At 39.0% G+C, this 119496-nt stretch overlaps 1 protein-coding gene and 1 long non-coding RNA gene across 2 annotated transcripts; one reads left to right on the top strand and one right to left on the bottom strand.

Annotated features, from left to right (window-relative positions):
• Positions 1–37204: 37204 nt before the first annotated feature.
• LOC136293388 (uncharacterized) lies at positions 37205–38452 on the top strand. Its single transcript, XR_010722140.1, has 2 exons — positions 37205–37247; positions 37406–38452. It is a non-coding gene; the product is annotated as an uncharacterized lncRNA (long non-coding RNA).
• Positions 38453–53239: 14787 nt separating this feature from the next.
• On the bottom strand, positions 53240–103801 carry SLC9A3 (solute carrier family 9 member A3). Its single transcript, XM_066202153.1, has 16 exons — positions 103561–103801; positions 78548–78850; positions 72934–73094; positions 70853–70931; positions 69852–70029; positions 68784–69004; positions 66673–66875; positions 65774–65863; positions 63860–63930; positions 61738–61867; positions 58445–58560; positions 57708–57837; positions 57017–57193; positions 56333–56408; positions 54811–54924; positions 53240–53487 (listed from the first exon to the last, which is right to left on the bottom strand). Exons 1-16 carry the CDS (start codon positions 103748–103750, stop codon positions 53240–53242), a joined length of 2487 nt encoding a protein of 828 aa, XP_066058250.1. The 5' UTR covers positions 103751–103801.
• Between the last annotated feature and the right edge of the window lie 15695 nt (positions 103802–119496).

The following is a 119496-nucleotide window of genomic DNA, read 5'->3' as shown; positions in this document are numbered from 1 at the left end:
TTGGTGCTCTGAGGATCCTGCAGGGACACCGAAACCAAACTGCCCTGGGTTTTGTGAAACAAAGCCCTCAAGGTTCTTGGTACTGTTGTCGTTTGTCATTAATGCTGTAGTTGTTTGGTGGGGGGGGGAGTTTTTTTTTTTGTGTGTTTGTTTGCTTTGTATTACATACTAGTAAAGAACTGCTATTCCTATTTCCCAAATCTTTGCCAAAGAGCCTCTGATTGTAATTTTACCTTGCAGATACCTGTCTTCCTAAACCAAGACAAGGACAATAACATCAACTTACGAATAATGCCTATTGTCATATCAGTAAATTCACACTATGTAATTAATATTGTTACAGCAGACCTCACGTTTGAGATAGAGACGGGTCAAGCTACAGACTCTTGTATAATAATGTGAAAAGTCTCGGTTTATTCTTCTTTATAATTTAGCCATCCTGATCTTAACTATTCACTGACTTTTGACTGCAGCAACTTCCCACCACAGTGTTCCTTTTGCAGACTCTGACTGCTGGTTATGTCCTACTAGAATATGACTGCAAGTATTTCCTTGCTGCCTCTGACCATAGGCTTCCGCCTAGCTCAACTATGACTGCAACTCTCACTGCAGGGTCAAGTTGCAGACCCAGACTAACCTCATAGCAGATTCATCACAATCATAAGTGTATCTCCTATTTGGTCAGTCTTCTAATCCTGCTAAACCATTCCTTCAATACTTTCAGTTCCATTTTCCTCAGGATCTTCCCCTGATTAGCTAACCCATTCTTTCATCATGCTCATAACACAGCTGTAACTTTGTCTTGGTTTGGGAAGACAGGTATCTGTCAGGTAAAATTACAATCAGAGGCTCTTTGGCAAAGAGTTGGGAAATAGGAATAGCAGTTTTTTACTAGTATGTAATACAAAGCAAACAAACACAAAAAAAACTCCCCCCCCTTTCACCAAACAACTACAGCATTAATGACAAACGACAACAGTACCAAGAACCTTGAGGGCTTTGTTTCACAAAACCCAGGGCAGTTTGATTTCGGTGTCCCTGCAGGATTTTCAGAGCACCAAGCTGAAACAGTGGAAAAGTCCCGGGCTGGTAGCTGGGATGGCAGAGTGTCCCGGCAGGCAGGGGCAGGATGTCCTGGCAGCGCAGGGGGTGCAGGGTCACGCTGTAGCAAGACGAGCAGCGCCAAAGAAAACCGAAGGAGAGGCAGGGCCTGGACTAGCTCCCTGCGGGTGGCCGGGAAAATTCCGGATTCAGGCCGAACCGGTGATAGTAGATTTCTCAGGACTGGATTTTTTGGCCCCAGTGAAACTCTTCCAGCCAGCAACAGCCGTTCTCTGCTCGGCGTGCTTTGCGGCGGCTGAGATCCTCGAGGAGCGGCAGACATGCGTCTTCTCGAACGCTGGGAAAAAAAAAAAAAGCACGCAGCTGCTTCAAGCTTTGTTTTTTACTTGCGTTATCTCCCCCTTCCACTTTTGTCCACCTCCTTGTTTCGGTTAAGTACTCTCAAGTATCCAACACATGGTCTCTTTGGTAACTTGTGGGGAAAAAATTCTTTAGAGAAAGAAGGAACAAACTTAACCCCCAACATTATTATAAGGGGTGAGGTCTGTAGCTTTTTCTCCTAAAAATATATCAGCCATAACTATCTGAAAAAGTTGAGATAACATATTCCAAACATTCCAAAAAACAAGATGGAAGCAAAAAAAGACTGCACCGACAAACCCAATTTAAAGCTTAGAAGAAACATAGCATCCTGCAACAAGGATGGACAACAGCATGCCATGAAGAAAAAAGGCCAGAGAGTTTATCTACCATTTAGAAGAAGGTCTTCAAGACCTTCCACCTTCCGCTCAAATTCAAAAACAACAACAGGCCCAGAGAACTCTTAGAAAACACAGAAAAGCCCAAACAGCTCTGCCTCTTGCACAGCCTGCATGGCCACAACCCATGGGTATCAGAATGCATGAAAAAGAAAACACTGAACAACTCACCAGAAAAAGCAGTAATAACTCAGACTGAATAACACTCAAACCTGGTATAAACTAATTTTGACAGTGATAAAACTTAACAAATGAACTCAGTAGAACTCTGCCCTAGAAGAACTTCAAATTAATAAAATGTAGCTAAATTATTACCTCAGTGAAACAGAAGGTATGCTTAAGAAAACTCAGAGTTAATCATTAGTACTGAATACAACTGTGATCTATATAAAACTGGAATAAAACATTGTCTAAACTGAAACACAGCAGACATGAAATTTACAAAATTAACTTAATAAAACCTAGCCTTGCTCAACTTAACAGAAGGCAAGAGAGCATTATATCACTGAACCTTAACCAAACAGAACTGCAAATTAGTATCTTCAAAAGTTATAGATACAACAAGATGTAGCTTATTCTACCATTATTAACACCATTAAAAAAAAAAAAAAAAAAAAAAAAAAAAAAAAAAAAAAAAAAAAAAAAAAAAAAAGTGAATAATCCGTAAGAGAAATAACAGCATGATGATGTACTGGAGGGATAAAAGTCGCAACAAGCATATTAAACTTAAAAGTAATTCAGTTATGAGAAAAGCCCATGGCAACTGCAAATATCATGGAAACAGAAATTTAGTAAGACTTTTTAGAGTGCACAGTTACTGAGGAAAAAGAAAATATAATAACGTGTAATTTAGGAAACTGCTGAACAGCTGAGTAGCTTGAGTAGCTTCTTGTGATTGTATTTTGTGTAATTTCATGTGGCAAATCTGTTAACATTCTTGTTAAAGAAATCTGACTGTGTTGAAATCTTTGATAGGTAATAAGGCACTGCATTTGGGAAAGAAAAAAACCCCAAATGCCCACGTGTCATAATCCTGTGGGGAATAAATCCCAAAAAACCCCCGAGATTCTTATAAGGTGTCTACTTATGTAATCACTGTTGTTCACTGTTGTTAATGTTTACTCGTTGTTAATGTTTGTATCCAATGTTAATGATACCTCAAAGCTGTACCCTTGTTAATGCTCCTAGTTGTTTTATCCCCTACCTCATAGCTGTACCCTTGTTAATGCTCCAAGCTGGTTATCCCCTACCTTGTAATTGTATCCCTTATCGTCCCAAGTTTACTTGTTAAATATGGTTGAATAAGTTCATTTGTATACCTTTACCCTTATCCCTCATCCCCCACTCCATACAGGCATAAGTTACTGTTCCAAGCTTACTTACTAGGTTAAAGACTGTTCATCTGTATCCCTTATTGTTCCAAGTTTACTTGTAAAATATTGTTGAATAAGTTCATTTGTATACCTTTACCCCTATCCCTCATCCCCCACTCTGTACCAGCATCCATTTTGTAACTGTATCATTCCCGTCGGGCATTGCCTCTGCTGCTCCCTGCACACCATTAATAGCGACACCACCTGACATGAAAAAACCAGAGAACTCCCATGGACGACAGTGCCCAGAGGAAGTGAAGTGGACAGCAAAAACCCCCTAGAGCCATTACTTAGACAGGACTCCAAACTACACCAGTGAGCAGGGAAAACATCGGGCTACTTGCTGGGGCACTTTGCCTCGTCACCATGAGTTCAATAACACCTGTTCCGCATGACTACCCCCGACCTACAACGACCCAGTACCTTCCTGCGGTCCCACGTAGATGGGAGCCCTGGCTCTGCCTGCGTACCTCCGGACAAAGCTACATACCTCCTCCTCCGTGCCACTCCTGGGAGCATCGGCGGCGTGCATGCAACCTGTCGGGCCCTCACCCCAAGCTGATCCTAATAAGGGCATTTAAAGGGAGATTTTGTCTCCTGGCCCATTCTTATCACTCCCATCTGTAGAGATTAGACTCTTAACGCTGGAATGGCTGGGCAGTGGTGGCGGTGGAAGCCATGCAGACGCGTCGCGGCTCGCTTGCCTCGGCCTGCCATTGCCCTTCCAAGGCTGCTGCATTCCCGTCTCCAAAGCAACACAAAAACCCAAAAAAACCTCTGAAAAGGGAAAAACACCGAAAACAAATACAGAAAAAATTGAAAAGACACAAAGTGGTTGTGGTTCCCTCCTGCCCTGGAGCCCATGGAGCTCCGCAGTGAGGGGCCGCCGATTCAGGAGCCCGCCCCGGCAGAGCTGCTGAGTCTGTTGAAAAGCCCGCGCAGCAAGACCAGGAGGGAACATCACTGGAACTTTCAGCTCCGGAAAGGAGTTGTGTTGCAGGAAATGTTGTCCGGTTTCTGCTGTCTCCAGAGGTCGCGCGTTCCATCTGGAGCTACAAACCTACCAGTGCCTGGGGCTCGGGGGCTTCTGGAGGATAAAACTAGCCCGTGCGGAACTGCCTTTTCTCTAAAAATACCCCTATACTATACTTCGAAAGTTACACAAGCATCCTCCAGATGCTTGTAACAGAACGTAGAATAATTTTAAATTAAACAACACTTAAACCAAATAGAAATTAATCTGAAAAGAACTTGTAATAGATGTGCTGTATTAAATTCGTGCATTAAAAATTGCGTGTAGAAAACTATATAGTGGGATGTAAAAACCCCAGACTCCTGGAAACAATCTGAAGGCGTCTCCTTACATTCCACAGTCTTTTTTTAGTCCAAAGGTGTTGCCTCAACATCTGCAGGAGAGATAACCGGGAAACGGCCCATTAATCACGGGCTGACCACATCTTCACAGTTAATCAGAAGATCCGATATCGATCTGGGCGGCGATCAGCAAGAACCTTCCAACAGAAGATTCAGAGACCTTTCATTCAGACTTTGTTTCAATTCCTCAGGAAGCTCTTTCAAACATCCCTCGCGGGATACAGGATATTTCAATGACTGTATTATTTGCATGATGTCATGTTCTCTGGGCGAATCCGCGTTCTTTGTTACCGTCTTGTTTTTGCCTTGGGGTAGAAAAATGGTATAAAACACCTACCCTGAGACCCCGAGTTTGTGGGCAGCACTCCGGAGAAGCACCCTTTCCTGCTCCTGGATTGTCCACCCAGCATTCAATCGATGTTGTCTGAGTTTATCATGGCGTTTTCCAAAATTGATTTTCAAATTTGTTAAAAAAATCTTTGATTTTTGGAATTGGCTCTGCTCATTTATAACAAACTTAATCCAGATACCAAAGTAATATGATATAACTTAACAGTACTCTGACCTAAACATAGTGGAGCTTAATCGTGCTTAACTCTATCAACCCTTAACTTATTTTAAATATAAATATAACCTTGAGTATAATTCATAGTAACTGTAGCTTTACTAAAGAAAAACAACCTAAAGTTGTAATCTGTTATTCAACTTCGGAGCATTTTACCGATGTCTGTAGAATATATTCAAGCTTCTATTTCCTTCTGTATTTCTTGGCAAGTTTCCAGGTTGTTGGATTGCTGTTACTCTCTTCTCTGAGATTTCTGACAAGGTCTTTTCATCTCCCTACGAAGCTAGCTGCTCTTGGATCTTTTCTGCCTGGATCCGCCCAAATAGGATTATTTGTCTTCCAGGTTAGTTTTAGAGTGGTGAATGCATCCAGGACTCCAATTAAAAATCTACTTCTGTTTTTGCTCTCCATTGTGATAGCAGGTCTCTTCTCCATACTGTGATGGCTTCTAATTGTATATTCAATTTGCAAACACAATGCAGCTTCTCCAGTTCCTATAATTGCAACTGTTGTTATATGTCAAGCTGCAGGTTATCTGTGGTTGATCACATTGTTCTTCTTGGCGGTGGCTGCGTTCCCTGCGGCTGGGACAGCTGGGCCCGGGTAGGATGCCAGGTAGGGGCCGGGCCTAGCACAGCTGGCGGGGCAGTGCAGCCCACAGCCACAGCAGTGACAGCGGTGGTGGATCCGCTCTGCCCCCGCTCCAGGTCTCTGTGTCTCCAACCACCATGGAGGAGGACGCGAGTGCCCTTTTTGGAGTTTTCCAACAAGGCATAATTAAAAGCTGTTGATTTACTACGTCAAAATCTCTCTATTTAGTAGTTTTTCACCTCACTTCAGCTCAATTAATTGATTTTAAACTGTTTCCTGAAACGTCTTGTGATTTAAAATTTGAGGGGTCTCTTTCTGGATTTGATGAGCTTGCACCTTGTAAATCTGTCCCTTTTCCCAGGACAGAATAATTTTCTGGCTGTTGTAGTCTTGCTATTTGTTTATAAATTAGGTTCCGTTCTTCTCCCCCCCTTGCAATAATAGAAGCGGCCAAATATGGCACTGTACTTGGAAGCTGCGAGTTTCGGTGGTCACAAAATGGTGTCGGTGGTAACGCGCATGCTCCATATAAAGCGCCACCATATTGTTGTACAGAAAAGCACAGGGAGCAGCCACTTTGTTGTGCAGGAGGTCTTTGAAGGGTGCATATATTTTGTTGTAAGACGGCTGTGTTGCACATGCGCACTGCTGCTGGAGGAACCGCCCGATTCCGTGCCATGTTCAAAATCTGTTTGCTCATGGGGGGCGGCCACCTGTATGGTCGTGAGGGACATCCATAAGGCTGGGCGGGCCACACGGGGGCCCGAGGGAGCCAGGAAAAGGTTCACTGGGACAGGGCGCGGAGTCGGTCATAGGCTCAGTGGGGCCGAGCGCGGCTCTCATTTCTGCGGGACTACCCACAGTTTCTGCAGGGGGGCAGTCACGTGACTGCTCACTGGGACCTCTTAACTTGCTCATAACTTCATTAAATACGAGGCCCGCAGGTGACACGGGGAGAGACTCTAAAACTCAGAGACAGAGTGAGTTTTAAAGTAGGTATGTGATTTATTCAGCGCTGGGCACGATGCGGGATGGCTCCCAAAATCATGCACAGCCCCTCACTCACTTGCATTCTCTTTTAGCCTCTGGAATGTTACATATGCAGCCAGTTTCGAAATACACCTATGCATATTCATTCCTAGGCTCTCCCCCTCTCCGCTTCGTCGGCTAATCATTTTATCAGTCCTTTGCGCCTGTGCAGTTTTCTCCGGTGGTCTTCTCAGGGGTCTCAGAGATGAAGAAGAATAGTCTTCCTCGAAGATGAACTTCTGACCCGCTACCTTGCACATGCCCACTGATCCTCTGGTCATAGTCCAACCTATAAGGCCTGTTTTATTTGGTCCTGGGGGCCCAAGGCGCCCTGTTATGTCAGTATCTCTGGTAATCTTGTATTCTTGTCTCCTGTTTTGGTAAGCATCTCCCCCTTATCAGGCATATTTGCATTCCTCCTTGCTGTTCTGGCATGTAGTTCTGTCCCTTCCCTTCTCAAGCAACTAGTACAGTACAAAGTGCAGTAATACACATTATCTGAATGCCTATTCTTTAATCAATATCTTCTAATTTCTATGACTGATATCCTCTAGCTTCCAATCCCATGTTTCACAGGGAGCAAAGAAGGTGTAACTTTATCTGTCTTTATATAGCTTCCAGGAAATTTTAATTACTCAGCGCAATAGATCTTCTATTTCTTGCCTCAACTTGCAGAATGATTCTTCTTTTGGTGTCAATCTAGCAATCACCATTTCAACTTCATTAGTGTTTTTAAGACCTCTGGGTCATTTAACTGCTCTCTCTCCCAGAGAGAATAAGCTGGGGAATATTTAGGGTGGCCTTTTGACAATGCGTTTCCCCTCTCCCAGCCCCAGTGATTCACCTGTTTTTGGTGTTCCCACTGCAGCATTGTTGGGGGTTAGGTTTGTTCCTTCTTTCTCTAAAGAATTTTTTCCCCATAAGTTACCAAGGAGACCAAGTGTTGGATACTTGAGAGTACTTAACCAAAACAAGGAGGTGGACAAAGTTGGAAGGGGGAGATAACAGCAGGTAAAGGACAGAACTTGAGGCAGCTGTGGCTGTTCTTTTTATCGGCGTTCGGGGAGAGAGAACGGCTGGGCTGTTGCTGGCTAGAGGAGTTTCACTGTGGCCAAAGGGATCCAGTCCTGGGAAATCTACTATCACCAGTTCGGCCTGAATCCTGAGCCTTCTCTGCCACCCGTGGGAGCTGGGCCAGCCCTGCCTTGCCTTCGGCTTCTTCGGCACTGCTCCTCTTGCTACAGTGTGACCCTGCACCCCCTGCGCTGCTGGGACATCCTGCCCCTGCCTGCCAGGACACCCCGCCATCCCAGCTACCAGCCCGGGACTTTCCACTGTTTCAGCTTGGTGCTCTGAGGATCCTGCAGGGGCACCGAGACCAAACTGCCCTGGATTTTGTGAAACAAAGCCCTCAAGGTTCTTGGTACTGTTGTCGTTTGTTATTAATGCTGTAGTTGTTTGGGGGTTTTTTGTTTGTTTGTAATACATACTAGTAAAGAACTGCTATTCCTATTTCCCAAATCTTTGCCTAAGAGTCTCTGATTGTAAATTTATAATTGGAAGAAAAAGGGGGTGGTTTACACTCTCCATTCCAAAGGAAACTCCAGCTTTTACCTGGCAGATACCTGTCTTCCCAAACCAAGACAAGCATCTGCATATTTTTTCCGGAACTTGTTTCCTGGGAGAGTTCTTACTCCCTGTGAAAAACAAGGTTCACTTTCTATGTAATTTTTTTAAAAAAACTAGGTTTCATTTCTATTAATAAGACAATTAGAAGATAGAAAAAAAAGCAAAGTCCGGCCAGCCAGGTGACTTGGCATTCAGCCACGTCCACACCCTGCTATATCAGAGTCATTCTTTAAATACTTTTTTTATTGTATCAATCTGTTGAATATTCATATTTTTCCATAAACTAGTTTCCATATTCCATGTTTTGCATGGTCCCTCCTTGGGTCTGCCTTTCTAGAGCATGCGTGTTTTTTGGCTGGGTCTTCATTATCACCTCCAGTTTGGGCCTTGGTCCATACTTTCTTCATATGGTAGATGCTGATAGTTGGTATATCAATAGCAGAGTCTTCTTTACATGTTCACTGGATGTTATCCTGACCAAACAGACAGTTTAAGCATCCTATATCAACTACTATCGCTATGCCTAATTTTCTTTACTAATAGCAGAAATAAAAAGCTTATATCCTTACCACAATGTTATTAATCATATAGCACACATCTTGCTAAAAGCCAACTTTATAATATACATTTTTAACACTCCTCTGTGTGGAGCTGTCTTCTGACTCCTTGCCCCCACAATCCAGCCACGGTGGCTTCTGACTGGGTCCTCCCGCTTTTTCACTCGGCATTTCTCCCTTTGAACCCCATCAGAATCCAAAGAATCCTTGGTCTGCTTCACTGTCACATGTTCTATCACATTGTCACTACCATCATGTGGGAGTTCAGGACCTCTGGGCTACCAACCAATATGTTTGAGAAGCAATTTATTGTTTACATTAAACTATTTTTATACAATCTAAGTGTTAGGAAAATTAATTCACAAAAGTCAGAGGTTTATGTCCAAAAAAGAGACAGAGGAGTCCTTTTACTTTATTTGAATAAAGGGAGAGGCCGTGGGGCATTTCCCTTGGGGCCTCTCAAATTTTGGAGGATACAGCCTCCTATTTATCCTAATTTCCTGGCCACATTTCCCTCTCACATTTCCCCATTGGCTGAGGTACTTGGGAGGTACAGACTTCCCGGAGTGCCTAATACCTAGAATTCCTCTTTAAGGTATAACCCCTGATACAGTTTAGCACTTTGAGTCTTATAAACCACTTGTAAATGTATCAATCTCTGAGGGTCCAGCCCTCTCAGATTGGCTTAAAATAATTTTAGTGAGACTGCTCTTCAGAGGTGTTTTGTAAAGCAAAAGGTTTAATAAAGAAAAATAACAAAATAACAAACGTTACAGAAAACAAAGGAAAAGCTGTGCCCAAAAGGTGTCCAAGAAAACCTCCGACACCCTGCTAAAAATACTCCAAAAAGCCTCTTATTTCTTTTGTACTCTTTCCTAAATACTGAATGTTTTAGGAAGGACAACCTGGCCTGCTGCCAATGAAATTACCAACAGGCTTTGAGTTACACTCTTGAAGCCCAATCCATGCTCTTGTGTTAGCACTCAGCCAATTACTGTGAGAAAAACACAGAATTTTCTAGTTAAACTTCCTAAAATGTCTAAAGGTAAACTGGAACTTCTTCCCTATTTGGAAGCACCTCCTGGGGGTGTGGGGTGCATTACCCCCAATGTCCCTTTTAATTTTTAATTCTTATGGAATTTATGGGTTTTCCCATTGTTTCTTTCATCTTTCAATATCCAATTTCATTTATCAGCAGACCTACAGTTTGTTCGTAAATGTAAATATCTTCTTTTCCATTCATCAATCAGTGGAATCCTTTCCATTGTTTCTTTTATCTCTTGTAGACAAGACGTCTCAGAAGGATGTTGGGACGTCAGGTGGCTCTTTCAAATGCTGTTTATTGCATAGATGGTCTCAGAAGGATGTTGGGACATCAGATGGTTCTTTCAAATGCTGTTTATTGCATAGATGGTGTAACAGCAGTCCTGGGTCGTGGGTGCCAGAGCCAAGCCTATAGCTGTCAGCATCACCTTATAGGTGACACCTGAAGCCACTTTAGTTTTGGTTACAGTGCATTTTATATTTTTCTTTACAGAGCATCTTAATACATACAACCAATCAGCATCATACACAATACCTTTACCATACCTTCTAACCTATCCTAGCTATTACCATCACCATACAATAATTAGTACAATCCAATCACAAAAGTTAGTGCGTTACAGTTGAAGCTTAAAGTTGTTTTTCTGTTTTCTTGCAGTGGAAAATTCCTAAATCTTTTCTCTACTTGCTACATCAGCATGTCTGTTTACCTATGGTATCCCCTGCTTTTCTTGGGAATTGTCTTTATGTGGTAAAAACATCTTTCTTTGTTTGTGGTCAAACATACCTTTGCTCTAGCTGAAAAACCTCCTTTTAGTCTGACTTAACCTTTGGTTTCTTGGATTATCCAGTAACTGTTACTTCAGCAGTTTCTAGCTTGAAGCTTCTTTTATTCTTCTATATCAAAACTAGCTTTAATTTCTAAAGAGCCTTCTGCTAGGCATTCATTTCTGTTAAACTTTCCTGTTAAACTCTCATCCTCTCCAACAATCTCTCAGTGCTAGTTTTAACTACCAGCAGACCCACTGCTTGTTTGTAAAGACAATTCTGCCATTCCTCTCATAAGTCAGCTGTTCGCATGGTTATACATTATTTGATTGAAGGCTCTATATTGTCCACGTGTTCAGCATGCATCCTTCAGGACACATGATTGGTCACAGTTTCTCGCTTTGTGGGCATCCTTTATCTAATTTTTGCATTCCTGGTATTCTGCTTCTCAGGCTCCTCTTTCTTAATTTAGCACTGTTTCTGTCTCAGTAACCTTGACAAATTCCATAGAGTTCTGATAAGAATAACTAAAGATGGTTAGGCTGGTATACATTATGGCCTAAGCTGTTCAAACACATTACTACATTAGAGAGATGTCTCTGCTTGAATTCAGGTGCAAATGAGACCATATGCTGAAGTCAATAGTATGGATTTTATTTAACAGTGAATGGGAGGAGAGAGGGAGGGAAACAAACAGGAAAAGAGTGGGGGAATTGTTGCAGGATTTTTTAGAGAGCATGGGCATGAAATTTGAGCTACACCAGCCTGGGCCTCAGATTCAATGCCTTTGAAGCCTGTGGCACAGTTAGAAATTCCTGATTTAGGTGTTCACAAGGGACAAGGGGTTTTTAGGTATTAATAAGTACAGTTTGTAGAGTGAACATTTTAGCCACCTTAAGAATAACATGAATAGTGTTTGTTTGCATTTTTTCCTATGATGTGTACCAATGACAAATACTTGTAACTGTAAACTACTTTTAAGCGTATATAAGCTGCCATCTTAAAGAGAATAAAGGGAGAACATATGAGAATCATATTGGTTCGGATGTCTGTTTTGCTCCAGTCCAGCTTCTCAATATTTTAAAGGTTTCCCTGCTTCATAAATGGCGCCTGGAACAGGGGACCCTCATCGCTTGAATGCAGTTGCTTAGATGCAGTTTGGGGTTTTTTTGTTTTGGTGGGGGTTTTTTTGGGTTTTTTTGGTGGGTTTTGTTTGTTTGGTTGGTTGGTTGGTTGGTTTTTGCCTGGATGCAGGTTCTATTTTGTTTTAATTTTTTTGTCTTTGATGCGGGATTAAATACAGATTTTTTTTTTTCACTTGAACGTGTTGTACATTCTCGCTTAGATGTGGTTTTATTTTGAAATATTGGAAGACTCCACGGTTACTCCTGCATTGAAAAGTTGAGACGAGAGTGGGCATTTCGGAGCTGGGAAGCTGGAAAGCGAGGATTGTTCTGGCTCAAAAGTAGAGCAGCAGCACCTCGCCATGGTGGAAGGTAAGCCGCATTGGGAAACAAAGAAAGAAAAAGAAAGAATGGATCGAGAATTTCAGGCAACAGCGTGACTCCCTCTGAATATTCTCTTTAAGAGAGTTGAAAGGATAAAAGAAAATTCCTTAAAACAGCTAGCCCTGTGGGTCATGAAGAAAGGGAAGTTAAACAAACCACCACTGGTGTTTTGTGAAACACCACAAAGTGGGGAGAGATCGAAGAACTGATGTGGGACTGCCCCATGAAGGGAGGCACGGCTTCGACCAGCCCTATGCTGTAGATGTGGTGGACCGTGTATCTTAGGCGGCAGAAGCTGCCCTGCTTAAGTCCAGACAGACTGAGAAAGAACACGAAATCACAACGACACAGGACCCCGGGGTGGGGTGAAAGACGAGAAGTCAGGCGGAGCTGAGGGCGGAACGGGGCTAGCACTGGGGCGAAACTAGGAGGCGGAGTGCAAGGCGGAGATGGGAGCGGGGCGGTGCAGTCTCCTCCCTCCCTCGAGAACGAGGAAGTAGTAGAGCCCGCGCGGGGGAAGGCGGCCCCGCCTCACACAGCAGCAGCAGCACCGACAGAAGCGGCACAGGAGGCCCCAGTGCCACCCAAAGTGGGCAGAGCTCCATCGCCATGGCAACGCCCTGTGCACTTCCGTAAGCAGTGCTATGTACTTTCGCCGACGCCATCTTGTGACCAACAAGACGTGCAACCTTCTCCTGCAGCGCCACCACTGGCCGCTCTTATTATTGCACCCTCTAATACTCAAAATGTACAGCAATAGCTAAGTCACAGTTGGATTTATGATAACAAATCAATCAAAATTACAGGTTTCCTGGATTCAGAAGCAGAGATTTGGAAACCACGGAATATCTGCAAAGCAGGTGCATGACCACAAGCAAAGGACCAGAAAGAAAAGCAGCAATCATTTGATCTTTAGTTGTGCAGAAGCCCATCACAGTATGGGGAAAAGACCTATTGTCATGAAATGGAAGTGCATTTTTGATTGTGGTGATTTGATGTATTTAGATCCAAGTACTTGGGTTGTGTTTTAGTATTCTGTTGATATTAGAAGTGATTTCTTGTGTGGTTTGTTTTAAGTTTAGGCCTTGTTAAGTATAAGTTGAATTTAAGATTAAGATATATAAAATTTAAGTGATAACAGATTTATATTTTATAAAGTTTTACTGCATGCAGGTTTTAAATTGTTTTAGGTTTTGTTGAGATATACTAATCTAATTTACAAAGTTGAGTTGTTTTTTTTCTTAGAAATCAGGAAGCGTCAAAGGAAACAGCAGTGATGAAACACTGAGAAGTGTCATTTGTTTGTGTGACTGGAAGAAGACACAGGTTTTACATCGAGATTGTTATTGGTTGTAAGCTGTTTTGTGGGGCTTTTGTGTTTTGTTTTAAGATAATAAATAAGTTAAGTAACTTAAGTTTAAGATAATAAGTTTTAAGTAATAAGTACTGTGAATTTGTTAATTTTCTGTATCTATAACTGATATGTGCTTTAGCACTTCTTTTCTAAGTATCTAAAAAAACACGTGTCACTTCAGGATTTTTTAAATGTTTTTTAGTAGTTGAAGCATTTTATAATTACTGTTGTTAAGAGCTTTGTTTTAAAAATGTGTTAAGAAATATCACTCTAGGATAAAGCTGGGGTCTTGGCCACACCTTGACTTTAACTAGAGGAGATGCTTTCATCAACAAACCCAGATGTTTTCTGCACCAAAAAGAAACTAGATACAAGTCGTTTTGACTTGACAATTTGACCTTATCAATGACACCTGGACAGACTTTTGGAGTGAACTTGGGAGCTTTGCTCGAGAAACGATACCCAGGTTTTCACTGGAAAAAAGTTTTTCAGCTGTTGCAGAATCTGGGACAATGGGACAGTGTTTTGGTAATCAGCAGCCAATTAACTTTGCATGTGTTATTGTTGTCAGTTATTGGTTGTTTGTTATCAGAAACATTTTAAGTCGTTGCATTTGAACTTTTTTTCCTGATGGTTTTCAGTTTTAACAAAAGTTGTATCTTGTTTGTTGGAGTGCATGTGAAAAATAATCAGCCATGCCTTCGAGTCAGTTTGGGTAGCTCAAAAAGAAAAAGGGGGAATTGTTGCAGGATTTTTTAGAGAGCATGGGCATGAAATTTGAGCTACACCAGCCTGGGCCTCAGATTCAATGCCTTTGAAGCCTGTGGCGCCGTTAGAAATTCCTGATTAAGGTGTTCACAAGGGACAAGGGGTTTTTAGGTATTAATAAGTACAGTTTGTAGAGTGAACATTTTAGCCACCTTAAGAATAACATGAATAGTGTTTGTTTGCATTTTTTCCTATGATGTGTACCAATGACAAATACTTGTAACTGTAAACTATTTTTAAGCGTATATAAGCTGCCATTTTAAAGAGAATAAAGGGAGAACATATGAGAATCATATTGGTTCGGATGTCTGTTTTGCTCCAGTCCAGCTTCCTAGTATTTTAAAGGTTTCCCTGCTTCAGGAGAGAAAGAGAGTTACAAAGAAGACAGATTAAGTAGAAAATATCATCACCCCCTGCATCCCAGTGGTGTCCCATTGATTCTCTTCTTCTGGTCTTCTTGGTGAAGGTCCTGCAAAACAGAGTTCAATGGATTAATACACATTTGGGCCAGATGGGAATGCCCAGCTACATCCTCTGGGAGCAGGGGGCAAGTTTGACACTGTCACTTGCAACAGACTGTGGATCTGTTGCATCAGTTTGTATAGCATGCAGTCCTCCAGTGCAAAGCCTCAGGAATGAGTCTGAGGGGCTCTTTCAGGGTCTAATGGTTTATGATACCTCCTCAGCTGCCTCTCATATGAATGTCCTGTGTGGGTGGGGTCTTCCCAGGGTGTGGGGAAGTTTACAACTGAGTCAGTTTGTGGAAGCAAGCATGGGTGTTAACTTTCTCTGACTGGAGGTTATTCCACAAACACAAAACTCTCTTCCTTTGTATATACATTACTCTCCCTCAGCCTTGTTACTTCTTTCTACACTTGAGATTATTGGATAATAGTGTCACCTTTATCTTATCTCAAGTTCCCTTTAGGTGGCTTAACTCACAGTCCAAATTTCTAGTCAAGAAGAATATTCAGGGAGGGGTGGACCTAGGTGATGGCAGTTCCTTTATACAGTTCTGCCATAATGGGCAAAAATCCTTCATAATAATGTTCAAACCATTACCCATAACATTTCAGTCTGTCACAACTTCTGATTTGCTTACAACAGGCAACCTATTTTGGGTAGAGAATTTAGCTATAACTATAAACTGTGTCTTGCCTCAAAGTTTCTTAATATCCATAGTTCTGCCTGGAAAATCTGGGTGAATAGTATGTGAGTAGTATGTGCTGCTGAGATCCCCAGTATGGGCAAAAAGCATCTCCAATGTCCATGTGAAATCCAACATATTGGGCTTACTATGTATATATTTTTCAGAACTAGACTTCTAACCAGCATGCAAGGCACTTGCTTCATTGTATCTGTCACATGTACAGCTGACATGCAGTGGATCTAGAAAAGAGTAGTCACATCTCTGTGATTTCTAGTCAACTTTTTCTACTTTATGTAATTTCAAGGAAAATAGTACAAGACGATTCTACCAATGTTGTGTCACAGAATTAACTGCTATAAGGGTGATTTTTTTTTCAAGAAAGATCTTAAAGTTTAATCATGAGGAATTTTAAATAGATCATTGTAACCACTACTCTCTCCTTCCTTTATCAAGTAAACCACGTAAAATAATTCACTGCATACATTAAAACTATACAGGAGGACCATGCCAGATAATTTACCATTTGGGGGTTCTCCCAATGCTGAGAATCCTGAGAATAATACTTCAGAAATTACACATTAAAAAAATCTTTGATGTCATGGTAACGGAATGAAGAACCAAAGCCCCTCTCAGTTATTTTTCATAATCAAAAGAAAGCATATCTCTAAATTAGCAATGATGAGTGACAACAGAGCTGCTTTCCAACATCTGACAAATCAGAGAGAAAAAGAAAATAAGATGCAAAAAAGAGATATTGCAGTATTGAAGAAGTATGCACAGAACACTTAGAAAATATGGTAAAGGAGAAAGTTTCAGAAGGGAGATAAAAATATGTTGTTGGCACCCTGAACTAGATGTTGACTCACCCAGATTCCTACACAATGTCCATGAGACTATAGGAAACAGAAGCTTTTTGTGTCCTGTAAAACAGTCACCTGAAAAAACTCCTATATATTTATTTTCAGCCCTCTGAATACTATACAGTGGTAACTCAGTAGATGAGTTCAACTGGTGTGTCTGGATTTGTCTTATACTAGAGCAAAAATCCAAAAGAGCAGGTGAAAATTGAACAGAGAAGCAAAAATTAAGAGCTCTTAATTAAGTCTCTTTAAGAGCTGAATGAGAGGGAGGTGTCATTACAAACAAACTGTGGGCTGGCTGGTAGATAAAGCCAGATACTGATAGGAGAAAGAAGCAATGGAAGGAACCATACCTTCCTTAGGAATTCCACTAATTTACACAGACTGTTGCTCATGCAAGGCTGTGCTAAATTCCTGGCTTTAGAGGAAAAGAACAGAGACACAAACAAAAAAGGAGGGAGGATGCACATTAGAAGGGGGACTCTATTATGCAAATCAGGAAGTCTGTACCTCTCAAGTACCTCAGCCAATTGGGAGAGAGGGAAATGCAACCAGGAAATTAGGATAAAAAGGAAGTTGCATCCTCTAGCAATTTGAGAGACCCCATGGGAAATGCCCTGTGGCCTCTCTTTATTCGAATAAAGTAAAAGGACTCCTCTGTCTCCTTTTTGGATATAAACCGCTGACACTGTGGATTAATTTTCCCGACAAATAAGAAATTAATATGTTAATATTAATAGTGGATGAAATTGAAAAAAAAACAAAAAAACCAAACAGTTTATTAACAAACAGAATGCACACAAGGGACGGTAAAAATACTAAAATAAATGCTAGATATTAAACTGTAAGACTCTACCCTTCCAGCCACCCAAACCGTGAGAAATGAAGCCCACTCCTCAGTTAAAATTTACAGAAAATTTAGTAAGAGACAATAGCGGACAAAGTCAATAAAGCAAAAGGAAAACTGCTGGGTGCTTAGCCACAGCCCGATACACACCAGACAGCACAGCAACACCCCTTATATGCCCTGGGTATTGCATCAGCCAAATACATATTCATAAACAGTTATTCAGTCCTTTCAACATAGTGATATAGGGAACTTATACCTAAATTTAAACAGATTATAATTTGCTGTGTAATCAAGTGTGTTAAAAACAGATAGACCTTTGCCATACAAGAACAGAACCTCGCCTGTTGCAGTGTATCAAAAATGGTTTGGTCTAAATTACCCCTTGCCCTACTAAACCTTTTGGTTTTTCCCTGGTGGTGGGTGTGCCAATCACTCTGTGTCCCTGCCCAGAAACCTGGAAGATTCTGTGTGGGAGGGGCTGAGGTGAATGGCAAAGCTTCTGATGTCTCCGCCCTGTATTATGTGTAAGATGTCCTGTGTTTTGTCTTCTGGTCTTGGTCACTCCCTCCTTGCCTGGTATTGGTTATGGTTCCCCCCTGCCCTCTTCCACACCTCCCATACTAAAGCTGAAACCTAAGCCCCAGGAGTCACTCTGGACATGGCCCTGTGGGAGCAATAAAAACCTAGCTCCAACCCACGTGAGAGTCCTTCTTTCTTCCATGCCTTCGCTACGCTTCAGCCTGAGGTTCAGACCCACCGAACCTAAAGGATACAAAACTATACACTGTATGTGGACCTGGTGAGTGAGCAAGCTGGTAAAGGACTCCAGACACCTGCATACTTGCCCAGTTGTTTGACTGATAAGCAGAAACCAGTGCTCAAAAAAAACTGGATTTGTAGTTTAGACTATGCCCAGGAGCCTTGGAGGATAGTGAGAAACCAAGCCTGCAGAAAAACTGGGTTCATTCAGTGGACACCAGAAGAAGACCCTTTTACTTCATCCAGCGACCCCCACCAGAGACCACCAGGACACAATGCGCAAGCACAGACCGACAAAAAGCTGATTAACATATGAAGCCAGAGTAGGCGGGGATAGGTTCTGAATATGTATAGCAATGTTGAAATTTTCATAAATATGTATGATTTTAAGTGTATTTGAACACAGTGCCCACTTGGTTCAGTGGGCATGTCTTTGGCGGAGCTATCCCCCACGTGTCTGGGTGCCAAGTAAAGCTTCCGTACTTCATACCTTTTGGTTGCAGAGTCCTTGTTCTGCTTCAAAAGTTCCTCCTCTGTCCCTCCCCTTCAGAGCATATGCAGTCATCGCGATTGTGGTCTTCTTCCATTGGTTAAATGTTAACATTGTAACTCCCAACCAACATTAGCACCACAACACAAAATTCGGATTAAAAGAACTCCAAGCTTTAGTAAAACTTCTTTTACAAAGGTCAACATTATGAAACACATAGTATTCACTCTAACAATTGCAAAAGTCAACCCTGTAATACATTTATTACACAAAAGGAACACAAAATGCCAGGGAAAAAGTACTGGCTCATGCCATGTGGTAGAAGATGGCACCAGTTTCTCTCTCAGGAAAAGAAACCAAACAGGAGCTTCATGTGTAGTTCAGACAAACAGATGAAAATTTGGTGACTTTCTGGCATCAATCTCCTCTCCACAGCAGATGGAGCATGTGGGCTAGAGCTTCTTGGTATGTGTCCTCCCTAGGCTTGGTTTTCCCAAGGTCTGGGGCCGAAAACAAGAATGGCCCCTCTCTCCTGCCAATACTGACCAACTCCTCTCCCACAGGTCCCATTTTCTCTGGTCTCAGACTAAACAAACTGTCCAGTTCACCTCAAAAAGTTGCTGGAGGATTGCTGCTGCAGCTTCTCTGAGGTCAAGAAAGAAAGAAAAACTTCTTGCCGGGCTAAAAAAAACCAAGCTAGCCAAACAACAACCCAGACCGAACCACAACCCGGATGCCTGGGGAGTGAGGCTTTGAAAAAAACCCACCAAGCCCAAGGCTCCCCCCTCCCCCAGACCTTCCTTAAAGATACAGTAGCCATTTTTGGCTGTAAAGCAGAGGATCAGGTAATAGACTATCATAAAATACTCTAAGACAAGAACTCAGAGGGTGCCAGGATCTTCTTAAGGTCAGAAGCACTCAGGCAGAAGCTCTATTGCCTTTCTCTTTCATTCTTGTGGGGAAGCTGGGATGGTGCAAGGCAGAAGCCTTTTTTGTCTCTCTCTGGGCTCCTGAAGAGGTTGCTTCAGGCACATCTGCAAGTAGCAACTGGGCTGCCATTCTTTGGTGCTAGATAGTCTGCTTCTCCCCCCTGTTATAAATGATCATCCAATTTCACAAAATAGAAGAATTTATTAAAATTTGACAGAAAAAAAACCTGATAAAGCCACAAGCAAAATACAGTTCTGATCCCGGGAATCGGAGCTGGGTGAACCATGGATCCGGCCTCTCTGGCAGTGAATCCCTCCTAGTTCACAATTTCGGTTTGTGCAGAGTCTACTTTTATACAGTTTTTCTGGTTTGCACAATCGATTACTTCATTGGTCTTTGTTTCTTTGGTTCTGTTGCATATTCATTTGGTTCCTTTTCTGGTCACTGGTCTGGTGAATAGTTTTTTCTGGGGAGGAATAGGCTTTTGTCTGGGCTTATGGGAATCTAGTATTCAGATGTACATCCTTGATGAGATAGATGAGATTGATATCAGGTGTTGATCACTGGGCTAACGACTGCTGATGGCGGTGCTTAGCCCCATCTCCCATGGGCACCTCCCTCCTTTCTCTTGAGAGTGGGTGATTCCCAGATCCCTGGCAGAGGTGGTCCTTCCAGGAATGTAACATTCCTTACACTCAAAAATATAGTTTTATAGAGTATATCATGATAAACACAAATTAATTCCAGAATATTTACCACACCCCTCCTCCCATTTGGAATAGCAAGCCATGACAGCAGCACCAACAGTGGCTGAGTGCAGCAGGTGGGAGGAGGAGGCAGCAAGCAGCTGCACTGGCCACACACAGACGCACAAAGTCCCCAAAAGGAAGCATGGGAGCTGACACCAGGGGGCCAGAGCCCCCAGGTGTAAGAAATAAAAATACAAGTTTCTAAACTCAGTTAAAGATTTCTACTGTAACCTGCCTTCTCTCAATTAAAGGCTACTTTTCGCATTATCTAGTACCTATTGAAAGGTCTGCTTTGTTAAATACTGTTTACCCCATTCCCATTGTTATTGTAATGCTTTCCCCGTTAAATGCTACTTACCTCAAAGTCCCTTCCTTTAGAATTGTATTCTTCCCCGTTCCTGCCCTGCCGCGTCCCCTTCCTGCGCTCCTAGTGAGCCCTGTCGCTTCCCACCCTGCTGCCTCCCACATGGCAACCGATGACATCACCCGGCACGTGCAATGTTCATCGGGAGCGGAGGCAGTAGGCGCAACCCCTCGAACCCTCACCTAGATTCTTCCCCATCGAGTACCAACCCCCGCCTTGCCGCCTCCCGAGTTCAGCTGCTTCTCACCCCCGCCCTGCCACTTCCCGCATGGCAACCAATGACACCACCCAGTATGTAAATGAAGACTCCCAAGGACCTCAGCGCCCAGAAGGTGCGGGAAAAAAACCCCTAAAAACAACGAGCCAACATGAAACCAAGGGCTAAGAAAAACCACTCCGGGTCGGCAGAACCATAGAGAACCTCACACCAATCAGAGCTGGATTCCGCCTCGTCACCATAACATAAACAGCACTCGACCACACATCCCTAGACCACGAGCCCAATAGCTCTTCTTCCAGAGTTCTCTCTAAAGGACTCTCGTGAGGGCAGAAAGCCTAGCTCTGCCCTGCAGCAAAGCTGAACATTTCCTACCCTGCGTCGTTCATTGGGAGCAGCGGCGGTAGGTGTAACCCCTCGAGCTCCCCCACCTGAGACGTTAATTTTGAAGAATTAAAGACTTTAGTTAAACTAGACATTGCTGAGGTAAGACAGATAGACTTCCCTTTTGATAAGCAGAAGCCGGATTTAAGGAACTGATAAATAATGAGGCCTGTCAACTTATGTTTGTTGCCTAATCAATAGGCTTTGAGAATTACAATGAAATCATAAATCAAATACTCTTGGGAAAACAGGATTCAGTTGTCATGTAACACTAAAAGGTTAAAAAGTCAAAGTGAAGAAGACTCACTTACTTCATCATTTTGAGACCCTGCCCCATAAAAAAGACCACCGACCCATTTCAAAGAACAAACCATGCATGCTTAATAGCTTTTGGCTAATTACCATATGAAGCGGGGAATGGGATGTACCAGAAACATGAATATACATTTGTGTTTTGGGTATTCAATATTTCTGTACATAAAAAGACCCTGTGATCTTCTGTGAGCGCGCATGTGTTTGGGAGCTATCCCACACGCTGCCTGGTGTCATAATTAAACATACACTTTCTAACTTTAAACTGTTAGAGACTTTTTTGTCTGTCATAGTTGGATATCGGCATTTGGACGATATTAATATTTTTTTAATAATTCAGGAGGGAGTTTTTAAAAACTATAAGTGCCTAGTCTGCCTGCAAAAAGGACCATGCTGGGTGTAAGAAATAAAATGCAAGTTTCTAAACTCAGTTAAAAATTTCTACTGTAAAGTGCCTTCTCTCAGTTAAAATACTGGTTACCTTGTTTTCTTGTACCTATTGAAAGGTCTCTTTTGTTAAATACTGTTTACCCTGTACCCATTGTTATTGTAATGCTTTCCCTGTTAAATTCTACTTACCTCAAAATCCCTTCCTTTAGAATTGTATTCTTCCCCGTCAAGTACCCATCCCTGCCCTGCGGAGTCCTGAGCCCAGCTGCTTCCCACCCTGCTGCCTCCCGCATGGCAACTGATGACACCACCCGGCATGTGCATTGTTTCCCTGCCCTGCTGCCTCCCAAGACGCTTCTCGCCCCCGCCCTGCTGCCTCCCGAGCCCTGCTGCTTCTCGCCCCCACCCTGCCGCTTCCTGCATGGCCACCAATGACACCACCCAGTATGTAAATGAAGAAGACTCCCATTGACCTCAGCGCCCAGAAGGAGTGGAAAAAAAAACCCTAAAAACAATGAGCCAACATGAAACCAAGGGCTAAGAAAAACCACTCCGGGTTGGCAGAACCATAGAGCACCTCACACCAATCAGAGCTGGATTCCACCTCATCACCATAACTTCAACAGCACTCAACCAGACAGACATCCCTAGACCACGAGCAGAACAATGTTTTCTCAGGGACTCTCGAGAGGATGGAATGTGTAGCTCTGCCCTGCGGCAAAGCTCAAACACCTCCTCCCCTGCGTCGTTCATGGGGAGCAGCGGCAGTAGGTGCAACCCCTCAAGACCTCCCACCTAGAGCTGATTTTAATAAAGGCATTAAAAAGGAGCTGGTCTCCTTGCCCATTCTTATCACTGGGGACTTAGGAACTCTCCTGACACTTTTGCTGCAACTTATGAACAGTAAAGCTACTTATGGATGATTTGCATGCAGGGTGTAGGCACCCTAAATTAGTGGTCCACCCTCCTATGAACCCACACGTTTTTCAGTTGCTGTGAAGCTGCCTGTATATTTCCTTACCCATTGTTCCTAAGACCACAAGGAGTGAAAACTGCCAGAATGGCATGGAGTTGCTACTGTCTCTCTGTCACCCTGCCCATCTGCAACCCCTATCCCCCTTTCCTGAAGGCAGGACAAGCTCAGAAACCGTCCAGAAGTGATGCAGGTGCACTACCGTTCTCTCACCATCCTTTTTCCTCCTTCACCTCTTGTCCTTCCATATCCCCTGTTCCTTGCCTGGGAATGCAGTGGCTGCATCGTCCCGGGCGCTCCTAAAAAATGGCGCTTACCACGTGGATTTTGAGATCCCCTCTTTCCCGCCAAAGTCCTTCTTTTCTGGTCCTGTGCCTGTCCTTCCCCCCTACCTACCTCCCCCCTTCCTGCTGCACGGCTGCAGCTGCCTCTGCCCCAGGCCTGCACGGCAGGGGAGGCAAGACGGGGCCATTCAGCCCTAGAGAGGGCCGGGCCCTGCTGTGCCCTCAGCTGTCCCCATACGAGCCCGCATGGCAGAGGTGGCGTGGCGGAGCTGGGCAGCCTCAGAGAGGGCTGGGCCCTATAGTGTGCTGTGGGTTCTATCACTGCCGCTTTCACCATTCCTTGCTTCACAGTCATCATCATCAATCCAACAGAGTAACTCCTGCAACACAGTACTAAAGCCAAGGCCAAACACTAAGAACTGTGCCCCTTGTGAAGAGGAGATCAAGAAACTGTATGCCTTCTGGTCAAAAACTCAAAGACCAAAAGAAACTGAACTATTAGCTCATTAAGTGAAAATGTATTCATTTAATTCAGTATCATAATTTCTGTTACTTTATCCTGTGTAAGTCTCAAATGCTTTTCTATTGCTTGTTATTTCAGCTTAAGAACGTTCATTTTAGTTTTGTAAACCAGTAAGTCATATTCCCAAGAATCCCCTTCTTATGAGTTATTCAACACATCTTTTAACCAGTTTATAAACTGAGGAGTTGTGTAATCCTCCCATTTTGAAGAAGCTGAAATCTGATCTTACTCCCCTTATGTTATCTTCTCCCTTGACCCAAACCCTAGACTCATCCCCTGGAATACCTGATAAAATCCCACCACCCTGCCCCTGTGGGCCCTTTTCTCCTTCTCCTCTCTCCTTGGCTCAGGGCGGGGGAGGGGAAATAAAATGGACTCTCATGCTTAACAAAACAGAGACTTGTTGTGTCTGTTTCTCTGCCAGCGCCTGTACCTCCCTGGACAGGATGATCACTGTAGCCACGTGTTGCTACAACTGACACCTTAATAAGTACTTTATTTTTCTTAAAATATTAATAACCAACACTTTCACCCAGTCCTACATGCATTTAATAACACAGGGATGCCATATAATGCAATTAATAATACAAGGGATGTTAAAAATTGTTCATCAACAAAACATGCAGCAATTCTTCACTGGGTATATCATGTCTGGGTTTTTCCAAGTCATACACTCCCATATGAAAAGCTATACTGAATATTTGCAGTGCCCAGTAGTGTTCACAAACCTCTTTAGAAAGTCACTCTTGGGTTTCAAAAATAAGTATTTTAACAAAACGCAAAATTTAAGATAAAGATTGTAAACGAATAATTTCATGGATATCTCCAAGATCTTATTTATTTTTTCACCTACCATTTATATAGCCATCTGGATACAATCCTGAGTAATGTGCTCTAGGGGAACGTGCTTGAGCAGAGATGTTGGACGAGATGACTTCAAGAGCTCCCTTTTGACGTTACCCAGTCAGTCATTCTGGCATTTTGTTATATAGTTATATATTCACCTATTCCTACTTGTTGCTTTAGAGCTAATTTATGCATTAGACTTTGACCTGTGCTTCTGAAATGGCATAAGAACAGACAAATTCCATTTCAGATCAGGAGAGAATACTCTTCCTTAAAAAAGGAAGAAAAGGTGTAAATGCAGGAATTTCACTTTGTATATTAACAGTAAGACTCCAATTAATTAATGCTATTCATCTCAACAACAATTACTAGTGCATTTCAGAAGTTTCTGATTCTGTAAGCATTCTAAGCTCAACAAGTCTCTTCACATGGTGGTTTTATAAATCAGCGAAGAGTCTCTGAAAGAGTCTGTTGCTTGAACATCGATCCAGCCACACATTAACTAGTGGGAAGTCAGGGGCATGGAGTTTACTTCTAAGGAGTCTTAAACTGCTGGCCTGAGGCTTTGACTTTTTTGTTTCCATGCACTGCTTCTTCATTTGGCCTGACCATCTACTGGGAATTTTACTGGTTGTTTTCACAATGTCACTCATCACTGGTGCAACAGCCTTCCAGAAGAAACATGCAGAAGTCTTTGTGTGCCTTAAAATCCATCCTTCTCAAAGTGCATCAGCATCCTCCTTTCGTACCAGGTTAATTCAATAGTTTCTAAATCTTGTGTCAATCTTGACGGCCATGTTGCAATACATACTAACACTAGAGGGTGACAGCTACATGCAACATAATCAAAGATAATACTGGCCACTCCAAGCAGGCTGTAATGACACCAAGGTGTTTGTAAATCAGTTACTGAATAAGGAGGAGAAGAATGTTCTGTAAAAAGTTACATTCCATCATCAAGAGGAGTCTCTTTTTGATCTCTGAACGCAGGGAGACAAAGTTAACCCAGTTTTCACAGAGAAGGAAGAGACTGAAAATCTGCCTGCAGCTCTGCAGTTTTAAAGTCAGTATCTCAGAATAAGGCAATAAATACTTCCGACTGCACTGACAACATACAGTTCCCACCAAAGCTTAGGAATCCTGCTACATTTCTGCAGCTAAGAGACAGCTTATCTAAAATACAGGATATAAGCAGCACCTGTAGAAAACTAGACCAAAGAATGTCTGTACCCTTTGTGGAAATCTTGGCAAAGATAACAGTGTACAAGAAAAACACTTTCCCATTAAGCTGAAATACCAAAGAAGAAATAATGGCACTTCATACTGTGTCCATCCATAGAAAGAAACAATGAAAACTCAATAGCTAGACAGAACCTTAACTCCTAATGAAGCCTTGCTCCTACTGTTTATGCTAGCTAACCATAGCTAGCAGCTCTAAAAAACCTAGAGGCTGTGCAAAAATAAGATATCTAGTCAGATCTCACAAAGATGTCACATTCCTGAACATTTTCACTCTAACAAAAGTCTCTTATGCACTAACTAGAGCCAAAAGCTAGATCTGCAGTACTTTATTTCATGTCTTTTCCTTTTTTTCAATAACCACTGATCCCTCAGTTATATCTCTGTATTAGTTAACTAAACTTTTTCTCTAACATTTATTTAAGTTGGTTGACTTGGCTTACCTGCACAACTGGATGTGGCTCCCTTACAGTAAGAGAACTGACAGAGAGAGAGAGCTCATCTTTCCTGATGTATAGCTGTGTATTTTAGCTGGCACAGGAATATTTGAATCGATGTGGTTTTCAAACTCAAGAAAAAATGCTTTTCCATACTCAGCAGCCATAGTAACTTCTCCAAGCAGTGCACAGTGCTCCATTTCCAAGTTACTAGATGGTCTAAGGTGCTGCTTCGGTCCCAGTCAGCAGAGCAGCTATATTTACTGGTGCTGCACAGTCTTATCCTCATATTCATGGTACATCTCAGAGATCAGTCTTCTGCAGCAAAGGGAAGCTGAGCATAGCAGTCTGTAACTCTTCAAAGAGTTCAGGGCAAGAGTGTCAATAATGTATTACTTTGACCACTATCTTCTCTCCCACTTTGAGCTTACATGAGAATGTGCACTTCCACATTCTGCTTAGTTTTGGATTATGCATGAATTAGATGCAAAAGAACACTAAACCAGTGACACAGAGCAACAGAAGGACTGAAAGAGTTTTTCCTGGAAGTGTTAATAGGGCAAAGCAAAGAACACAATGAATCACAGCTCTTCCCTGATTGCAAAGTTTTACTGTCTCTGGGGTTTTTTGGGGAACTTGCAGAATGAACTGCCTTCTCATCTAGGCAGTGGGACAGACATTGAATAATCTGATAAACTGGCTGATTACCTTGAACTAATTTGGCCAGAAAAACTTGTTCCATTTCATGTTTCAAGGATCAAAGAGAGAAGGAACAGATGGATTGTGCAGGCTCAAGATTCCTAGGCTCAGAGCTGGTGGGAAGCCCAAAAACAAATGCTGAAAACATTTGCAAGGGAAAAAACTTTGAAAATTTTAGTTCATCATCCATGTGTTTTATTTTGTCTGAAAGCATATGGTCTAGGCTTAGGCTGTTAATAAATATTTACAGTCACTATGTCTCACCAACTTATTAAAAAGCTGTATTCCCACTTACACTGTCAGCAAAAGACATCCAATGACATGACAAGTTAAAAAAGTTCTCTTCAACAAGATTCTGCTTTTAAAGGTAACACCTGTATGTAGCTTTGTTCTGCATGACAAACAGTATATGCTTTGAATAGTTCCACACATCTTCCTAATATAATTTATGCATTAACACACTCCTTATTTTTCCTCTCATTTGACATACACATAATTTTTTAACACCCATTTCCAATTACTTCATTGCTTCATCATACTGGGAAATTAATCTTAAGTAAATCCAAATAACATAATACTTTAGCCAGAGAGTTTAAAGTTTGTTTGTAATGTTGCACATTTATGGCATCTCCTAATGCTCTTTGCATCCAAGTGAGAGCAATGAGTCACAGAATCACAGGACCATTTAGGGTGGAAAGGACCAAGTGCCATGTCCAGTTGTTTCTTGAACACCTCCAGGGATGGTGACTCTACCTCCTCCCTGGGCAGTCAATTCCAATACTTAACAACTCTTTCAAGGAATAACTTCCTCCTGATGTCCAACCCAAACCTCCAATGACGCAGCTTGAAGCTATGTCCTCTTGTCATGTTGCTGGTTGCCTGGGATACAACCTGGATACAACCTCCTTTCAGGCAGTTGTAGAGAGCAATACGGTACCCCTGAGCTTCCACTTCTCCAGACTAGACAACCCAAGCTCCATTAGATGCTCTTCATATGACTTACCCTCCATACCCTTCACCAGCACCACTGCTCTTCTCTGGACCTGCTCCAGCACCTCAACGACCTTCTTGGAGTGAAGGGCCCAAAACTACACATAGGATTTGAAGTGCAACCTCACCAGCACCAAGTACAGGAGGACTATCCCTGTCCTGGTCCTGCTAGCCACACTATTTCTGATAAAAGGCACACCCTCTTGACCTTCTTGTCCATCTGGGCACACGGCTCATGTTCAGCCTGCTGCCAACCAGCAACTCTAGGTCCTTTTCACTGGGCAGCTTTCCAGTCACTCTTCACCCAGTCCATTAAGCTGCATGGGGTGGTTGTGACCAAGCATTTGGTCTTGTTCAACCTCATAAAATTTGCCTCAATCCATCAATCCAGCCCATCCAAATCCCTCTGTAGAGCCTTCCTACCCTCCAGCGGATCAACACTCCCACCCAATTTGATGTGATTCGTGAACTTGATCTCCTCATCCAGGTCATCAATAAAGATACTAAAAACAACTGGCCCAATACTAAGCCTCAGGGAACCCCACTAGTGACCAGTCACAAACTAGATGTAGCACCACTCACCATATCTCTCTTGGCCCAGCCATCCAGCCAGTTCTTAACACAGCAAAGAGTGCACTTGTCTAAGCCATGGGCTGGCAACTTTTCCTGGAGCGTGCTATGGGAGACAGTATCAAAGGCCTTGCTGAAGTTCAGGCAGACAACATCCACAGCCTTTCCCCCATCCACCAGGCAGGTCACTTGGTGATAAAAAGAGATCATGTTGGTTAGGAAGGACCCTAAACCCATGCTGGCTGAGCCTGAGCCCTTGGTTGTCCTGTATGTGCCATGTGATTGCACTCAAGATGATCTGTTCCATAACCCTCCTGGTTGCCAGGGTCAGGCTAACAGGTCTGTATTTCCCTGCATTCTTCTGGTCCTTCTTGTGGGTGGGCATAACACTGGCCAACCTCCAGTTGTCTGGGACCTCCTAGTTAACCAGAACTGATTATAAATTATTGACAGAGGCTTGGTGAACCTTCCAGCAGCTCCTTCCATATCCTTGGGTGAATCCCATTTGGTCCCATAGACTTAGGAGTGTCTAAGTGGCTCAGCAGGTCACCTGAATAGTAAAGTTCGTCTTCACATTCAGGTGGAATTTCTTGTGCATCCATTTCTGCCCATGGCATCTTGTCCTATCAGTTGGCACCACTGACAAGAGCCTGGCTCCATCGTCTGGCACTCCTCACTTAGATACTGATAGACATTGATGAGGTCTCCTCTCAACTGCTGAACAGGGCCAGCTTCCTCAGCCTTGCCTCCTAAGAGAGATTCTCCAGACCCTTGATCAACTTTGTAGCTCTCCCCTGGAACTGTTCCAGGAGCTCCATTCTTGTCCTGAGGAGCACAGAACTGGACACAGCACTTCACGTGGCCTTACCAGGGCTGAGTAGAGGGGCAGGATCACCTCCTTGACCCGCTTGCAATGATCTTCTGAATGCACTCAAGGATACCATTGGCCTTTTTGGCCACAAGGTCGCAACGCTGGCTCATGGACAACTTGCTGTCCTCTAGGACCCCAGGTCTTTCTCCATAGAGCTGCTTTCCAGCAGTTTGGCCCCCAGCTTGGGCTGGTGGTCAGGGTTATTCCTCCCAAGGTGTAGGACCCTGCATTTTCCCTTGCTGAACTCCTGAAGGTTCTTCTCTGCCTATCCCTCCAGCCTGTCAAGGTCCCTGTGAATGGCTGCACAGCTTTCTGCGGTGTCAGACACTCCTCACAGCTTTGGGTCATCAGTGAACTTCCTGGGGAGGCATCTGCCCCTTCATCCAAGACATTGACAAACAAGTAAACAACACTGGGCCCAGTATAGAACCCTGGGGGATACCACTAATTACAGACCTCAAACTAGTCCCTGTGCCACTGATCATGACCCTCCAGGATCTGCTGTTCAGCCAGTAATGAATTTATCACTTCCCAGTCATGCTGGAAATAGTGGATTCTCCAGCCCAGCCTTACAGACGTTTCATAGAAGAGTAAGCTTGGTCTGGCACTGTAATGGTATGATAAGTTTTACAAGTCCTGTTTTAAAGTCAGAAAACTGGACCACAGGAAGCAAAGTGACCTAGAGTTGTGACCCCCAGAATATTTTACAGTACAGAGTATGCCAGAATCTGTTTCTGTATTCATCATTTTGGGTTTAAAATATAAAGGGACGGATGGTGTTATTTGTGTGGAAACACAGAGCATAAAGAGCACCTATTCAGGAAGCAATCATCTCTAAGCAATTGCTTAGAAAAACTTCAGGATTTCTCTTCCTTAAAGAGGGGCAAACAGCGATCCTGAGAGTGGTGCCTGCCTCACAAAGAGTCATGGGAAAAGATAAGAGTTTCTTTGGCTCACTTTCCCACCAGCTCACTCATCTGGAAGCAGGAGAGAAAAAGGAGACAATCACAGACCTCCCAATTCCTTTTGGCACATTGTACTTATTTTCATAGGCATGCATGCCAAAGAATTCCACACACAATTGGAGTCTACTGATTGGAGATAATCATACAAGATTATGCCAACCTCATATTTCAGTAAAAACCTTTATAGACAAATACCAAGTACTAGTCAGAGAAACACTTGCCAGTGTTGCTACTAGACTTAACCTTTCTCTAAGCACAGTGCTTACGGTACTTGTGACCCCTTGGATCCATCTCATCAGCTGCATCTTAGAGCCTGTGTTTATCTCAGTTAATTGTAATTCTGTGTATTTGCTAGCAACAAAGTCATTTTTGAACCTTAAAACCAGGCTTGATCTTGAGATAATATTTTCCAAAGGAAAGGTCCTTTAAGGCAAAAGAAACAGTTTGATCTGTTTTCTAGAGTTAAATCTTAAGTCTTTTTTACAGCTATTTCAGCACATACTTTGAACTCTGAAAATGCACAAAATAGACATAGATAGAGACAGAAATCAAATAAAATTTGAGAGAGAAGATGAGATTTTGATTGCCTGAGCTTTTCAATCCACTTAGCCTCTATTCTACAAGGATGTCTAGTTGTTTCTACCTGCTAGCACCAAAAACCAGAAAAAAACACTCTATCAAACACAATTCACTCAAATAAAATTCACTTACTGCCCCAAGAAGTATCTATATGTCAAAGCAATACAAATTAAACTTGGTTCACCTGCTGAATAAAGCTCAAAGACAAATAAGACAAATAAGGTGGTAAGTTCAGTCTTCATAGCAAGACATTGTACTCAAAAACAGTTCAAAATTCAATTCTCTCTTGAATGATCTACTGAACTTTAAGTTGCCCCCCCATGCTGAACTGATTTTGAACAGAGGGCTCACAGAATCCAACCACTGAACCAAGTATTGCTATACCTAGAATGCTGGTCAACAGGCATGACAGACAGATTTGTTAAACTTGCTAAATGTTGTCTTCCCCATTGTGTACCAGATGAAGGTCAAAGCTGCTGAGCTTCCCTGTGACCCCACAGAAAATCACTACAGATATTCTTTGCATTTTTATTTAATAGAAGTTTGCTTATGCATAAAAGAGGAGCCTGCATTTTCCTCATGGCAAATACTGTATAGCAAAAAAATACACCAAACCAGGCTTGAATTCACTATTTATGTGACAACAAGTTATACGCACTGAACACTAACAATGTTTTGTGAATTATGGGGACATAGCAATAGAGTTGCACTACAAGGCAACTCAAACTACCCGACCAATCAACAAATTTGTTCTTTAAAACTTCCTCTTTAATAGCAGTGATTTTTGATACTACCAGCACTTTCTTGTCCCTTCAAGCACTTTTCTAGCATTATTTTTGCTTGCACACTTTATACACGAACTTTAGAGAGAAATAAACATGCACTTTTCTCCAACAGATGCATCTGTTCTTGTATTCCAAATTCGGAATGCATATAAAATATTGTTGATTAGCTATCTTCATTAACTGAAATGTCACCCAATCCAAGCCTTTCTCAAAAATCTGTATGTAAGTAACACTGTTGTATTGTTCTGCTCCATTAAATCATACCTGTTTGTTAAGCCAAATGCAAAGTTCCCTAAATAATAAAACACAATGGCTATAACTGAAGTGTGAAAATCTCCCAATTTCTTTTTTGAAAGTGAGAAGCAGCCTGTTGAATGTACTCAGTTCTAAAGCTGAGGAAAAAAGGTAGAAGGAAGGATGGTGTTTTGCCCCTACCCCCATAATTTACACACAGGGACCAAGTTACTCTTGAAGAATGTGGATGTTTACTCATATTTATGTTGTTTGTTTCTCATAGGATAATGAAAACCTGGATATAAAATGCAGAATTTACCAAATGCTACCTGAGCCTTTTGATTACTTATCGTGATCATAAAATTATCACCTACATTCATCCATTTGATTGCGTCAAGATCTTTTTTAGGGGCACACACATCTGCTATCACTTCCCTGACTGCACTCACATTGAACATACCTTTATGCTTCGACAGCTATCAACACTTGTCTTTGGAGATTGGCTTTGGTGATGCATCTTGAGATTTCCTCCATCCTGATTTCAATCCAAAAAGCGATTTCATAAATGGCACTTTTTCAAGACAATGCAAAGCACTGACATCCATGTCACTCTAAATTTCACTTGACGTAACTTTCAGCTTACACCACCCTTCTTTATGTAATTGTATAAACATGAACTGCTCCGAGGAAACATTCCTCATTGCTAATCACAAACACCTCCACTAGATTAGAGTAACTGCTTCCAAATACTGCAAAATGTTCTTCTACTGCTTCACGATGCATGCTGAGATAACCTTCTCAGTTAGAAAAAAAAACTCAAAACAAACAACAACAACAAAAAGACCAAAAATACACCAATACAGACAAACAAAAACAAGATAGCAACAACAGTACAGCAAATAGCTGTTCCACTGCCTGGCCAGGAGATAAAAGATCTATTGGGGGATGTATAGTAGAGGGTAGGCTAAAGGTAGGGAAAGGCTAAAGGCAAAGGGATAGAGAAATGGGAGTGTGAAAGAGAAAGGGCAGGGGAAAGTTGAGGGGGACGGGAAGGATAAAAGAATCGGTTTGGCCTCAAAATGCAAATGGACTTCAAATGCATCTGCATCTGCACCAACTGGGTGCAGATGTACAGGAATTTGCTATTGAGACCTTTGATATCCATGTGCATTAAGCCTCAGATGAGAACAATACAAAAATCTTTCCATGATCCAAGAGCAATATACCAATCAGAAAATGGAAGATAACAGTTTTCACTAAGTGTTGTGGTTTCATGTAGTTTGGTTTTTAGTTGGGGAGGCAGTTCACAAGCTGCAGAAGTGGTTCCCTGTGGGGACTTTGGCAGCTGCCTTCAGGCCTGACAGAACTAACCACAGCTGGCTAATTTTGAATACTGAAAACCTGTTCAACCACTTAAGAAATATAAGAAATAAAATACAAGTTTCTAAACTCAGTTAAAAATTTCTACTGTAAAGTGCCTTCTCTCAGTTAAATACTGGTTACCTTGTTACCTTGTACCTGTTGAAAGGTCTCCTTTGTTATATACCATTTACCCCATACCTGCCTTCTCTGGGTTAAAGGCTACCTATCTCATTATCTCGTACCTCTTGAATGGTCTGCTTTGTTAAATACTGTTTACCCCATACCCTTTGTTATTGTAATGCTTTCCCTGTTAAATGCTACTTACCTCAAAACCCCTTCCTTTAGAATTGTATTCTTCCCCGTCGAGTTCCCGCCCCTGCCTTTCCTGCCCTACTGCCTCCCGCATGGCAACCGATGACACCACCTGGCATGTAAATGAAGAAGACTCCCATGGACCTCAGCACCCAGAAGGAGTGGAGTGGATATAAAAAACCCTAAAAACAACGAGCCAACACAAAACCAAGGACTAAGAATAACCACTCTGGGTCAGCAAAACCATAGAGCACCTCACACCAATCAGAGCTGGATTCCATCTCATCACCATAACTTCAACAGCACTCGACCAGACAGACATCCTGAGACCACAAGTCTAACAGCACCTTCCCAGGGGCTTTCATGAGGATGGAAGGCCCAGCTCTGCCCTGCAGCATAGCTGAACTCTTCCTCCCCTGCGTCGTTCATTGGGAGCAGCAGCAGCAGCAGCAGCAGCAGCAGCAGCAGCGCAACTCCACTCCTCGAGGCCCCCCCCCCCCCCCGCCACCTACTAGAGCTGATCATAATAAAGGCATTTAAAAGGAGCTGGTCTTCTTGCCCATTCTTATTAAAAAGCTGAACACGCCTCTGTGAAATCACATTTTAGAACGAACAAACCCCAGGAAAATCTCTCTTGCTTCCGGCCTTGGAAGAGGTGATTGGACGCTGGCCAGGTTGGGTCCTGCTCCACCATGCAGCCAGGTCAGCCCGCGGCATGGCACGGCTCGGCTGAGAATCTGCCACTGTCAAGTTCCAACCACGGCCAGCGGGCCAGGCCGGCTCTGCTCAGCTTTGGTGTCGCTGGTAGGGACATGAAAGAACCACACTCACTCAGGTTTAGAGGTGAGCAGAGAAAAGAGGAAGTTTATTATCATTTGTGTTTTAAATAGGATTTGGAGTTTGGTTAGGGATGGGTAGATGAGAGGAACACCTTTCTGACCCTAGTGGTCAGTTCACCAGTCCATCACAGACTGGTATGAAAACAATCTACTTGTTTATGTTACATTCGTGAGAGACTCCACTAGAAATATATAAACAGTCATCAGAAAGCTAAAGAATCAGGGCAACACTTGGGGACGAGCCAAGCCAGGCACCACTCCAGCTGCGAGCTGCTGAGCCATTCTGCTGGGGCCGAGGAAAAATCATGAGGCTGAGAACAGAGGCAGCCCTGCAGCCCCATGCAGAAAGCAGCCCCACAACTGGAATTGACTGCGGCAGGGGCCAGAAAACAGCCATGCAGCCACAAGCCAGCAGAGATCACATGGCCATCTGCAGCCCCGGGCAAGATATAAACTCTTTCAGTGCACAGATGAAACTTGCAGACATCAATCCTCTTTCGAGTAAGAGAAAAAGGAAAGAGTGAAGACACATGAAGAAAACAACATGGAAACACTAAGGTCAGTAAAGAAGGAGTCAAATACAAGATGGGAGGATGTAATAGATGTACTGTATAAAATTCATGTATTAAAACTGTATGTGGAAAATTATACATTGGAATTAAAAAAACCTGGATTCTTGGAGACAGTCCGAAGGCGTCTCCAAGAATTCCAAAGTCTTTTTTTAGCTTGGAGGTGCCACCACGACATTTGCAACATAACAGAAGAGATAACGTGAAAACGGCTCATTAATCATGGGTGGGCCACATCTTCGCAGCCACTCAAGGATCTGATATTGAGTGCAAGGGAAACTAGCAGATGATTTCATCCAAGTGCCCCAACAGAAAATTCAGAGACTCTTTTTTGGACTTTCTTACAATTTTTCAGGAAACCCTTCCAAAAACATCCCTCGGGGGATAAAGAACATTTTGGCAGTTGTGCTATTTGCATGATGTCATGTTTTGGGCGAATTTGTGTTCTTTGCAGCAGTCGTGTTTTTGCCTCAGGGCAGAAAAATGGTATAAAACTCCAACCCTGATATTCTGAATTCGTGGCCATATCTGAGAGCACCATTGCTGCTGCTGGGTGGTCCACCCAACCTTCGGTTGATGTTGTCCTGATTTATCGTGGCGTTTTCAAAATTGATTTTTGAAAATTGCTAAATAAATCTTTGGATTTTGAATTGGTTTGTGATTGTTTATAACAGAGGAGAATGAGGATATGCCTCAGTCTTGGGCTGAAATTCTCTTGTAAGGCTATAGTGAAGATATAATTGATACATCAGACTTTTTTTCCCCTGTAACTCATGGAATGCATTGGGGGGATGTAGCATTCTAACCACAGCTATGAGTAAAGGCACCCGCGTTGAAGCAAGCAGATGTTGAAGTAGCTGTGATCCCATGAGAAGCTTGAACAAAGAGAAAGATGAAAGAGATGAGAAACTCTGCCCCAGAGACAGAAGAAGAAAACCTATGTTCCCAGAAATAAAAGAAGATATTTTTTTCTTCCTATACTAGGACAGCTCATCCTTAAAATTGTACCTCAGTAAGCCGAAATGACCCATAATGATAGTTGTGGGAAACTACAAAACCACAGGAGGGACTCACAATTGCAGATTTCTGGGCGGCTGCTATTTGTAAAAATTAAAACCACAAAATCACTGTTTCTTGTGGAAAAGTCTCCATAGCATGGCAAGAGAGACTCCTCTCCCTAAGTGGAAGTTTCTCCCTAAAGAAAGTTTATTTTAAAAGTGGTAAGCTGACTAAAAATACCAAATTTAATCTCTACATTGTCAGTAGGAAAAATAAAGAAAAGTTAGGAGGAGAAGAAGTGTTCTGAAGGTTTATTCTGATTTCTTATTATTTTTCTTTTAATTTTGTTAATAAAGTTCTCTATACCCTGTAAAGTTTTGAGCCTGCTTTGCTCTCCTCCTAATCCTTATCTTGCAGCAAAAAATGAGTAAATAATTCTAATGGTTACACTGGTGTTTGGCCAGCACTAAAACCACTAAACTAAGCCTGTGATTTTGTCCACTTTACAATGATGAGTATTATTAAGGCATGAGGTGTGAAGTTGTACTCTATACTATCAAAATATGACAAACTTTCAGCTGAGAAATTTGTCCAGCCTTATTAACCAGTTATCCAGTCTACAATCTGAGCAATTTGGCTATCAATTACAGTTAATAGCCAATTTACATCAGTTGCATTTTTTCTTTTATGTAAAGGCACCAAAGTTAATCAAATTTATTTTACTTTTTTTTTTTCAGCTAGAAGTTTGATGTTAGAACATAGAAATAAAATAAATCCACATCACATCTGTAATCCACCACTGAAAATTTAATTATTCTAAAATTCTGTTAGCATTCCTCTATGGTCTCAACAAAGACCATTTGCACATAAGACTGGTTTCCCTCCCTTGCACATCTAAGTGACAAAGGTAACTGCACTTTTAAACTGTTTAAACTATGTAACATGTTACATCACATTTTTGTTTGGTATGGGGCAGCCAAACTTAACCCTTCATCAAAATTTTTACTCTTTTATGACATAAAAAGTACCAGACAGATAACATCCTCTTTAAGTGTCAATGGTATGGAACAAAAATAGATTTGCATCACAATATAGATCCATTCTAATACATCAAGTTAGTTTATGAATGTTTACTGTTTAGAGAAAGAAATTAAAATTTACTTACAGGCTATTCATCCTGTGTGTTGGTTTAGCACAGAGGGTGAGGCGCAATTGGTGATTTTCTTTGAACTGACAACAAAATAGCCAATTGCATGTAGGAATACACTTCTGAGTCACACAGCTTTAAAAGTTAGAAGGAAGCTTGGGATTTTTTTTCTTTCCGCCCTCACAGAAGGTAAGGCACTCCCGGCTTTCTCCTTTGGTGGGGGCCCGGGCTTTTACAGGAGGCCCGCCTAACCCGGTGACTCCCAGGCCGGGAGAGATGATGTTCCCCCGTCCCAGCCCGGATCGGTTTTTAGCAGCTGTAAAACACTCTGCCGCTCCCTCTATGAGGGGGGAGCTGGCCCAGGCCCACAGCCAGGCCTCGGGCCAGCTCCCCCAGCAGGGGGAAGGGAACCTGCAACCTGCAGCCGCTCCAAACTGGGCCCACCCTGAATGAGACCGAGGGATGAGGCAGGAGCCTTCCATCAGCCGGGCTGCTTTGAGATTGCTGGCCTGAGTTTCTTCCCCCATCCCCGCGGCTTTTGAAAATCTTGGCTGCCGCCGGCAGAGATCACATGACCACCGCAGGCCTGGGCAAGCTTTAACTCTTTCCTGCTAGCAGATGGAACTTCCAGAGCACTCGGTATTCCTGGACTGAGAACAGACGAAGTAACCGTGTATAGAGAAGACTTAGCATAACAGTCAGATGGAGAGAGTGAGAAAGGGTTTAATGAAAAGAAGGATGAAAGAGTTGCCCGCTGGCTGGACTTGTTTGTTTGAGCTATGGAAGTGAACTCTATAGGTAGATTGTCCTTTAAATCATGGAAAAAATATGCATGTAGGGAGATGATTTGTGGATTTTTGAGCAAAGGTGTTTGTGATGGATTGAGTAATATTGCATTAGAATCTGTGATTCTTGTAGTCCCATGAGATGCCTGAACAGAGAGAGATGAAAAGCTCCTGCTTTTCAGTGAGAAGTGAGAAGACACATCTGTTCCTTCAGATGAAGAATCCTTTGCCTTTGAAGTTGCTTATCTTTAAAAGGTGACACTCTAGATACCTAAGTTCCATTACCCATGAGCAGCTTGGGAAACTGCTAATGAGACCACATAGAAGCAAATTTCCCCCGGGCAGCTGTTTCTGTGAGAGTTCCAACCCACAAGAGAACAGTTCTATGTTGTCAGTGGAAGAAATTCCATGGTAAACTAAGAGATTCCTCACCTAAAGAACTGATGAAAGACTATTTAAATGGTGAAACTGACTGAAAATCACAGGTTTTGTCTCTACGTTGTTTGTAAAAAAGTAAACACTTGTGGGGAGAGGAGGAGGGTTTTAAAAGTTTCATTTTTTTTCCTTTTTTCCCTCACTGTGTGTTAATAAACTATCTGTGTACCGTAAGCTAAAGCCTGTTTTACCTTTTTCTCCCAAAATCCTATCTCCCAGTTGGCAAACAAAAATTCAGCAAACATGAAACCACCACATCCTTTTTACAGTATTTTTTTTTTTTTTTTTAAGAATTCAGCAACAAAGTCAAACCTGTTGGTAAAACCAGGATTGAAGGTTACCTTTCAGGAACCAAAGGCAGAATTATCATGTAAGAAGTAAGTGTCTGGGAGTTTTTAAAAAGCCTATTGCAAACCAGCACATGGAATTATCTTCTATTATACTAAAATTTAGATACTCCCTCTCCATACCAAGTGTGTGAATGAATGAGTAACATATAATTACCTTACACTTTCTAGCCTGGTATCTTATTCCATTAATCTGATTTTTCACACTATAGATACCTCTGTTTGCTCTTTCATGTTTTTGCCATTCACTACTTACCACTTAAGATTACTTCAAGGCCAAAATGTTTCAGGTTTTTCAGATCATACCCAATTATTTGTCAGTCACTGGACATATTTGTTTCGCAATACAAAAATCTACAAATTCTAGCAGGTTTTGGTTAGTCCTTTGAATTTATATATACTAAATCTTAAAGCTCAGTTGTAATTTAACTGTTCAAACTTTCAGATTGTTCTGAAAAGCATATTCTATAATTACTTTCCAAGTAACTAGAAGACATTAAAAATAAAATATTTATTTTAATGAAAGCAATCACATACATAGGATCCCTTATTAACTGAAAAGAGGTTATAAAAACTGAAAAACCCAAATGAAAAAGGGGTGCAAAGGACGGGAGGAAAGTGATTATCCCATAACTGCAAAGCTTCAGAATGCAGAATGAAGCACTGTGATCAATAAACTTTATTATTATCAAGTTTCTGCAAGACGAGGAGAGCTTAGAATGAGCCATGGAATGCAAAGGCTTCAGGCAGAGCAGGAATTCTTGCAGTGCAGAAGTCTTGTGCATCAAAAGGAGCAGTGGTGTTTTACTGACAGCTTAGTAAACTATTAACACCCTAGTCTGCTGCTTAAAAATATATTACCTATTTATACTAGTTCAAAGTGTGTGGTCTGCAGCTTCAAAAGAGGTAGCTCTGATTCAACTGAAACCTGTGGGCATGAGATGTAAAGAATAGGTAATCTGCCAAAGGGGAAGTGAAATTAAAATGAAAATAGCCAGGATATGGAATATAGAAAAATCAAGACATGGCATGCTCTGATTTCTTGATTTTCACAGTTTAAACATAAGAATAGCCTTGAATCTGTATGTTAAACTTGAGGAAGGGTGTCCAACCAAGGAAGAGCAATGAAATTGTTTAAAGGTCTTGAGATCAAGTCTGATGAGCAGGTGAGGGAGCTGGGGTGGTTCAGTCTGGAGAAAAGGAGGCTCAGGGAAGATCTTAATCACTCTCTGTAACTATTGAGCAAGGTAGGTGTAGGGCTCTTTTTCCAAAGAAGAAATTATAGGATGACAGGAAACAGCATCAAGTTGCACGAGGGGAGGTTTAGGTTGGATATTAGGAAAAATTTCCTCACTGAAAGTGTTGTCAAGTCCTAGAAAAGGCTCCTCAGGGAAGTCAGTGGTGGATTTGCTGTCTCTGAAGGTATTTCCAAGAACCTCCAAGAACCATAGGTGTGGTGATTTGGAAAATGGAGTGGAGTGGAGGTCTTGGCAGTATTAGGTTTATGGCTGGACTGTCTTACAGATCTTTTCCACTCTAAATGATTCTGTCATTCTAAGGGGAGAAAAAGTTAATGTTTTTAACTAACAGTTGGTGAGCAATGTTTTTTGTAGAACACAGGATGCCAATTCCCCTAAGTATACCTTTCAGAGACTTATGGTATGCAGAGAACTTTGTTTTCTATAGCGATGGCAGCATAAAGACTGGAGGTCACGTTGTTTGTACATGTAAGTGGTATCATAATCACAGCATGTGGCTCTACTTGAATATTATAATTAGAGTCCATTTCTCCATCAAGCACTTGGAGCACAGAAGAAAGTTGTGCTCTTGTTTTTCTTCTCCCAAACAAAAAGCCATCATGCCACAGTACAAACGGTTCCCTAAATATTTCACGTGGAACTGTAGCTGTCAGTGAGGTTATGTTCATGCCAGTGAAAGAAGACCTCCAGAAAGCCTAACAATTCGGTGTAAACACAACTGCATTCAGGACTATTGGGAGCGCGGTTTAAACAGACAGTGATCTTTGGAAACCGTCTGGAAAGCACTGTCTAGGGAAACTTCTAAACCGGAACACAGGGTGCAGTTTGAGCCCTGCCATCCCTTTTGCTGGAAGAGCTTTGTAGGTCTGAAACTCTGCCAGCTGGGACAAGACTGTTTTGCCTGTTTCCTAAAACTTGTTAATCCCAACCCTTCCGGCGCCTTTCTCGCGGAAACCAGCGAGGAGCAGCCGGAGGAGCCCGAGCGGGCTGCGGTCAGAAGCCCCGAGCAGGCAGCGGGACTCACCGGGCCGGGCAGGTCGAGGCTGGACAGCCGCGGGCCGCACGGCGGGAGGCGGCCGCGGGCGACCGGAGCCCCGACCCGAGGATAGCCTCAACCCCGGACACAGCAGGAGCAACCCGGAGCGCCGGGGAGAGCGGGAGCTCTGGAACAGCCCTGCCTTGCTCTGCCCTGCTCCCAGAGCCCAGCCCAATCCGTCTGGGACAGAATCCCGCCTCTCGGGCCCAGCGGCTCGTACCGGGATACAGGCCAGGCTGCCCGTAAAGCTTCACCTCTTTTAAGGAGCTCATCTGTATCGGTGAGTGGCAGGTCCAGTAATACTTCTAACCTAATCTAACCTAACATCATCTAATCTAATCCAATCCCACAGTTTGGACAGGAGCACTCTTTGCTGGGTTAAGAACTGGCGTGATGGCCGGGCCCAGAGAGTGGTGGTGAGCTGGGCTGTGTCCAGCTGGCGGCCAGTCACTACTGGTGTCCCTCAGAAGTCTGTGCTGGGGCCAGTTCTGTTCAATATTCATGACATGGATGAGGATATTGAGTCATTCATTAGTAAATTTGCAGACAACACTAAACTGGGAGCATGTGTTGATCTGTTGGAAGGAAGGAGGGCTCTGCAGAGAGAACTGGAACGATTGGATGGATGGGCAGAGTCCAACAGGATGAAGTTTAGTAAGTCAAAGTGCCGAGTCCTGCATTTTGGCCACAATAACCCCCTGCAGCCTTATAGGCTGGGGACACTGTGGCTGTGCAGTGCCCAGGCAGAAAGGGAGCTGGGGGTACTGATGACAGCAGCTGAAAATGAGCCAGCAGTGTGCCCAGGTGGCCAAGAAGGCCAAAGGCATCCTGGCCTGTATCAGGAATAGTGTGGCCAGCAGGAGCAGGGAAGCCATTCTTCCCCAGTACTCTGCACTGGTAAGGCTGCACCTTGAGTGCTGTGTCCAGTTCTGGACCCCTCACTTTAGGAAGGATGTTGAGACACTTGAGCACATCCAGAGGAGGGCAAAAGGCTGGTGAGGGGCTTGGAACCCAAGCCCTGTGAGGAACAGCTGAAGGTTCTGGGGTTGTTTAGCCTGGAGAAAAAGAGACTCAAAGATGACCTTATCACTCTGTACAACTTCCTGAAAGGTGGTTGTAGCCAGGTGGGGGTTGGTCTCTTTTTCCAGGCAGCAACTGACAGAACGAGAGGACTCAGTCTCAAGCTGCACCAAGGGAAATACAGGTTGGATATTAGTAAAAAGTTTTTTTATGGAAAGAGTGATAAAATACTGGAATTGTCTGGCTGGGGAGGTGGTGGAGTCACCAACCCTGGATGTGTTTAAAAAAAGACTGGATGTGGCACTCAGTGCCATGGTTTGGTTGAGGTGTTAGGGGTGGGTTGGACTCAATGGTCTTGAAGGTCTCTTCCAATTTAGGGGTCCTGTAATCTAATATAGCCTAATCTAATCTGATTTTGTAATCTAAACTAATAGTTTTTTTCCTACAGTCTCCTGTAGTAAAATTCTAATTGTTTGCAAGGCAAACTGAAATAATGTTACTCAAAAAGTGTTTCTCTGAAACTACCTGCCCATGGATTGCTTACACCTGTCACGTGCTCTGTGCTTGTGCAGTGTTCCCATGTCAAGGGATCTTGCTGTCTATCCCTCCCATTTGCTCAATACATATGTATCATCATTAAAAATGAGCCTAAGGAAAAAGTCCAATAAAGCAAAAGAAAATACTAACAATGAGGATGTGGAATGAGGTTTGTTATTTGCAGAAAAGCCTAAATATTCTTTTCTTTATATGATCTAGATGTAGGTAGTTTCTTAATGCATAACTGCTTCTTTTTTACCTATTCAGGGATGTTTGAACATGAATGTAATATGAAGTGAACTTGCAGCTCGGGTGGGTCAGGTGAATGCTTGAAATGTGCCACTATTTCCTCATTAGGTATGGCAAAAATGTAGACAAGAGCCTGTATTCTCTCATGACAGATATTTAAGTTGATAATTTTGCACAAAGTAATTCTAAGTGTTCAGTCCCAGTCTTTTTCCTTTTCTGACCCTGCTGTACAGAGGTTACTACAAACTGTCACCACATCTGATCTGCTGATCACCGGCTATTCAAACTCATTATTCCATTCCTGCAAACTGGTAGTGTTGCTAACAGCTGTAGGTATTGGGAATCCTAGTGAAATCTAGCGAAAAGAGTCTGTTGGTCACACTCAGTTGCTCCCAGAAAAATAACTGCTTGTCTCTTCACATATTTACCAAATGTATACCGAAAGTACCATTACCTTCCTTCATAATAGATTTTCTTTTCTTCTAGGCCTGTCCATAGTGTATCCACATCCCACACAGCAGGACAAATTCCTTCAGATTTCTTTCCAGGTGGGAATCATCGAATGATTTGGGAATTCTTGAAGATACTAGCTACGTGTTGCAAGGTATGGGGGAGGGTAAAAGAGGAGAAGTCAGCCACGTCTTCCTTTTCCACCTTATGAAATTAGTTGTCTAGAAGGACAGTGTTTCCATGGGAAGATATATCTGGGGTTAAACCATCTCTGTACTCTTGTCTATTTTGTGTTAGAATTAAGCATGTTCTAACATTAAGCAAAATCATGAGCAAAACCAGTTTCTGGTAATTTCAAAATTGCCATTTAAAAAATGTCTAAATTTTTTACAGTGCAAGCCGGTTAAAGAAATAAAACATTCATAACACAAGGTTGTCCCCTAATGATTTGGATAAGAATTAGAGTTTCTTAAAAAGGTGTATTTGTTCCAAAACAAGAAGGAATTATGCAATGTAAAAATTGGATTAAGAACAATAAAAGACTTGCAGCACTGGAAAAATAGATTATCTTCTGTCTAAATTGGGTCGTTTTTGTATCCATGTGGTAATCATTGTGTATATTCTCAATATTTTGCTCACTCTTGTATAATAAAAACTCTTTCACTTCAGCTGTTTCTTCAGCACACTTAAGTCTCTTGTTAGACCATTCATATGCTAATGCATCCAAAAAATCTATTTTACAATGCTCCAGAAAGGTTACCTATCCCATGTGGTTCAGCAATCGCTCCAATGATGAATCTAACACATATCTTCCATTGACACTCTTGAGTGTTCTGTTTGTCCTGTGAAATATATTTCTACAGCAGATCTACCTGTGATATGGTATGAGACTTTACAATCTTCCTACATTTGATGCTCTCCAGCATATCTGCGTCTCAAACTTTTTTTAGGTCAGTGTTGTGGCCTCATTCCTCAGTGATAGGACAAGATGAAACAAGTTGCCTCAAGAAACAAGAGGCTACAGATTGGAGGTTTAGATTGGGTAACAGGAAAAATTTCTTCATTGACGAAGAGTTGACACTTCTGAACACTGAAAGGGAAGTGTTTGAGTCACCATCCATGGAGGCATTTAAAAGACCTGGACATGTGATTAGGAACATGGCTTAGTGGTTGTCTTGGAAGTGTTAGATTAACAGTTGGACTCATTGGTCTTAAGGCTCTTTACTAATCTAAATGATTCTATGATTCTGAATCTATGAATTCTATGATTCTATGAATGTCTGAATAGCTTCATTATCTTAAGAAATACAGGCATTGTTCAGTGGAATAAATTTAGGGTTGTATTGTATATTACCTGTCAGTTTGATCCAGCTTTTAAACATGTCAAGGAAGTAGGAGTTTGTTGGAGTAATGTTATAAATAGTATTACTGAAACTTTTATCTGAAAAGGCTAATTGACTAAATTATAATTTCCATTTTGTAATGATGCTGTTATTCTTTATGCATGTCAGGTGATGGATAGAATCCACCAATTTTTAGCAGAAACCAGTTTGGTGCAGGTAACTCTATTTATCATGATAATCCCAGCAACCCTAAAAGTATTTCTTATCACACACAAAACCTGAGCAGGTGGCAGATTTTAAATCATGTGTTGAAAACTAAAAATAGAGAATATTTTTCCTTTTATTTTTTTCCCCGGAATCTACAATGAAACTTAGATTATGAAACACGAAGTTCATCTTCACACACACAAAGGAGCACAGAGAGGACAGTGATGGTCAGGAAACTCTTACAACTGAATAAGAGAAACTGGGACACTCTGATTGGACTTCCAGGGCGGACACAGGAGGACAGTCAGCCTCACTGTCTGGTGAAAGCCATCGAGGTCAGCTAAGTGAATGGGCTCTCTGTATAACCTTACAGACCAAGGGGAGTTACTGCCTGTGGAATAGGTCTTGGGATTCTGCAAGACATTGTATAAGATGCTTTGAATAGGAAGCAAAGATAAGGAAGTGGGGAGATTAAGGTGTTTTGAGGGTGAACAACAGTAAGGAGATAGAGAGAAGTTGCTGGTCAGTCTGCTCATCTGGTCATGCCCTGCAATTGGTCAATGTATTCTCTCCTGCTTCTTACCAAAATCCATTTCTATTTCCTAGGTGAAACTCTCTCTATAGAGTAATGTTCTGAGACAGTGAGTATAGGATGATTGCAAATTGTGCAATCATCATGTTGTTTCTTGGTACCTTACTGCAGTCACTGGATAAGTGAGTTTTATGTCATCGTTAAAGCTTCCTTAAATTTTTTTTTTTCTCACATCATGGGCTGTAGATCCAGGATTATTTGTGATTACATTATTTGGCATTTCTACTGCTTTTACACTAAAGGAAATGTTAGTATTAAGATGTCAGCTAAAATGGTGCATTATAGAATTATGCTTTGAAAATATGTTCGTGTTGGTAGGAATTAAGCATTGGTTATTAGTCAGGTGATAGAGGTGTGTTTTGCACCTCTCTACATTATCTTCCTTTGAGGTCAATTTTATCCATATCAGTTTTCATTGTTTCTATTATAAGCATTCACATACTTAGCCCAGATCTGTTTTTTTCCCATTCTTAGCTACTCACACCTTAGCAGCACTAAACTGATCCTTCCGCTTCGGACTTTCTTAATTTCTGTTTTCATGAGTACAGCTGCACTGCCTTCCAGGATCCCTTTTATGCATGCACACATATGCTTCCTGAAAGCACTGCAGTATTCAGCAGTGGGTCTGAAAAGCCTCTTCCCTTGTTGATAATGCATGGAGGATTTAAAATAAACTTTAAAATAAACTATAAATACTTCCTAGACCTAGTAGGGTTTTGTGTTTTTCACTTAGCTTTCCTGAAACTTTGCTGAAACTGATGAAATAATTTTCTAGGGCTGGTCAGATCTTTGCTTATATGATGTTGACTTGTCCCAATCCAGGTGCATAATAATAATAATATTAATAATAATGAGATGTAATATGTCATTTATGTAAAATTTAAGTTATAAATAATTGTTATGATTATATCTCTATATATAACTTGACAAAATATGTGCCTTTCTGCTCTATGGATGGAAATACTGGCTTATAAAGTCAATTGGAACTCTGTCATTAATTGCAGTGGGGCTAGAACTATACAGAGTGTTACAGTTGTCTGAATGAGCCTCAGGAGATCTACCAGTTTTGTTGCTGCTTTTAAAGATTTGTGTTTTATAAATTACATGAATTATCAGCAGCACTCTATTGTCTTTTTTAACTTTGGTTTGGGAGAAATACATACTTCTCAGAAGTCTTGTGTGCAAAGTCTTTTCTAAGTGTAATAAATAAATCATTCGCTAAATCACTTGCCAAAGCAGTGTGATTCCACCCAAGTGATACAATTTATTGCCAAACTTCTCATGATGATATACTATTAAAACATTTCTATAAAGACATTACCAGAACAACTTGACTTGTTTAAAAATATATGAAGTAAGTTGACACCTTTTGGAAAGTACACACAAGTATTTCCAAACAACAGCACTCCAAAGAGTGGCAATTTAAGGCACATGATTATTTTGCAACCTTTGTTACATAAATGTCTGACTAGATCATGTATTTGTAATACATAATTTCATATATTTAAATAACTAGGTTCACAGGTCAGAGAGACAGAATTCATCTCAATGCAGGCAACACTTCTGAGGTTTTTTAACATTGCTAGATCATAGTGCAGCATAATAAACATTGTTAAGAAAGAACTTTATTCATGGAGCAAAATACGTAGAAGGAACATCAAATATTTCTTCATTTCATCTTTTTGCAACAAGGTAGAGCATGGTTACTTATTAAATAAATAGCAACAGTGGAACGCCCAGCTTTCCTTTTTCTGACTAAGTATGTCACAAAAAAATTTAGAGACAGAGTTTTCAGGGAAGTTAGAACTGAACTGGCCTCACCAGACATGAACGAGTTGTCCACTGATCATTGCAATCTAATAAACAAGGGCAAAAAAAGCTGATACTTACAGCCACATCCTCAGCAGCTCTGAATTTATATTGCTGTGATAGAAATTAGTGATACTTGACTGATTAAAGTGTGCTGAAGAAGTAACCGCTTTAACCCACAGATACACATAACACAGGAAATGTGAATGTACAATGAAAGAGTATGCAAAAAAAGAAAAGAGTATGACAAATGATCGACTGTTATAACCTGCTTTTTCATATTTACCCTGGTAGACACTGGGAGCAATTGTCCTTGAAAAAAAAAAGGAACCATAATCCACTATTTTATAGCTATGACTATATTCTCAAATGTGGAAACTGGGGACATGAAAGTTTTTTTCATCACATTTCAAAGTGGGAAATTATGACAAACAAAACCTTGCGGTAGAATCAATTCTACTAGAAAATCTCTTTCAGGGCCATAAGAGCTTCAGGAATTATGCAAGATATTCCAGGGAAACATCTCTTCACTATCAGAATTATCCATTTTATCCTTCATTTGTTTCGCTGTAGTGATGCAACATATAGAAAATACCTAAGGCCTTTGAAACAGAGAGGCAAGCCCTTTGTACATAGTCTTTTCTTTTCTGTTGTTTGAAATGGTGTGATGTTTCTCTCTGTTTTGTAATACTACATCCCACAGCCCCGTCAAAAACATACAGGGTCCTGCTGACTTTTCACGGAGATTACTGTGTTTGTCAATATGGTGCTGTCCATGGATCCTCTTTTCTTTAGCCTAAAAGCTTACAAGAACAATAAAAACATACCTTGTGATTTTCAAAATTGCATACTCTTGTCTGTGCAACATTTTCGTGGTGAAAACTCCCACCTGTGGATGACAATTTACAAATTGTCATCCACAGATGGGAGGTAGCCCGTACAAAACCAGATTGGTAATGGTCTAACAAGCATGCAGAAAACAGTCCTCAGTGTGGTTCTCTTTCTGGCAGCAGCATAGCAATGACCTCTGTACGACACCAATAAGAAATGAAAGTTTTATTTCAAAGCCAGCACCTGATGAGCATCTTGCCAATTTTGGTGTTGGTATTTCAGCATTATGCTATGAGACAGGAGGGTAGATTTTGGCACATTGCACTTTACTTGTACTTACATTTGGGATCAGTCACGGTCCTGTTACATATCTATGCCAATTACTAACATACTTGTTCCAATTATAATATCTAGAACAGCATTAATATGCTCTCTGTTTCATCAGAATAATATGTTCACATGTACTCAGTTTCACAGAAATTGTATTTACATTATTGAATTTTAACAAGGCTAGCTGTGGGTGATGAAGATTTCCAGTTAGGGACACTGATTTGAATCATTGCCCAAGAAGACAGCCAAACAGGCAGCTGCTTGTGGGTTGATACCAAAAGAACCACTTCTCTGTATCTAGTCTCTAGAGGTGTACGGTTTGTATCTGTCTAGGTTTGTATTTGGTATTTGCCATCACATCTCTGCAATTTGCATCAGCTTAACATACAGTTTTAGCATACAGGACAAAGATAGAACAAAAGATGTGAGCATGAGTTTTCACACATTGCTCCACTCTTCTTGAGTGTCTGGGCAAATCTCAGTTTTAATATATGACAGAATCATCTCAAACCCATCAAAATCTGGGTAGGTAGATTGAAACAATCAGTAATTCCTACAGATAAAATAAAATTTACCACATAAAGCCGCTGTTCAGGATCTGGTCTAAAACAATTCAGATACCTCCCTGAAGGTGACAGTTCATTTACAAATGGTTTACACTGATACCAAATAGAAAGTTGGAACACATTAGGATCACAGAAATGGCTAAGCACTCTCCTTCTATTAATACCATAGAACCCTTACAATTTATACCACTGAAGATTTCAAGCCAAAATTTCAGGACTGGAATTATCCAAGGCAAAATGGCCAGAGGACTATACACAGGCATGTAGTATTATACATCTGTGAGAAGTCTAAGAGTTTTCACTTCTATTTAGTCTTTGTCTGAGTTGGCTTTCACTGATGTCTCCAGCTGTCTTCAAGGTGATGTAGATCTAATTCATATGCAGTGTGTCTAGTGCAATCGTTAAAAACATGGACAAATAGAAAGGACATTCCTAATGCAAGTAGATATACACATGCACAGTAGCCAGACTGCCTCTGTACTTTGCACCCTCAGCATCCTGAGTCTTTGTGGCAGTTAAACCATGTGGCAAAATGCAGAACACCATCTGAGAGATCACTATCCTGATCAGCTATTGAAAGTGATACATAAATTTACAGGATAATATAACAGTATTTGGAAGGTGTCTTCCAAAGCAGCAGTAAAAATGACAAATATTTACACTTCTGTTTGAGTGAGGCTATTTGAAATAGAGCAGCTTCATTAAGAATATGAAATGAATTGCCTGTGACCATGCAAATTAAAATTCTGAGCTAATTCTGGATGTTCTTTCTTTCCAGTGCTACTGAGTTGAAGGAGTGAAGGTGAGGGAAGGATATGGCCCTCCTGGAGTACTTGATTAAATTTCAAGATGCCAGGACTTTCCTCTCCCTGGAAAGTTTTACATGAGAGCCAATATTCCACAATTACTCAGTGACATAAATATTCAAAAGCAGGAAAATATTTTTCTTTAGCTTGCACTTATAAAAGGCACTGATCCATTTCAATCAGAGTAGACTTAGCAGGGAAGAGGCTAACCATTTGCTTTCCTTACTTTAATTTCATATAGCATAACTACTTAATTCCATTACTGAAGCAGCAAATGCAGCCTATTCCTTTGAATGTATTTATGGCAAAATGGCATAATAACCCATCTCCATGTAAAAAAACACCAAGGATTTACCATTTGAAAAGATTCTTAGTTTAGCCCTCCAAAAATAATAAGAGTATTTGTAACAGTCTACATGAAAAAATAACAAGGAGTCATAATTCCCCTTCACTATGCACCCTTTCATTATGAATAAGAACTTAAAAATGTAAGTGCAGCAGGAAAGCTCCAGTATTTCTGACATCACAGGACCCCACTGCCTTTCCATCTGAAGCCATTCTAGAGAAGATCCTATGAACCAATAGGTTGCTCTCTATTTTTACAAAAGCCCTTTGTTCATCTTGTTCTTTCAATTAAGTCCTGGCTCACAACTGTGTTTCCTCCTGTTCCAAGGAATGTGGAGGGACATGGCAAGATGCTGGAAGAGAGGCCAGCTTCTGAAGCTTAGGGTGATGCAGAGGTTTTGGCCTATGGAAAGAACGTCGGCTTTGTACACGTCTGGCTGCAGCAGACCTGTAATTCCCTTCTACATCAAGCAACATTTTCTTCTCTTGGGGCTCCTTCATGTAAGAGTCTTCCAGCCCTTCAAACATAAGCAGAGTATTCTCTTCTTGTGAGTTCTCTGACTTGAAGCTAACTTCAGAACAATAACCTGAGTTTACTGTCTCTTTGTTATTCATATCTGTACCTGATTCCCAGAAGAGATCAGGTACATTTGGGTCACATGAAGCAATGTACTCAGAGACAGCAGAAAGAGATATATTCCCTCTGTTTTCCAATGAAGAATAGTTTTGTGTCCAAGGCATTTGAAGACAAGAGGGGAAAAAGTGGAGGGGATTCACTGAAACGCTTCCATTTTGGTTTAGTTGATCATCTGAAGAGGAGTATTCTGTCATTTCTATGTCATGGTCCACATCACCTAGAGAGCACAATTAAATAGAAACATTAGTTTTTCTATTTGTACATACTTTATCTGTTAGTATGCTGGCTATTTGGCTTTGGTTTTGGCTATTTTTGTGAAAAGTGAGTGATGAAAGTGAGTGGTTTAGGATTTTTTTTTTCATTTTTTTTTTTTTAATGAAAGTGAGTGGTTTAAGATTTTTTTTCCCCTGAAGAGCACTACTCCGTATCCAGTTCTATTTTGGACAACCTGAAGTGAATCAATTCAAGTTCTTCTCCTTGCCGAATGTCAGACAAAACTTAGCTCAGTGTTTAGGATGATGCCTGTTTCAGATAGTTAAAAGACTTGAGCCATTGTCTGGTCACTAAGGTGTATCTTTATCTTAAAATAGTCCTGATATTCAGCATGGAAATATTTCAGAAATTTTTTTAAACAAATTATACTCTTTCAGTCAAGTAGCAGAGGGTTTGATTCTGCTACTTGAGTAAATGTCTTATTGATTAGTTTTCTGTATACATTAGGTATGTAGAGAAACTTAATATTTCCACTCTTGGCTTCCAGTTTCCATTGTTTTTTAAAGCCTTTAAATTGAAATTTTAGTACCATTCTCTTACTGGGAGAATTTTGTTAAAGAGATTATTCAGAGGACTGTTTCAGACAGTAATCAAGGTGTATGCTTATTAGCTTGGGAAGTCTAACTTTGCAAAACACATATTAAGAAACACAGCAGTCAAAAACCCAGTAATTTTGACATATCTAAGATACAAATGAACTTACACATACCACTTTCTAATAATAAAGTGAATTATAAATAAAGCAATTATATGGAGGAAAAGAACAGAAGCTAGCAAGAAAATGTTCTGCAGGTTGTATGTCAATATTCTGTGACAATATTCTCAGTGGGGAAAAAAAGAGAATTTCAGTGTAGGTAAGTGTTGAGGTGAAATTTTCGTTTTGGAATGCTGCTCATTGTTCACACTTTTAATCATTATATTGGACTGTAATTCACAGTCCTTTAACCAATCCTGTGTTTATTTTTAAATATAATTTTAAAAATAAACTATGATGCATTATTAAGAAACTGAGTACTGAAACCAAACACAGACGTAAAGGCCACTCCAGTAAAGAAAGTGATATGCTTCCTCTAATTACCCTTGAACTAGCACATCTTCTCAAGGGGCAGGAGCCAGAACAGAAGAAAAATGGAACTTCCTTTTATATTTCTTTTCAAGTGAAATTCTTATGTCAAAATTAGCAGTATTCACTCTTAGCCTGAGGTATTTGTCTGAACAAAGTTTCATCAACCAGCTACAGAATACTTTCAATTTACTTTTTTTGCCGATGCACAGAGGACACTAAGACATATATTTGTGACCACGGTTTCCACAAAAGCGTATTCATGATGACACTGACTTTTGCGTTTCATTGCACAAGCCATGCAGTGCCCTGTGTTCTGTTCAATTATAATATCTGAACTGTGGACCTGACCCACCTCATTTGAAGCACTGCCTGACTTGACTATAAAAATGAAGCCTGATTTTATGGTGTGGAAAATTTTCACACAGCAGAAGTTAAAGGGCAACTGGGACATTAATTTAAACCCAGAGTCAATTTAATTTTAAGCCTCTAACACATTAGAAGCAACAAGTTATTTGCTGCATCAGAAAGCTAAGACCTTTTCTAGTTTCAAAGTAAGGTGTGGATTAAGATAAATTCACATTATAAAGATAAAGCTCTAAATGGAATTCTGCTTCTCCACAATTCTGTTGTGTAATATCCCCACAAGTAGACTCTGATGCATTTAAGTAAACGTGATTAATTTTAAACCCCTTTCTTATGTAATTTATTGGTACATCAGTCATGTCACTGAATAGTTGTATTGTAGCAGTGGGGCATTTTTGCTTCCTGGACATTGGATAAATAATCTGGACAAATGTTCACAGCTAATTCACGGCTCCTTAGCAACAGAGTCAAAAAAATTTATTCCTTTTATTGAATTCAGGTACCAATTTCAGGTACCAATTTTATCATCTAGGACTGACTAACCAGTCAGAAAACCTGAAGTCTCTTGAAAACGTATGCCCAATATTCTGGTACTTGGAATACTATTTTGTTGGCATTTAAAATATTCAAGTGAAAACAAAGAGAAAGACCCTTATCTGCTGTAAAAGTAGCAAGACATTGGACCCCAAACAGTTGAACAGCTCTCCTGCAGAAGGAAAATAGAAAGACGTTTTGTTAATTAAGTTGGAAAGAAATAAAAGATGTTTAGTTGTACGAAGAAATCAGGAAAGAAAGAGATTTTCTGAAAGAAGAAAAAAACAGAAAAATAAGTTTACTTCTCAGGACTGATAAGAAGTCTGGTTAAAAAATAGAGGTGATAATATCTTTTAAAATATTACATATGTGTTGATTCTGGGAGAAAAGATCTGGGTCGGTCCTCTGGGCCATCTGCTAGCAGGAAGGAATCTGTTGATTTATTGCTGAGCCGGATTGGAGTGAGCCGTCTGAAGTTGTCTGGAGAATATGGGAGCTGCACTCGGGCCCTTTGTGATGGTACCACAGTGTCTTCACTAGATAACCATGGTGAGAACTTCATGTAGATGCTTTGGTCATCATCAGCTGAAAATACTGGATTATCAATTCCTAAAAAAAATTCATGGGTGACAAATAAAAGTAATCAAAATAATTTCTTGGTAATACAGCAAGATGCTTTATAAAAGGAGAAGGGCTGTTGGAAAAAATGGGCTGATAAACTGGTACGGGTGTGACTAAGTCAATGCACAGACCGTTACACACACATACACCTTGGGTTTTGCTAGACATGTATGGGATTTCAATTAAAGAGAAAAAATTGGTTGTCACATCAAATTTGCAATTATGTTAGGGATATCTTGAGGCAAAAAATAAAACCAATAAAAGTAATAATCAGTCCACAAGTGGTAAGCAAGAAGAAAAAAAAAGTGCAGCATAGAATAACTGCAGAAAATTCAAATCAAATCCACAAAAAACCCCAAGATATGGGAAAAAAAAAACCCTCAACAACTTCACCACTCCATAAGCAGGTGAGTGTGAGGTAGCTATGAGAAGCCAAGAAACAGTCAAAAGTAAGATGTAGGAGCCTGTTCATACAGCTATCAAGTTTGACAAGCTTTTACATAAACATTTTGCATCTTGTCACTTATTTCTGTGTGTCTTTAAATATTCAAGCACGGTAATGAAATTTGTCATGAAACAGTGTCATGCATAAACTGCATTTAAGGATGTCTGCCACAAGAGTATGGACACAAGTGTTTTCTTCACTCTAAGCACCAATTACACATGAAGCAAACAGTGGCATGCTGAAAAAATTTAAATACAGAAGTGCTAAAGAGAAATACTAAATCTTGTAACTCCATAAATAATATATTGTTTCTGTTATATATAGTTATAGGCTTTCAATCTGATATTTTGGAGTCTTTCAAGGGTGGAAATCAAGGGCACTGAGTTCTCCAGAAATGCTGCAAATCTGCCCTTTTCAGTAACTTCTGTAAGCCTGTAAGAATCTGATGGGATTGTGAATATAAAAGGAGAAATCTTTCCTGAAATAGGAAGAACAAAATTTATCACAACGAAGTTCTAATGCAAGTGAAAAACAGTTCCAGAGGACTGGTATTGACTAGTCTTGTGAGGTAAGACAATTCTAAAATAAGTTTCTGCTGCTGGAAATAATTAGTGGCTTTAAAACTGGTTTAGGTTGTCATGTTCACAACTGCTGTCAGTTTCAAATGTGATGCTCTCCATACCTCCAGATATCCAAAAATCTTTATGTTGACATTAATATTAAGCAAATGTATTTTCAGATTAAACACATGAAATCACTCAATCAAACAAAAAACCAGGCTAACTAAATGCTAAACATCAGCATTTCTAGTACTTTTTTTTTATATTTGAGGAAAAAAAACCTTTGTAGGTAATAAATATTTTTACCGGCAGGAGTATCTGTGAAATTTTGTTTCGTCACATTAGCCAGGAAATCAACTCCTTTGCCTAGATGCAAAGTCTCATAATCATTATTTTCTTCTGATTCAGAAAACTCCAAATCTAGGGGGGAAAAAAGAAAAGGAAGAAAAAAAGTGCCATTTCATTAGAGATTTGTGTCAGTTCTGATAGAAAATGCTATTTCCTGCTGGTTTGATGCTGTCATGGTTATCAAAAATACATCTTTAGCAAGGATTTTCATCACTTGACACAGGTCAGCATTAGTATAATGACTAGTTTCAAACCTAATGAGGTCATTGCTGCTTTTACTGCAGTATAATAAGTTTTGCAATAGCTGCTAAACCACTTGTTAAGACGATCTTCCAAATAAACTTTTCTGGTTTTAAGTAGATGATGACATCTCTATGCAGAGTTCTTTAATAAAACAATATTCAATGACCCACTAATGAGTATTCAGAACACTCTTCCCAAGTAAAGTAGTTCTAGAATATTACACTTGGGGAGCCAGACTGTACTGCCTGTCTCAGTCAAACAAAAATAACACTCAGTAAATGATTCAAGAAGATACATAAGGAAAAATATGTTTGCTTGGAGCTAAGAGAGAAAAGACAAATCTGAGAAAAGAAATCCCTCTCTATTTTACTTGAGTTGTCTTTGAGATTGAGGAGTTACAGACATAAACAGAGGGAAGAACGTAAATCAAAGTTAGTTCAGTGGCTTTTAACTACATTTCAGTTTTAAAGTGACTCGTATTATTTTATAATTGCATAATAAACATGTTGGCACTTATCACATCTTGCCATGTCTGACACCAATGCCAAAAAAATGGCTAAGACAGGAAAGAATTTGGGGCTTTATATGCAAAACCAACTTTTGCTAGGGATAGTCCCCAGGCTGGTCAGCTTCCAATTACACTTCCAAGCCTGACCCATGTGATAGATACATTCATGAAGGGTAAAGCAGTGCTGGAACTGACCTCTGAGAATATGTTCCTTCCAAAGCTACACCCTCCTTGAGTTATATCATACTTGCTTAGCCTCAGCTCTGCTTCAGACCCTTCTAAAACAGTGGACTTTAACTCAGATAAGAATGTAATCTCACCTACTGAATTTTATAAGGCTGAGGTCCTAGGTAGACATATCCTGCTGTGATGAAAAAAAGTTAGCAGCCCTGTGCAATCTCCAAACAGAAGTTGAAAGTTCATTTATATTGTAGCCACTGCATTGATTTGTTTACAGAATATAAATGTGATATTTTTAAAATGTGAGCAAAAAGGCCAATTAAAATTTTGTTTGTCATCCAGATTCCTAAAAAACAACTTCTAAATTAACTGATATATCACTGCATTTAAGCATGAAGGAGATCACCACTCCAAGTTCTGAACTATGACTAGAAGTCCCTTTTTACCATCAGATTCACTATGGCATGTCACAAAATCTTTTAGTGATGCTTTACTGGCAATGTAGCTGGTATAATTCAGTTAATGTAAACAGTCTAAGAGTCTTTTTACCTTTTTCCTTTAAAGTAAAATCTTGTACTGGATTTTCTGAAGGAATGTTTCCATTTGGTATGACATTGCTATTTCTCTGAAAAGAAAAAAAAGTGACCAAAGATGTCATCAGATAGCAATGGCAATGAAATGACTCTTTGAAATGATGAGTCCAGGAGAATAACCGTAAAATCCATTGTAGTCTTTATTTGAAACTCAATATGGATGCCACTAATTTCCCACCTACACTTGAAGTGTGTACAGACAGGGTGAAAAAAAGAAACTTTGGCTCTTTTTATGCTGTGTGTTCCCTCTTAGTTTCACACAAATTTGGTTGAATGCTCCATGCTATAGAGCTATCCTGCTACCTCTCCCCACATTTTTTATCCTGCAAAATCTCCCCACAGTGTAGTAGCATGGTTCAGGGTCTGTTGTTTTTCAAGTGATCAGAAATCAGAATCAGACTCTTCTTCTCTCACTAAGAAGAATAGCCCCAAAGCATAGAGAAGTGCAGAATGTGTGAAGAAGCCCCTTGAGTTACCTCCTAGTTTAATCTCTTCTTGCTTAGATACTCTAAATTCACGAAGTTCAATAGGACAGAGATAAATGCAGGACATAGGACTCTTCTGAGTCCTCCCTACCCTTCCCACCACTTAGTTGGTATAATAGGTGGCTTAATCTGGGTCCTTGTGAAAGTATTTTTACCCTTTTTTGGCCCCGGTCTCGTTTGTGGATTTTATTGAACTTCTTGGAATGGTTTATTCCTAGTTTGGTACTCTTGAAAGATTCTAAGCGCTTCCTCATTGTCCTATGGAAAATCTCCTTGTCTTGTTTGTCATCTTCACTGTGCATGATTTCATGTCGACTGTACAGGTGTTTGTGCTGGCCAGGAAGGGAAGACAATATTCATTTACTGAGAAATACAGATGAAAGCCTTGAATCAATGCATTCAATCAGTGTCACAAAAATGTAAACTACTCCATGAGAAAGAATGAACTAAAGACTAGTCTGAAGGCGTTAATGAAACTCCCATTTTTCTTTTTTCTTCATGAAACAAGTCCAGGAATTTTAAGTGTGTAAGAGTGGACTGTCACTCAAAGTAAGCATCTCCCCTATAAGTGTCTGAATCACTTCAGTTGATACACTTCATTTAATCCTGATCAGAACCTTTGCTGGACAGAGTTCTGCATTCCACTGGCCCCAGTGATTTCAAAGGCACTAGTTCTTTTAAAGAGCTATGTTCTTAAATGAGAAATCACACAAAGAGCCTATCTTCCTCAAGAGTGCCTATTTTGCAGTGGATCCTCTCCTTTTGAGTTTCACTTGTAAATTTTGGTTCCTATTTCCTCTTAGTTTTAGATTGGAAGCCAGTCTAATGCTAGCCTCTTGCTCTTACCTCCTGCCTGGGTTTATACAGGTACTGTTGTAGGGTGTGATGAGCAAGGGTGTCTTCTGTGTCCCGGATACTTTTCCTCCTCTGCTCTAAAGCTTGCATGTCAAGGCAAACCGGTCCAGCTTTTTCTCTCCTGAAGAAAAATCCAAACAATGGTTTTTAAAATCAATAATTGCTTAAGAGGAAGAATAAACAGGAAGATGAGGAATGAAAAGGAGAAAACAAGGTGAAGTTTAAAAGAATAAAAAGGAAGAGTAAGAACTGACTAGCTGATAATGAGTGAATAAATGGCTAATGGGAAATATGAAAAGATCATTGGTTTCTGTCTTTCAGGGAGCTGTTGCATTAATTAATTTCACAGTTTACATGACACGTGGTCTGTTCAGTGACAGATTCATCAAAAAATTAAGGAAGGGGCAATTTTTTTCCTCACCTCTCTCCTTACTTTTTCTGGAACAAACACAGAAATAACATCTAGCCCTGTATATAACAGTTGGTGAACCAAAGGCAAATGAAACAATTCTAATGTGGATGTCTGCTTCATCTTACCAGTCTTTATTGAAAAAAAACTGCGTGTAAAATACAGCATTATAAATCCATATATACTCATTTTCTGTGGGAGAAAATATTAATTTAAGTTCAAAAAAGTAGTGACTGAAGCCCCTGTAATTTGCATTTTTCAATTTTTTTTTGCAGTGTTTCAATTTCCTTTCATTTCCCTGTCAGCCCACATTACTTACAATAAATAAGAGACAGAACTTTCCACAGTGCTTGGGAGTGGAGTGCTGAAATCCACATTTACCATGTTGTCTGTACTTGGAGAACGTATAAATGCCAGTGAACCTCTACGTTCTCCCTGGTCATGGAAAGAAACAAGACATATTACAGCTGTAAAAAATTAGGACAAAATGTGTATCAAAATACAGATAATTTGTGAGACTGTATTTATGCAAATGGAACAAGAAGCATGGGAGGAGTTGTATCTAGGTAACAAAAACTGTTTTTTGGTTTTATGGTTTCTTTACATTGAGTGACATTATCCCAACAAACAAAGCAATGAAAAAATCTATTCCACTCTTAGAAATTGATTTTGAAGGGGTGAATGATTTCCTCTACCTCAGTAGCTTTGCAGTTTTACTTTGTACAATGTTGCAAGCCAAGAGCATAGGGATATACATACAGATGTTCATGTAGCAACACCACCACAGTATCAGTAGCATTTTCAAAGACACAACACTAAGTTTTCTGTTCTCTACCAGACTGGAAGCAGCAAATATTAAGTGGTGATTGAAGTCTACAAGACTATTAGAAAGAGGTTATGGCATGACCAGATGAGATATTGAAGAGGTGAGATTTTTTTTCAGTTTTAAAACTAGTGTCACAGAAGTGAACTGGTGGAAAAGCTCAGTTTTATGTCTTCATACTTTTCCCCACACCTTAAGTAATCTCTTGGTTAGCTCAAAGGTATCTGTTGAGTGATATTGTGGTTACACAGGCTGAAACCACCTGTTGTGTTTTGAATCACAACAGAGAGAAATCACAGAGCAGGTCTCTAGATTTTAAACAACAATAATAAAGAAAAATAATCTCCCTTGCAGAACAGAGACTTTATCTACATATCTCCAATTTTAACTTTACTGTGTTCCCTTTACATTTTCATATACATGGAGCAAACCCAATAAATATTTTCTTTTGCTGTGATAGCCCACATACGTATCCCAGTATGTGGGTTACCAATGACATTAAGGAATAGACTCTGGCCTCTGCAGGCAGAAAACTTGAGGTTAATAAAATTGAATTCTGAGGGAATGTCGTCCCATCCATTGTCTTAAATGAATCTTTCTTTTCAAACCAAGTTTGATGTTTCATGCATACATCATGCCACAGCATCAGTGTAAGAATTTTAGACAGAACAAGTTATGTACCATAAGCATTTTAAGTCACTTCCCTTCAGTTGCTCTGGATTATTTTCATTTTTCTTGGTTTAGGTTCTTGCCTCTCAACTATAAAGAATTTAATTAGATTGAGCCTGAACTCTCTGAACTCTTATTTATTATATAGATGCAGCATAGCAGCAGAGTTGAACAAAGAAAAAGATATAAAAATATTTTTAAACTCCTCAGTTTCTTGTAAGTAAGAAAAGAGTGAGTAGCTGGGGGAGGCAGTTCTTAACTTGTCCTGGAAGAAATGGCTTTAATTACAATCTCAGTTTGTAATTCATAGATATTTAGTTCAAAGAGATATTTGAAAAGTGAAGAAAATGTTGTTAAAGCAGTGTATCTTTGAAGCAAATATTAAAGGTGAGAAAGGTGAAATGCCTTTAGGATTCACAACTCATAATTAATTTCTGCTGGAAGAAAATATGTTGGAAAACTTCTGTAGAACTTGGAGAACTTTTAATTTCTTTATCTTTTATAATCAGATCAATAGACATTTGCCAAATAGAATTTATCTGCAAGAAACAATATACACAAATAGCATTTCGACTAAGGTAACGAAAAGCAGTTCCCTTGTGTTTCATCTCCTAAAAAATAATTAATCTAACTTTTAGTAATCTGTCTTTACTAATATGGGATCAAAGAAATTATTAGGTAAAAATTCTGATCCTAAATCTGCATATGTTAGTGATCTATAAAGCCCTTTGCATCTGTTAAAGAGAAGAAACACTGTAACGAATCTACTGAACAGATTCAGCAATTAATGTGAACATGATTTTCATGGTCATCCACCTTAAAAGTCATTATTCAACTTTCTTCCTCTGAGGTGTGACCCAGAAAGTATCACAAGAAAGAAAATTAGTTCTTAAGCTCAAATGGTCTAAAAAACAAATGGATAATTTACAATATCTCAAAGACAAGAATTTGTTTGTCTTGTGAACTATTGTCCATCTTTCATACTGACATAATTTCTGAATTTCATCTTGTTTTCTGAATTCAATCTCCAGAATTATATGTTTCATTGGAAGAAGACTGCCTGGCTGTAACTCATTTAAAAAAAAAAAAAAAAAAAGAAAAGAAAAAAAAAAAAAAAAAAAAAAAAAAAAAAGAAAAGAGAGAGAGAAAAAAAAAGCTTAGTCGTATCGATCATAGTAATAGTTTTTATTTAAATTAAAGAAATTAACTGATATATCACCTAACTGTGAAAATTAATTCAATTGGAGATTACAGGCATGGATAGATCATTATTTTGAAGACCACTTTTAAAAATATTTCATTTAAAACTATCCTGTATCAATACTGCATATTCGCAACTGTTTGAACTAAGGTGACTAGTTTCATACTGAAGAAGATTAGGAATTCTTACACAGGCAACATTGCTGCAGTACTCCTGCAGAAGGTCAAAAAACCTTCTTCAAATCTCCTTTAAAAATTTCTCCTGTTGCAAGTCTTAAGTATCCCTAACTTCACAATTCTTTAATTGCAATTATTGATATTTGTAGTATATTTAACTCTAATTATTGAACCATGGGGGTTATGATTCCATTGAATTTAAGTTAACTTTTTTTTTTTTTTTTTTTTTTTTTTTTTTTTTTTTTTTTTTTTTTTTGGTGCCTGTTACAATGATCTGGCAGATTGAGATTAGCAGTCCCATAGTTTGGCCACATATGCACATCATTTCATCATTTGGAACTGAGCTTCTTCAAATCAGATTTGTCATCATATAGACCCACTATCCTGCAGCAGCCAGACCCTGTTTACACATTTAGAATGGCAACATCCTGCCAGAATGACAGTATTTTTTTCATGTAATGAATATAGAAACAAAGATATTCAGTAAAATGCAACATAATTGTACACTGAAGTAAGTACAATATAGGATTTGGTGATCAGGCAGAATACTGAGAACTACAGCTTCTCAAACTGGCAATACCGACACTCAAAACACATTCAAAAGAAAAAAAAAGCAGAGCAGAGATGGAAATAGTTTTCCTTTAGGCATCTCCTGCAATATATCAACTGTCGGTTATAGTATAAATCTTAAAAAATCAAATTCCAAATGATGCTATAATATGTCAATAAGTGTTTGTAAGTACCTCAGCCACATAGCTAATTGCATCCTTCAAGTTGAGCTCATGGAAAACATTAAGGATTTGGTCTCTTGATTTTTGAGCAGACCTTCTCATCAGTATTTTTCTGAGGAATTTCCTATCAAAATTGGACCACCTGATAATTTAAACAAACTGTGTTAATGGCAAAAAGCAATTTTAGTTTCAAAGCATTTTTAATTTAGCATAAATTATATTTTTTGAGCTTAACACTTTGAAAAAAAGGGTGAACAGCAGAGTGTGAGGGATTTGTGTCTTGAAGCTTTTCAATTAGCACGTAAAGGAAGTCAAGGAAAAGCCTGCTACAAGACTTATGCAGCTGTTACAAAGCAATTAATCAGTTCACTTACCCAACACTACTACAAGAGAGCTATGATTACAATATCCCATTTCAGAGTCAGTAACACATTTTATACTTTGAGGGATCATGCTACCTTATTTTTCCACTTCTGATTATGTTTAATTTTCTTCCCTTGTTGGGAAAATAATCTGCTTTTCCCCAGGTGTATTGTAGGACAGCCAGACCAGAAAATCAGTTCAGAATAACAGTGCCCTTCCAGAAGCTCTACCAGGAGGCCTTATTTATGCCACTTATGTACACTGCTCTGGGGATGGTAGCCATGTGTATTTTCAATGATTTACACTTCCATGATTGTCTGATAGTAGTGTATCTGCCTTGTCATGTTTAGAGTCCAAAAGATTTAAGGCTGTTTTGCTTTCTTCTAACTTCCTCAGCACTTCATCTAAAAGGCATGAGACAGTTTTGGAGACTATTGCTCAGAATAACTCTATCCATCTCACCCAATGGCCATTTGGAGTTTACAGCTTTTGATTCAGATTGCGTAAACCTTTTTGTGTTAAATGTTATTCACATAATTGATAACTATTCCTCTTCTCTGGCCAGAACAACTGACCAACAGGCTCTAATTCAGGCTGCCACACCTGAACTCATCAATGAGGATGCTAGGGGTTGCCATTTCTTAATGGAAGCAGCACTTTCATGTACATCGAGTCCAAAAGGTAGGCTTAATATGGTCTCATTCAAAATAAATTAGTCATCAAACCACATACTCAACCATGAATCTACATTAAGCTACTCTTTCTGTTCTTACTCAAGGGGATTACTTTCTGACACGCAAGAAGTCACATGTTAATATGCCACTTTAAAAATATAGCTCTATCTTTGAGGCAATATATCAAAACTGGAGATGTATTTGCTTATATTATATATAGCCTATTGAAATTTATTCCTAAAAAGTAAACTACAAACTTAGACCACAAGAAAGAAGATCTTCTGAATGGAGTGCCTCAGGAAAATTCTTCACTGCATAAATGAATGAAGAGCAAAAGGAAGAAAGGAGATTTAGCAGGTCAAAACCGTGAGTGTTTGCACCTGTGAAATGACCTGACTCAAGGGAGAGAATGGCCTAACTTGAAATAACATTCTTAAGGATGGCCAGATTTAATGTCCTTTTTTCCACAGTCATTCATCTAGGTATGGAAGTGTGTCCATCTCAAGGGTAACTCTTCACATATATTTTAAAGGAAATGGTGTATCTTTCAGCTGAGTAATTCTGCTGCTCTTGAGATCAATCAACTATACACAGAGGGGACGGTTCATTATTGGTTTTAGACTAATAGGCTGAAACTGTCAGAGCAATTTCAGAGTATCCTCTGCCATAACCTTCAGAGGTGTTGAACACATCATTGTAGAGATAGAATAAACAGCTAGCATAGTTGTAGCTGAGGATTTTTAGTGCCTCCACACATAAATAGTGTTCATGGAATATAGTATTACAAAGAAAACCCAACATTAACATTCTAGGTGAAAACTTCTGCAAATAGTCAGTTCTCTAATCTTGAGAGAACGACCTCATATGTGAATTGAGGCACCTGCAAAGGAATGATCTGAACTGTGGAGGAGATTCTAGTAGTAAGGGGACAAAAACAGACTGTTTTGACATTTGCTGTATTTCCAGTATTTTCAGTATGTAACCTCTAACTACATTTAGCATTCTTGTTTTCCCTAGACTCACAGACTTAAAACGTTATAATGTGCAGATTATATTTCCTAGCAGTATTTCAAGATTCTAAATGGGTTACTACTTACTTGTCTCTCAGATAATGATGGCCTATTTGTCCAGAAATGTCTTCTATAGCAGAAAGAATGTGATCAAAGGCCTAGGAAAATGAGAGTGGAATTAACATCTTTACAGAAATTAAAAAGCATAATTAGAAAATAGCTCAATTTATTTCAAGTTAGACCAGGTAACTATGTAGAACAATTTTATACCTGTTAAAAAAAAAATCCCATTTACAGAAGTACTAATTACTATAAGCTTTTCTTCAAAGGTCCTGAACTTTCTAGCCAGTTCTTTATAAATCCACTAAGTATTCTTGAACTACAAGGGTCTCAATGAGTAGGTACTTAAACCCCCATTTTAACCTTCAATTTTGAAACTTTTATGTACTCATTTTGCTGTCTCCATTTCTGCCCTATGAAGTACATCTGCCACTATTGGTGTGGGTGGTTATTTCACTTGAACCATTTCCCTAGTGATTCTTTTTAAATGTTTCAGGAGTTCATAATCCCCTCAGAGTAGAAGGCACCATTCTTTTAATATCTAGGGCAAAATTTCATACTGAGTATATTAGATGGCTGATAGAAATCTGTAGGTTTATAACTCTTGATTCAAATCAAGGCAGCTGTGGGTACAATTTAGCCTTTTTCTGTGTATGGTTATTAACATTTCACTCTGAACATTGGAATAATTACTGCACAATATACCGGTGCTAGGTTTGGAACACCACTGCTGATATTTGGCACTGGTGAGGTTGTATCTCAAGTCCTGTGTCCAGTTCTGGGCCCCTCACTTCAGAAAACACATTGAGGTGCTGGAGTGTCCAGAGTAGGGCTGCAAAGCTGGGGAAGAGTCTGGAGCACAGATCCTGTGAGGAGTGGCTGGGGAGCTGAGGTTGTTAATCCTGGAGAAAAGGAAGCTGAGGGGAGACCTTATCACTCTCTACAATTGTCTGGAAGGAGGTTGTAGCCAGGTGGGTGTTGGCTTCTTCTGCCATGTCTCAAGTGAAAGGACAAGAGGAAATGGCTCTCAGTTGTGCTTGGGGAAGTTCAGATGAGATTTAAAAAAAAAAAGTTTTCACTGAAAGAGTGATAATCACTGGAATTATTTGCCCAGGAAGGTGGTGGAGTCACTGCCTCTGAAAGTGTTCAAGAACTGTCTGGATGTGGCACCTGGGAATATGATTTAGGGGTGGTTATGGTGGTGATGAGTTGGCAGTTGGACAGGATGTTCTTGAAGATCACTTCCAACCTTGATGATTCTGTGATGTCTTATAGTCTTCCATCCTTTAACCTATATCTATATTAATAGGTTATGTTTTCTTTTACTGAATGAAAACTTATGTTTCACACTTGTGTGTGAAAATGAATTGGAAAAGTTTGTGTTTCAAAATATTCCAAAAGAGTAAAGAAATCCAGGGACATACAACATTCACACTGAATTAAAACTATTGTCATTAATCTGATATTTCAGTATATAATTATTCTCTACTGGACAGCAGACTATCTTTCTATGTAATATGCAAGCTACAAAGCCTGCTATCCTACCTTTTCCAGAAATTAACAATTAACAATTTCCTTTTTGAGAAGGAAAAATAAATTTATTTGAACATACTTTGCCCTAGCAATCATCAATCATTCTCTTTTAGATGAAGAGAAAGACGCATACTCCATCTGTGCTGTTTCCCCAGTATTCCCACAGCCCCAATGAATTCTCTAGTGAAAGACCAGAACTTTCATATGAATATCCTCTCATAGGACTCAAACCAAAGAGAAACAGCAACTTAAAAATAATGTTTGAAATGTTTGAAGGATTTTGCTCTTGAAATTTGATAGGCCACTCCCTTACAAAAAAAGACATTTTCACTAACAATTTTGTTTTCTCTTAAGGTGCTCTGTAAAAATCCAAAAGATACCATGAGGGTTTTTTTTTAAATATCTTACTCTGCCATGAAGTTTCTCATTCAGTTTTGGTTCTCTGTGTTCAGTTTTCTTCACTTTCAGCCACTGCACCAAAGGTTTGATAGTCAGGCCCTAAGGATTGAAACATGACAATAAATACTTGGAAGTTCTCTTAGACTTTCCTCTAGCTGGGTTAACAGAAATAAAGCACATTTGTGTGTTCTTTGGTGGTTCTTATAGTTTCTCAGTTGATTTCTGTTCCTTCTAGAAGATAAAATAATGCAGTATCCTCAGCTCCTGTTACAAAAGTTTCAAAAGGCAGCTGTGGACCAATATATCATCTACTGGGAAAATATGGTAGTGGAAGAGTACAAGTGTTTCCTGTGCCACTGAATGTGGTATTTTCTGCACGAATCAGGAGTTTGTAGAAACAACTAAACTTTCTGCAATGCACTTCAGTAAAATACTGCAAGCTGCTATCTATTGACATATTTTCATTTAAATTACTGGTTTTTCATTCAGAAAGTGCTGTTTTGTTTGGATGTTAAATACTTTCTTGTCCCACTGCTTGCTGCTGTATTTTAAAACAAGGACTGAGGCTCAGATAGATCAGCTTACTGACGGTATATGCCCATTATAAGCACTGTTCCCTATAGTTATACACATGAGGTGAAGGATGTTTAATCGGATATTAACTTGGCACTATTAATACCAAGCAGCTAAGACTGAACAATTTTTAGCACAGAGGAAATTGTGTTTTGCCCCATGTGGTCCCACATGAAAACATAAAATAGGATCTTTGTTACTAAAATTACAAATTCAATTATGCTTTTGGTTCAGTGAAACAATATGCAACCTTCAGCTGAGAATTGCTTTAAGCATTCAGTACTTTTGGGGGACTCCTTCTCCTTGCAAGAAGCATGCTTAAGAAGGTAAGTTACCTGGAATATAACAGTAAAAAACACAACAATGATAGTTGTGCTGACAAACAGGTTTCTGTCTCCCACTTTATCCCCATCCAGAAGTGCAACAAGAGCAAAAGCAACTGCTCCTCGTAGTCCCCCATAGGACATCACCACCTGGTCTATTATCTCCAGCTGGACAGTTCTGTAGCGGTTAAGAATCCACGTCTGTATAACAACACCTGCAACAAACAAATGTCAGCATGTCTAGAAATACCCTTACAGAACATCAGTATCCCAACTGTGTGTAACAGAAATGCTGCCACCAGACTGCCTTTATAACAATCTACACCATCTACTCCCTCTTATCACTGTGTTGCCCACTTGGTGCCTTCTCTTTAAATCGAGCTAAAGGAATTAGGTGAGGCTGCTTCGGAGAGCCAGCAGCTCTTCTGAGAGTGCTGCCCTCTAGCACAGACACTCCAGGGGAAATTCTGCCGTGTGCTGACCTTGGAAATTTGTTAAGAAAGAATAGATTTTTTCTAACACTGTAACCAGTCTTACAGTGCACAGGGTCAGTTAACAGAAACACGTTACAACAGCACTGATTTAGGGAGTGTGGTACCCTTTGCAAATCACTGAAAATGACGTTTAAGTCATTGTCTTATGAAGGGTTGTTTAATTATGCTAACACTGTCTTCAGACCTACAGGTGAGATGCGGCCTGCTGTGGGAGACCTAGGGATCTAGCTGTCTCAATGTATCCCAGAACTCCCACCATACAGAGGGAAAACTTCACCACTCCTGTGACTGGCACAGCACGTGTCCCACTGCAGCAGGCAGGGGTGGTTAACCAGTGCAGAACAGATTCTTCTTTTTTCAGAGAACCTTGAACTTGTGCCAAGAGAATTGTCTTGTCACTGTAAGAAGGGCCTCTGGAGGAGGGGGCCTTGGAAATGCTACCAATTTGACTCCTCCAGAGGATGAGAACTGCAATTATGTCAATAATTGCACAACATCAGCAGGTATTTATTAATTTGTCAATGTCTAAGATCAATTACTTTAGTGGGTGCTTATTTTTATTGCCGAATATTTACTATTTACTTTTCACGTCTATTGCAGGATTGTTAACCACTCATTCGAGGAATACAAAAAGTGTCAAAGACAAGATATGGAAAGCTATTTTAAACACCTGAGGCACATTAACAGTTTTTGAGAGGCAGCTAAAAGAACAATGTTTGCAGACTATTTAGAAAAGGAGGGCAAGGAGCTAGGCGCTTCATTCCACTCAGGAGCTTCGACAGAATAAGAGCACAGAATCTAGGAAAACTGCTGGCTAGATCGATGTGTGACCTGTCATTTGAATTTAAGTCAAGAAAAACAGGCAAATAAGCTAGTTTAACTTATTCCCACAGGTAAGTACATACACCAAATTGCTGTGTGTGTTACTCTCTACAAGTACTTCATTCTACAACTTTTTTTGCAATTTTAGCAAAACTACAGGAGAACTATGTAGCTGGGCAAATCATTGTTGGTATTTAGAAATGTTTGCAAACTTATATAAACATAGTAAATTGACAGTAGGTAATCCCTACCTGCCCCAGCCTTATTTACTCAGTTTTTCATCAGTCCCTGAGAATTATAGATTAAACCAGAGAACCTGCAGTGTAATTATGTATGGTCTGATATCACTGTGTGCCTAAAACCTGAAGTCAACCATAACATTAGCTTAAGACAATCTATTTAGTGCCAAAATGAAAGAGCTGAAGGAAAGACGTGGCTGACAAGAGTCACATCTTTTGTTAGGCTGCAAGTTAAAGAACAAAGTCCGTTTTACTGGAAGATTTTGCCAGTACTATTTTCTGGGTCAACAAAGGTTAGCCACTGAACGCCTTGTGTTAACTGCTGGGCTACTCATGTCCTCACACATCATCAAAAATGAAATCCTGCTATATTTTCAGCATATGACGGAACTTACTGTAGAGCTTACTCTTCTACTCTAACCCAAACCCAACAATAAATTCAACTAAAATAGATAGAATATTTTAAAAAGAACAAACCTAGAGCTCCAAATGTTTTCTGGGGAGAGGGCTAAAGAGTATGTGATTGCATCAGCAGTACAATGCAAGAACAGGAAGGTCGCCCCCTTACCAATAACTCTATATACTGAGATGAAGACTAGAGTCAACAGAATAAAAGCTGTATTCCACGTCCATATATCTGGATCCACAGCTGAAATACCCAGGAACATGAAGATAATAGTTTCTGCTCCACTGGCCAACATTTTCATAGTATATCTCACAGTTGTAGAAGACTGTTCAGATATGTTAGCCTTGACATATTTCTGGCAGCAAATGCCACAGAAGGTTATCCTAGAGAAAGAAGCAATTGTTCAGAAAATATCTGTTACAACATTTAATATTATTTCCATCTGTCTGTCACATAGTGATAAAAGCCCGCCATTAATTCCTAAGAAAAGATACACTCATTTACACTTGTGGAGCCTACCCTAGGTAAAAAGCATATCTCAAACATACATGCTGATGTGTCCTCAAGTGGCCTGAAGACAGCATTTCATTAGAACATAACAGACTGTAATTCTCTTCAGGTTACTATAGTGCTTTCAATGCAAACCTTGTTTTAAAACTTGTTTACATTAGACATAATCTTAAACTAATGCTCTGTTTGGAGAAAGATTTTCAGACCTTGAATATACTTACTGTATCATCTACAAACATGACAAGCAAAACTGAAAAGTATGCCAGGAATCAATGGATACTAAGAGAAGAAAGGCCACAGAGGTACTCAAGCCAAAACAGGCAACATTTAGGCAAACCTTAATGGCCAGAGAGAGACAGAGAATAGTGACATTCACACAGTGCCTTAGAAAAATATTGCTTTAGTTTCAAATTATAGGGAAAGATGTCAGCACAAATAGACAAATGTTAAGTTTGAAGTATTATTAATAACAGAGAGGAAAGAGTCGTGTCTGTATTTTGCAAAGGAATTCTCCCATTGCTCAGCAGATACTGGGAAGGCTGAATGACAGTATTTGCAAACTATAATCTAGTGCAGTGTGAACATAGTATTACCCAGCATAAACTTAATGAGTGTCGTATTCAATAGTTGTCCCATATAATTTAGGTTTTCCTTTCAATGTTTTTAAAAAACATATTCCATTCTCATCCCCTTCATAGGCAGTAATAAAAAGAGACTTACGCTAAGATGGCGGAAAGAGAAAGCATCTCTGCTGTGAGGTAGGACAGGTAGGAAATTATAAACACAAATCCAGGTTCAATGATCCTCACGTGCTTGGTGAAACGACTGACCAATGAGAGTAGGAATGCAAAGAAAATGCCAACCAGTGTCCCACCGAGGCTCACCACAAAGAATGACACTGAAAAACAAAACACCTAACGCAGCTTAAACCATAGAAATATAATGGTTTGAACCAATTCTCTTCCAGAGAGAGGACAGCAAATGGCCAGTAAATCACAGAAAAATTTGGAGGACATGTCAAATTCATTTCTAGGCTCAAGACTTTTGAGCACTTGGTACATGAATGTAGCATGCTGTAGAAAAACATGCTACTTCTGTTATGCCTTACCATTTTACTTTTATTCATACCTGCTGCATTTCTTTGTACTATTTTTTCCCATGGTCTGTAAACAAATGTTTTTATAAAAGCATATTATAGAATATGACAAAGTCTCTATTAAAACATTTATTCATAAGATAATTTAGTTTTATGCAATGCTTGGAATGGGAAATAGTGACTAAATTTTCAGGCAAAATTTTTTGATAGTTACTGGCAAACATTACTTGATGGTGATCAGTGATAAGGAGCGGCAATGCCTGTGTGCAATCTTGGCTTTCCTGGAATGCAGGGAGAGCATAGGCTGAAATTAAGGAATTGCTATTTAATACAAAGAAAAGATATATAGCTGTCAGGTTTGGTGGTCTCAACCAATGGGTTGAGACTCCACGTCTGTTGAGTCTCCTCAAGAGAAAACAGATCTGATTAAATTTCCCAAATATTCAGGAATATTTATTTATTTATTTATTTTCTTAAGACATTTGCCTATGTCATGCGAGTGTATGAATATGAGTAATAATGGAAAGGGCTGAAAAATAAGTTGCCAATACCATAATAATAATATTTTGTTTAAAATAGTGCGTATATACACCAACTGTGTGAGACAGAATTCACTTCTACGCACCTATGCCTTTGAGACAGTCAATCCCTGTCACATTCGTTGCACCCATTGCAACAAAAGAGTCAAACACATTGTACAGCACCTGGAAAGAAAAGTAGACTAATTTAATAATTGCTCCTGAATCGAGCCTATTAAAATAATCTCCTTAGGGGCCTCAACATTATAAAGTCTGAAATTGTGTTTGACCGAGGGAAATTCTGTCTGGAGGGAGAATTTTAATATTTTCTCAAAATAAAAGAAATGTGGTGGGCCAAGAAGAAAACAAACAAACAAAAAAAACCCAAACAGAAAACCTCACAACATTACACTTCTCACTTCAATATGGCCCCTATGTATAAAAAGTATTGTTATATAGATGTTTTTTCTAAAGCAATTCTCGCTGCAAACCCCAGGTATTTGAAAGATTCATTTACTCACATCTATAAGATAAATAAGATGCTTAATAAGACAATAATAATATGCTAATAATAAGATACTGAATTGAAATATGTTGAACATATATGAGTTGAACATAAAAGAGAATATAATAATTGTGCTAAAACTTTTTAAATAATTGACTAACAGTGATATAGCTGATAGTAAAGAATCCACCTTATCCATACCTGTGCCTAAGGAGGTTTATATGAGCATAATTTTTGAGACATGCCAATTTAATTTGCTCTTAGTTCCTCCAGTGGTGAAGGAGGACTTTACTATGGCTTTCTCAGCTCTCCTTGTTCCAGCTAAACTTGATTATTCTTATTGTATTTGCCCAGTCACGGTATACAGGTTACTTTTTTTTCTGTCGCAGTAGTCTTTTACATATTTATGTTTAAAGAATGCTATACCATCCACTTTCTTCTGCCTTCCAGTCTTTCCTTTTTCAAGGTAGTAACTGCACTGTTTCAAATTTACTCATAAGCTGTGCTTTCTAGCTCTGGATCATACTTGCTCTTCTGTTTTTTTTGTCAGTGAACCATCAAACTTGCTTTTATTTGTTGACTTGTGTTCATTTCACAGTAACAAAAACTCCTTTCCTTCTGAAAGCCAGTGATGTTGATACTTGAGTTCATCAGAGGTTTATTTCAATATTTGTTTCTGGCAATGCCCCAGAAGTACTAATGCTACTGATATCCAAGGGCAGTTAAGTTTCTCTGGAAGCCATACCGTCATTTTCAAACTCATGTGAACTTATAGGCTGCTGCCAATGACCTTGGAGTGCTTTGTTGCCTTGGCTGCAAAAACTTAAGTCACTGAGCCTCATGAACCTGTCTTACCCTTCCTTGCAGACAGGCAGGTGCAGGAATAGGAAATGATCCAAAAGTGAACTGAAGCTGCACAGCAACTTGGTTGCATAGCATCTTTCTGCCTTAGGACTTCTGGATCCCTGACCACTAACACTGCGCTACAGAACTATTGACAATTTTATTCTGGGGAAAAAAAAAGTGTGAAAAGAAAAGGTGTTTCAATCAAAATAAAATAATTCCAGATTTCTACTGATAGTTTTAAGTCTATTAAAGACTTTCTAAATTTAAAAAATGTTTGAAAAAAAACCCAAAAACCCATACAGAAACTTTCTAAAATGTCACACTTCCCCCCCCCCCCCAAATTGACTCTTTGTTATATATCTGCTTGATAAAAATCTGATCAAAGTAAAACTGAGGGAGCAGGCATAAACATTTTCAAGACTATTCTCTCTCTCACTAGCTGAGGTATGCATATAATTATGGGCATAACACAAATATGGAGAAAAATGTTTGTGCATTTAAAGAACAACAGGAAAGGAAGGCTTAAAATCCCTGGAACTAATTTCATTAAGTTGTGAAAGCCCTACTTAAACAGCAAAGGCAAATAGAACATGCATCCCTGAAACTTCATTTGAAGTATCCAGCCAGGATTGTGTGTTTTATGTCACTTACCAGATCCAAATAACTTTCATGCTCAAACAGCTAGTGTTTGTGAGCAAGACAGAAAACACCATGAGCTGCATTACAATAGCCCATGAGTAGACACACAGAGAGTACAGCGTTTCTTAAAAGAGGAAAACACACTTCAGAAGAAATCCCCTTGAATTGGTTTGACTTTGGGATATATAATTTACTTACCACAGTTACAGCATCATTCAGAAGTGATTCTCCAAAAACAATGATGAATAGAACTTCATTGACATGGACTTCTTCAAACACTGCCAGAACAGCTACAGGATCCACGGCAGCAATTAAGCTGCCAAAGAGGAGGAACTCCAGTAGCCCAGATTTCATTTCACCTTCAAAAACAAAGTAAACAAATTATAAGCAGAATCATCTCTGTATAATCAATAGTAATGACAGACTGGAATATTACAGATATTGCCAAATACTGGAAAAAAGATGCCAAGCTATCAACTTAAAAGCATGTTACAGTGACTACTTAAAAATTCTACGCTGAGTCGTGTTGTATCCTACAAGTTATGTTGGATTCAGCATGGGCCCATGTGGGTCAAAGTTGTTTCTGAGAGCAGGACCAGTACTGGCCTGTCCTTGTGGATCTAAGCTGGCTTTCTATTTGTGTGTGGCATCTAACCTGACTTTGTCCAACTTGACTGAATTATTATCTAACTTGACTAAATTATCCCAGGATAACTGAGAACTCAGAAGATATTAAGAGGGCCATACCAGCACTTCTGAAATAATGTTCCAAAATATTTCATGTCACAGGTCAAATTTGACTTTTAGTCATTAAGAACTGCTGCAGTGGTGTCTAACTGCATTCCATACAGCTGAACACAAATTATGGCCTCCTTACTCACTGGTAGGTATGGTCAAGTCACTTGTTCCCAAATTAGAATTCATGAGGTGTCTGCAAGTGGACCAAAAGAATAGATGTACCTTAGCACGTTTGGGTTGTGTTTGTGTAGCTGCTTAGGAATTTTGGCAATGATTTCAAAAGTTTTGAAACTACAAAACTCTGTTGACAGTGCAACCCAGTATTTTTTTAACTTTCTTTTAGTTATTAAGGTTATTTTGTTCAGTTATGCAAACAGACCGACACAAGCATTCATGGTCATTTTAAAAGTAGCAGAAAAGGCAGAGCCACAAAAATCGCTTTGCTCAGCTTCCTAAATACCTTGCAAAATCTACCCTCTTCATGAAATCAAGAGTGGTGACCCAGTCATTTTTTCTGGGGACAGGATTTCTGAACAGTAAAATTCCCTTTGTGTTCATTAATGGATGCAGGAGGAAGCAAGGTTCCTTAAGAAGTTATGGTGCCAAAAATTGTGTGAGGAATAGCAGAGAAGGAACATGTTGAGAATTCATTCATTAAAACTCAATGCAGAGGCTTATGCCCAAAATTATCAGGCATGATTTCTACAGGTAAAGAGGAAATTCATCTCATTAAATGGTTTTGAAGCATGAGTCAGACAATGACAGTCAGTAGCCGTAGCCACAGGATCAGTAGTGCCTGTAAGGTACCTCCAGAATCACATGGCCACCCCTCTAAAAAGAACTCTGAAAGGTAATTTTTCAAATTCAATATCATTTGTGCTTCGAATGTAATTGAAACAGAAACCAGATTCCAAATATTTTTGATACAAAATGGCATAGGCTTATTTACTCAAGAAAAGGATACTTGTATGGGCAGTCAGAGAGATGAGTAGACAACATCCTGTTATTTGTGACAATGCCCAATACTCTAGTGGAACTGCAGATGTATATATTCTCTTAGCTGATATCTGCCAGTCAGAATATCTACATGGTTTCCTTATAGTTTGTAGGCATCTTGGTATGGCCCTGAAAACAAATTCATAGCTTGCACAGACGTATCCCTAACTTATTTTTTCGCAAAGATATATAGTCTTGTTCACAGTTAGGCATATCCAGCTGACAACAAAGACTGAGCCTATCAGTTTTATCGTGCAAGTGGGGTTGAGACAGTGACCTTAAGTCTGTGCCAAAAATTCTGAGACCAGCCTTGAACCTAAATCTAAGCAATGGTTCCACCAAATGTTGTCCTTCTCAGGCAGGCCTAAGGAAGGAACAAGCCCAATGACAATAACTATCAGATATCAGGGTATAATAGAACACAAGGTTTGAAAATAAATTGGCTCACTAAGATTACTTATCTTTTTTATGTGTTACCAATTATAATCATTGGTACATTCTTTGAAGACTTGTAAAGCTAGTAAGCAAATATTTATGGGGAGATTAGGACACATCTGGAATTCCTACAAAGCACTGTCAAGAGGCCTGGAGTTTCTAAATCATTTTCATTTAGAGTAATAACAGCAGTTATTTTCAATTGGTACATGACCATGGCTTCCTCCAGCTCATCAGTGACACCTGACCAAGATAAATTCACTGGGCCCAGTATAAGACTTTTAGACATACTCAGCATGTTGCAGCTATGACCTCGATTGTACAGGAAAAACTATTTTAAGCATTAGTCACAACCACAATACTGCAAGTGTTAGTTCTCCAGCAGATGATGAACAGTTCACTGCAATCAGCCTGGAAGACCTAGTATTACATAATTCTTCCTATTCTGTGGAAGTAGACCGATATAACTGATGGTTAACAGCTAATGTGTTAATCTTTTCATTTCAGTTCTAAAGAAGGATTTCTTCTTCATTATCACCTTCTCCATTTTCCTTCTGCAAATTATAGTATCTACAAGGGTATTGAATGCCAGCAAAGAGATGTTTTTATGTTTATTTTTGTAGGAAATCTATGCAATGCAGTTTGGATTATGCACTCCTATACTGATGGACAGTACTACAGGCCCATTGAATGGCAAAGCTAGAAGTCATTTGGTTTTAGTTCATCTTAGTCTGTAGTGGATTTACGTTTCTACATTTTAGTGATACTATGTTTAGCATTATTCACTTCAATTGTAGAACAAGTAGGATAGAAACAAAAAATGCCATAGAACTTCAACCAGAAGTTACCATGAACTCTTCTAGAAATTCAGTAATTCAGCATTCTCCTATCTTCAGCAACTAACAACAGCAAAGTTTCTCACTAAGTGTGGTGGTTAGATCTTGTTGAACTCTTGGAGGTCAATAAAATAGATTTAGTGGATTAGTAAGTCTGTGTCATGTAGATATTTTAGACTCCTACTCAGCTTTGCTGGAGAATGACATAGTTTGAATCAGGGACAGCCTTCTCTGGTCTTTTTCACAGCTGAAATTAGAACTCTAGTAGGTCTTCATGGCAAAGACAGGTCCCCACAGTATACCAATAATGCTCTTTCTAAATATTAAAGTTCACCAGGCATGTCAGTTTATTGTTCGCCTTTATTAACATCCCTATATTTCTCTTGTAGAGCTTTAGCTGTGACCTGTGGTAGGGGCTGATTCCCCTGTGTAGCTGTAAGCTCAGAGTTCTAGTATACACTGTCACTAAAATATTTACATACTGACGAAGCAGAGCATGTAATCATCAAATCCAGTTTTTGCAGTTAGTCAAGAGTTGTTTGTAGATTGGGGGGAGAAAAATTTAGGTGAAATTTTCACCTAAAATAAAACTTTTTTGAAAAACAGTCAACTTTTCCATTTTGCATGTTGTGAGAAAATCAATCCTTTCCCTGTAATGACTTATAGCAACATATTTTTTAAAGTAATTATCACAGATTATATTTCCCAGAACAGGATTTTAAGAAAATACTTTTGGTCATATTTCTTAAGTTGTTACAAGCATCTTGGATATTTAAATAAAGAAATAATTTTCCAATCTGCAGTAGCAATATCCCTGTGTCTTGGGTTTTGTAACCAAAAAGAAAAAAAAAGTTATTCTATCCCATCTTTTGAAACCCAGTTGAGGAGGTGTTTTTTTCTTTATCTGTTGTAACTCCAGGAGGGAGGGTGCAACTGCCTTTCTGATAACAAGCCAGCTGTTAAAACTAAGTAGGGGATTGTTTCTTACCTCTGCTCACCCTCCCATTCCCTCTGGGGGATATCTTTTGTTAATGGACCATTAAAGCTCACCAATGACATGACACACTACATCATCTCATTGTAAGATGCTCTACCCAGGGTGGAGGAGCCAAACCATTTCCATCTAGATAAAAAGGAGCCACAAGTGTCACCAGACATCCAGTGTTCCCATGGGACTCCCAAAGGAAGACCGGACTCATCTCTGGACCCTTTTTCTCTACACTACAGGACCATCTCTACTTCCAACAGGACCACTCCAGGAGGGCTTACTTTTGGACTGTTTCCAACACCCTGACCAACAGGGTGTCAGGTTGTATTTCTGACTCTGTCAGGGTTTTTCTAGAATTTCTTTTTTGTTTGCTTGCTAATACTTTTGTACTACAACATTTTTACTTTTAATATCCCTAGTAAAGAACCGCTGTACCTATTCCCAAAATCTTTGCCTGACAGCCTTTTAATTGCAAATTTATAATAATTTGGAAAAAAGGGGCCAGGGAGGGGGGGGGAGGGTCTTACATTCTCCATTCCAAGGCAGACTCCCATCTGCCCTGGCAAATACCTGTCTATCTAAACCAAGACACCCTGTCATATATTTTCTTGCTGAAAACCTGATTTTAATTATGAATGTGATATTGTGGATGAAATACATTGCTTAAAGCACAGTAAACCTCTTATCTACCTAAAAAGTCAAAGATTTTTATATCTGAGCAGTCACCTTTGTATCTTCTAAAGAAAATACTGTGTCTTCTATAGTAAGAGTTATAATAAGGTAAATCTAAAATGTATCAATCATAGCTGCTAATATTAAAAACATCTGCAATTACTTAACATGAGTCTTAAATGAAAGTCTGTAGAGATTAACTACTGTTGTTCTGTGCCTATTCTAGCAGCCCTGTGCCCTTTTATCTCAGTGTAACTAATACAAAATGTGTCTGAGAATCATAGAATAGTTTGTGCTGGAAGGGACTTCTTACACTCTCCAGTTCCACTACCTGGGACACCATCTGGTTGCTCAGGCCCCCATTCAACCTGGCCTTGAACACTTCCAGGGATGGGGCACCCACAGCTTCTCTGGGAAAAGCACAAGCAGTAGGAAACCCACACTTTTTGGATTTATGGTCTAGGAAATCATTCATCAGCCACCCTTTCAAGCCCCTTTGGACTGCTCCCATTAAAATTGCTTCTTTTTGTTCTTTTTATTTTTTTTTTTTTTTAGTAAGACATCTGCTACTTCATTCTGTAAAACTTAAGATTTTCAGTTACAATTTCCAGACTCAGAAAATGCAAAAGAGATATGTAGATCATTCATGCATATATACCCACTCAGTAGCCACTTAATATTGGGTAACACTTTTTATAAATAACACTTAATTGCAATAACATTAAATACAGTAATAACATTTATTATTAAATAACACTAAATATAACACATAATACTAAAGCTGACTTCAGGAAGACACTTCCATTTCAGAGGAACCTTTAAGGTTTCTATCACTGCAGAAAGAAACAAGCCCTTTAGTGTGTATTTTTTTCCAGATGTCCATTAGCAGAAAGAATCCTTAGCTTTATCCTGAGAGTGTACACACACATTTAGAGCCGGACAATATGAGACATGGATTTCAAGTAGCTTTTATGCTTTCCTTAGGGAAGATTTTTCAGGTCATTCTTAAATTTGATAAAGATATTTCAAACTGCTCCCATTAAAATTTAATTTTTCTGCTGGAGAGAGCTGTTAAATTGTAATTTATCACCCATCTAACAGTATCTACAGTGTTGTTCATAATTGTGCCTTCAGAGATCAAACTTACCCATTATTCCTGTCAGATAGACACCATAGAGAGAGAAACCAGTTGTGGCAGCATTCCAGACTGTCCCAATGACAGCATACAAAAGGATGGAGCCAAGATTTCCAAAGAACAATCTATTTGGCATAAAATATCCAGCATCCAAAACAATGGGGGGCAGTAAATAGAAGAAAAATACAGTTGGTGTCAGGGAGAAGGAGGCAATGTGATCTGCTGCCCATACAATGCCACCGAGGAAAAGACCAAGGACAATCAGCAGAGCACTTTCTGGAACCACCCGAGTGACTTTGTGGGACAAGTGGAAAACTGTAAGGAAACACAAAAACAGTGAGTCAGAAATGAAATGGAGAAACCATTTGAGCAACAACTGTTGTGAGCTGGCAATTTTGATTCCACACAAATTTTCTGCTTTCATTGTAGTTACACCCAAAAGCGTGCATGGAATTCTTGGGATACAAGCACTCATAGAACTAAAAAAAAAAAAAAAAAGTCAATCTTCAGATTTTTTCCCAGCGTATTTTAACTTACATGAAGCCAATATTCCATGACATTTATATCCTTCATTGGATTATCTTCTCTTAACAAGATCTGTCTAGGGAAAGATGATGTTCTGTGCAAAGCAGTAAGTGCGAGGCTGAAAAGCGATAGGGAAGTCCTGGAAAGGTATGACATCAGGGTTTATTTCTGTATCTATAAATACACATCCAGCCTCCTAATGATTCTCTTTAAAAATGATCAGTTTATTAACAGGCTTATTGGAAGATGTGATAAGGATGCTGAAAGGAAAACTAGTTTCAAGACAACTCTTTTTAAATTTATAAAAATATTCTGAAAATGTAGCCTGCAGCAGGAACAGAATGAAGCTTGTATCATGGGAGATCCCTTTTGAGCCTTTTCTTCAAGATGTCCTTAATGAGGATTTCTCATAAATCAGAGGCTTTCTGAAGGAATGAAGATTTTAGCAGTTCCTTCAAATATGTATTTATGGGGAATGGTTCTGCAACAGGCTGCTTTCTTTTGTATAAGGTGTCATGAAATTTGTATGTTACGATAGTCTGTAAAATCTGTTAATAAAGACGAACAGTATATGGTATCTATCACAACAAAATATGCAATGGTATGGTATGATAAAACTATTAAATTAGCCAATAGTTAGAAGGAGGGAAAATTACTGAGTGCCATGAGCAATTCTAAAGAGGCAGAGAGATGGCACAACCAGACAGAAAAAACGGACTCTTCAAGGTGACAGAAACACAAATAAGACAGCAAATCCGTGTGGCAGCATATATTTATAGTGCATTTGTTAGGTATCAGATAAAAGAAAATAAAAAAGCAGAGAGAAGAGAGAGAAGTCAAGTCTACAAAGAAAGATGGAACATAAAATAGGAGGAAGAGGCAGAAGTGTTTGATAATAAGTAAGGACGGGAGGTTTAATTTGACTTTCTCGGGATTTCTGTAAGTTTGTCCTTCACTTTATCTTAAGTAATTATATGTCCCAGATGGCCTGAACCCTGGTACTTTGTGAAACTGACCTAATAAATGTGGCTTTACTTATATAGCTTTGTGTTGAAAATGTGAGTTACACTTCAGGAAGAAAATGTTAGTAAAAGCCACCAAGTTTCTCCTGGTTTGAACATCAGCTGTGTTGAAGCCGTTGCAATGCTAACGCAATTTAGCTGAGAACTAGCTTGGACAAGAACCTATCATTATGGATTCCAGACTCTTAAGCCATAGTGGAAGAATCCTTCCTATGACCATGCAGAGGTCTTAGACCAGCTTACTTTACTGAAAGACCTTTGTTTTTCTTCCCATCCAAGTATTTGTCCTTGTCAAACATTTACTAGTTACATTTTAGAGTGTTTTAAAGGCCCCACTCCTGAACTGTCCGCTTTTGCCTTGGCTGCATCTACACAGGCACCGTCTACCATTACAGCAGCCCCAAAGTAATGTGGTTCCTTAAGCCATAGAACCTTCATGGTCTCATCAGAATAAAAAAACATGAAAGGAAAAGTGACCACAGCCTCCCTATGTCAATAATGATCATGAATGTAGATGTTCCTGAGTGTCTGCAGAAAAGACTTGAAAACATGTTAGAACACAGCTAAAAAGTGGGATTAATACAAAAGCAATCAGACATGAAAACAAACTGCATTCAGTGAAGCTGACTAAACCGTGGCAGCTGTCTATGTCATCAGTGTCAAGTAATCAAGAGATGAATAACACTTCTCAGAAACAAACACAGGTTTTTCTGTTAGTTTCCTCTCTTTGTTATAAAATCCCTTGGGCTTGCATTAAAAAAAGAAGAAGAGAGAGGAAATTAAATGAAGAAAAATAAACTGCTAAATAAAATAGCTGCTATTCCATGTGTACAAATTGTGGCATTTAGCTTCTTTCCTACTAGTCATTCTTGATTCCTTGAATTTCCAGTCAGTGAATTATCAACTAATTTATCACCTCACAGAGAGGGGATTATCTCCTTATCCCTGAAAATGAATGTTGCTGAGCTAGTCTTACTAAACAAAGTCTGTTTTTCCTACTCTTAGCAGATAAGCCCTGACTACAAGAAGGTAAAGTTAAAAAGTTAAAATGAACCTGTGAAGACTTTTCAAAACTAAGCATTTGGAAAAAAAAACCCAATGCCCAGCTAAAATTCCATATTATGCAGAATTCTCCCCTTTACAATCATAACCAGTTTTGCATGCTGGGAAGTCAATCTGGTTTTGGTTGCAGCATTGTTTCCTCCTAAAAGTTGCATTTTCCCAGTGAATCAGGTCTGTCTTATCTGTCTCTGTTCCCTTTTAACTCCAACCCACTGATTATCTGCACCAGATTTTAATACTATCAGCAACAAATTCTTCTATTCTGTTAGTTTAAGGATGCAGGCCTTGGACAGGAAAGTTATTGCATAAATGAGCTCTTAGAGAAGCCTCTTTTAATTTTTGTATTCGGCCCAACCAAAATCTGAAAACCAGACTGTATTTGTTTTAAGATAACTGCCTGGCTAGCTCTTCAGGCAGTTAGCATGCTATATGATTAATGGAAATATGTCTCTGAGCATAGAAATATGTAAAAGGAAAATATCACAACTGATGAAATTCAATAAAATAGCTTTGGACTGAAATACAATTGGAACTGAAATTAATGTTTGAGCTCATATTTGCATCTCCACAGAGTGAATTTTTTTTTTTGGCTATGTGTATAAAATGTATTTAATCAAGACTGTACATTATGCATAGTTATTACATTTGTAGAATTTGATATAGATTCATTCCAAGTTCACTCCTAAGTATTTATTTTTGCAATTCATTATTCTGAAGCAATGTCTCTGATGTATCCTGAGAGTATTACAAACTCACATAATGATAGGACTTTCATTTCATAAAGCTTGCCTTTACCTGTCTAAAAGAGATCCAAAAACTGTCCCACAAAATGAATTGTGTCCCTTTGACAAAGTAGAACTGGAGACTTTAATTACACCTAAATGTCTAGCATGACTAAGTGTTTCACCTGTCTGAGGAGCAGAATACAATCCAACAAGGTTTGTAAACTCCTAATGGACAAGGAGTTCAGTTTGATTCTGATGTGAAAGCAATTTCAACTATCAGGAAGGAGGATAGCATGCAGTGCTGCTCAGATAAATTACTCTGTGATGGACCCAGAGATGAAATTGTCTACTTTCACTGCTCTTAATAAGGAAAAGTACATTATCGTATTTTAATGAAGAGAGGGAAAGAGTAAAGGAAGAACACCTGTAGACAGTTCATGGCATAAAGAAATAACTGTGCACGAGGCAATTTTGTGATCTATAAATTTTAACATTTAACATGTTAACATTTAGCATTTGGAATTCTTCTCCCTAATTCTAGATAGAGTATTAATGAAAAAGTTAAACATATGCCTCCCTTCCAGTACATGCTATACCTGGTTTGAAAGTGGGTTGGACTGGTTACTGGGTAAAGTGTTCAAATTCAAGCTGAGCATCACCAAATTAAAAGCTTTCTACAAAATTAAGAAACAGTTTCACAGTATAAACATCCTGTGATTTTTTTTCAGATGCTTCCTTTGAGATCCAGGAAAAGGGACTGTAGCATTTAAGCTATCTGACAAAAAAGACAAAACAAAATAGCAATCAATGATGTGGTGGCTGGAACCACTTTCTTTTGACTCAAAGAATGAAACATACTTTAAGAAGTAAGTTGGGATTTATGGCCTTTTTAAAATCCAGTAACTGAGATCAAATCCTTTAATGGAATTTACAGCATTCAGTGAATGATCTCTTGCTTTCTAAGGCCATCTGTGACTGCTTTGGAAGATGTGATTCGACAGAATAAGCTTTTTCTCACTTACTCAAAGAAATGAAGAGAGGAAGACTGGTTAAAAGAAAAAAAAAATTAAAAATAATAAATAGATACTGTACAATTAATTTTCAAGTTGTAATATTTGTAGTCACCTAAAAAATTTCTGAAATAGGGTTTTCACTTTTTAAAATTATTTCTAACAAAACCTATTTTTAATCAATATTGATTTTTTCTTATCAGAAAAAATATTTTAATATCTTAGATCTAAATTTTTTGCATTATTTCCAGCTGAAATGAACAATTCAAGATAGATTTACATCCTTTTGAAAATACAGCACTGCAAAACTAAAAAACTAAAACTACTTTTTAAAAATACTGATAAATTCCAGGATTTATGCAGTCATTTCAACACTATTTCAAATGAATAATTACATTTCCATTAACTTTGATAATGTAAAATCAAGTCTCTGAAAACAGTGAAATTATTTTTGCAGCTACTATCACTGTTCCAGTCAATCACCAAAGCTACTGCACGTGTACAGTACACAATGTGTCATCCAGAGAAATCAAGAATTGACCTATAATAATGGTGGTAATTCTCTGCTGATTTTTTTTTCCATGTGTCTTTGGATAAAATCTAAGGACTCATAAAATAATTTCTAAAATTAAAATATGAGCAGCCTTATCATTTCCATAGTTTCAGTGAAAGCATAGATATGAAACTGAAAACATTTCTAAGCTACTCCTATGAGGGTTAGTGGCAGGCATGAGGTCTCCCATATGCATTTTTACTAGTAGTTCAAATATACACTGACACTATCTTTTTAATCTGTCTCCCAGTTCTGACTTTTTATTTTCACTTATAAAGCTGAAGTTATCATACTTCATCAAGCCATGGGTGCTTCTAATTGGAGCTCCAAGACTTGATTCTCTTCTTTTCTCTGAAGCTGATGAAAACTCTGGCCATTGACCAAAGCAAGGGCAAAACACTGCAAGCTCCTTTGTGCTTCTTTACTTTTCAGAGATGCAAATAACAGTATCTCCAAGGCAGCACACAATCAAATTTTTTTTTAATAGTACAACAAAGAAACTTCTTAAGAGAAAGCATAATAAATTACACAGAAGAATATTCTGCCCAAAGGGGGAATCTTTCCTCTAAACATCTTCCAGTAGTTGGACACTGACCGGCAAGCATGAAATTTTTGTGTCTTACCTTATCTACCTGTTCACATTCTCCTTAGCATTATAAAGGAATTCAATTTAAAAACTGTTTAGTTCTACCCTTTTTGGAAATTTTCCAGTGGTGCCTTCTGCAGATACATGTTATTATTTAATACGCACACGCACACACACAAAAACAAACAAACAAAAAAAACCCAACACAACAACAACAAAACAAAACCCCATTCCTATAGCATATCTGGGAAAAAAATCTGCTTTATCTTGCCTGTATAATAGCTCAAAGTATAGTCAAATACCAGTTTGTGACCTAAATTGTATCAACTGTAATGTTGTTGTAAACTGGTTAGTAATGTAGTTCAAAAGACTCTGGAAAGCCCTGATCCATTGCCTTGATGTTGGTCTACCTGACTAAGACATGGCCAAATCCTCTAAAATATAATACAGAGCGTGCATTTTCAAGAAAGGATCATTTTGCTTCTCCTGTCCCTAAAACGCATGGATCCTGGGGTACTCTCTTTCTCCATAGCCCCACACTAGTTACAGCCATGTAGAAGGTCACAGCTGACTAACCAGCTGCATCTTGCCATACTAAGAAATACATTTGGTCTATACGAGCCCCTGCAAGAAGTTGCAGCATTCATGGTGTAGGAACTGTGTGTAGATGCTGGAACAGAGACAATTGTGTATTTTCTATGATTTTTCCTCTGTTTGTTTGGGGTTTTTTAATCTGCAAACTCTTTTAAAATATTAGATTAGATTAGATTAGATTAGATTAGATTAGATTAGATTAGATTAGATTAGATTAGATTAGTTTGGAGATAGTTTCCTATTAAACTGTATAAGTAGGAGCCCTGACAGCAAAAAAGCAGCTGAGCAGTCACTGTTTTAAAATTACTTCTCACTCTTGGTTTACCAAGTGATTTACTCATAATCACTGAGTTTAATTGGCTTTGTCTGGTGTGTGCTGTGGTCCTCTCATGACACTGACAGCAGTGTATGTCAGTCCCAGTCTGCACATCGCCTAGTCCGGACCAACAATGACTTTTTCTTATAAAATGGACATCACAAAATCCTTAGCAAACTTCCCCATTGCAATGGTTTAGAAAATTGCTTAACAATAACAACTGTTAGTGTTTCCCTTTTTAATCATGGGGGGTAGGGGGTGTTTATAAGTAGTTCTCTTCAATGCTACAATTACTTTATCTTCTGTTTATTGGGCAAATTTATTTATACATCTACCATTTTAATCTCAAATTTCTCCAGAAGTTTTGCTGATAAATCTAATCCCTTCTTTCTCCACTGTTTACTACGAGAAGGTTTTTGATACAATTTCCTGTTTAATGAACTTTAACTTGTTTATAATTCTCTTATCTTTTATTATGGCTCCCTTTACTTTTCAACAGTAATGCCCACTTACTAGTTCCCTGATAAACTTCCTGCACATGCTATACTTGATTTCTTTATGCTCTCAGGCCTTTCATTTTCTGCTCTATCCTTGTAATTTTTATTTTAACAGATGCACCAGTTTTGCGTCCTTCAGTGCATTGACCTCAGTTGTACTGGGTCTCTGTGTTAAGATGTCTTTCATGACTTCCTGAGTTTTCTGCTTTAGCAAGTACAAAATTTCTTGCCTGGAGAGCCATAGGCACATCTTTCAACTAATTACAGCTGCTTATGTAGCCTGCTCAGAATATCTGGGAATTCTCATCAGGAACCATAAGTACTAGAAGTACTATTTAGCTGTTTATCCAGACCCTCATTATCACACCATCACATTTAATGATCCTCATTTCAGAGTGTTATTGCTCCAGCTAAGTCTTTGTGAAGGTACACCACCAGCTCTCATCACAGTTAAGAGACTTTATTCTGATTTCTAGCCTGAACTTGTTCACAGCTGTTTTATGTCCATTTTCCTTTGTGGGAGTGATATCAATTTTCTTGAATGGCTGGTTTGCCCTAATATTAATTCCTTCATTTCTCATTACATAAGCAGAGAGAAAAACATACTGTCCATTTGTTGCTTGTCTCTGTTTTTTTAAAGTAAAATAATTCTTTTCAGTCTTCGGCTCTGCTTCAATCTGAGTTCACCTTTGTGGATTCAGAGCCATCAGAAATATAGACTGCATTCTGCATGAGTCATAGTAGAAGCGGGTCCAACAGCATTAATAATTTCCTATCACAATCTATAGTTCAGCTACATCCTGGATTCTTTATCACACTGGTGACTCACAGTCACCCTGTACCCACTAGCACAGATGTACCTCTCTTCCCCTTCCCATTCTCATGTCAGTTCCTGTCATGGCCTCTGAGTGAAACTGTCCTAGGTATTACTGTATTACATCCCTCCCTCTAGTACTCAGGATTATATATTTTTCCTTGTACAATACCCAGATCTACTTCAATACTGATAATGCCTGCAGAAATATGTCATCAGAAACCTTCAGTAGGAAGGCCCACCTCTTTGTGCAGTAATAAATAAAAAAAAAGAGCAAAACCAAAGCCGTGCATAACACCAGTCCAAAAACTAAACTCCAGTGACTTCCTGTGACTGAAAAATAATCCCCTACTAGTTTCATATTTTATCTCATCTTTTCTTTCTCCATTCAGAAACTATTTTACCCTGTCTTATTTGCAGATGAATTTAGGCTTAAATCAAAGGAAAAAAATCTTCCATTGTGTTCTAAGAGTGGTTCAGTTGAAGCAAGGGTTCAAAGCATTAGGGAACTGCACTTCTAGTCTGTCCAGGAAGTGTTTGGGCGGACTCATCAGAACTGAAGCTGATCATTATTATCTATATTTGCCTTTCTAATCTTTATCAACAAAGTGTGCTCAGTTCTTTTTTTCCTGCTCAGGGGACTGACAGTCCTTTGGATTCTGTTCTGTGGACCTTGCAACAGCAATACAAATGTTGTGAATTGATGTTGCTATTCTGAATTGTTTATATACAACGGGCAAAAATCTCTTAAGAAAACATATTTAAAGGATTTCTCCTATCGATAATCCTTAGACAAACATTAAATTATTTTACTAATCATTACCTTATGTTTTACCCAATCTAGAAAAAAATGAGAGATTTATTGAAAAAAACTTGGAGCTATTTTATATCTGAAGAAACTCAGAGATGTAAAACACATATATTGTACAAGAGGTAAAAGCCACTTTTGGTGTTGGATCTTGGTGCTGCCTTAAAATATACTACCTGAGCATGCCTACAAATATTATTTATACTGAATATTGGACGTATTTTTTTCCTAAGCAACGCACGAAAGTCCTTGAAATGGAAGGACTGGTTTGAGCTTGGTTTAATCCAGCTCAAGAAAGCTTTCTTTATTTGTCACATGTATAATGGTCACCATTTACAAAGCGTACAGCATTGTAATGAGGTAATTAAGGAGGAGATTTTAGGTAGCTGTTCTCTGTAGGTGAACAATTAACAAAATATGTTAGCAATTAAAAATGTAACCAATATATGGGTCAAGGTTCCCAGCTGATAGGTCATAAACATAATAAGATAGCCTCAAGTCAAATTTAAAGAAGTGTGTGAGTAAGCAACTATTTCCTCTATAAGCACTTAGAACATAATGAAGTTTAAACAGTCAGGCAGAGTTTATCATAATTATGCCAAATAGTTCTTTTTTGAAGGACCAGTCCCACCGCAGTGTAAGTGTGGTAGCATTTGGCCCTTATGGAACTGAACAGCATTGAAAGAAAAATGGGAACAGTCAAAAATAATATTTCAAAATGAGAGCAAAGTACACATTAGAAGCACCTTGAAGTATAGTAGAGGATATAAAACAGGACAGTAAAATAATCATAAAACTGCTTCACTTGCTATGTAAAGGTATTAAAATTAAGTTGCAATATGTTGCAACTGCTCCAGCTTTAAAATTGTTTTCAAAGATTCACTGAAAATTTTTGACAGTGAAAGCATTTTTTTTTATTTTTAAAATACCAAACTATTTTCCAGTAACATGGGTTAAATAAAGAAATGACAAGAACTGAGTTTCACACTATGAATTTTAGATTTTTTTTTTTCTTTTAACTTCCATTTTAATATGATAAATTAATTGAAACTAAGACATCCTCATGGAAATGTTCTGGCATCTGCTCATACAGATAAAAAACTGCACAGGAATGGGTTACCAGTAATATGTGGAAGCAGTTGTTCTGTTGTATGATAAATTGCGTAAGGAATTACCAAAGCCTGACTAAAAAACATAACCAGTTCTCCCTGGCTGAGGTCTACTGTACGTGAAGAAAAAGAAGATGAGGAAGAAATAATTTAATGAATACCAATAGTAGCCTGAAACTCTGAAAACATCCCTATACGGTAGGGACTTTCTCTTCTTCCTCTGTACTGCTTCCAGCAAGGCATAGTAAGGATTGTTGCTGCTAAGAATGGCATGAGGGACATAATTAAACCCTAAGGGCTAGGGCAAATAGCTATGAAGGTTGCTCCAAGTCATGGGGTAGGAAAGTATTTGTTTTCACGCACTGGCAGACTGGCTTGCTTCCTGCCCCTTACATTCCACCCCGGTAAGATTTTAATTAATACAAGTGGAATAGCATGGAATTACAGTGGAAGTATTCCTGATTACAGCAATAAATTAAATAAGCATTAGGGTATTCAAATTCACTAGCGATGCCCACAGAAAAAAAATCCCCCAACAAACACATATATGTCAAGTAGCTCTTGTTTAACACTGAAAATAAATTTAATTTGAGAGAATTAATAAAATAAGTCAGGCTTCCATTGAAAGTAAATCCTACTGCACTCTCGGAAAAGCTTCAAAGCTTTGCCAGCCATATGTTGGAGGAGAGAGTCTCCAGCAGCTTGATAAGAGAAGAGTTCCATGGTGGACTACAACTCCTGTACATAATTTCAGGAACTCAAATATATTGTTTATATGTGCTAGAAATTTGGTCATCTCAGGTTTTCTAGGTGAGATTTTTAAGCAAAAAGTTAAAAATACTTTTAAGAGAAACACTCCCTATTGACATAAGGTGTCCAGAATGGCAACAGATAAATTCTCTTTTTCCCAAGCTCAACACAATTCAGCAGTATGCACTCACAGCCTAGAAATCCACTTGTATCCTAGGTTGCATCCAAAGCAACATGGGCAGCAGGGCAAGGGAGGACATTCTGCCCCTCCACTCTGCTTTGGTGAGATGCCACCTGGAGTTCTGCATCCAGCTCTGAGGTCCCCAGCAGAGGAAAGGCATGGACCTGTTGGAACAGGTCCAGAGGAGGCAACTAAGTTGATCATACGGCTGGAGAACATCTGCTATGAAGACAGAATTTGAGAGTTGGAGTTGTTCAGCCTGAAGAAGAGAAGGCTTCAGGGACACTTTATAGCACCATCCAGTACCTAAAGGGGGATGCAAGAAGGCTGGAGAGGAACTTTTCCCATGGACACATAGTGAAAGGACAATGGAGAAAATGGCCTTAAGCTGAAGGAGAGTAGATACTAGGAAGAAATTCTTTGCTATAAGGGTGGTGAGGCATTGGAACAGCGTTCCAGAGAGGTTGTGGACTCCCAATCCCTAGAGGCGTTCAAGACCAGGCTGGATGGGGCTCTGGGTAACCTGGTCTAGGAGAAGATGTGTTTACCAATGCAGCAGAGTTGGGACAAGATGATCTTTAAGGTCCCTTCCAACCCAAACTATGATTCCATGGTTCTCTAATTTTATAGGGCTGTGGAAGCATCTCAGTGAATGATCCCAGAGCTTTGTGAGAAAATGGAGAAGCAAGTAAAATATTGTCTATAGGAATGCTCTAGACATAACTTGTCACTTACCTGTTTCTCCATATGCTATTATGGAGAATGCGTTATGGAATTTACTTCATGATAGAATAGCTCTTTCAACATTAGTAGTGTTAATCAGAAAGAATATGGTAAAGAACTGGGCAAGGTGGTATATGGGAAAGAAAGAGGCAACAATTCTCATGCTACAATAGTTACACAGTACTCTGTCTATTAAGAAAACACCATTTTCACCAATCAAGCCTGTGAGTTTCTGGGTTAGGCAACAGAGAACAGATGATGTGACATGCTTTGTTACTGAATGCACTCATTCCTACTGATAAGAAAGTAAATTTGCTCAGAAATCCAGATATGTGACTTATTTCCCCTTACACTTAAGAACAAGGTGCATTTTTGTTTATATCACTCTAATTTTTTTCCTGCAAATGGCTCTGAGATACTGCTGTTATTCAGTATGCTTTAGCATGACTTTTGTTTTTTGTCCTTCCAGCATCTCCAGTTAAGTAACACGTTAACTCTAATACCTTCATTTTCTCATTTGAGAGATGATGTACATGATGATAACAGCAGGAAGAAATGTATTTTACTTAGTGTCCTTATACTGCAAAATGTAGTACATGGAAAATGTACTATTTGTACATTTGATCTGATATTTTGAAATGCAGTAGGAAGGTGGTAAGACAGCTGTTTTTACCAGTTATGCATTTGTGTTTTGTAGTGCATGCACAAGCAAAATGAGAAAGAATAGTGTGCAAAAACAAGTTCACAGGGAGATTAGTTTAACATTATTTTCCACAGTGGAGAAATAAAAAGGAAGGGAACAAAACAACTGGCTAAACCTGTATCTGAAGCCCAGCTCACAACTCAGACATTTTGGGTACTTAAGATGACTGTTTATTTCAAGAAAAAAGGAAGGTAGAAACCAGATACAAATCCTTTCCTAAGTAAAAAACATCCCAGAATGCCACATACACATGCCAACCTTCTGGTCATCTGGGTGGCCTCCTGTGGACCTGCTGCAAGCATGACACAGACTAAGCATGATTCTATTGTATCATATATAGTACAAAGTCATATCCACATAGGATTCTTTTCTTTGTACAATGATGTGCTTAATATAGTCAGATCCCTTCCAAGATGGCAAGATGATTTTGCAGATATTCCTAAAAGTATCTATGCAGAAATTATACTTTGGGAGCAGTAAGAATTCAGTATGAATCAAATATTACTAAACAATCCATATTAGTGTCTCTTTTTTACTTTTATTACCACATATATAAGAATTAAACTTCAGTTGGATCCCAAAGTAGTTAGGGTTTGAAGACACCTTTGAAGGTCATTTACTCCAATCCCCCTGCAATGAGCAGGGACATCTTCAACTAGACCAGGTTGCTCAAAGACCTGTCCAACCTGGCTTTGAATATTTCCAGAAACTGGGCATCTATCACCTCTCGGGGTAACCTGCTCCAGTGTTTCACCACCCTCGTCATAAAAAAATTCTTCCTTCTATGTAGCCTGAATCTTTTAGTTTACAACTAAGTCCTTATGCCAGGCCCTGCTAAAAAGTCTTTCTCAGTCTTTGTTGTAGACACCCTTTAAGTACTGAAAGACAGTGAGGTCTCCCCAGAGCCTTCTCTTCTCCAGCCACACAACCTGAATGCTCTCAGCTTGTCTTAATAGGAGAGGTGCTCCAACCTTCTGGTCATCTGGGTGGCCTCCTCTGGACCTGCTCCAACAAGTCCCTTTCCTTCCTGTGCTGAGGACCCCAGAGCTGGACACAGTACAGGCAGGCTCTTACCAGGGCAGAGCAGAGGGATAATTCCCACTTTGACCTGCTGGCCATGCTGCTTTTGATGCAGTCCAGGAAGTAACAAAAAATTAAGCAAGGAGCAATACCAGTGCCAGTGCAGTACAAGAAAAAAGGTGACTGATGCGCAGTCATTGACCACCCCTCACAGAAATGCCCCCAGCAATACCCTGACCCCCTCTGCCTCACAACTCAGCCCAGAGTGGGAACCCTCCCACCCTCCCCAGAAAATGTCTTGAGAGGTATAGAATCACCTCCTAGCCATGCCTCTCCTGGCTACTGGAAAAATTAACCCTATCCTGGCTGGATACAAGATTTTGTTTTAGGCACTACAGCAGAAGCCCTACCACTGTCTGTAGTACTTCTTTGCCTCCCTATACTCAGAAAGCATTTATCACATTGAGGGCATATCAGCCAGATTCTACTGACTTTCAACACATTGGGGTCCTCCAAAATGCAACAGACAACATATGCTACACCAGGCAGCAAGAGGAAAATATAAGACCATTGTCTCTTACATTTGCATAGGTCTTTCCTGACACAAGTACTTCAGTACCCACACACAGGCTGAATTTCCACTTGCAGTGGCAGGTTTATCTTGGACTGCTTTTAATCTTTACTCATAAATCACAATAAACAGAAGGAAACTTCATACTTCCTCCTGCTGTTTTTACATCCTCATACTTTCAAACACCAAACAGCATTATTCAAGTGAATATGCCTTAAGATTTATGGTTTTTAGTAAGGTCAACTGTGCTGTATTCCTTAAGAAAGTCTGAAGAATTAAGATGCTTTATTAAGTGCTTGAAAGTAATAATTTAGGTTTAAAAAATTAGCTTTTCCATTAATTACCATTTTCTTCAGTACAAGTATTCAAGACATGAAAACAAGATGTTCTTCCATTTACTGAAAGGCTAGGGAACATAAGGTTTAAATAAGATTAATGTATTATGTACTAAGGAATTGCTGCTCTCCTTAAGTCCATGGTAAATATGACAGTCCCTTCTTTTTTTGAAGCTCATGTAAATTTTAATAACCTCACCCTCAGATCAGAGAATGTCTGAAAATTGATCAAATTAACTGGAGCAGGGGAGGAGGAAGGTGAATTACAAAATTTTATTTTTCATTAACTTTAGTGCCACATCTATCACACTGAAGAAAATAAATTGGAGTTTCTGAACTTGCTGTGTTCTTTATTTCTAATAAAAATTTTGGAGGAGTGTTGACTTTTTTCCTAAATTTTGTCAAGGAGAAAGCAACAAAACCAGCCTTCCTTTTCCAGACACTTCTACTGCATAAGCAATAGAAGTTTTCACTGGTACAAGTTTCAGTCTCTGTTTTAGATGCTACACAACCACTTAGATATCTGGTCTGAGCAAGCAACTAACCTGTTTTAGATGCTGCACAACCACTTAGATAACTGGCCTGAGTGAGCAACTAACCTATCTTTTATTCTTGCCTTGAATCACAAGACTTTTCTCCATGAACCAATGGGCAGATTCAATTTCAAATAGCCCTGAAGATTTATACCATCTCTGGAAGCAGGTAGAATAGTGGCTCCCTCATTTGAAGGAATACTTAGCATGACACTGAGCTGAAAAATTGATGCTGCCTATTCATCTTGTCTAAGAAATACTGCCTGGACAGCAGATACACTGTACTCCACAGGATAACATGGAGAGCTACTGGATGAGGCCTCCTGAGGACAGATTGCCCAAGAGCAAAAGCAATCTTCTCAAAGCTCTATAGGGCAAAGTCCCAAAACTTTTACATTGCTAACTCATGATAAGATTTTATGATTGACAAACATCTTGATAGAATCTGTCAGGCAGTATTTTATGACAAAATCCTTTCAATGAATATGAGATTATTTTAACAGAAAACCTTTAATGACAGTCAAATGCTTATCTTTGTGATAACAAAGCAACAGAAATTGAGAAATTAATTATTATTGATATGTACTATTAATACATTTATATGTTTGTTAGGCTCTGAATGTAATAAATATGGAGATTCTTTCTGCTCTTTTTCTTGTTCTTTCACAATTTAATTCTAATTTTTTATGCTTACATAACAGCACCTGTAGCTTCATTTGTAGCTTCCATCCTGCCCTTCTTCTCATACCTTTTATCATACCTTTTTCATTGCTGATCAGTTCAAAAGTGTTCGTTTTTTTAGATCTAGACTATCTTTCTCAGCTCATTCCACCAGAAAGATTGTGCAATGTAACTTCAATTAGTTTTTTGCCTATGAAGTTATTTGTGATCACTTTTTTACATGGCTTCTATGGTAGCAAGTGAAACAGTGGAGAAACATGAGAATAAACACAGCATTTAAGCTGTAGTTCTACTTAGAAAAAAAATACACTATCCTCCACTAATGATCATCCACAGCAGTTGAACTGAGCAAGTAACTGAGTTCAAAATATCTTTTATCTACAATTCAATAATGTTTCTTGACAAAATGTCTGTTCAATAGCTGAAATGTCCTCTTATCCAGAGTCAGAGTTTTCATAGTCATTCATGAAGTGAAATGAAGTTAGCCAAATGAGTATCATTTTGGAAAGGAAGAGAAGACCATTACGGTCATAACCTCGGGGTTCTTTTTTAGAAGGACAAAGGCAGTCTTTCTGAGAAAAGCCCATTAAAAATGGACAAACTGAGATGAGATTGCAAAGTGCCAGTGCTGCAAGTGGAAGACGCATAAGTAATAGCTGCATAGTACTGAGGAGAACCACAAAGGTGTGCTTTTCTGGCATACAGCTTGTGCACAGGAGAGGGATTTGTAGGAAATAGGGTACACTACAAACACCACCTCCGAGTTTACTGCACATGTTCCTGCTGATTTATTTAGCTGCTGCTTGAGCTTAGTACTACCAGTTAAAAGATCTCACTGCACATTCCCATCAAGTAATTATCAAGATATTCATTAGAGTATCAGTTCATCCTGGAGAATTCTTTGGCTAAAATAAGAGATGAAACTCACACTGTATTGGGTAAGAGAAGGCAGAAGGGTGAGTGACATATGAGTGAAAGCCATTCATAAGAGAAAGCTGAAGTCACTCTGGTCAGAGAGCACCTAGCTTAGAGGAGAGATAATTTTTATGCTGGTAGTTTGTCATTTATTTAAGTCATAATGGCATGACCATTGTGGCCACTATATGGTCACCTTGTATTCTTCTCTCCTCTGTGGTGTGCAATTTTGTACTAAAGCTAACCAAAGTGTACCAACTGCATACAGAAATGTTGCTTTCTTTGACCAGGTAAGATGTAGATAAAGGTCCATCCATGTATGACCACTGCTAACCCAAGGTTCTGCAGATCTAACTGACAGAGCAACTAATTCTGTATACAGACATATGAAGGACAAGAAATTTCTCAGGTGGAGTCGGCATGGTTCACTACATGAAAGTGCTTGACTAACCTGATAACAATGAAGTGATGCACCTGGAAGATGAGGGGAGATCAGTGTCTGACGAGTTTCTAATGAGCCATCAATGAAGCTTTTGACGCTGCCTGCCTGAGGCTGTTGCTGCAGGGGCTGGATGGATAGACAACGGGGTCGATTGAAGACTGGATGAATGGACAGACCTTGAGGGTGGTGATCAGTGCCGCAAAGTATACTTGGAGGCTGGTAACTAGAGGTGAACCCCCGGAGGTCTGCACTGAGTCCAGTCCTGTTTAACACTTTCATTAATGATCTGAATGATGCAGCAGAGAGTATCCTCAACAATTTGGCTGGTAACACAAGTTTGGGAGGAGTGGCTGGTAGGACAGAGGGTCAGACTGCTATCCAGAGGGACCTTGACAGGCTGAAGAAATGAGTGGACAGGAACCTTGTAAAGTTTGGCATAGAGAAGTGCAGAGTCCTGTAGCTGATGAAGAACATTCCCCCACACCAGTATATGCAGGGGGCCACCCGGCTGGAGAGCAGCTTGGCAGAGGTGTGCAGTTGGCCAAACACTGGCACAGGTTGCTCAGAAGGGTTGTGGAGTCTCCATTCTTGAAGACAATCAAAAGTCTTCTGGACGCGACAAGGGAATGAGCTGTAGGTCATCCTGGGTGAGCTGGAGCATAGGACCAGATGTTGCACTTTCCAACCTCAACAGGTCTGTGAAATTTACTTTATGATTCTGTGAACTCTATAGGAGACCCAGCATCCAACTGTTTTCCCTAGTTCACTGCTGTCCCAAATTCATTCCCACAACTAAATAGGATGGAATACCTTAGGGCCAGAACTATTTCAGTGGAAAGTCTGGGTACTTAATTCAAACCAGTTCTTAGAGTGCTTTAAACTCCAGACTGTGCATAGATAGAAGAGCAAGCATTCAAAAACTGCTTCAGTCACTCTGGAATGAATGTTTTTATCACTTAAACCATTAAGTAGCATTTATTAACTGAATTTCCTAAGCATATACCTAAGCTGCCAAGGTCTGAAAATCTACACCTAGATATTCACCAGTTTTGGTATTTCACTGGAGTAGAATTGTAATATCTCTCACCTATACCTATTTTTAGTTTTATGTATGATCAAATAAAAACTCTACCTCCAGTACAACTGTTAGTGTATCAATATTAACATTAACAAAACATTAACATAAAGCCATCTTACACTAATGGGTATCACCTAGTCCCTGGAATATTATTATATCATCAAACCAACGTAACAAAATGAATTTTAATAATGGAGCTAGCAGTCTCTCCAGTTTACAATCTGTTTTCACCTGGGGGATTTTCATTGTGAAATCTCACTGTCTCAAGACTTTTACTGGTTTCTGAATATTTAATATTTTCATTAAAGCTCAACTTATGAAACCAGCTGAATCCATAAAGCTTCTAGTTTAAATTTCTTCCCCATTTAAAAAAAAACTGTAATTGAAGCAGAAAGAATCATAACCAGATGTTTTTGAAAATCAGTCTACAATCTACACTGAGATTTTTCTTCCCTGGTTTGTGACTACTGCTATTTTAATATTTGGCTTTGACAAACACCAAGGCATTTTTTTCTTTCAATAGATAAAAGCAGAACTTCTCTCCTAGGCACATTTTGGTGAATCCAGAATTACTACTTCTATTTTCAGTTAATGGAAGGAGAAAACTCTCCAGATCCAACTACTTAAAACTCCTATTATGGGGCAGGCCTTTCAGAATACTTTCTAGCTTTCTTCTTCCATGAATGAACATTAAATATTCGTGCCTTAATTAAAAGTGTTTCCACTTGATGTCTTGCATTCCATCTTGGTCAGCTCTTCCTTGTCAGCCTGTAGTGTCAGTATTTATGACTTTACAGTGCTTTCTTTACATAGCTGCTAATTGGCTATCAAGTCACTCCTTCCACAGGGGTAAATACTCTGCAAATTGCTTTACAAAAAGAAACCAAATAATGCAACACAGCCAATCCACCATGCTCTGTGGTTTACCTAGACTGTTTTAATGGTCTCTAGTTTTAATTGGTTGCCACTTGTCAACAAACTGAATAACAATTAAAGACTCTAGTTCTTCAGGCCATTAGTTTAACTCCATTGCTGCAGAGAGAAGAGAAAAATCAGAGACATTTTCCTGAAAGAAGAAAAGAATACTCAGATAAGAAATATTCTTCTATAACTTTGGACTCAACATTTCATCTTGGAATAGAGTAAGCCATACTAAAGACACAGAAGAACTAAGTAATCCACTATCCCTTTAATTCATAGCAATTAAAACTCTGGTAAATAGTGGAGAAAGAACTCTTCTAGTTAGATTCCAAATACTTCTTAAAGCAAACTTGTGGTAAAACTACTGATTTTTTGACAGCCTTCTGGTTGTATGTGTCAAACAAAGTAATAATTCAGGATTTTCAGTACCAGCTTCCCTGCTAATTATCTCTAACACACAAAGGTCCACAAAAACAAAGAGGGAACTCAGCGCCTTTCACTTGAAGAACCTCTGTACACCTGGAAGGTATTGCTGTTTGCTCTTATTTCTTGTGGGCCTGTGATCTGCTGCATTACCACATGAGAGATTTACAGTCACTTCGGGGGTTTAGATAGCTCTTGGTAATAAGTGGCGTGAGCTCTGAAGACAGTAAATCAATAGTTTCAACAATCCTAAGACTACAGTATAAGAAGGATTCCATTGTTCTGCAGAGAACGCTGAGCACTTTGCACACAGGTGCCTGAAAGTAATTGATGGCAGAGATCCTTCCTTAGCTATGCATGCCTGAACTGTATTCAATTCAGGGCCATTCTCAAAATGCCATTGTTTTCTTATGTAATTCACACAAATTGCCATTCTACATTTGCTATTCACCAGGGGATGTAATCTGAATCTTGTCAAATTATACTATCCTGATATCTTCTTCCCTGCTCTAAATAATTAAGACTTGAGACTTTCAAGACATGGAGGGGGAGGGGGAAAGAAGATAGATGTGTGTTACAGGGAGACAGGAAGTACAGGAAAACGATGAGTAAGGCACAAGAGTAAAATGGAAATAAAATGTGGGGATGGACAGTCACAAATTATAAATTTAATAAAATTATGGCTCAGACAGTTGTTCCTACCATTGGAAATGCAAAGCTATTATTCTGTTTTGAAAATATTCTTTTCAGGTGCCTAAAACTTATAAAATGTAAGATACAAAAGGTAATTCTTTCAAAGATAGAGATTTTACAGTACTTAACATTGCTATCTCGCAGGTATTCTAAACAGCACTTTGCAATAAGAAATACAGCATCTTACAAAAAGGAAGACACCGCAGATATATAACAGTTGCCGGCACAATTTTATAGTGTTTCTGTGCATACCCAGGGAGGAAATGCATATACCTCTAAGTGTGCTAACCTGTTTCAGCTTCTACTGACTTCACAACAAAGGTAAAAGAAGCATTTTCCCCTGCTTATCTTTGTCAGTGTATAAGGGAAGATAGCCAAATCCAGACTTCTTAAATCACAATGTAAAGACTTTTTCCATATTATCACTTGCTGATAAGCAGCTTTTAACAAGATCTACAATCATGAGGAGGCTGGTAGTTTAAATTTTGCAGGATCTGGTGATATCATCACCTTTAAATCTCTGACTCCATTTTCAGTTAAATACACCCCGTAAAGTTCTGCAAAGCATTCTTCAACATTTCTTCCCAACGATGTAATTTACTGAAGAACTGCCAACAGAAGAGCTAGTCTCACATTTTTATTTTATTAAAACAATACCCTAAATCACCTTCTCCACATAACTGGCGCTTTTCAGTAGCTACAGTGCCAGAAGGAGAAACTTTGGAGTCAAATGGGCTTTTGTTTTGACAGTTTGCTTTGGAGGGAGGGTTATTGATTTCTTCAAAGAAAATATTGCCCCAGGAGTCTAAATTAGATGGGCGGTTAGAGCTGCATTTCAGTTCCTTCCCTAGCCCATCCCTAACATGCTTAAAATTCTCCACAGCAATTGTTTGTGTTAACAAAATACTCTAAAGAGCTCCTTTCTCAGGGTAGTTTGAGACAATGTGAAGGAGCCCAGGCATGCAGAAACTAGACTGTGGGGACCCATATCTCTAAGCTTAGAGATGAATTGTGCCTTGCAGCTCACGTCCTCCTGGGGTCTCAAGAGCTGATGGACTCAACAAGTCCATCTGACACAGTATCTTCACCAGGCCTCTCCTAAGTATTTGTTCACTGTTATTGAATCATTTCTTCCCCCTCCTCCAAAGCATTGTGGCATTCCTGAAGACAGATTTACCAGCTGCCCTGGATTCAAATTTCACTGCCACTTTTTAATTTCTTATATAAAAGCCTTTAGAGATTGTGTGCAACTACACAGAAATTAAAAAAAAAAAAAAAAAGATAAAGCTTTTTTGACATTCTTAGATTCAGCATAACCTATACCAACAAAAACAATTGGCAAGAGATTTGACTCAGATAATGAAAAGGCTGTGTACCCTTCCTCATTCTTGTTCATAGTCACTCACTCTCCCACCATTTTTTCCACTTGCTTATCTGCACACACTGAGCAAATCCAGGGAGCCACAGAAAAAAAGGCTGGTTTGTGGGGCTCTTTTTTTTTTTTTTTTTTTACTTTGGGACAGTTACCTATTCTTTGGTAAAAATGTTGAAACAATGTTACAAAAATATTATTGTACAGAAAAGGATTTAAACTGCAAGAAGGAATTTCAAATTTCCCCAACATAACCTCTGTTGAAGATATAAGTACAATTTCTCTCTGTGTCCTAGGATTTTTAACAAGTATAGAAGCATGTACTAGATATCCCCCAATTAGAAAGCATACTTTTTTCTTCTTTTTTTGCATTGACGTGGCCTGAGAAATACCCTCAAAAAAAAAATGTATGCAATGTTCGCTGTTAAAAAATTTCTTCTCTTAGCCATTTTTCGCTTCTGAGCTCATTATTCCTTTCCTTATTCTACGTGTTTCCAAAGTTTTTTGATTTTCCACCAGTTTCTACCTCTTTCTGTAGAGACTTTCCTGCCCAAATATTGTTTGCGTCTTCTATGCGGCTATTTATTCAAAACTTATTTTCAAGATGTTATCCATGACAGACATATAAAGAAGAAGGAGACCACATGGCCAAGTGAACTTAGAAAGAACATGAGAGTCTGGTCAGCATACAAATGTCTTTCATCTTAAACCAGAACTATATTGTATGAGCATGTTGTTTAAAAATGGTACATCCTTTACCTGCAGGGCTACAGCAAGGAAATGTCTGTACTGTCTGTAGCTATAAATGCACACAAGTATGCATTTGGAGGTTATTCTTTTTCAATGGTATTGCGTATTTCATCTGGAGCACTGAGATACCAGGAAGTGGACACCTGAAGTCCACTGCGAGGGTTCTCAACTGTACCTCATGTACCTTCTTCAGATAGATAAGATGATTTTCTGGCTTCAATTTACAAATGTAACTAGTTTATTGGCCCTATCCCACAAGGATATTCCTCTGTAGAAAAGACAGCCTATCAAAAGAGGAAATAAAGATCATTAGCCAAAGTAGAATTTTGTGAACCTTAAGAGTGTTCCACTTGAAGTGGAAGAATGACAAGTGGGAATATTTCAAATTAAAAGGGTCAAATAAAATCAATTAGAATATGTAAAACAGTAGACTAAGATGCATCAGAAGTTTCATGGAAGGCAGAAATTTTTTATTTTCTATAATGTGTGAAAGTTAATTGAATGAAGATTCTTTTCCATAGTTTCATTTGTAGCAATATTTAGAGTTAACCAATAACTAGACTAAACTAAAACTAAAAGAGCAGTTCCCTTCTGCAAAAGTCCAAAACCCTAGGCACTTCTTCATGTATTTGGGGTACTTATGAGATTTAACATACAATAGTTTGTGTTGCAGAATACCTTATATGCAACATGAACATCAAACCCCATAAAATCTGCAAAAACCCCCTAATAAAAAAATGTTTCCCCCATCATATAACATGAACTGAAACTTGTTTTTCACAAAAAACCCCAAACTTCCACACAAGTGAAACTAAAAAAAATCTAAAAAAACCTCCAAAAAACCCAAAAAACCAAAACAACAAAAACCCAAATAAACACAAAACCACTAACACTGTTCTAATTCAAGAAAAAGCAAAGTATTCTCATACACCTTTATCCCCAGGTATCAACTGCAATTCCTAGAACACTTTCTGCTGACCCAATTGTCTATCATCCATCAGTAAAATAACTCCCAATCCCTGCAGCCATGGAGAAGTGAGCTTGCATGTGTAAGAACAGCTCCTCCCCTGCTGAAATACCCACAACAAAACCAGCACTTTCACTCCACTACAATTGACCTGCTTCAGGTAGTAAAAAAACCCAAGGGCAGATGTTCTATACTTTCTTTCTTGGTACTTTTCTTTCTGCTTTTTAATTATGTAAACCTTCTCTGATCCAGCATAGGACTTCTGCAATTCAAAATCTTCTCATGGATTTCTGACCTACTTTCCAGAACCCTTGGCACACCAAGGCAGACAGAAGGCTGAAAAGCTATTTTTTCAGCTCCCTTTCTCACAGACTTACAGGAATACCTTCATGATTTCTTCATTAAGAAGGTGTTGAACAGTGAGTGTACGTTCTTAACTTTCTGTATGTTATTTGTGACTAGTGGGGAAAGCAGAGACAGCAGTTATCCATTGCTTCCTCAGAAACCATGTCCAGAGTAGTATAGAATCAAAAATACAAATGTGAAGAGAGAAAAGAACAAACAGTGAGAGCTTTGGGGAAGAAAAGTGATGGAGCTGATGATAGGTACAATCAACTAATAAGTGACATGTTCTGTGCAGCTGTGAAAGAAGTACAAAGAATTTAAAAACAGAATCAGCATCAGTCAGCTCTTGACACAATGTGCCTTATCAAGAGTTTATATCAAGGACTTCATGGTAAAATGGCTCATATTAATCTCAACTAATCTCAATTCAGGCCATTGCAGTTTAAATGTAGTACAATCTAACTCCTTTTCTTGGGTTCAGTGGCTTTGGACACGAACTGATACAGTGTACAACTAATATTACATTGTACAACTGTGGCACATGTACAGCACAAGGCCTTAATAACTATATTTACTTAGAAGATTATCTCAAAAAGAAAGTTCATACAAGCAGCCTGTTTATTACTTTATTCACCAGAATTTTATAGGTACTCAGTGATGTCAATTGTTCCCTGTGTATGGTTTCCCCAGCTTTATAATTGCTATAACTCATCAATAAAAGTCAATTAAAACATAATTGCTTTTTATGTAATCTAGGTGATGCAGCAACTGTCTGAAGACAGCATATTTGCACAGTGTAGTCAAACAGATTCAGAAAAAAGGTATTTAGTTATATAGCTATGGTTAATCAAGTAAAAGTCAAGATGCAAATATTACTGGAAAATGTTGTACAGTATCACCCCAACTTATAACATACTACTCCTTTTTAAAATGCTTTTTTGGGGGTTTGGAGACAGCATTTTCCATCCAAGTCTTACTATGCTTATCTTATGTGCTAGACAGAATACACCTAAGATACTTTTTTACATTTTTCATTCTCTGTGGCATGAAAATTCCATGGAATGTGATTCCAGTATACTAAATTAGTATTAGCAGTACAAGTTCAGGAAAGTCTTCAGTAGGATTTTCAGCTGACCTTCTGAGATGAGACTGATTATAGAAAATATTTATTTTAAATGAAAGTGGCATTTACAGTGTCAGCCAAACTGGAGTTCAGTTTTTAGATCCAAAGGCAAAAGGTCTGAAAGTAATAGCAATAATCAAGTAAAATACATTCCAATTAAACAGTGACTTTTCTAGTTCAGAAAACGGCATTATTGATACAAGATTGCTTTTGGAAAAGTCACAAAGTTCAGAACTCAAGAGCTGGAGCATTCCTATAAAATCATTTAAACTACACTGAAGTTAGGTTAAATCCTTGCTTTTCACTTATTCCAATTCTTTCAAGAAAATTCTGGATGCTCTAAAGCTTTTCTTTTTTCGGCTACATCAGATGGTCTGATAATACATGTTACCTTTCTCTATAAACTGTCTTTCACTAATTCAGCAATGCACTTCAAAGCCGAGAATGCTAGGTTCATAAGTAGAGTTTGCACCGTTTTTATTTGATGTCACCCGCTGATATTGCTAACAGTCATAATAAGGAGAAAAGGATATCATAAAGTGGAATAGATATTGTGTCAACAATAAGGCCTGATTTCCGTTTCACTTTCACAAAAAAGTTTTTCTGGGAGCAAGAGGTCGCAAGGAGTTGCAAGGGTTTACAAGTCAGATGTAGAAGCCACAGTTGTGGGCGGTGAAAACGAACTAGGTAACCCCTCGAGGCTGGTGAAAATCACACTGCTAAGCACCGTGTTGGGCAGTATTATGAAATCAGGACAGAGTACAATAAACCCCCTGAAAACGGATCAGCGGACCTGTGATAAGCATTCTTCATTTACGTAGGGTGGGAGAAGGGCAAGGGGGAAGGGAAATGGAGAGGACATGTAACTCCAGACTCACCGATTTTGGCCAAGCTGGCCACAAGTATCCAGAGTGCTATGATATACGGCTCCTTGACGTGATCCCATTTGAAAGAGACGATGGCAAAGGTTTGGTTGCTATTTTTAGGGCTTTCCGAGCTTCTCTGTCCCAGCGCCGCTGGGAGAGCCATCAGCCCCAGGAGGAGCGCCACTCCAGATGCCTGCCTCATCTTCAAGCCACACAACAAATTCCTGCTTTCCCTTCCCGGAGAGATCCCGCCTCTTCGGAAGTCCTTGGGGGCGAGGTCCTTGTCCCTTCGCAGAGACGCGCCCGACGGCTGAAGACCGCGGGACAGCGGCGCGCGCGGCCGGCGGTGGCAGGGTCCCCTCCTGTCCTGTCCCGCACCGGCTGCCCCAGGCGTCGCCTTGCGTGGGGTGGCAAAGGGCGGGTCAGGGGCTCCGTGCACCAGCAGATGCTTCGAGCTGGGGTCCCGCTGCTGGCCCGCACCTGCCTTTATCAGGCTGTAGCCGATCGGGCGGAGGCGGAGCCTCCCGCCGCTCCCGCACAGGCTGCCTTGCGGGGACGGCGATGCCCTGAGTGACAGAGCGCCCGGGGGTCGGCGGGCAGCTCCGCTCGGCCGCGGGCTCTGGGCTGTGTTCGTGGGGCCCTGGGCAGCTGGGCAGCAAACGGCAGCGGCCCGGAGCTGCTGGCGCTCGGAGCCGGGGCTGGGGCGCTCCCGGGGGCATGTCCTAGGGGAGCCCGGGGTCCGTGCGCGCACCGGAGCCGGGTGCCCGGAACATCCACAGGTCTCCGTCCGGGCGCATTGGATGCTTTTGCATCAGCCTCCCTCCCTCGGCCCCACTCTGCCGGCAGGTTGTCACAGAGGAAACGCACTCTTTTCAACTTCTCAGCCTCGAGTCCCCTTCTGAGCTCGATCTAGCTCACCGAGGGCACAGTAGCGTGTTTGTCAGACCAGCTTTTCCTTCTGTCCACCAGAGAGCACGTCTTCCCACGGTGCTGGGGTTAAGGACGCCAGCAGGCAACATTCGACTTTCCACTTAGATCTGCTTGCAGCTGTTTATTAAGATGTCCTATATTAAAAACGCTAGCTGGCTTTTTTTTTTCTTTTTTTTTTTTCTTTCTTTTTTTTTTTTTTTTTTTTGGTGTTTACACCGTGAGACCTTTTAGGAGGTTCTACACTCCCCCTAAAGCATCTTTTCCATTCTGCTGCTATCCTGGATGGTCCGTGTTATCGTGGGTCCATGGTGCTGCAGGCAGACAGACCCATGATTATGATTATAATCATCACCCTGCAGTAAAAGGGCAGCAAAGCATCCTGTTCCCGACAGGCAGAGCTGAGGGCGCCCTTCCACACACCTCAGCCCTTCCACGCACCTCAGCAGCAGCAACTCCTCTCCACTCTTGTGTGCTCCAAAACAGTGTGTGCAGCCGGCTCCTTCTGTGACTTTCTGTGGAAAAACAGGTCCTTTTTGTTTTCCTAACATGGCAGGTTTTATTAGGAGGTAAAAAATGAACAGGATAAAGTTGTCCTTTAAAATTATTGGAAGACAGAGAAGTTATTTTGATTATTTCAATCACTAAGGAGAAAAGTTATGTACTTTTTCACAGTCACCTGTCCTGCACAGACACTTTATAAATCAATTAGCTAGTTAATTCAATATATGCATTTCCATGGAATGTTATTGTCATGATTATCTCAAAGCCAGTTCAGGCCCCAAATTGGACCAACTGTCTTCAAACAATGAAACATCTTGAGGGCTTTATTTCCTTCTTCATTATTTAAGGGAAAGGAAATTACATGGGGATTTTTTTTTAATTATGGGGAATTTTTAGGAGTAAATCTGAAGATGGAATTGGCGACTGTTTTCAGGAAGCATGACAGACAGCAAAATATCTCCTTCACCTTCAGTAAATGTTGTGGACAAACACCTGAAGAATTCTTCAGTGTCTAACAACAAATTCTATCTACATTGTTTTTATCATTTTCAGAGAATGACTTGGGTACCCAAATGTTGCTCCTAAGTTTGGTAACTGTTCTACAAATGGCTGTATCCAATGCCTGAGTAACATTTTTGTGGATTGCCAGTGGAGAGAGAAAACTGTAGCCAGAAGTAGGTAGCTTCTGATCATCTGTGTAACCTGTTGCTGAGTCCTGTGGAGAGTACTAGTTCCTAGTTGTTACCATGAATTCTGTTTTCTACTATTGGGAGAACCACGATCTTCAGTAAAGACAAGCTGTCAGCACTGTTTTTACTGCGGCAACTTATTCCAAGTATCCTTTTTAAATTAAACATTTCAGCTGCAGCTAATAAAAGGGCACTGCAATTGACAGTCATATTCATGATTCTTCCCAAATCTAGTTCTAAAAAATGCTGACAGGGTTAGAAAAAATCTTTCTATTGAAAGTGCTGAAGCTACCTATGTTGTCCAGATGGTTACTATTATGTGTCATAGATCAAGAATACCTGCAGCAGAGTTAAAAAAATGAGAAAGCCTTCTCCAGTGGATCTTTTCTAGAGATAAGCAAAGGCTTGGAGGAGTAGCAGTTGAGATCATGCCTCTGATTGCCTGTAGGCCATGTTCTAGCCATGACAACAGTAACCAAAGTTACATGCCAATTCTGAGTTTGCTGGTGGAAGAAACCAGTATTTGGGGAAAAAAGTTGTCATTACCGTCTTCGAAAAGTAAGTTTTACAACACTGTACTTCTTTTAACAACAACAGGAATAGTTCAAAGTGTATTTGTGACTGCTTATGGAATTTTTTTAAGTTGGCGGGGTATCAAATGATTGTAGATATCAGGGAATGTTATGTAATTCATTAATATTTCAGCAGGACACAGAGAGGACAGAGGAAGGGACCGACAATTGTGAATCTCTTATAGGTACACCAATACACGATAAACCAAGAGTCCACTGAGTATACGTGTGCTCATATACAAAATATGCACTTGTACATGAATACATTTGCATAATGTATTTATTATCAGAGTCCATTTTCTTGTATGTTCTTTATGGAAGCCCTTACATAGTTTCCTATAACCTGAGTCTGTATCAGTAACAGAAAACGTTGGTTGAGTATTATGCTTGCAATAAAGATATCATATCACACAGCAGCTGATATTTCCCGACTTCATTGCACAAGAAAATGTGGTGTGTCCTGAGTTGTTGTTTTTTTGGTGGTTTTGTTTTGTTGGTTTTTGTTGTTGTTGTTGTTGTTTTGGGTGTTTTTTGGTTGTTTGTTTTGTTTCATTTTGTTTTGTTTTGGTTTGGTTTTTTGTTTTGTTGGGGTTTTTTTGGCAATGGACTGAACTTCAGCACTGTGTTTCCTGGAAATATTGTGTATGTAATCACTTAAAGAAAAGAATTATGGGTATCTTAGTATAAGTGTTATACAAGTATCTTATATACCCTTCACATGACCTGTGTCCTGTAAAGATTACTTCTTGGTGATTTTTTCAAAGCTGATATAAAAGACAATTTCATTTTAAAAATCCCTAAAATTGTATCAGTTTTCTCCAGAAAGTACACACAGTATTTCAGTTATGTAAATTTAGATGTAGAAGATAAAATTAACTTTTAATATTAGCATTTCCCACAAATCTCTTTAAGGTGATATGAAGTTAAGAAGCACACCCCTGTCAAACTGAGAACTCTCATGAAAGGAGAAAGAAATCAATAAATAAGAAATATTTGGCAAATAAAGCATGAAAAATCTCGTGATGCAACATAAACCATCATAAATCACTTATTATCACTCCTGTCTTTCCTCAAGAAAATGCACTCTTTTTATGTTATTGTCTGTTAAATGTGTAAGCAGGTTAAGATTTGAACGGAATATAGTTCCAGTACGTATTTTTATTCCATAATGCCAACTGTATACAAAGTTAAATAGGACAGTAATTATTGTGAATGGCATTGTACCAATAAAACTGCACCATCTGGTGAATAATAATGTGCTTTATATGCAGATGAACACAGAACCACAGAAATTTTATAGTGAATTTACTTGATTCAACAGTTGACATTTTTCCAACTACTCTCCAAGTGAAATGAGTGCTGCTGTGCCAGTTTATGGTGCAAGGAGTTGGACAAATACTGCTGGACTAAGTGATGTTGCAGAGTACTGTGTTACAACATTATAAATATGAACCTCTGAAATTACATTAGAAAGTATATTAATTCAGCCCACACATACTACTATCAGTTAAAGTGAATAAGATGAAGACTAGGGTGAGAATGCATTAATCAGAGAGGTAGTTGGAAATAGATTTAGCTGTGAAGTAGGGTGAAAGAGGAAATTAGCTGAATTCTTTATGACTTGTTTCAAGACAAGACTCACTTTAAGGACAGTAAGTGAAGGGGACTCTTACCAGAACCTTCATTTTAAGCCTCAAATATTTTTGAAATTGGCAGATATTTTAGGCAGATTGTGAGATTTTTCTGGTGTCCTGTTGTTGCTATTACTGTTTTTAATGAACCTTCACATTTAGATAAGATTTGAAACTAATCTAGTAGGAGTGGGGCAGTAGGAATGACAAACATTGACACAGCCTAGGATCTTCATTAAGGAGTGTCGCCCTCATAAGGGATATCTGTGTGAGCTCTCAGTGCAATGAACAGTGAAAAGGAAATGACACAGAAAAAGAAGTTCTTACATATCACCAGACACCTGATACTTTTTATCATTTATGTTCAGGGGAAAAAAAAAAACAAACCAGGTATTTTTATAAAATAGCATGTGTATTAAAAGTACTCTTTATTCTAGTTCAAATTTCAAGGAAAATTCTTCTATTGTTTATGAGGACTCATCTAGGCTTGCTACTAAACAAAGATGGCCACAGAGATTTCCACCTGTGACAGTCTGCATCTTCCACACTTTCTGTCTTGTACTCACCTCATTCCCATGTTATTGGCATCCCACTCGTATTTCTCTGTTCTTTGTTGTCCATGTCTCTGCTCCCTTTCCTTTTCATGTATGCCCTCTGTCAATACTGACCAAAAATCCCTAATAGTGAGACCTAAGGAACACTCAAAATGCAATTTGTAAATGATATTTAAACCCAATACTTTAGATAAGATTCTCTCTCTATCTCTTCCAATTCAGCTTTGTCATTTTTCACCACATATACTCCTTCCCGGTACTCACATCAGCCCGACCAACACTAATGTTTATACTAGACACAAGACACAGGTGATTACTGGTTTCTCTAGCCATAATGGAGATTGTATTTGCTTATCTTTAAAAATCATCATTTTGTTTTATTCTAAAAAAGCTGGGGTAAGACTGGGACAGAAATGATAACCACAGATTTCAGAGATCCAGTAGAGAAAAAAGGAAAATAAAGGTGCACCTTGGCATAGTTTCTGCATACAGGTATTCAGCTTCCTGTAGTTTAATGTGAGAAGAAAAGCAAAACAGATTAATTTTTTAGGAAAAACAAAAAGGCTCTTAAATAACAATGGCAGCTAAGTAGAATAATTTCAATTGCTAGCATGATAATTTTACACTTATTTCTTATGTTTATAAGTAGACTCTGATGCTTCTTGGTCTTAATTTTTGGCTAATCTACGGAGAGGGAATCTTTCCTTTTCCTGATTCTCCATGTACCATGCCTCTGTGAAATTCATCATTCGTGCCTCCCCTGCCTAGTTAAATGTGTGCATGTTCACGTGAAAAGGTTCAGCTGATTTCACCTAAAGCTGCTCCAGATTCAATACACCATCCCCAGTGTTCCTGTTTCGGCAGGCACATAGATGGATTGTTCAAAATCACCTGTGACACCTGCCTCATTTGGCAGCAGCCACTGCCCTGCAGTGATTCATACTTGTTTTACTTTTTTTACTGGTAGGCCATGGGATGGACATGGACAGTTAACCAGTATGTGAAAACTAGTCACATAAATAAATTCACCTCTCTCTTGCAATCAAAAGCTAATTCCGGCAGAAGGTGGTCTGCCTGGGCTTGAGGGCACTCAGTAAGCTGTGGGGACAGGGTTTCCTTAAGCATCTTTGATCTGATGATAGTTTAAAGCTATTCCTACCTTTAGGATGTTTCCCAATGTCAAAAAGCCCAACCTAAGCCTCCCCTCTGTCATTGCAAATAAAGAAATTTTCCTCTAAAATATTTCTACAAGGCAGTTGAGATTTGGTGAGTGCAAACTTTCACGTGTTTTTTCTTTATCTAAATTTTGATAAAGGAAAAAGTGAATCTTGGCTGAGGAGCAGCAATAATCTTGTAATAATTAGCAATTCATTTGAACTTAAATCACATAAACCAAAGAGTCAAATAATTAAATTATTTACGATGCCAAAAAAAAATCTGCCAATAATCTATGGCTTAAGGTATTGATTATGGCAATTTTATCAACAAAAAAATACAGAAATGGCAGGCAGTACTACTTTGTTCTTGATGTGTATTTTAAAACATGCTGCTATTTTAAAACAATGTATTAGATGTAGTGGGGATTTTTGGTAGTTGATTCCAGTTTACTAAAATCCAAACATTTAAGTGGAACATACATATTTTTATGACTCTTTCCTTTGGAAGTCTTCACATCATCAGCATGGTATTCCTGGCTAAAGGCACGGAGGAAGCAGAAACTTCAGAACTGACAACGTCAGGAATCTGCCTAGTTTAGTGCAAAGACATAACCTTGCATCTCATATATTTCTGGTCAATGCCCTGATCATGACTCAGAAGATTTTAACATGGTTCTGATTTTATTTTATTCTGCAATGAAGCAAAAGCAATGGCTCAAACTTCAATTTTTGAGAAAAAAAATAAAAAAGAAAACTGTTTTTCCTCCAGTTTTGGTTATTAAAAGCAGTTATTACATTATTACATAAATCTTCACTAAAAGTTACAATCAATTTGGAGAAGTTTGCAGGTGTCATTTCAAATGCCGGTTTAGAAGGAATGCTGTACTTGTTTTGCAGTTCATTGGACAGTAGTGGTGTGGAATGGGAAGAGACGACCTCTCGCTACTGGTGTAAAAAGTGACAGAGATTCTTTGAAGTCAAAGGGCACTCCACTTTGCATTAAGGGATTCTGAACTGGATTGCTGCTTATCTCACTGAAGTTCCAAAGGCCACAAGGTGCAGAGTATACATAGCATGCACTTCCACATTACCAAAATAGCAGCCATAAACTAATTGACTAAGGTTAGTAAATGAGTAAATAAACAAACAGGAAGAGGGATGTTGTCCAAATATGCAAAATATTTTGACACTATTATATTTTATAACTAACTACATCACTCTGCTATGACAAAATTTTTGGCATCTGGAAGCCTTGATCAGAAAAATTATTAAGTGAATTTTCAAGAATATTATTTAGAATTAAATCATGGTAACTTTAAAGTGAAAACAAGAAAGGAAATTATGAGAACATTACTCTCATGAAGCTGCATAAATAAAACTAAGCAATGGATCCAGGCTTTGTCAGATTAATGTATTTTAAACTGCTGTTCCCTACAAAGTCTCACTATTGGAAACACAGAAAAATAAGCTGAACCGTTGTAGAGAATAAGTACTAATATCATCTCCTACATGAAAATAAGAACCCACATAGTAAACACATAATTTGGGAAACCTTTGTAAATTTTAACTGTTGTACCACCTTGTTGACTCGATCTGCAATGATGATACAGGCATGCATCCAGTTTTGGAAGCTTCTGGAAATTTTGTTCCTGGAACTGAGAATTCAATCCTATCACTTGGCCCCTGGGTGCAAATTCTTACAGTTTTCCTTCCATTTCCTGCTGGACCTTTTGATAAGCCATTTCTCACTGCGGTGCTGAAGTGAGGTGACACTAGCATGGGAGGTAATTGTTCTGAAAGGCCCTCACTAGTTTAATCTTGGTTCAGGACATCATCAAGGTTTATAGACTGTACTCTCGTCTTCAAATGTGAAAAAAACCCCCACAGAAATGCAGGTAATACTGAAGAGAGATACAGTAAGATGAGACTATGAGGACTGTCCTGGTCACTGAATCCAATCTCCTGGGACTACAGGCACCACGTTGCATATTTCCTGAATACATTTGCCGTACATTGTCTTGAAAACCTTGTCTCAAATACTTTCTGCTGGTTAAGCATATTCATATAATTTCTAGCCTAAACCTAATCAGAAAGTTCACAACCTATTTATTCTTGTGTATTGTCTTTTAACACTGTTTCTTCTTCTGTTGTTTTTTACCCTTTAAAAGAAATCATACACTTATTGAAAAGAAGTTTTATTTAATACTTCTTGAACAGAGCCAACCAGGACACAGACAAGTGAAATTTTGCTAAATTTTGTAGGCTGGCAACAATACTTCCTCATCACAAAATACGGCCTGAACCACAATGAATGCTAGTGGTTCATCCACATGTCCAACTTTATTTTCTTTTTTAACTACTTGTTTGAGAGAGGCAGAGAGACAGGCAGAACACCACTTCAACAGTGCATTATTCTGGATCTGAAGAAACCACACAAGCTACAAGTTTTTACTTCCCTATTGCTTTGTGCAACAACTATGACAGTCCATTTATTAGGTCAGACAAAAATTCTTGGTTTATTCTAAATCAGTTTGCATTACCTTGCATCACCATGTTTGGTGCCACTGACCTTGCAACAGCTATCTTTATCCCACTCCTCCATGTCAGAGCAGGGGTGAAAATAACCATGGCCATGTTGAGGCAGCAAGTACCTTCTAAAGCAATTAAGTAAGCAAACTCAGGATCTTTAATGCACTATAAACTGTTGGCCCATATAGATATGAATACCAGCTGCATATTAAAGTTCTCACTCTTCAGCTAAATCTCTTTCAACCTCAAGGATCACTTTTGTTAATCAAAGGACACTATTTGATTTTCTGGCCCTACATGCACGGACATCTCAAATTGCTAAGAGAAATTATGATGTCCCAATGTGTATGTTGTGTTACTTTGGGAGAGTCCTTATATACAACCTTAGTGCCATTAAAAAGCAGATCTCAAAATATAAGTTGTGAAACATAAAAAAGTGTCCCTCTTCTACATCAAAGAATATGCCTTAATTAATTTGGATTAATTAGTAGTTACAAAACAGTGCATAATGGCACTGCATCCTTGACTACTATAGGCTGATCACCAAATCTAAGGGTGAGTGAAACTGCTTGTCATATCAACTCTTTATTTATTCTGGTATATATAGTCTTTAGATAAGATTGAATACTCTGAATCATCATATGTGGTAGGTCTACAGAAATATTAGTGTTGCCAGACGGACACGTAAAAACTACACTTACCCGTCAGTTGTGAGAATGAGAAAGAAGGAAGTTTATTTTTGGGATTTTGACTTATATAGTCTTTGGAGTTTGATCAGGGATTGGGGGATGAGGTTAACACCTCTCTGACTCCACTGGTTAACCTAGAAGTCCATTAATTGGTCCTTCCCCCTGGAAAGGAATGCATTATTTACAAAACATCGCTCTTTGTTTATATTACAATGAGTGAGAAAGGTCCAGTAGAAAATGTAAACATCAGAAGCCTGAAAAAATTAAAAAATTAGAACGACATATTAATAAACATCTCTGTTTCTTATTTTTCTCTTGAACAATGTGCTTTTTTCTCACATAATAAATTATGGTGGATTAAATTTTGCTCTCTTTATATATAAATAGGCTTGTCATAATTTAGCTGATGATATTAATATGGGGCACTATTCCTAAAATCATATTTACTTTTCAATTATATCAATGGAAGTATGTTTATAATGGTTTTAGGCTGTAGGAGAGAGGAAAGGGGAAGAGGCCCAAATGTATTTCAGTGGAAGTACGTAATTGAAATTCTTTTAATATTCTCTATACTAAAAGCTATAGAGAAAGAAGTCAATCCCAGTCAACTGCTACCAAAGCACCTTCAAAACCTGTAGGCTGCTCAAAATTGTATAGGAATTGGAAAACAATGTTCAAACAAAACTCCAGGAATAAACACACAATTTCCTTCCAATGAGAAATACCAGGGGCATAATTATCCTGTTCCTGAACTCCTTACTAAGCAACAGATACGTGCCACTGTAAGAGAACTAGGTGACTGGTTTGAATCAGGGTGACCTTTCTTATATTCTTATGTTCATATCTCATTTAGTTCCAGCAGTGGTGCTTATCAATAACACTTAGTGTGAAGCTTCATGACCTAGAAAATACTCTAACAAAGGAAAAAGAAGCTAAACTGAGTCAGTTTCTCATTATAGGGGAGGTTTCTGAAAGGTCATAAAGTTTCTGAAATAGAAAGCAGTAGTGTATAAGCAATACAGTTTAAAAAAAATTAAAATCATCAGCAGGGGTTGAGTCTAGACAATATTTTAAATGATTAGACTTTATATATGCAAAAGAAATTTTTAATAAAATTAGGAGACATTAAAGCCTGGGGAGTTGTAAAAAAAAATTAAAGAGACAGGATTTATACTTACAGACCTGAACATTCAGTGTGTTTATTATTTACTTGAAATAATGTGACTCATGCCCACAATAACTGACTACCTTCTTTGCCACTCCTATCTCTAATTATTAGGATTGTAGTTATGGACTGAGTGATTTTATTTCCTGTTCATGGGTTTTGAGTTTATCATCCTCCAGTTTCACAGAACATTTCCTTGTTCATGTTATTGATAGGAAGAACAAAAGATTCCGCCAACGTTTCCTGCGTTATTCTACCCTGTGTATTTCGCATATACACTCTTACTCACTTTTCTCTTAAACCATATAATGCTTTAACCTTTTCTTTAGATGCAAGTATTTTTCCCATGCTTCCCAGATTCTTCAGTGTGGCTTCATTCTGAATTATTACATCAGTATTTTGGAGTGGGATACAATTTAATTAAACCTTATGTTATATACCTCACTGAAGTTAGGACCATACTCACTTCAGCATTCCCAAATCAATGGAAAGACAGAGGCAGCCCATAAGGAAACTCAGGATATTCCAAAATAAAAATTAACTTCTTCCTGGAGATCCCTCTTAATGTTAAAAGAAGGGATAAGTGGTGTATTTTCGTAATTCAGCTACCTTAATCATACTCTTATTATGTAAGAAGAATGTGGACTGAAGTTAAAGATAGTGAACAAAATATTCCAAATAAGATTGTCATTTCTCTTTTTCTTTTTTTTTTCCCCCTTTTCCTATTTTTAAAAGTAATTCTAATTTCTGTTGCATGCTTACTAGGGTTGATATATTTGAACTTAAAGCATCTTTAACGAAGGAGTGATTGATTTCACCAGGACTGATTTCTACTGTTTCAAAAGTTCTTAATCAATTGCTACAAAGAAAACCATGTCAGTTGAAAACTTGAAATAGAAAGCACTATTTGAAAAGCTAAAATCTCTTTGCATTTTCATAGTTATATAAAAATGACCTGTATTTTCTTTTGAACTGATGAGAGTGTGATCCTATTTTAGATCAAATAAGACATTGCTTTAGTTTGCAAACTGAACCGTAGTCCTCAGTAAACTCAAATTTTGGCAATGTAACAAATGTAACAACAACAAAGCCACTTCTACATGTTGTTCTTCCTTGTTGCTTTGAGTAACTTCCCATATATCAAACACAAAGCCTAATATAATCTTGGTCATTCTTCCCTCTCTTGGGGGGTCTTTGTAAATTGTATTGCTTTAGGAAATTGCATACAGTGACTACCCCACCAAAGATACCTCAGAGGAGTGGGGAATACACACTAAGCAAAAAGATGTGTTTACTTTTAGGACTTTTTTTTGCCCCTGCATATTATCCTTTTGAAGCTATGTTGTTACCTAGCATATTCAAAATGTTTTAGCAGAAGCTGAAAGATTCCAATCAAAAGGAAAACCAGACTTTACTGTTATGACTTTTCCTCAGAAAAAGTGTTTTATTGCACTTAATTTTGTATTTTATATATATATACAAACACACATATATTCCATCATGACCATTAAAATACTTTTCATAGAAAACACATTTGAAAGCAGATTGATAGCTCATGGCAGGAAAGCAAATTCTGCACCTGGGACTCTGTGAAGGCAAACAGCAATATTTTTGCTTGTTGCTTTTGACAATCTTTTGCCTGGGATCATAAATATATCTAGAAATTAGGGGTTTTCTCTTGTGGTTACCTTTGAATTTCTCTTAAAAATAGCCAATGTCATATCTAACTGTAAATAAAAAGATGGAAATAGTCAGCATATATAAAGTAATCATTCTCTTGATTTGCCTTAAGAATTTTTGAAAACAGAATTAATTGGTTTTTAGTCTTTTCCTGCCATGAGTGTTAGCTTTTTTGGTATCTATCTATTAGGAAGATAGATTCTGATTACAAACTTTACCTGAGTAGGACCCAGATTCCATTTTCATTTTTACCAGCTGTTTGTAAACATCGTGGGATAACTTGGTCTGAAGTTGATTGCTCTGTACTGAGTTCATTTTTGGCAATTAAAATTGATTAAGAATCAAAGTTATCCAGTATTATTCCACTGCATATAGTAGAAAATGAACTTTTCCTGTTCTTGATTGTAATACACTGGAAAATAAATGAAATTGCACTGATCAATAGGAACAGTAATATTTGGAAAACAAACTTCCATTATGTTAATTCCAAATGTTGATCCCCCAAAACATATCACACAATTCTTACAATTTATGATAGGTCTCCAATTAAGTACAACTTGTTATTCTGGTAGAGTACTATGTGAAGGAAGAATTGAGGTAAGATTTAGTGTAATAGAGAATGAGTTAATTTCAAAATGTTACTGCCCAGACTACTCAAACACAGTCTATTCTGAAGCAGGTGTGAAGTACAAGGAGTTGTCAAGTTCCCTGAAAAACAGAGTTTGCTTACTCTTGTTTACATTTGGCTGGAAAAGGTCTGACATTCTCTTCAGTTACTTGTATTTCCAGAACCTGAAGCTGTAAGGAAAGTGCCCCATGTGCCTTGCAGCTGCTCATGGAATTTAAAGTTCAGTAGAGTTCGGTTTTCTTCTAACAAATTAATAATCAGAATTGACAGGAACAACAATATCTCTGGGCAACCTGTGTGGGCATCAAAACCTGTCCTCAGGGTAGATCCCATCTGCAGGCTGCCCAGAAGCCACAGACACATGAAACATACACTAACACTTGATAATCCCCAGAGTGTAGAGGGAGATTAGACTCCCAGGACTTTCAGTGTCAAAGAAAAAAAGCTAACTGATGTTCTTCATCAAGAAATCAATATTTTCTGACAAATTTTTTTTCACTGTAAGGTTTATTACTATCTGTACTATGAAGAGGATTTGCCAGTGAATGAGAAGTGTCTGTGAAACTTCCTCAAGAGATCCCAGGAAAAGAAAACACTGCATGTTCCTCTCTACTAAGGAAAGTTGAGGTGTAAGCTTATTCTTCTTTTGTATCTCTTCACACACTGAAAAACCACTGCACATCAGCTATGAATAGTGAGATATCTCTATGAGATAGGGATGCAGAAATTATCACAGTATTATTTAAAAATTAAATAACTACACGGTACAGTACGAACTGGCAAGGCTTTGCTGGCGTTTCATGTTTAGTCAGCCTGGATATATGGGACTAACTGTGAATATAATTATTCTCACTTTCACACATCCCAGGTTTTAGGAGTTGTTCTTAGTGTGAATGACCCCGGCTTTTGCTGTCAAGATGTAGCCACAGGATGCTTGTATACAAAACTTCTAAGAATGACAGGAGATACAAATGAGAGAAAGTCAGAAACCTGGTTTTCAGGTATTAAGGGAAGGCACAGTATAAACAGGGTGAGTCGTGAAGAAAATTGGAAAAATCTGAGATGAAAAACAGGGACATGATGAAAGCAAGGCAAAAGAAAGACGCTTGGGACAGCAAGAAATGGCCTGAAATAGAAAGTGGTGTGTGTGGCGGTCTAGGGACCATGGTTCTGGCACACACTTCATGTCTTGATAACTGTCCAAAATTTGATCCCATCGAGAATCAGCTTTATACCGATTCTAGTGTCTGGAATGGATCTTTAGCCTCTCAGTAGGTCATTGATGGTAGATTTTGCAATGTTAGAGACTAAAGCTGAGAACAGAGGCAGACACAACAGGAAGAAATCGTTTTTGCCATTCCCTTCCTTTCACTGTAAGATTTGTGATGCTGTTGTCCAGTTATTACAGCTGAAGGAGCATATCACATTATCAGACTTCGATAGGGGTAAAAACAAAAAAATCTCTTTTATTGGTTGAATTTTACTTTCTCATGGATGTAAATGAAGAGGTAAATATCTTGGCAGATTTGATGAATCATGCCATCCATGCAAATTCTCTTCAGACTCAAGAAATCATACTTCCTTTTAAAGGTGAAAGCAAGATTCAGTAGTCCAAAACTAGTCTTCTATTAGGAGAAGTTGTATACTGCTTCTGATACTCCATGAGAAGACAAGTCTTCTTCAAAAGTCAATACATACATATTTGATACTTTCTTTTTTATATTAATTTGAGCTTCTTTATTTTCGAGAGAGTGGATCAACATGCTGTTTTATGTAACAGGAAAGTGGCTTCTTACTGAATTTTGCAGTTCTTGATTTCTTAACAGCAATAGCTGATACTATTTCCATCCAGTCTTCCTTCTCTATTTAACATCCTCCTGGAACTGAATTGTTTCTGTTTGCATTTGTCAAGTAGGCTTTGCTGGCTGTTTCTTCTACAGCTATGGTTCACATCTAAGGCAGTTCAGGAGCCCTTTAAGAGCAGCTATTAAAGAAAACAAGTTGGTTCAGCCATCCCATTAACACACTTCATTGTATTTTGTGAATGGTTTACTTGCATTTGGGATTTCTCAGCTAGTTTACTCATAGTCATGAGCACACATCTTTAGCGAGCCTTGTTGTTCAAACTCTTTTCAGCTGCCACTCCCAGAAGAGTTCAAACTGCATGTCTGAGTAAGGCAGTTATCCAACAATCTGGTCTCCTCAGATAGAGAATTTTCGGACAGAAAAAATTACATGAGTAAACCATTTCTAGACAAGAACAGAACAAAACAAAACCACGACAGCATGAATTATAAAGGGATCAAGACAATGAATGATGAATTTTATATGATTATTAAAAATTGTAAAACTGAAAATTGCAATGAGAACAGTAACATTAGAAAATTAAAACTATCCTTTCTTCTATTATTCACTGATCAAATAAAAAGAGGTCTTGCAGCATAAACTATATTAAGTACAGATATTTGCTAATCACTGTCCATTTCATTCTAATGGCCTTTTTTTAAAAAAAAAGCTTAAATTTCCTTAGGTAAAGTCTGAACTATGTTTTTGCTTTTCCAGAAGCAAACTTTGTTGCTCCTGAGGCTCCTCCTATTCATCTGACGTCTCCTATTCATCATAGTCTAGTCAGAATTTTGAAAAATAGCAGTAGATAAAGAAATTACTGTCACTGAAGAAAAAGAGGTATGTATATGGTCTGCTACAAGAGAAATGAAATAGCACTAAGAACCATTCACTTAAGCCTTTTCCAGTGGTAATGTTTTCCACTTGTTGTCATAACAGATTAAGAGCTCAAATAACCGTGTTATAAATGATAAGCCGAATCCATGAATTAAAAATAATAATAACAAAATTTATTGATACAAACCAAAAATCAAGAATTTTAGAAATAGAAAAACCCTGATTAAACCACAACCAAAGTGCGGTTCCGATCCCGGGAATCGGCGCTGGGTGAACCGCAGATCCTGCCCCCTGTGGCACGGAATCTCACTCTGTTTCACAAATTCCGAGTGTGCAGGAACTGTTTTATACAGTTTCCGGGGTTGTGTGACCGATTACTTCATCGGTTCTTTTCTGTGTATGGTCTTGGATTCATATTCATCTGGTTTCTTTTCTGGATGTGATTTTGGTGAATAGTTTTTCTGGGGAGAAAATAAACCTATGTCTGGGTTTGCAGGAACCAGGTATTGAGATGTATGTCCTTGATGAGATTGGGATGATG

The sequence above is a fragment of the Chamaea fasciata genome, unplaced genomic scaffold (assembly GCF_029207755.1).
Source record: "Chamaea fasciata isolate MVZ Bird 193981 ecotype frontalis unplaced genomic scaffold, bChaFas1.0.hap1 SCAF_1, whole genome shotgun sequence".
In the NCBI taxonomy this organism is placed as follows: domain Eukaryota; kingdom Metazoa; phylum Chordata; class Aves; order Passeriformes; family Sylviidae; genus Chamaea; species Chamaea fasciata.
Note: the sequence above shows the minus strand (reverse complement) of the source record. Positions and strands in the feature narration are given on the sequence as shown.

Bases quoted from the DNA above. Each gene is read 5' to 3' on its own strand.
- SLC9A3 (XM_066202153.1), bottom strand. From the start codon at position 103,750: ATGAGGCAGGCATCTGGAGTGGCGCTCCTCCTGGGGCTGATGGCTCTC. The intron at 78,851-103,560 runs GTGAGTCTGGAG...GTTTCCTTACAG, and splicing joins GGCCAGCTTGGCCAAAATCG to TTTTCCACTTGTCCCACAAA. The intron at 65,864-66,672 runs GTAACTTACCTT...TTCAATCCTTAG, and splicing joins TTTTTACTGTTATATTCCAG to GGCCTGACTATCAAACCTTT.